Here is a 103770-nt window from a genome sequence, read left to right on the forward strand (position 1 = left end):
CGTCAATCCAAGGCGGGGTCTCGACCATCCTCCTAATACAATAATTAATTAATTCATTGTCTGTTTTATTACTATTACCGCTGTATCCTGGTCAGGGTTGCAGTGGGTCCAAGACACGCTAGTCCATCACAGGGCTAGAGAAAATTTACTAGCTGCACTTGACCTCTCTGAATGACTCTGGACTGAGAGGAAACCGCAGTGTTTGGATGAAACCCACACAGACACAGGGAGAACATGCAAATGCGAACTCTCCACAGAGAGGACCCTTGTCACCCAGCAATGGAATCAAACACAGGCCCACTGTGCTGCCTTTTATACATACAGACATGGTCAATCATGTCTGTATGTAGACGCCTGACCGACAGATAACCACTGGGGATTCGACCCACTGGGGATTCGAACCCTGGATACCATCAGTAGTGAACTAGTGTTGGACTACTTTTAAATAGTGAGTTGAAACTAGGTTCACTTTACGCTTTCCTAAGAAGCTGGATTAGCCACCGTATTGGATCTTCTAAATAAAAATACCAGCCTTCAGCTAATATTAAACCCACACGCACTGAGACCACAGTTATGCTGTGTGTTTACAAGCTACTATTTTATCTAAGAAACCACATAAACACATGCTAACATCAACATAATAGCTGAGAGCTTATAAAAAGGCTCTCTGTTAATACTCGACATTTCAACTCATAAACAAAAGCGGTTTATAAGAGTCCGTACCCACATCCCGGGCCGTCTATAATTTCACATTGTCAGCAGGGTGGCCTGCATGAGGGAGCTTTGAAATTACAGCTGATCATGTATCATGCACACTTAGACAAAAGAAGTTGTGATTGTAACATGAACCACTGCTGTATGGTGTTTACTGGGCACACACACACATACAGTGTAAAAGAGTGGTACGGCATGGAGTGTGACAGAAGCTGATGAATGGTTGTGATTAAAATGGAGAGTAACAGGAGAGGTTTTTTAACATCAGTAAACACGAAGCACAAAGACGTACTGTCGTCTGTTCACGTCATGTAATTATCTCTCCTTCAGCCATTAAGCTGCACAATTTTGTGCTGAAATTGCCCGAGATACTGTATGTTTTTATCTCAAGACTAACATGAGGTCAAGTCAACAAGTAGAACATTTAGAATAGGGGTGCCAAACTCAACGCCCGCGGGCCGAATCCGGCCCACCATGTCATTTGATGTGGCCCGCGAGAACTTAAAAGACGTACGATTGTTGTGATGGTTCAAGTAGTTACAGAGATGCACTTATAATTTAATGGGACACCGGCGCATTTAAGCAGCAACCGTTGACATCGTAACTTTGACCTTCGCTAAGAAGCCATGTCACTTTTATGTTTTAGCAGCAAAAGAACATGGGGTAGCGTCAGTAGCGTAAATAATAACAAATAGACGTTAATTCTCTTGCAATCCAGTACAGAAGCATTGTCTGTAAGTAGAGGTTTATATTCTCAGTTGTTTGTAAATGTTTAGCGAGTACATTACAGCGTTTCAGTTATGAATTTACCGTACAAATTTAAATACGGTTGTTACCGTTACAATTAGTATTTTTACACAAAATGCTAACTTGTTCGCGCTATTTTACGTTTGGTTAAATTTCATATTGTACTAGATGTAACACTAAACTACAGCTATGTGCATGTACTGTGTTAAGTTAATTATTGTTTTTATTGTTTGTATTTTGTAGTTTTACTCCAGTCTGATGCACACAGTGTATCACACAGCTGGAAAGCAAATAAAACCAATGTAACTGTATTTTGGAAGGAGTCTGTCTGTCTGTCTGTCTGTCTGTCTAGCCGAGAAAGGGGGGAAAAACTCTTAGCGAGGGCAGAACAGGACATTTAATGAAAGACGGGAAAGTGAAAGTTCACAAGGCCCTTAACCCTCAAATGCTCAGACAATATACTGCAGTACTGTAAGCAGCTTTGGATAAAAGCATCCGCTAAATGCCGAACATGTAAATGTTTCTTGTTTTAGCTGTTGGGAAAAGTGTCAGAAGTAAATAATAGTAAATTAATACTGCTTGGTTCCCTATTTTGCCTCGTTCTTGAGTAACTGACTAAAACGTACAATGTAAAAAAATCCTTGTTTGGTTATGTTCTGAGAATGTAAAAATAAATGTTGGCACAACATGAATTATGGAAATAGTTGGTCCAAAAACAAAAAATGTGTTGTGCCGTCAGCTGTAGTAGTTTTACTCTTCAACTTAAAATATTAGGTTTAGTAAACGAGTACAACTGTGTTCAGTCAACATTTCAAGTCCAATGAAAAAAACTGATTTGGGTGAGCAACAGTGGGAATGAGGAAACTTTTTTCGCCAGTTTTTATGGAGAGAAGAGGACTTTCAAACAACCGTTTTATATTAACGAGGAGATTTCAAACAAACAGTAAGTATCTTAACATCATTACATCTTATTCACGAACTGAAACTGAACTGAAAGCTGCACAGAGGACGTTTCCATCATTTTAATATGTTTTTAAACGTAACTCCACATGCCATCACTACCTCTTTTACTTTGCTGTTAAGCTGTGATAAAACACCGTATCACACTAGTGATGGAGTTACTGAATCTTTCCACCACTAGCCGTGTCTATTAAGGAACCGACTCTTACACTGTTAGCGAACCGACTCTTGGACCGTTACTCTGCATTTTACTCAAATATTTTGGAAGCCTGTTGAGTTACTGCATTGTAACTAACTTTAAAACAACTGGATGCTGCTTCTCAATCGAGTGGAGAAATTCTAAACGCAGCACATTATGTAAGTAAAAAGCATTAATGAATTCATTTAATTTGAGTAGGCGTTGTTAATCCCTGGGGAATCTAAGCAAACCTTTCTTACTTTAGTTTGATTTATACGTGCTGACTGACGTACTACAAGTACCATTTTATACTGCAGTCAAGCCCCCCTCCACTTCGAAATGCTCAGACAAATCAGCCCCCACGTTATTTCTAAGGATGCGCGTATACTAAACATTACGGTAATAGCGTCTGCTAAAACTGATAAAAAAAAGTCACTGACAACCTGAACGTGACTACATCAATTATAAATATTATATATCAATTAAAAATATATAATTATATCAGTTAAAAATATATCAGTTAAAAATATAAAAATATGTCGTTTACAAATATATATATATATATATATATATAAATATATCGCTTAAAAATATGAATATATCAGTTAAAATATATATAAAAATATCACTTAAAAATATGAATATATCAGTTAATATATATATAAATATATCAGTTAAAAACATGAATATATCATCTAAAAATATATATAAATATAACAGTTAAAAATATATAAATATATCAGTTAAAATTATATAAATATATCAGTTAAAAATATATAAATATATCAGTTAAAAATATGTAAATATATCAGTTAATTGTATTTGGGATACAATTTCAGGCTTTGAAAAAAAGAGTTGCTAAAAACCTGACATTATGATTTTACTTTAAATTTAAAGTCAACTAAAATTTAATCTTAGCTCTTTCATTTTTATTGTTATTAAAAAGATTTCTCTAGTTTCTACAAAATAATTCCACTTCATAATAATAGTACACCATCTGTAGATGTCACTCAGTTAATATCAAGCAATTCTGATGTGTCTTTTTTAAATAAAGGCCTTTATATTTTCAAATTTCCATTTTTTAACTCTAGACTGTTATTAAAAAGATTTCTCTAGTTTCCACAAAACAATTCCACTGTTTTGTGGAAACTAGAGAATTTTTTTTAATCACAGTCTAGAGTTAAAATAATGGAAATTTTCCAATATAAAGGCCTTTATTTAGAAATGATACATCAGAATTGCTGTCAGGTTATTACCAATTTTTTTTTTCTAAGCTTGACATTGTATTCGTAATACAGTTTTTCATTTTTAACTTATATATGTCTATATTTTTTTAACTGATACATTAATATATTTTTAACTGATTTTTTTCTGTATTTTAACTGATATATTTATATTTTTTAACTGATACATTTATATATATTTTAACTGATATATTTCTATATTTATAACTGATGTAGTCATGTTCAGGTGACTTTTTTTACCAGACGCTATTACCGTAATGTTTAGTATATGCACATCCTTCGAAACAACGTGGGGGCTGATTTGACTGAGCATTTCGAAGTGGAGGCTGGCTTGACCGTAGTCATTTTATTAGCATGTCAGTGCTTGTGTTAATATGCAATTTCTTACACATAAATGGGGCTCCGATATTATTATGTGTTCCAGAGTATACAGAAGCATTACAGGACCACAAAGAACATGAAAACGTGGATTCTTGAAGTGGTGAAGGAGAGTGCTGTTTTATCAAGATCACTGTCCAGTGCAGTCAATGTTGCAGTTGTAATTGAAGAAGATGTAGTAATGGACAACCTGCCCCACTACACTAATGTCTTCAAGACACCAAACCATCGAAACTGGTGTACTTAAAAATCAGCAATTACGTTTAGGTGCTAAGTTGACTTGTAATTTGTAGTTGCCCTTGCACCTTAAAAACTACATTTAGGCTCTACTTACATTTTCTAATATAAATTGTTTCAATTACACACTATAACATGTATAACTTGTAATTTGTTTGATGCTTGTATTGTTGTATGTATTGTTTATATGATACATGCAGATAAAATGTATTTGTTAAGAATTTACATTTGCTATGCAGTGTTCACTTATTCAGTATATTTTACATGTACTTTGATACTAATTATTAATTAACTGGACTAAACAAATGTAGTTGACAGAATTGAAAATATATTGTTGGACCAACAAGATGTATTTGATGAATTTCATTGACACAACTTATTTTTTTTAGTTGGTCCTAAATTCTATGGTTGTCAGCAGAACTTATGCATTTTAGATAACTTAAATTAGGCCAACTAAAAAAATTAGATGCAACGGGTCACTAAGAATTTTTAAGTTGAAGAGACTTGAAATTTTTTTACAGTGAGACAATCATTATATAAGAGAGAGAAAGAAAGGAAATGAGCTAGAAAAGCACATACTGGCTCCTGTGCAACATGTTGAGAAGACCAGCTGCCAAAAACAGCAATTATTTTTTGAATTTTTAAGTATATTTTAAGGAATAAATGGCAAAAAAGAGGGCTGTTAGGTTAGGGGAAATGAATTTTTACAGCTTAATAGCAGCTCGTTCTGTTCACATGCACACTAATGTCAGGGCAAAATATAACAGTATAAACTGAGCACAGCGGGATTCGGATGAAAAGCAGAACTTTTACTGCTTACTGGAAAGGAGAAATACAAATAAGACAGTTTTACCACAATCAAATTAAAGTATAGAAGCACATTCATTATTTATTCATTCAATTATTGACACTAATGATAATTTGGACATCCAAATCCAAATTTGGACATCCTGAACATCCTGCTAATACAGTGCAGGCTAACACACACTTACACGTTCACTCATTCCAAACTGTCTGATTCTACTGTAGAGTGATGGACCATTTTTAAAACGTGCTGTGTAAATACTTTCTTTTTCTCTTCGTTCTCTGGCTTCGAAAGTTAAACCTTTCTGGGCAAAATGCAACTGATTGTGGGACTGGGAGCCATAAAACTGGAAACTACACTGCTATACTGCTGTGTGTATTTATGTACAATACACACACACACACACACACTTCAGTATATGTGTGCATGTGTGGTCAAAATACAGTATATGTGTACACTCAGGAAACAGTTATTTACTGAACTAATAATCTGTGTAAGTGGTCAGAATGATTTATTCAATTTATAGCTTCATAAATGTGTACATTGAGAAGGTAAAGTTGGAGGTTTTACTGTATTTTTACAAACACTATGAGGACGTGGATTGGCACGGCAGGGCATAATCCTTGTTCCATAATTTTCTCCAACGTCCTCAAATTACTTATACTTTCCTGGTAGTAATAACAACAGAGGTACTAAGCTTACGAACGTACCGTTTAGTGTGCCAAGGCTTGGAACGAGGGTAGAATCCTTTTCTTCATTATATTCGTTTAAAATTAACATTTACACTTGCAGCATTTAGCTGAGGCTTTTAATTGTGACTAAATACTAATCAAGGCATCGAGGGTTAAGGGCCTTGCCAGTAAGGGCCCAACAGTGGCGATTTGGCAGCCGGCAGCTTTTAGATTTCTGGTCCAGTACCTTAACCGATGAGATACCACTGTCATACAAAATCACCACACATATTCACCGCATTATGACCACCTTGCTAATATTGTGTTGGTCCCCCTTTTGCTGCCCCATACACAACAAACTGTGATGCTCTGTGTATTCTGACACCTTTCTATCAGAACCAGCATTAACCTCTTCAGCATTTTGAGCTACAGTAGCTCATCAGCCTTCGCTCCCCACGTGCATCAGTGAGCCGTGGCCGGCCATGACCCTGTCGCCGGTTTACCACTGTTCCTTCCTCGGACCACTTTTAATAGATACTGACCCCTGCAGACCAGGAACACCCCACAAGAGCTGCAGGTTTGGAGATGCTCTGACCCAGTCGTCTAGCCATCACAACTTGGCCCTCGTCAAACTCATCAAACAATGATCCATGTTGTTCAGTACCACACTAATATCCCTTTAATAATAAAAAGACCTGGATGCTGAATCTCTTCCAGCTCTTTAGATCAGCGTGTCGTAGTAAAAGGGGTGCTGAGGGTGACGGCAGATCTGAGAACGGCGTATAAATCAAAGCAGCTATAAAAGATATGGAAATGACCACATGGTCATCTTAATTACCACACACATACTTCTCATCAGTGTCCTTCCAACAGCTATCAGCACCTAGAGAAAGGACAAGTACAGACAGACACGCAGACAGGTAATATAAAGACATGAAGCTGAGACAGGTCGTCCTGTCCAAATCAACTCACATGATCACATACATTCACACAGACCTCAATCCTGCAAATAGAAATTTTCATATGTTTATTTATTTGGCTTACATGCTTTATATTGGTCGTGGTCACAGTGGATCCAGCTCCACCGGAAAACACTGCTGGACACATCCTGGACAGGGGGACTAAACTCAAGAACACATTTGGGGAAGACAGTCTGTTTATGTTTACATGTACTGTATATACATTTATGGATTACTATCTGGACAGGGGAGCTGAATATGTCTCGTGTTAATGGGAATAAAAATGCTTTTAATACAGTTATGCCATCTGAGCAACTGACCAGCAACCAAATGTTTAAGTCAAGTAGTAGTCTGTATTTAAGTCAAGTATACAAAACTATAATATTAACCGTTATATTTAAGGTTAAAATCATTGAGTGGTTCGGAACTGGTGTCTGTGTATAATGTATTGCGATTATAACATTTTATTATTATTATTTTTTTTTTACCCCTTTTTCTCCCCTTTTAGCGCATCCAATTGTTCAATTAGCATCGTGCTTCCTCTCTGTCTATGCCGAACCCTGCCCTGACGGAGGTGATTGAAGCTAACCCGTATCCCCTCCGAAACACGAGCAGCAGCCAGATGCATCTTTGCCACCCACACATTGACGAGTTTGGCGCCACCTAGCGTTGCATGCGGAGAGACACACCCTAAGGGCACCCTCTCCCATCTCTGTGTAAGCGCCTCCAATCAGCCGGCAGAGAACGCGATCGCGTTCTGACAGAGAGAGACCCACATCCGGTTCTTTGTCCCACCCCCCACATGAGCAACCGGCCAATCGTTGCTCATATAGCCACTCAGCTTCGAACCGGTAAAGCAAGGCTGGATTCGATACCACGCTCTCAGAATCCAGCCCTGGTTGCAGCGCGTTTCTTTTTACCGCTGCGCCACCTGAGCGGCGCGATTATAACATTTTAAATATTAAATTTATATCTATATCCCTAATATATCTCTGGAATCAAAGGGACACTAATTATTTTTCTGCATTTGCACATTTTAAATACAAGCTCCTTCTTGATTAAAGGTTTAGTGTAATAGTGCTGTTTCTAAGCTGTATGTTTTTATTAGATGTATCTTGCTGCAATAACTTATTGCGTCTTGCCCTGGTATCATGTTTTGTATTCTTTCAATAGCCAGTATTTTATATTTAAAATATTAATAATAAATATTACGAATAATAAAAAAATACGTTTTAGTGATATTGACCTCATTTTTAAGCATACTGAGATAATTTAATACAAATAAAATGTTACAGATGTTAGTCTATACGTTTGTTACAGCGATAAATAACAATATGTTTAAATATAAAATAATGTATACCTGTTATACTAACAGTAATACTGTTTATAGCTAAGTACTAAGTACTAAAATAGTTTTATGCATTTACTTCACTTCATATGGCTATGCTACTCCTAAAACATGTGAGGGCACACAGAAACACAATGCAGCACTGTAAAGTAGAAGTGAAGGAGTGTTTACTTGCGTGTGTGTGTGTGTGTGTGTGTGTGTGTGTGTGTGTGACTGAGCAGCTGCATTAGGACACTTAGAGGGCAGCAGTGTGAACTTGAATCACTTTGAATGTAAATAACCTTAAACTATGCCTATAGCTAACCTTAAATAATGTATTTATTATGATTTTAATGTTTTGTTTTGCACTTCACAGCACTCATGACAGGACAGGACAGATAGTTACAGATTACCCATGATTCATCAGTTCAAGTTCAATGTCAAACACAATCACACTGCTTTGTACTTTGAGGAGAAACCGGAGCTTCTGGAGAAAACCCAGACAGACACGGGGAGAACATGCAAACTCCGCTCCACCTGGGAATCAAACCCAGGTTGTTCTTGCTGTGAGGTGACAGTGCTACCCACCGAGCCACCCCTCCCAAACAAATCTTGGATTTTTGCTTAACTATTACTAAGAAGTTATTCGTATTAAAAATGCATTCCTCTAAATGTGTCACTAACAAAAACTGAAATGATAAAACAAGCAGAGTAAATATTGCATAAGTAAAATAGCAATGCATGTTCATGCTGACACACACACGCGCCTAAATGCAGACTCACTCACCCGACCCCACGAATTTCTTACAGTCCAGCCGAGCCACACAAGTCCTAATAATAACGTGTGGATAGACTGGGAAGTCAGGTGGCCCAGGGGGCAACACTCATACACAGTGCCCAGTTTCCAGCGCTCACCCTGGGTCGCTCTGTGATAGATTAATAAGGAATGAGGCTAACCTGGGAACGGGCAGAGAAAAACGCTAGTGTTCAAGGTCTATCGCTTCTGCTGTCAGTATTAAATCGACAGTACATGACTTTTTCTCCTGGTGTAATAAAAATGATCTACTGTGACATTGTCAGACCGTAGAATCAGCTCATCTGTTCAGGAAGAGAAACGTGCAGCTCAAATGTTAATATTGTTCAATAATATTGATATTTTGCAACGATTCTCACACTGTCTGGCTGGACTGTACCGAAGCGCATTTGCCGATGTGTGAGTAAGGAAGCGTGATCTCAGGGCCACATGGCACATGTGTTAGCTATTAGGCCCTTTAGCACATGTCAAGACGACACGCTCTCCAGCTCCAGACTCGCTAATGTTGCCATCCATCAAACTCTAAATAAGCTAGAACTGGCTGCTCACACTGCACTCATACCTGCAGCACACACACACACACACACACTTCCATCTTCCATATAAACCCAGCATCGTTCACCCTGAAGTAACCCAAAACATGGGTATTTTTAGGACTTAAGGGTATTCAGGGTTTCGAAGGCAGTCAGGCACTGATGAAATGAAAAGGTCGTGATCGCAACTGATGTTCAAGGTTCTCCAGAACACACGTATTTATTTATTTATTAGGATTTTTGCATCATGTTTTACACACTTTGTTTTGTTTGTTCGTTTATTTGGATTTTAACGTCATGTTTTAAACTTTTGGTTACGTTCATGACAGGAACGGTAGTTACTCATTACACAAGTTTCATCAGTTCGCAAGGTTATATCGAACACAGTCATGGACATTTTAGTGTCTCCAATTCACCTCACTTGCACGTCTTTGGACTGTGGGAGGAAACCGGAGCTCCCGGAGGAAACCCACACAGACACAGGGAGAACATGCAAACACAGAAAGGACACAAACGGCCTCATCTGGGGATCGAACCCAGGACCTTCTTGCTGTGAGGCGACAGTGCTACCCACTTAGCCACCGTGCCGCCCCACACTTTGGTTACATTCATGACAGGACAGGTAGTTACTGCTTACACAAGATTCATCAGTTCAAGTTTAATGTCAAACACAGTCATGGACAATTTTTGTATCTTCATTTCACCTCACCTGCACGTCTTTGGACTGTAGGAGAAAACCGGAGCTCCCAGGAGAAAACCGACACAGGGAGAACATGCAAACTCCACACAGAGAGGACTTGAACCCATGACCTTCTTGCTGTGAGGCAACCAAGCCACCATGCTGTCCCAGAAAACATGTAAAAATATAAAAGAACACACCAAATTCCACATAGATAGTAACTACACCTGTGTGGTGCCTAAACTTTCCTCTGTGCCACATTCAGCCCCCCGGAGATATAAGTTACATTATAGGTTTTCTTGTTGGTTTATAATTTTATTATTTTTTTGTACATTTACATTTCACTTTAAGTACGTTTAGATATGTCCATTGGTGTAGAGGCAGGGTTTTTGTGTTCTATTCTAAGCTCTGGTTACTGTCTGTGTGGACAGTGGTGAATTCTTACTATGTGTTTTCGGGTTTTATCTGGCTACTTTTTCTTTCCCTTTATCCAGCGGTGCAGCCACAAACTGATGCTACACGATTAAAAGCAGTTTAGGCGAGCGGACAGTTCGAGTTTGGATATGGCAGAAGCTGGATCTCCCAAAAAAATCTCACACTTTATAGTATGAAACATCCTCATGGTGTAAACCCAGACAAAACAGGTTTGTTTCCTTTTTCATTTCTTCTGTTGTCTCATATTTGTCACACTTATATGTTTCACTTTGTTTTACCCCAAGGTCCTTCTGATGGAAACCTGTTTACCTGCCCGAGGTTAAGGAATGAAGTCGAGACTGCCGTGCCAACAATGCTGCTCCTGCCGGATGTGACGGGAACTGGCGTGTTTGCACCAAGAACGTCAAGAACTCACTACAGACTTCATCACAGACTGGACTGAATAATAACTCTTATTTATGTATTTATTTATTTATTGCTATATCTTACTCATTTAAAGTATCCTCCAGACCACCCAAGAAGGATGGGCCCTGCTGAGTCTGGTTCCTCTTAAGGTTCCTTCCTGTAATTTTAAGGGAGTTTTTCCTCGCCACTGTCACCCTCGGCTTGCTCAACAGGGGTTTTTGTATCTGTTGGTCCTGGATTCTGTAAAGTTGCTTTGAGACAATGTCTATTGTAAAAAGTGCTATATGAATACATTTGACTTGACTTGACTTGACATGCTACCACAATTTAAAAAAATTAATGAATTAATAATGCATCAATGACACAACCAGTAGGTCACAAAAGATTTAAAGGACTGCAGGTCTTATGGCACCTTACTTAAAGTGTAATTGGCTTTACTGCATATTTAACAAAATGTTGGTAATTTATGTCATTTTTTAATTAAGCTGTCTCTATTTTTGTAAAGATGGTTGCTCAACTGTTATAGCAAAAATTTTTCTACAATCAATGATTTTTAGTTCAAAAATAAAGTAAATAATGTGCAGTGCAGAGCTTATACACACTAAAGTCTCAGTCTCATATTGGGCTACAATATGTATTTCACTATGTAGAGAAAATAAGCTGAAATAAATTTCGGCAGTGGAAATAGAGATGTCTGTTCTGTCAGCACTTTACAGTCAGTTATGTCGACCACACCAAATCTAATCGTGATATCCTACACTCTCGCTCAGAGATCAGATGATTCAGGATACACGGGAAGAACCAGGCAAAGGAATCATATTGTTTTCTTCTTCATGCCATTCTAACACACTGTGTGACAACTTGGAGACGCTTCAGTCGGACCTTGTGGAGTCTCGTGGTCTGTGAGGGCGGCTAGACATGTTAAAGCAGCGGTCTGGAGCCACGGCGCTCCGCTGGTTACCTGTGTTTGGGGTAAAGAGCCAAACTGCCCTGATAAAACACACAAAGGGCTTTTTACACGTGAGATATATCAGACACACCACTGCCACTGTGCTTTATCTGATCCTCATTATCTGACAATGCAATCGACTGTACCTGCAGAGCCTACACATATACACACGCACACACGCACATACACGCACAGGCATACATACAAACACACATCTTATACATACAAACATATACAATGCAAAACACACCTCACATATCTACACATACACACACGTATTTGCACACGCATATGCACACACAGGCATACATACAAACACACACCACACATACCTACACACATATCTTATACATACAAACACATATACAAATACACACACAAAATACAAACCATACATATCTACACATACACACACACGTATTTGCACACGCATATGCACACACAGACATACATACAAACACACACCACACATACCTACACACATCTTATACATACAAGCACATATACAAATGCACACATACACACATACACAGCATGTAGACGCACATACATACAAACACACACCACACATACCTACATATATTCATGCATACACAAAAACACACAAAATACACACCACACATTCCTACATATATTCATGCATACAAACACACACACATGCAAAACACACACCACACATACCTACACACACACATACACACACAAAATACACACCACACATACCTACGCACATACATACACACACAAAATACACACCACACATACCTACATACAGTATATTCATGCATACAAACACACACACACACACACATGCAAAACACACACCACACACACCTACACACACATTATACATACAAACACATGTACAAATACACACCAACACTTTCACACGCACTACACATACCTACACACACACATTATGCATACAAACACACACCACACATACCTACACACATACCTATACACACATTATGCATACAAACACATGTACAAATTCATCAAGGCGCCTCTGTGGCCCCTCTGCCGGCCAAAATGGCAACGCAGAAGGACACGACACCTAACGTGACTCACTGTCGAATTCATTCAGCAGATGAGCCACGTTACATCACCAAACAGAGAGGAAATAGTAAGGTGCCACTAAAACAAAGGGGTAAAATAAGAAACAAAGAGAAGTGGTTTAAAACAAAAGCAGAGCATCAGTTGGTTGGTATCAGGTGGTTTCAAAAGCAATTGGTTGTAGTTGCAACTGCCAAAAGTGGAAAGTCTGGTTATTATATTTAATTGGGCGATTTGTGTACACAGGGCCAGTTGGGGTTGAACTTTGCTGGAATAAACCAAGCAACAAATACTATTTTTTCTATAATTTATTATTATAGATGTATTCATGGCGTTTGTGTAAACATTTCTATATATAATTTTCTAAATACTCTGTGAGGTACAATCTACCTAAAACTGTAAGATTTGTTAGTTTTGAATATTGGCGAGATACATATATATATTTAAATCAAACATATACTCAATATAAGCTCATTCTGATTTGCTGATTTGCATGTGTACAGATGTGCTGGCATCATTGTAACCTTGACGTCTCTACTAAACAACTCGTGCAACAAAACCATCTGCAGTGGACAGCTCTTCTCATCAGGAGTGATCTATTCTAGGATTCAGTTCAGGAAAAAATCGTAAAGTTTTAGGTACTGGACACAGCTGGAAAATGTCTTTCAAACGTCCCTGATTAAGAACTGTGGTTCCAGTGAAAGGTCAGTTTTCAGCTGAAGCGTGAGTCCAAACAGAGGCCTGCAGCTTCATTATTTTTAAATTACAGTTCCTGAGATGCTGGCTGAGACAGCTGGCTACCTTCCTGGCCTTCCATCCACTGAGATTCAGGCTGTAATGAATTTAAGACGATTTATGTTAGTTAACTAATACTAATGCGCCGAATCGCTTGGTGTGCTCTTACACTTGGAGTCTGTGGACATTTTTACAAATCAGATTTTATACAATTACAGTTAGTGAATGCAGTTTTATACAATATGTAGTCTGCAAATGTTTGTATACAAGATTTTAAAAATGTGATTGCGCTCTAATTCTAAATGGATAGCCATACCTATTAAGAAACAGCAATTCCTAAAAATACAAAATGATTATTTAATGATTATCAGTCAACAGTGAATAATGTATTCTGTCCATTTCCTAAATGTATCCATTAAGCTTAAGTAGTCTGAGAGAACAAGTACTGTATGTAGAAAGGATATAAAACTGCTTAGCAGATATGCACAGAAGTACATATACATACATCCATACATATATACACTATATGGCCAAACGTAAGTATCTGACCGTGATCTTGTTGGACGTCCCATTTCCAAAACAAACGCTAATTCAATTGAATGACCTCTATGTGATCTTTCCAGCTATAACAGCAACTATATTGAGAGTGCTTCTCACAAATTTTGAAGTATGTCTGTGGTAATTTGTGCCCATTCAGTCAAAAAAAAACAACAACATCTGTATGGCTGGGGACTGATGTTGGTCAGGAAAGCCTCAAGTGATATTCCAGTTCATTCCAAAGCTGTTGAGTGGGGCTAAAGTCAGAACTCTCCACTGGAGTTTCTTTAAATCAAGCCTTTCTTCATGTCTTTATAGACTTTGCTTGATGAAACAAACAAGGGCCTTGCCTAAACTGTTGCTACTAAGTTGGAAGCATAAAGCATTCTCTATATAATTAATTTATTACTCCTGTTAGCTATTGTTGTGGCTGGGTGCTTCAGATTATTTTGTCCATACAGTGTACATGTTCTTTCGCAAGTGTATGTAAACGTTTGAGTCTTTTTATTGCTTAAAGTGATCTTGGTATGCAGCTTTGCGATATTGCTTTTGGTTACATCTAACGCACATTTAGAACACTGACCTTAACAGTGAGCGCACTTGGCAATGTCCTAACTACTAAAACTACTAATTGTGGGTTTTTGGATGTACAGCATACTGTACCTTACAGTACTGTGCAATAGAAACGGGGCGGCGGGTGAGAAGGTTGTATTTTTTGGCTATAAAACTGGGTATAAAACTGGCATAACTTGCACGCACATTTTGACATAATAAAAGTTCTGTGCTTCTTCATCACACTGTACAGAAAGGCAGATATTTGATTGGAGACCTAGTGCTTTACTCTCTCTCTCTCTCTCTCTCTCTCTCTCTCTCTCTATTTCACTACGCATTCACATCCACAACGATCCATGCTGTATTGTTATTACCAATTGCACAAGAGTACTCATGTGTGACAGGTGAGGTACGGTTTAGCTCGGGGCTGAACCAGGAGGGAGGAGATTGGAAGTGATGAGGGTTGAGGGTCATTAGTGATTACACCTGTGGAGGCTAATCACCCTGTTTATTTAAACTCCTGTACACCAAGTTTAAGAGCCAACTTTACTGAAGCTGGAACACTGACCTGAGCAGATACTGCATGGCTTTATTTATGCCCTCTTGGGTGGTACGGTGGCTAAATGGGTAGCACTGTCGCCTCACAGCAAGAAGGTCCTGGGTTCCATCCCCAGATTCTGTGTGGAGTTTGCATGTTCTCCCCGTGTCTGCGTGTGTTTACTCCGGGTGCTCCGCTTTCCTCCCACAGTCCAAAAACATGCAAGTGAGGTGAATTTGAGATACAAGATTGTCCATGACTGTGTTTGATATAACCGTGTGGAGAAGAACTACCGTTCCTTTCATGAATGTAACCAAAAGTGTGAAACATGACGTTAAAATCCTAATAAACAAACATGTTTGCGTCCCTAAAGAAACTTACTACACTATGAAAATCAGTGGAGTTTGTTGAAGGTGAGACAGTGGTGGCATGAGATGCTGGAAGCAAATGCTGTAAACAACAGTACTGTTTTTTAAAAGCTTGCACCTCATCATCTACCCAACAGCAGGCCTCAAAATATTACGTTGCCTGATCTAATAAAACTAAACTTATTAAACGCTCTGTCTCACTAGTCAAGTAAATGTCAAGCTTAATCCAAGGAGGATAAGCAACTTTAGCACTGGTACTTCAGTACAGAACGGCTCATTTGGCAAAGTAAACAACTACTAAATGTGGGTTCATGGGTGTAAAAACATGCCGTACCCTACACCGCACTGTGCAGCAGAAATGGGGCGACACAAAGTTTTTTACAGGCAGGAAACTCCTAAAAATTCTGGGCTTTCAAATTAATGTCATTCAAAGAGCTCTTTCTTTTCATTCCCCCTCATCTACCTTCACATTTCTGCTACACCTTCCAGTCATCCTGTCTTCCCCAAAAGGTTCCCTTTCTCCCTCTGTTTCTACCTCCCTCCCCTGGTTCTGAAGTTAGCAGAATAAACACTGGAGCTCTTACTTGTATAAAGGCTCGATTCATCTCCCGTGTGTTTAAAAATGGATACAAAGAAAAACGTGCATGGTAATTTTTGGCATATGCTGGCTGACGCTGGCTAGACAGTGCAGCTCCTTGTTCTCATAAATGTGCCTTTAAGAGACCCACAGACAGTGAAACCGACTGCCTGGGTACAGAATAGTGGGTCTGCTATGCTCCCTGGCACCTATATGGATTTCCTCAGTGCCCCCCTACATGTCTGTGGAAACAGAAGCCGCTCTCAGGACTGCTCTCATATTCTCCGATGGGTGCCAGTAGGAGGATGTTTATGTAACATTACGTGGCGGCAGGCGGGCATTAAGTCAAACCTGGAACGATCCACGGACGTAAATCATCTGTCTGACAAGTCAAGGTTTGATAGTAAATAGAGGCTGCATGGGGTGTCTCTTTAATCCAGTGGAGTGATAGGGGGGTTATCTAGTGTCATATGCTTTGGCATTAATCCTACCTCTCTAGTGTGGTCTAAAAAAAGAAAGGAATCTGACAGACCCAACAAGCAGAGACAATGCAGATCCAACTGTTATCTAATCACTATGGAGATCTGGGAGTGAATAAGGCCGGATCGGTTTACTGTTTAGTTTCAGCTGTCGGATAGACAAGGGAGGCTAAAAGGAACGGCAGGTTACAAACACACGAGTTATCTGATAATAAAAAAACCTCAGAGTTTAAATGAGTTCGTCTGTAGGAAGATTCTTAAGATAAGAAGTGTAAGCAGTGTGTTTTGGAGCTTCCAGCAGTGAGCTTGTAGAGTAAATACTATCCAAATGGACCAGCTTTTAATCATACTATAGTACTTATGATCTTTGTCTACATTACTTAGACCTGACCATGTTCCAGTACATCTAATAGTAGTCTAACAACTGGAAAACCTGACGTCTACGCTACATTTCCAGTAGAGGTGCTAGTGTTACTCTATTATCAGGTACTGAAGTTGATGACGTTCAAGGTTGTTAGCTTGTCATCTCCCCACACTCCTAAAATATATTTATGGTGTACACAATGCTGTATTTATTACAGCTGTCTCTATTTTAATAGACTGAGGCTGTCTCCCAAATCATATGTTACCTTATGTCAATATAATAACAAACCCTAGGTGATTTATACATTCTAAGCTTTTTACCGCACTGTGCTTTTAAATAATGCAGCCTAGCATATGAAGATTAAAATTTAATAAAATAATATACACGCCGGGCACATACGCATTAAGCTGGTTCTTTTAATATTATTAAAATCCAATAACGTATTACTGAATTAAGCTTACATGACGGCATAAATAATCACATAATTGCATAAATCCACTAATGACTGAATTGGCGTGCAAGTAAACACACTCATAACGCAGATGAAAAACCAGACATAGCAGAAACCAGGTACAACTCTGCTTTTCCTGCCAAGAGGTTTTATCCTAAATCAGCTAATTGCAATCAGGCAAAGGGCATTCCTCCAGTTTTAAAAGTAGACAAATTTAGAATGAAACCAAGAGATGCAGAATCTGAAGGTTAAAAATAAATGGTCAAGACAAATAGCCATGTGTAATATGGGGAGAAAATATTATATTAAATTGGGATGCTCAAAGGTATTCTCTTTAACGTTATGTATAATATTGACCTCAGTGTCTCCGTGTCTCAGGCCCTGGACACATCCCAGCCCTAACAAGGACAGGGACACCACAAAGTGCATCTATAGAGTAGGTGTTGCTCATAAAATGGCTAATACATGTGTACAAGGTGTTCTTAATGAAGTGTGTGTAACAAGCTCAATTTTTCCAGGAAGTAAAACACAGACCCAGTCTGAAAATACTTGATAATTTGTACTGGATTGGCAATCTCTCATCCCAAATTAGCACTTAAAAAACAAGCGTTAGTGCCGAGCATTAATTAGCTCCTTGTGTGTTGGTCTTGAGTGCAGGTACCTCCACTGTGCCTCCTCATATAGTAGTTCATTATGTGAGCTGTGGGGACACAAAGCAGGCATTCAGCACAGGCCAGTCCACACAGAAATCCAGGGGCGAGCTGGGAAAAAAGGGGTGATTGGGGTTAGTGCAAGGGAGATGTAAGGGATGCAGAAGCCACAGGCTGTTTCTCTTGTAATTGTCCCAAAGCTGTTGCTAATTTTCACCCAGCCCCCTCGCTGCCCGCTCTCTCAACCAAACGGCCAGCCGAGCCAAACCGCTGGACGAAGCTGAGCGAAACCATCCACCTCAATCAGGGCTGAATGCTTTTTTTGTATGTTGTCTATAGACTGTGAGCAGCAACGGGAGTTCTTTATTTTTGTGTAAGAATAGTTGGCTAAGCACTTATCAACATGCTAATTTGACAAAAATATCTGGGTAAACAGTGGGTTATGCTTACAATAATATTTGTCTTTACAAGCGCTCCTACCACTGACTCCACATGGACGCACTGATATGTAGCTCCTTCCATCTAACCAGTCTTAAAGACAGCAAAACTGTTTCTTACTATTGAGGAAATAGGAAGCTAGGACAAAGTGGTACTGCAGAACCTCCTAGACCTCTTAGACCCTTTTTAGAAATCCCACATAGCAGAATAATTATAATAAAATTTTTGCTTTTTTATCAAGAAGAGTCCAACTGGCATGAAATAGACGTTCCTTAAAAGTCTACATACCTTAGACCTTGTCAATTATTTTAGGAGTGAGTGCGTAGTGTTTGGCACAGTACGGCATGGTGGCTTGGTGGGTAGCACTGTCACCTCACAGCAAGAAGGTCCTGGGTTCGATCCCAAAACGGGGCGGTCCGGGTTCTTTCTGTGCGGAGTTTGCATGTTCTCCCCGTGTCTGTGTGGGTTTCCTCCGGGAGCTCCGGTTTCTTCCCACAGTCCAAACACATGCAGCCAGGTGTGTGTGTGTGTGTGTATGTGTGTCTGCCCTGCGATGGACTGGCGTGTTACTGTGTGCCTTGCACCCACTGAAAAGCTGGGATAGGCGCCAACACCCCTGCGACCCTGACTGGATAAGCGGTTAAGAGAGTGAGTAAGTGAGTGTGTAATGTTTGTGGTGCAGTGGTAAATCAGTGGTTAAGGTACCGGACTGGTAATCAGGAGGTTGCCGCTGTTGGGCTCCTGTGCAAGGCCCTCAACCCTCAATTGCTCAAATCGTGTTCAGTCATAATTGTAAGTGTCTGCTAAATGCTGCAAATGTAAATGTTAAGTATGTGGTGCCCTTCGCTGAGCTGGTTCCTTGTCCAGGATGTATTTTTTCCTTGAACCCAGTTTTTTTAGGTGACTCTGGACCCACTGCAGTCCCGATCAGGATGAAGTGGTTACTAAAAGTAATAAATGAGTAAAACTCTATAGGCCTTTATTTTTGTATTGTCCTTTATTTATTTGGTTGATAATTATGATCAATCCTTTAACCAGTACTACAATCTGAGACACTGAAATGAAACACTGATAAATATCTAATTCCATTAAAAAAAACCTCTTGCGTAGCATAGCGATGCCAATCCAGAATGAAGAAGTGCTTATAGCAAGCCAAAAACATTAAATCTGGCCCAGCAGTTCTGCTCTTACCTTAAGACTCACCGTTTGTTTTTTAGACGCCGTTTGTTCTGTTTTGCGTGGCGTCTCGGAGGTCAAACACAGTGAACATAAACAAACCTAAATTGAAATCCAGGAGCGAACTTGCACCCACCCACCGGCATAGTAAACAATCTCACAATTGCATTTCTGTGCTCTCACACACACCTACGATTAAAATAAACATCGGTGTGCCAAGGGTTCTTTCAGGCAGCGAATGCGTGCTCGAGCTAGATTAATACCACGGCCTTCTCCAGGCAGGCTGTAATTCCCCACCATCGGACCATCATGGCATCAAATGGGGCAAAAACACAACACAACACAATAATGCAGGCAGACGGAGGCTTCCATCATCACGTCTGCCTCCCTAAAACTGATCCATCAGAGCAAACCTGAATACGAATGTCTCTGTTATTTATCCCAGAGCCTCGTCTCGACCCTTTTTAATAGGTTACTATGTGCTTCTGTAAAATCTGCTTCTTATTACATCCCGTTTCCAAACAGAACAATTCGTCCTTATGCCTCGTCTGCATGAAAGGGTTCAGCAGCGGGCAAACAGCAGCCATTTTCGACCTGCCGTCATCTCCTTTCTTCATTCATTCATAACCACAATCACCTCAGAACAAAGATCACAGGAGAAAGGTGCAAAAGGTTCGAGAGCCCTCATCCTGTCTTTAGGAAGTAGATGGTAGATAAGCAGATAATGGCTTGATTAACAGGGTCTGTGTGAAGGTTACCCTGCTTCACCCCATATCAGAACTTGTTTTACAGGAACCAGCGCCGACCTTTATAATGAACTGTGACGACAGGAAATGTGGAACAATAACATGGAGACTTCAAAGGTGATGAAAAAGCATGATAATGTGGCATCAATAATAGCACTAATATTGTGGAAAAAATATGCACAGCCAAAAGTATGTGGACACCCTTCCTAATTATTGGGTTCAGGTGTTTCAGCCACACCCATATCTATACATATTGCACTTTTCCCAATGTGCACAAAGTGAGGTCCATAAGGTCATGGTTTTGGCGAGTTTAGTATAAACACCCTTCTGCTGCTGTTTTGATTATAACAAGGAACACACTTCTGAATTAGGACCAAAACTGGCAATTTTGGAGCAGGGAATTAATGTCGATTCAATATATTAGTAAAAATTGAGCCCACAGACCATTATTAAAGTGCACGAGCATTATCCAAGGGCTCATGGACCAACAGGTAACAGTTAACAGTGCTTTAATGACTTTTAAGTATGGATTTTCTTGGCTAAAACTGCATAAACTCACAGCTAATAAAAGTCAATAATATTAATATTAGTCTAAACATTATAAGGACCTAAATCATTCATTTGAAGCCATTTTTAACAAATCAAATGATCAAATTAACAAATTAATCTGAGCCCTCAAAGACCTGGTCCTGTTTCTATAAAGTGATATAGAATAAAAACACAAATTTGTGTTTTTTAAGGATGTGTTTTAGAAGTGGCTCCCAAGAAGGAATGCATTCATAATTTTTACCTATGTGCATCAAATAGGTCATAAAATACTGGCTTGTACACCATTTATGTTTCTTCTGTAATTAACATTGTCTGTTTTGGTTACTTTAAGTTATATGTTTTTATTTTGACAGTTTATTTTATTTACAGTTAATGAATAATGTGCTCGGTTAGTACTAACATGATGCTAAAATGATTATATGTGTGTAGTTGGGACTTAATCGAATAGAATGAAGATTTAATTAAAGCAGCTTGTTTTTAATATAGCAACAAAGGCTCTTATTTCTTGTACAGAAGCCTCTAAGCCCACAGTAATGTAGAGCTTGCAGAACTGTGGACAGTGACATGTGTGATTCTCCAGCTTCTAATTACTGTCGGCTCTTGGATTACAACCGACCATCTGTACAAACTTCTTCTCAGCAGAAGGTAACAGTTTGGGTTTCTTTGTAGACTTTTGTAATTCATATGTGCAGTAAAACTAACTATACATGGTAAAGATGAGTAACAAGGGTTTAAGAATTTATTTCACAGACAAAATCCATCCAGTTATTTTTAGATTTCCTTTCAAAAACATGTCAGTAGGTTGATTGGCATCTCTAAATCTTCCCTGGGTTTAAAGGAGTGATAAAGTAAACACATGTCTGGTGATAACCACTAGTTGAGAACTAACAGAGACTTCACAGTAACACCTATCAACTGAGATAAACATTGCACTGATCTACATAAAACAGACAAAAACTATATGAACAAAAGTATTGGGACACCCCTTTCTAACTATTGGATTTATGTGTTTCAGCCACAACATCTGCAAACAGGTACTAAACTAATTATATAAAATAAATTACATGTTTCTAACTTACTGTCGCCTCACAGCAAGAAGGTCCTGGGTTCGATCCCCAGGCGGACCACTGTGCGGAGTTTGCATGTTCTCCCCGTGTCTGCGTGGGTTTTCTTCGGGAGCTCCGTTTTCCTCCCACAGTCCAAAAACATGCAGTCAGGTTAATTGGAGACACTGAATTGCCTTATAGGTGAATGGGTGTGTGGCGCCCCGTCCAGGGTGTTACTGTGTGCCTTGCGCCCATTGAAAAGCTGGGATAGGCTCCACCCCAGACGACCCTAATTGGATAAGTGGTTAAGAAAGAAGAAGTGTTTCTAACTTATAAATCCAGCTTGGTTTAAATAAACTCCAGAGTCCTGACCTCAGCCTTACTGAACAGCTTTGAAATGAACCGGAACATCAGCTGAGGCTTTCTTGACCAACATCAGTGCCCAGCCATTCAAATGCTCTTTTGACCGAATGAGCACAATTTACACAGACATACTTCAAACTCTTGTGAGAAGCCTTCTCAAAAGAGCGGCTGTTGTTATAGCTGAAAGAATCATGGCCAGGTGTCCAAACACTTTTGGCCATATAGTGTATCTCTATTTGGTCACTGTGGTTTTGGGGATTGTTGTTATTATATCAGCTTTTTGCACAATGCTGTGGTTTTAAGATCAACATTTGGTCAGTGAGTGACAGTAACTCCTATTTCAATGTCATCACATTTTAAAATAAAAATATTGTTTTTTAAATAGTTCCTAACTCGTCTTTTAGACTCGGCCGTGTGCAGTTTGTGAGGATAACAGTGTACCAGTCTGAGTTTGACTTGTGGTTGTGATGAGGTAAACTCTGTGACACACTGGCAACCGCAAAATTACGACGTACAAAACCAACATCTAATTACCCATTTACAGAGCTCCACACTATGAAATGTTTGGGAATAGCCTGGACATATACAGTGTATCACAAAAGTGAGTACACCCCTCACATTTCTGCAGATATTTAAGTATATCTTTTCATGGGACAACACTGACAAAATGACACTTTGACACAATGAAAAGTAGTCTGTGTGCAGCTTATATAACAGTGTAAATTTATTCTTCCCTCAAAATAACTCAATATACAGCCATTAATGTCTAATCCACCGGCAACAAAAGTGAGTACACCCCTAAGAGACTACACCCCTAAATGTCCAAATTGAGCACTGCTTGTCATTTTCCCTCCAAAATGTCATGTGATTTGTTAGTGTTACTAGGTCTCAGGTGTGCATAGGGAGCAGGTGTGTAGTACAGCTCTCACACTCTCTCATACTGGTCACTGAAAGTTCCAACATGGCACCTCATGGCAAAGAACTCTCTGAGGATCTTAAAAGACGAATTGTTGCGCTACATGAAGATGGCCAAGGCTACAAGAAGATTGCCAACACCCTGAAACTGAGCTGCAGCACAGTGGCCAAGATCATCCAGCGTTTTAAAAGAGCAGGGTCCACTCAGAACAGACCTCGCGTTGGTCGTCCAAAGAAGCTGAGTGCACGTGCTCAGCGTCACATCCAACTGCTGTCTTTGAAAGATAGGCGCAGGAGTGCTGTCAGCATTGCTGCAGAGATTGAAACGGTGGGGGGTCAGCCTGTCAGTGCTCAGACCATACACCACACACTACATCAAATTGGTCTGCATGGCTGTCACCCCAGAAGGAAGCCTCTTCTGAAGTCTCTACACAAGAAAGCCCACAAACAGTTTGCTGAAGACATGTCAACAAAGGGCATGGATTACTGGAAATATGTCCTATGGTCTGATGAGACCAAGATTAATTTGTTTGGTTCAGATGGTCTCAAGCATGTGTGGCGGCAATCAGGTGAGGAGTACAAAGATAAGTGTGTCATGCCTACAGTCAAGCATGGTGGTGGGAATGCCATGGTCTGGGGCTGCATGAGTGCAGCAGGTGTTGGGGAGTTACATTTCATTGAGGGACACATGGACTCCAATATGTACTGTGAAATACTGAAGCAGAGCATGATCCCCTCCCTCCGGAAACTGGGTCGCAGGGCAGTGTTCCTGCATGATAATGACCCCAAACACACCTCTAAGACGACCACTGCTTTATTGAAGAGGCTGAGGGTAAAGGTGATGGACTGGCCAAGCATGTCTCCAGACCTAAACCCAATAGAACATCTTTGGGGCATCCTCAAGCGGAAGGTGGAGGAGCGCAAAGTCTCGAATATCCGCCAGCTCCGTGATGTCGTCATGGAGGAGTGGAAACGCATTCCAGTGGCAACCTGTGAAGCTCTGGTAAACTCCATGCCCAGGGGAGTTAAGGCAGTTTTGGGAAATAATGGTAGCCACACAAAATATTGACACTTTAGGAACTTTCACTAAGGGGTGTACTCACTTTTGTTGCCGGTGGTTTAGACATTAATGGCTGTATATTGAGTTATTTTGAGGGAAGAATAAATTTACACTGTTATATAAGCTGCACACAGACTACTTTTCATTGTGTCAAAGTGTCATTTTGTCAGTGTTGTCCCATGAAAATATATACTTAAATATCTGCAGAAATGTGAGGGGTGTACTCACTTTTGTGATACACTGTATATATATATATATTTATATATCTGTTTTATTCAGGACTATATTTCAAGTGTTGAAAGATTCAGATTTCTCTGTAAAGCTTGTAGTGCCAAAAATATGTACAGTATTATGATGACCACAGCATTTTGTTATTGTCATTTTTATTTCACTCTCTATGTCATTGGATTGTTTATTGATATTACAGAACCCAGAATATGTGGGTTATCAAACAACCTTTCAACAAGAGGCAAAAAAGTAACCAGGAATAAGTAAAAGCACGACGTTTATTTGACATTCACAACCCCAAATTACATTTTCAGCATTTAGCAGACACTTTTATTCAAAGCAACTTACAGTACTGTGACAGTATACAGTCTAAGCAACTGAAGGTTAAGTGCCTTGCTCGAAGGCCCAACAGTGGCAACCTGGCAGTGGGGTGGCTTGAACCGACAACCTTCTGATTACTAGTCCAGTACCTTAACCACTAAGCTACAACAAACTACCCTACAAAGGTAAACCAATTATGTCTGTATCAAGCAGTGGAAGAACTCAGCCTTTATCCAAAGCAGACGTCTTTATCCAAAGCGACTTACAGTTGAGACTGTTTACACTGCAAGCAATTGAGGGTTAAGGGCCTTGCTCAAGGGCCCAACAGTGGCAACCTGGCAGATGTGAACAGGGCTTGTGACCAGTGACCTTTCAGTTACTAGTTCTGTACTTTAACCGCTGAGCTACCGCTGCCCTTTTAAACGTGTCAGTATGAAAAATGCTGCAGTGTTTCTTCGGATTGCTTTGACTTTTATTTTATTGCAGACAGTATAAACCCAGGATATGTCCTGTTCTGTCTGATCAGCTTCATTTTATTTGTTAATACACATCCAACGTGAAACTAAAACGATAAAAATGATAAATGATAAAAAAACACCTGTTTTGGTGGAAACTAAACAGGAACCCATATACAGTATAAACTACATACAGTAACGGTGCTGACTTCTTTGGGCTCAAGTTTATCTAAGACAATCTAACTGATAAAATGTGTTCTGTGAGTCCACTTTTCAACGTTTTTGAATAATAATGGACGTCAATTATTCTAGTCCCAGCAGCATTTAAATTAAGAACGAGTGTACTTATAAAAATATGTGAATTATTTTGGTTTTGTTCGTTCCTTTCCGCAAAGCATTCATCTGCATATTTCATTTGGCACAGTTTTTACTCCGGATGCCATTCCTGGCGCAACCCTCCTCTTTACCAGGGCTTGTGACCGGCACTTAGCATGCACTGATATTTGTCCCCCAATGCCATGCATCTTCTGTGCTTGTGAGCCCAGCCCAGGTTTTAAACCTGCATAACTCAGACATTTACGTTTATATTTTTGGCATTTAGCAAGCGCCTTTATCCAAAGCGACTTACAGTTGTGACAGTATACAATCTGAGCGATTGAGGATTAAGGGCCTTACTCAAGGGCCCAACAGTGGCAACCTGGCAGAGAAGGGGTTTAAAATGGCAACCTTCTGATTACTAGTCCAGTACCTAAACCACTAAGTTACAATTGCAAGCAGTTGATGATTAAGGCTTTTGCTCAAGGGCCCAACAGTGACGATCTGGCGAAGCAGAGAAGGGGTTTGAAACAGCAACATTCTGATTACTAATCCAGTACCTTAACTGCTAGGCTACAACTGCCCTGCTATTAAAAGCAGTGTGGTTCTTACCATCATGGTGGAAAAAAAACTCATTGCTGTGTGTGTGTGCTGTGTGTGTGTTTTATATTGTTCCTGTTGTCCAAATTTGGAATTAAGCTTGTAGAATAACTGCTACTGCTTTGTGTGTGTGTGTGTGTGTGTGTGAGGCTAAATGAGTGCTGAGTTATGGATCTGCTTCTCAGAGATGAGTTTTACTGCACTGTATGGCCTCTCACACTTCTCCGACTATCCGGGCGTCCTGCCTGCAGCGTCTGATTTACAGCCGTGCTCTCATCTGCTTCGTGACCTCAGAGACGCCGTCGGCCAGTAGGAGCCCGGACCGGTGCAGGTCATGCTGGGAAACACAGATCCCGAAACGGAAGATTAACTTCAGTCATAAACAGGCTCTGTAGCTACGGGAACTTGAGGGCCAGGAGGCTGGGGAAGGTGCACGCTTGGGCAGCGTTCGTTTGGGAGTGGTGAAATGTGCTGCCGGGCTGTGGAGCGTGCAGCCGTCTGCTCCGTCTGCTACTGAATCTACACTCGTTGTAAAACATTAAATAAGCAAAGATGCAGATGTGCAGTAATACTAGTAGTGTACTATTTTACACAGAGCTAAGAATTAATTTTTAAAAAGGTTCTGCTATTTTTTGTGTAGAACCAATTAAACCTACAGTCGTAGAGTCACATTATTGTGTTGTGGATTCGATTATTACATGTATATACTGCCTTATAATGCCTTATTAATGCTCTTTCGACTATATGGGCACAAATTATACCTCAGTTCCTTAGGCAATATCTACGCCCAATGTGAAGTGGGTATTAAACAGATCTAGATCAAAATGAGAAACGTACAGCAAGTGATTCAACGTAAATTAAAATGGTAACCTGAGGAAAAGGAAACAATGCAGGTATTGATGAGAGAGTGAAAGTGAGAGTGCTAGTGAACAGTGGAACAGGAGAAAGTACAGAGAGGAGAAACAAAGCCGGCATTGTGGCCAGCGAACGCTAATTGATGGACCGGAGGCTGCCAGAGGCAACAGGTGAGAGCAGTTTGAGACCTTCAGGCCTCATTAAGCTCAAACAGAAAAGTGGCAAAACCTACTCTGCCCTCACGGGATAGACAAGCTCCAGCGCACTGCCAGTGTGTGTGTATGTGTGTGTGTGTGTGTGAGAGAGAGCGAGAGACTTGTGTAGTAATGACAGCTGAGGGCCAGTGAGGGTGTGTTGTCAGAATTTAATTTGACAGCGAGTTCAGGTTATTTATACTCAGGTGCTCGCTGGTATGAGCGTACCAACACTGACACGCAAAAAATTAAGACGTCGCATCAGAACTCATTGCACAAAATGAGAAACTGACTTGTGAGCTTTGGCGGAGGATAGAATGAGGTGTAGCACCAATCAGTGGAGCTTAACTGAATAAATACATGCGGTGGATGAAATAATAGCAAAGACACATTAAATAAAAGCGTCAATTTATATCATCTGGTAAGAAATATGTTGATACTCCATGTAACTATTAGGTTAACCGGTCCACAGATAGCTTGTGTGTGTGTGTGTGTGTGTGTGTGTGTGTGTGTGTGTGTGTGTGTGTGTAATATCAGCACAGTGGTTTTGGCACAATTAAGAGGGCTGAGACAAATAAGTCAATGGCAACCATAAGAATGTCAGGAAGGTAAGGAATCTGGACAGGACTGCAGGATTCTGGGACACAGTTCTCAGATTTAAATCCTATTAAAAATGTGTATATATACATTTAATAAATTGCTAGGGTGGCACAGCAAGAAAGTCCTGGGTTTGAACCCCAGATGGACCGTTCTGGGTCCTTTCTGTTTGGAGTTTGCATGTTCTCCCCGTGTCTGTGTGGGTTTCCTCCGGGACCTCCGGTTTCCTCCCACAGTCCAAAGACGTGCAAGTGAGGTGAATTGGAGATGCAAAATTGTCCATGACTGTGTTTGATATTAAACTTGTGAACTGATGAATCTTGTGTAACGAGTAACTATCTGTCCTGTCATAAATAAAACCATAGAGTGTAAAACATGACATTAAAATCCTAGTAAATAAATAATAAGTTACTGATTATATATATATATATATTATATTATACATTCATTCATTCATTTTCTTAACCGCTTATCCAATTAGGGTCGCAGGGAGGTGCTGGAGCCTATCCCAGCTTTTCAATGGGCGCAAGGCACACAGTAACACCCTGTACGGGGCGCCAGTTCATCACAGGGCACATACACACACACCCATTCACCTATAGGGAAATTCAGTGACTCCAATTAACCTGACTGCATGTTTTTGGACTGTAGGAGGAAACCCACGCAAACACGGAGAGAACATGCAAACTACACACAGAAAGGACCAGGACCTTCTTGGTGTGAGGTGACAGTGCTACCCACCGAGCCACCGTGCCACCCTGTTATTATATAGTTGATTTAAAATCAAAAGATGAGTTTGAATAAAGCCACTATGTGGGATTATATTATACTACTTTATATACATACAGTATATTTTACATTTTTAACATCCATGGGATCACACCAGTTAATACGATAAACCAGTAAAAAAAAAACATCAATTCACTTCATCTTTATCTTTAGTAGGATATTAACAAATGACATTTTATAATTTAAAATATATAATGCAAAATGTACTAACATTTTATTTATTCTAATGCATTTAAATGTGTTAATAAAAAAAGGTAATGTACAGTAATATGAAAAATTTATTTTATCTTATTTAAATTAAAATAATATAAGTATGTATTCAATTATGGTAATTAAAATACAACCCCAAATCAGAAAAAGTTGGGACAGCATGAAAAATGCAAATAATAAAAAAACCACAGAGTTTCTTACTGTCCCAACTTTTTTGGAATGAGTTGCAGGCCTGAAATGCAGGAATTGAGGTATATTAACAAATAAAATGACATTAAGCAGAGAAAACATAAAATATCTTGGGTTTAAACTGTCTGCAATCAAATAAACACAGCATTTTTATTTTATTTGCATTTTCCATACTGTCCCAACATTTTCTGATTTGGGGTTGTATTGAACGGTGGTCTATTACACTTGACCAGAACAGCTGAGAACCAGGTTCGAATTTTTGGTTTTATCAGACGACCAGGCGTCTTCACTTACATGATTGGCTGTGTTTGAGGAGCGATGCCCAAAGCCCTGTGATGGTTTGGTGCCCAGTCCACGGTATTCCTACCTTTTGCTCAGTGTTTCCCGGTGGAACCGGACCCGGCTCGACCCTGACCTGGATGAAGCGCTTGATGAAAATGAATATGAAATGAAATATTACATGTTCTGGTACGTTAATGTAAAAACCCTCACGTTAGGAAAACTTCATCTCCTTCTGTCGTGCCAAATGCCAGTCAGATGACACCACTGGGTGAGAATGTTGTGAGTGCTCTGTGATTAAATTATAACCTGATACACTCTTCTCCATACCTGACACATTGTGTTCCCATCTGCTTAGACTGAAAATGAGACACATGACTACACTTGACCTGACGGGACCTGCTGGATCAGACACTGGTTCATTATCTCTGTAGCTTTGTAGTTTGTCTGACCCCCAAATTCCATAATAATTTATTATTCCAGGTATATTTACAAATTTCCAGCAGCCTACGGATGCTTCCTGACGCTGTTATTCATCTCTCTTACACACAGAACAAGAACAAGAGTTTCTCAGCCAAGCCTCAGGACCACAAAAGTGGGGAATTACAGTTTGTTTAAGAACATTTGCACATGTAACAGAATCTCAGTGTTAGGGTTTTTGGTTTACTGAGTAATTTATGTGTTTAGAGTCATCTGAGTTTTCTCGTTTGTCTGTCCTTGGCAAAATGGCTCAGAGCTCCGTTACCTTGTAAAATCTGATATAGCATTTTTATAGCACTAATGAGCTTTACACAAATTACATATTGTTCATCCAAACTGAGATAATCATGCTGCTTTATCATAATAAGTGTGAAACACTGTGTAATCAAAGCATGTGATTATATCCCTCAAATGAAATGACAAACAAAAATTTAAACCCACTGTATTTTGTTTGTAAAAAGGGGCAGAACTTACTGTAGATCTAAATAATTAACGTGACAGCGTAAACAAAGCCGTATATAAACAAGTTCCTTTCTTTTAGCCTATCTGCTGTTAGCATAGTATTATAAAGTAAGTCATTCATGCAGTAGCTGGCTATTGTTGTAATATTTAAATCATTTAAATAACACCACACACTTATTACCAAATTTTACATACTGCTTACATCTGGTTTAAAGTATATGAGTAATATAAGCAGGTTTTCCTCAGTGTGTTAGTGAGTTTCCTTGTAATAAACTGTTGATAAATGGTAATTCTGCTGAACGTAGTTAGATCTTCACCTTCCACTGAATGCAGGTTCATCATTGAGATGGTCAAGGCAGAGCACTGGAGTTCCTTTATACCAAACATATCAATTCATATCTTTATGGACCTTGCTTTGTTAACTGGAGACACTGAATTGCTCTATAAGTGAATGGGTGTGTATGTGTGTGTGCCCTGCGATGGACTGGCGCCCAGTCCAGGGTGTTACTGTGTGCCTTGTGCCCATTGAAAAGCTGGGATAGGCTCCAGCACCCCCGTGACCCTAATTGGATAAGCGGTTAAGAAAGTGAGTGAGTGATTTTATACGGCTTTTAGCAATGAGTGTGACTAAACACCTGAATGTATAATGAATTATACTACAGTATAATAACTGGTCCGACTGACCAATAATAATTTGTCATATTTATTCATTCATTCATTCATTGTGTTTCACAGGTAGGAAACACCCGAGAGGTTGCCGGTCCATCACAGGGCAAACACACATACAGACACACACACACAAGGCAATTTTAGTACCTTCAATTAACCTGACTGCACTGTCTTTAGACTGTGGGAGGAAACCGGAGCACCTCACAGACACAGGGAGAACATGCAAACTCCACACAGAAAGGACTACACATGGAAATCAAACCCAGGACCTTGTTGCTATAAGTGTAATGTGTGATGTTCATGTGATGAGCCACTGTATGTGTCCTGCCCCTGTGCCCCGTGTTTTCCGGGTGATGCTGGATCCACTGTGACCCTGATCAGGTTTAAGCATTTACTGAAAATGCATAAACGAATGAGAACAAAGGCCAAAGAATTCATGAGAGAGCCACACGAGGTCGGCCGTCAGTGTTGCTCTTGGACCTGATCACGGAATTCAATTATTTGTGGAAACGTCCGGAATTTAAGCAATGAGCCGCACAAAACTGAACGTAACAAGAACAAATAAACGCAGGCCTCAGCGGCGGGGTAAAACCCATGAGCATGGCTGAGGGGGGTCGTGGCAACCCGGCCCGTAAAGCTACTGACTCAGGCTTTCGGCTTCTGTTTTCGCTGAACACACATTAATCATCATACCGCTTACAAAAAGAGTTGTTTCAAAGTGATGTTAACAGTAACCACATCCTCCATCCTGACCCTGACAGTTTATAACTTCATTTATACTATTTACAAGCTTTCATATCAGTATGTGCTTGAGAGACCGCAAGTGTCCAAGTCTCTTTCCGTCTTTCTTTCTCTCAGTTTTTTACAAGCCCAAATCAGAAGAAGTTGGCACGGTATGGAAAATGCAAATAAGAGTTTCTTACATTTACTTTGACTTTTATTTCACTGCGGACTCGTACCCTCTTCTTGAGGGTGGTTTTGCATCGTCTTGTTGAAAAATGCTGGACGTCCCTGGAAAAGACGACGTCCGCATATGAAGGCAGCACATGTTGCTCTAAGATCTCAATGTACTTTTCTGCATTAATGCTGCCATCACAGAAGTGTAAATGACCTTTACCAAGGGCACTGACACAGCGCCATAGCATGACAGGACCAGCTAGGTAGATCATTTTGCAAAGTTAAACAAAAAAGAAGCCATAAGTGCTCTCTCTTCCTAAATCCAGTGGTCACCTTTTTAAAATCATTTTCACCTTTAGTTGCATGAAGGGATCTTCAACGATTTTAATCAGACAATCATAAAACAAAGTCGTAGCGATTTGATATTAGAATGTAACAGAACATCTCTGCTTTTTATAAAACAATGCTTTTATAAATTGTACTTTAAATCTGAACTCTTGTACTACCTGTAGATGGGTGAGTGCATGAGCTTTGTCGGAAGCCTGTGCTACTGCTGAGTTTGTCTAAACTACACACAACTGTGCATGTACGTGTGTGTATGTGTTAATCAATAAAAAATGTTAGCGGTGTGTGAATGTTCTGACCCGCATCTGTTACTGAAAGGTTTTATATTAGTCCTGTGTGGGCAGCCAGATGTCAGCTCGTTAAATGAGATTACAGCACGTCGGCCGTGTGGCGGGGGGACATGAAATGAAGCCTGAAACTGTGGCGAGCTACAGACTGATGTCTGGATAATCTGATACTAATTATCCACCACCTACATGGTTACACATGATGAAACCGCCCCGACCAACCACCCACACACACAAAAATGTGTCGTGTTACCACAATATGGTCACTGTATTCAATTACACGTGTCATCTGTCACCACAGGATGAAAAAAAGCTGAAAACTATAGGACGACTAGAGAGGAGTGTTACGTTATCATATGTATGAAGCTTTTTTCTGCATGTCCAATGCTTAAAATTCTCTTTTTTAAAGATTCTGTTTGCTAACAAGCAGAGAAGAAGAGCACGACTTTGTTCATCGTGTGGAAATTTGGACATAAATGTCAGACCAGTGCCAGAGTGAATGCCAGCTGGCTCTTGTACTTGGTGAAGGCTTGTGTTTAAACACGACTGTATCCTTCAAACCTTTTTTAAGCAACCCACATTTTCACAATGATTTTTATGCAACCCAGGCAACACAAACAATACATCTTACTCTGTACAATCTGGTCCCACTGTGGTTTACTAGATGTAACATGAAGCCTTGACAAAGTGGGCGTTCACCTACAAGTTGATTTATTTATTATTATTTTTTCTTTGTGACCAATATAAGAAGGGCCAGATTGAAGGCACGGTGGCTCGATGGGCAGCACTGTCGCCTCACAGTAAGAAGGTCCTGGGTTTGATTCCCAGGTGGTGCAGTCTGGGTCCTTTCTGTGTGGAGTTTGCATGTTCTCCCCGTGTCTGTGTGGGTTTCCTCCTGGAGCTCCGGTTTCCTCCCACAGTCCAAAGACATGCAAGTGAGGTGAATTGGAGACTCTAAATTGTCCAAGACTGTGTTCGATATAACCTCGTGAACTGATGAATCTTGTGTAATGAGTAACTACCGTTCATGTCATGAATGTAACCAAAAGTGTAAAACATGACGTTAAAATCCTAATAAACAAACAAACTTACTCTGTACAATCAGGTCCCACTGTGGTTTACAAGATGTGACATAAAGCCTCCACAATTTTTTTAAAAACCCTGTCCTGGAGTACCACAAGCACCAATTCTATGTTCTATGTACCAGTTTAAAACAAATACAAGTGGGTAAGTGGGTAAGTCATAAACCATACTGAACATTCCCCTTCCATGACTGGAACTGCTGATGTCTGGATTAAGAAGATCACCTTTTTCCACCTAACACAGACAGACAAGCCTTATTTTTCCTTATGAAAGCGGCACGGCTATTTCCGTCCTTGTCCTCTCACACCGGGATAGAATGACCGGCCGTGTGGAAGCAGGGTGCAGCTGAATGCAGCTTAAGTGCAGATTCTGGAAAGTCTGGCAGGAGCGAGCGGCACGCATTGACCCGGGCTTTCCACTGGACTCAAGGAGGTCTGTTTATGGCATGGATGAGACCGGTCCAAAACCACGCAGGAGAAGGACGAATATATTTTCTGAGTCCAAAACCACAAGCTTCTTTCCCTACTTCATAAACCCTTTCCATACACAACAGCTCTAACATTTGGATGTGAGCAGGCTAGACCAATCCCTTTACCCTTTTAATTAAAATGATTTTAATTTAGAATTGTATTTTAGCTCCCTCTGCTGGTACACATTACTCATTAAACCATTTAATTTTATCTGTAAACCTAAATACACTGGTAAGCCAGAACATTAAAACCTCCCACCTAATATCATGTCAGAAAAGCTCTAAACCACGACCCATCTGAAGGACTCCCTTCAGAAGTACCTGGTACCAGGACATTACCAGCAGGTTCTACAGCTTCTGTACATTTAGGTGGATCATCCTACATCACACCCGATGCACATGTCCACAAGATCTTGGAGAAAACAGGATTTGTAGGATCTGATCAGTAAACCAGTTCCACAGTTCCTCCACAGATCCTCAGTTGCTTTAGACGCTGGACAGGAATCAACATGGACACTTTGAGTGGCCTGTGAGATAATCTTGCTGTTTTACAAGCTGTAAATATGATTTGAACCTTATTAAAGTCACAGGTTTTTATGCTTGCCCATATTCTCCATTCCACATGTTCTACAAGTAACTACAATCAGCATGAAATCGTTATAAAATAAGCATTGACATGCACATGTATGGGTGGTGGTTCTAATGTTTTGGCTCATCAATCTAGTACATACACACCATGAATAAAATAAAAACTGGATTATAACATTCACTTGAAAGAAGTAATGAAAGCTATTCTGGAACCACAGGCTGGTCCTGCTCTTTAATCTCTCAGAATTCCTTCATACAATCAGACACAAATTATTAGTGCATTCCTCACTAGTAAAACCTCAGTACAGATAAACGAGGTACAGATCTGCACTCCAGACCTTCCTACAAGAGTTCAGTAATGATGTTTATGATGTTTCATTCTTGTAAATGGGGAGATTTTATCCTGGTGTTCATCAAACCACTTTTGACCATTTTTGCAGTATTTTTTTGTGCATTATTGTTGTAAAACATGGGAACGGAAGCAGCAAGAAAAAAATATAAATAGTGTGTATATATATTTCTAATGTTATCCTAAAATAGCTCAAAAATAAATTAATCTGGAAGCCACAGACAGTGAGATATACTGTATATATATAACGAATTCTTGCCCATTGAATACAATGCAGATAATACCGGGCTATTATGGTGTAGGTGAGTATGGTGTATGAAACCAAACACAACAGCTCCCTCTGCTGGTACAGGTCACACATTAAACCGTTGTGCTTTTAAAAGGACGTAACTGATGCTCTCTTAAATTAGGGTTATAAACAAAGTCAAATTTTATTACATTTTGTCATATAATATTATATGTACCACCAATTAATGAGACATTTTCAGTTTAATTTACCAGCCCCCATAAAACACACTGGTTTTATTTTTTCCCTAATGGTTTTGATGTTGAGTCTTTATCTGGACTGTTTCTGTATCAAATCAAACTGTAAATGTATTGAAATGTGTTTATATACAGTGATGTTCACTGAAACTGGTATGGTTTTATCCTAGTTTTGTCAGTTAAAGATTTAGTTGAATGGACAATTTGCAGACTCTTCTTTTTACTGCATTTGTCCCAACTTTTTGTAAATGGTTTGTAATTAAATGTAAAATAAATTATTGGCTTTAAATACATTTACACCACTGCATGACTAGTATGAACTAAAATGAAATAAATCAATAGCTATTTTTTCCAGATGCTCCTGTATTTCAGGGGTTGCCACATTTCCAACACAGACTTGTGGACATGTGTATATAGTGTATATATACTGTATATGTGTGTGTGTGTGTGTGTGTGTATGAGCGTATGGGTGTATGTATGCGTACATAATATAGTGATCAGCGATGTATAATGATGTAGAACAGTATGATGAAGAGAAACACTGAGCAGAACCAGTTCAGCTTCCAGTATGTAGATATTAATTAATATTTTACTGCTAGTTGTACCATGTAGGACCTTGTATGTGACAAATAAAACTATAAAACTTAAAACACAATGGATCATTCAGGTCTGCCTACTTGATCTGGCACAGTTTTTACGCCGGATGCCCTCCTTGTTAAGCCATCCGTCCCCAAGACACATCTAACCGCGTCTGTACAGACGCCTGACCTGCCGACAGCACCGCCGAGACCCGAATCCCTCATCTCAGCCATAGCGTGCCAGTGCAATCCAATGCTGCGCCACCCAAGTACTCAAATAAATCAAAACCTAGTAACACCAAGAATCAAAAGTCATGTTTTTTAAATAGTTTATTAACAGTTTATTTATTTACTATCTAACACCTTTTCACATCACACTCACGGTCGATCAAACACTGAAGTGCGACTCTGTAGTGCTTCTCAGTCAGACAGTGAAGCAGGTATCTAGAGTCACCTGGAGTTCTGCTATAAATCAGTGCATTCAGTAACAAACATGCACATCAGCCGTTATCCTGTGTCCTCGGGCAAGACGGGGCGCCATTGTGAACGGACTCGCCAGTCTTCACTTGCCAATCCTCTGTACGACCCAGTCTTGTTGGCAAAGCGGGCATCTGTTGTTTTGCTTCACCCAGAGAGACATGCAGCAGTTATGGAAGGAGTGATTACACTCTCCCCACACAACTAAAGAACAGAAAGGAATTCACATGTTACACGTGAATAAATGCCGTTTATTTAATCCAGTAAACGCAAGAGACAAAAAAAGCAGCATCAGCTGGCAATCACTGGGAGAGATTACTATTATTAATTATATTGTAGTTGGGTTTCATGTTAAATGACTGACTTACCCACACAGTCTTCTTGTTTATTTTCAGCCTGACACCTCAAACACGCATCTGTAAGATGGACGGTAACAACACTGGTCAGTGATAATCAGCACTAGTCAACAACAGTGTAATATAGTGATCAGTGATGTATAATGATGTAGAACAGTAAGATGAACCGAATCACAGAGCGGAACCAGTTCAGCTTCCAGTATGTAAATATTAAGTCAATATTAACAGTCAGTTAATTACAATTGATAATTAAACAAAAGTGTGATTAGTGTGATTATTATATAATAATAAGCAAAGTTTTACTTTTATACTGGATCACGATGCAGATCAAGATGAATTTAAAAGATGTTTTAAATGCAAGTGATCGAAAGCAGGGCTTGGGATACATCTAAGAACCTCTTATTTCAAATGTAAGTGATCGAAAGCAGGGCTTGGGATACATCTAAGAACCTCTTATTTCAAATGTAAGTGATCGAAAGCAGGGCTTGGGATACATCTAAGAACCTCTTATTTCAAATGTAAGTGATCGAAAGCAGGGCTTGAGATACATCTAAGACTAATAAGGAGTTTATTCTAAATCAAGTGTGCGGTTTATGGTGGTGTTATTTTAGCACTGTGCGGATTACTGTTACTACTAACTATAAACCGTACAACAGTCAAGACAGCTTTTATTTTTAATGTAAGTGATCGAAAATAGGGCTTGAGATACATCTAAGAGTAATATGGATTTTAGCGTTAGTAGTTTATTCTAAATTAAGTGTACGGTTTATAGCGATGGTGTTTTTTATCACTGTGCGGATTACTGTTACTACTAACTAAACCGTACAATAAATCGGACAGTTTTTTTAATTTATTTAATTTAGTTAGTTTTTATGTATTAGTTTTTTATTAATTTTATTCATTTAAGTGAATTTAAGTTTAATATGGAGTTAATCTTTAGTAGTTTATTCTAAATCAAGTGTGCGGTTTACAGTGATGGTGTTATTTTAGCACTGTGCGGATTACTGTTACTACTAACTGTAAACCGTTCAACGAGTCAGACAGCTTTTTATTTTTAATTTAAGTGATCGAAAGCAGGGCTTGAGATACAGCTAAGAACCTCTTTTATTTATATGCAAGTAATCATAAGCAGGGCTTGAGATACATCTAAGAAATTTGAGCCCATTAAGATTTGAACAGAAAGTGTACGGAAGACCGTGACCTTAGCCAATGTATGAAACTAAAACTAGACTCGTGCTGCATATCTACAGTGTGGCTTTAATATCTCATAATAATTGTGTGATTAGTTATAAAAGTGTTAATAATACATTCAGACGCTATTTAGAGAATAAAATGTCTTTAAATCGCTCGTGTGTAGCAGCGATGGTGTTGTGGTGTTTATTAGCTTAGCACACTCACCCATCACCTGAACTCTACAGATGGCGCAGGTATCACACTCCACATCCCAGCTCCACATCGCCACTGCGTTCCACTTCTTCAGAGAAAACATCTTATCTCCTCCAGACTTGGATCCAGAAGCTGAAGCGCTGTGAGTGTGAACCACACTCGCCTCCTCTCCCTCATCCATCTCCGTCACAACACTAACACAGCGCTAGCAAAATGGCTAACCGGCTAATAATTCTTCTTTTTCTGGTTTATAACGGTTGGCATATGATTGTATTATACTTTACTGCCACCTACTGGATGTCAAGTCAAGTCAAATTTATTTATACAATGAACATTGTCTCAAAGCAAAGCAAGAATCCAGGACCAACAGACCAAAAACCCCTATTGAGCAAGCCGAGGGCGACAGTGGCAAGAAAAAACTCCCTTAAAATTACAGGAAGAAACCTTGAGAGGATCCAGACTCAGCAGGGACCTCCATCCTTTTTTGGGTGGCCTGGAGGAAACTTCAAATAAATAGGATTTACACAAATCATACAAACACAAAATTAAACTGAACTGAAAGTTATAACTAGCAAAAATTATTGGAGTTCTTCATTGTTCAGTCCAGTTTGTGATAAAGTCGGTTGTAAGTTCTGGATATATTTGGTGCAAACACGCCAGGTTCCCATCCCATCTAGTAGGAGCAGCATTGTTGGCACTGCAGTCTCGACTTTAAGTCTTTAACCTTAAGAGGGTGAACAGGTTTCCATCAGAACCACTGTGGGATAAAACAACAGAAGGTTTAGTTACAATGTGAAATCGTTAAGAGTAAAATATCAAAATATCAGTTTTACAGAGAGTAGCTTTAGACTCCGGCACCCCTAATTATTACAGCATAATAATTATATACTATATGTCTGGGTCTGGGTCCTTTCTGTGTGGAGTTTGCATGTTCTCCCTTTGTTTGCGTCGATTTCCTCCCACAGTCCAAAGACGTGCAAGTGAGGTAAACTGGAGATACAAAATTGTCCATGACTGTGTTTGATATTGAACTTGAACTGATGAATCTTGTGTAGCCAGTAACTGCCCATCCTGTCATGAATGTAACTAAAGTGTGTAACTAAAACATGACGTTAAAATACTAATAAATAAGTAAATACCAGGTTTACACTGTGAGAACAGGTCGCCAGTCCAAACACACACACACACACTTTTAAACTCGAACTCAAAGGAAGCTTTAATTGCATGAAAAATAAAGACATTCGTATTGCCAAATCTTAGTTACAGAGAAAAGAAAAGAAATAACATTAGGAAAGTACAAAAAAATAGTGACAGATGTATAAAATAAAATAAAAATAAAAACAGTGCCAATACTAACAATAAAAATGGTAACATTACAGTAATGTTTTATGTAGGTAGTAATAAGAATAACGATTTGTGTGTGTGTGTGTGTGTGTGTGTGTGTGTGTGTGTGTGTGTGGCATGATCACCTACTGTCCCTCACCTGGTGGCAGGTGTGTATGCAGTGCTGCTAGTGTGCAGCTCTCTCTGTGCTCCCGCAGTAGGTGGGGGCAGTGTGTCGGGGTCTGGGAGCGAGTTAAATTCCGGGATGAAGTTATTAAATTTGGGGAAGAATTGGGACCGGATGTGATGGCACAGCCTTTCCTCTGGGGGCAGCCAGGACCACACACACACACACACACACACACACACACACACAGTAATTTTAGCAACTCCAATTAGCCTGACTGCATGTCTTTGGACTGTGAGAGGAACCCAGACAGGACGCCACACAGACACGAGGAGAAGATGCAAAGAACACACAGAATGGACCTGGGGATCAAACCCAAGACCAACAGTGCTACCCACTAAGCCACTGTACCACCCCAGTCCGAATTTAGTGGTTATTAATTGTTACAGTTTTTAAGATTACTTAAAAATATCTCGTCCGAATCTATAAAACATTGTGGGATATCGTGTGTTCTTAGTGTTAGATTAGACATTCAGAGTATTTAACAGATGATCTGCAACTACACTTTCACGCCAGGTCATCAATCACAAAAATACAGAGGCACAATGGTGGCAAATAAAACAGGATGGAAAATATGAATAAGGGAAGTTTGGACATGTATGTGTCTGAGTAAAAGTGGAGAAAATGGTGTGTGTGTGTGTTTTGGACTGGTAACCTGTCTGGAGTGTTTCCTGCCTGTAAATGAGTATGATACTGGTGTAGTTCTGAAAGTCGGCCAAATGCTTAGGTGATGCCCTATTTCTACCTATAATTATATACTAAACTTTAAAACATTATCATACATTATAATCTTAAATCTGTAAATTCTGCTAAGTGTAGTTTTATGAACATTCAAAACTGATACATACCGTAAAAACATGAGTACAACCTTTAATTCTAACCTTTAATGCCAGTCATTTTACTTTGTATTTTGTTTATGCATTTTCTCCCCTTTTAGCGCATCCAATTGCCCGATTGCGTCATGCTTCCTCTCCACCAATGCCGATCCCCGCTCTGATTGAGGAGAACGAAGCTAACCCACGCCCCCTCCGACACGTGGGCAGCATGTCGTATGCATCTTATCACCTACACTTTGACGAGTGCAGTGCAGCTCAGCGTTGTGTACGGAGAGACACACCCTGAGAGCACTCTTTTCTCATCTCTGTGCAGGCGCCATCAATCAGCCAGCAGAGGTCGTAATTGCACCGGTCATGAGAGAGAGACCCCATCCGGCTTAGTCCCGCCCATATCTGAACAACAGGCCATGTTCATGTGGCCGCTCATCCTTAGCCGGCAGGCAGAGCTGAGATTCGATAATCGAGATCCCAGCTCTGGTTCCAGGGTGTGTTTTTACTGCTGCGCCACCTGATAGGCCTATGCCAGTCATTTTTGATTGGGCACACACACACACACACACACATATTTAATTACAGTGTTCATTTTTATAGGAGTATGGTTTAAAGTGGATTAATGCATTAGATGTAAATGACATATTCCCTCGCTGCACTCATTCAGTGAGTAGGAGACGGACATGTGAAGACTGGGCTGCACTTCAGATCCACAAACGCCCGAGTGTTCATGTTACATGCATGACTTGTTCTTTGTAAACGGCATCGCTCTTCATTCTGAAGATCTGAAGTAGTTAAATAATGAAAATAGCTGAAACAGAGAGGACTCTACATCACGCATGATTTGCTGCTGTTAGTGAATGTGGAGGGAATTTTGAAGACATGAGGAGATCTTTGTGTTCTGAGCTCTTTCCTCAACTTACTTCATCCACAAAACACACCGTTAATACAGTAAACGACAGCGCTCAGGACAGAGAGGCATGTGAGGAGAGAAATTTACATCAGCACGGATCTGCTTACCAGAGGTGAGTTATTTACTCTATTATACAATTGAGCCTCTTAGAATTATGACTGATTCTGTTAAAATAAATATATACTGGTACAGGAGTTATTTTTACAATAATTAAGATTTACAATTACAAACTGTATGCACATCTTTATATTTCAAAAGCTGTAAGTTGTAATAAGTTATTTGGCATATTTTCTTGTATTACAGCCATTTTTCTTGTATTTTTAGCAAACACAACTTGGCCAGAATGTTGGAAATACTGCTAATTTTGACTTTTGTATATTTGTAGTTAGAAAGCAAAATAAACAAACACTTTTAGGGGTTGTGATGATCTTAATGCTGGTTTTTTGGTTTGTGAATGATTCATGGTTGTCAGCTAAACTAAGAACTTTATAGAATTGCTCAGGTAATAAAAAAGTGACTATAAAACTACTCTTTAAATACATTTTTTACTAAATAATTCATTTAGTGTAACAGAGAAAACAAAGCTACACCATACATTTTCTAATGCTAGCACAAGTTAACTAGGTTATGGTAACCAAGAGCCAAACCTTTAATAAGGTTTTAATACTGTAATTAAGAGAGGGCAGTTGTAGCCTTGTGGTTAAGGTACTGGACTAGTAATCGAAAGGTCGCTGGTTCGAGCCGCATCACTGCTAGGTTGCCATTGTTGGGCCCCTGAGCAAGGCCCTTAACCCTCAATTGCTTAGACAAATCACTGTCACAGTACTGTAAGTCGCTTTGAATAAAAGTGTCTGCTAAATGCTGAAAATGTAAACGTAATGTAAACGTAATAACGTGTTACTTTTTCTTTTGGTTTTTTTTAGGTTAGTATTTAATTTTCATACAGTAGACCCTTGACTTACGAATTTAATCGGTTCCGAAGGTTAAGTCAAAATGTTTGTTAGTTTAACTTATTTTTCCCATAAGAAATAATGTAAATAGAATTAATCCGTGCCAGATCTCCTTGTTATAAATAAAAGTATATTTTCCCTAAATCTTAAATTATAGAATAAACATTAATGTAATAAACAATAATAAACAACAATACACAGTAGTACTGTACATAAACACACATCACATTTCAGTACAGTACGTGTGCTGTACCATACACCATAATACATTTCCTTCTTTTTATATAAAATGTATCTACCAGAAACAACAATAACTCTCATATTTCTCTATTATTTCCTTCTTTATTTCAGTAGTGTTGTATTTTGTAGGTGTAATTGCACGAAATAAAGAATACTTTACACAGCGAATTCCTTCTTCTCTCTCACTCACTGTCCTCTCTGTCTGATACACCGTGACACCTACTGACAGGAGTAATTATACAACAACATGAGATTTGTTCATTTTCTCACCACTGCGCTTCCTCTGCACATTCTTTGAGGACATTTTAAGATAGAATTTTACAAAATATAAAGAAAACACCGGAAAACACCGTCCTATGTTCGAATGTTCGCTCACTGTATATATATCTAAGGAGAGAGAGACGCCTGGAGTCAACATGTTCGTGGCGTCAGGTGTTTCGCAAATTTCAGTGCGGAATCCAAAATTTGTTCATACGTTAAGTTAAAAAAGATCGTTTGTAACCCGAAATGTTCGTATGGTAAACCGTTCGTAATTCAAGGGTCCACTGTATTTTTATATATGTTATATACATATATTTACCAGGAAGAGAGCCAGATAGTCACTGCTGCCAATAAACATTTAGAACATATCAGACTATGTGGTGTGTTTGTGCTGGACACAAGTTGGAACACATCCCGTATCAAGTATTACCAAGTGGAATGAAATCAGCTTTATGACCACATCCTCCCAGAAACAGTACTATCTGTCACCTCATGATGTTACATTAGATCAGCTATTCTTGTACTTTTTGTTACTGCATTTTCCACAATAACCAACCTTCCATCACTGTTTGTGACTAAATGACTGGATGACTTGAGTCTTAAATGACTTGAGTCTAGTGATTCAGAGGAAAACATATCCACCACAACCCTAACCAGGATGAACCGGTGGTAAAACTTTACAATGATGATGATTATGTACTTTGTAAGTTAGTCAGGGGGCAGCACTGTCGTCTCACAGCAAGAAGGTCCTGGGTTCAATCCCCAGGTGGGGCGGACCGGGTCCTTTCTGTGTGGAGTTTGCATGTTCTCCCCGTGTCTGTGTGGGTTTCCTCTGGGAGCCCCACAGTCCAAAGACGTGCAAGTGAGGTGAATTAGAGATACAAAATTGTCCATGACTGTGTTTGACATTACACTTGTGAACTGATGAATCTTGTGTAACTACCGTTCCTGTCATGAATGTAACCTAAGTGTAAAACATGACATTAAAATCCTAATAAATAAATAAAATACTGCATTGAGTCTAGTGATTCAGAGGAAAATATATCCACCACAACCCTAACCAGGATGAACCGGTGGTAAAACTTTACAATGATGATGATTATGTACTTTGTAAGTTAGTCAGGGGGCAGCACTGTCTCCTCACAGCAAGAAGGTCCTGGGTTCAATCCCCAGGTGGGGCGGACCGGGTCCTTTCTGTGTGGAGTTTGCATGTTCTCCCCGTGTCTGTGTGGGTTTCCTCTGGGAGCCCCACAGTCCAAAGACGTGCAAGTGAGGTGAATTAGAGATACAAAATTGTCCATGACTGTGTTTGACATTACACTTGTGAACTGATGAATCTTGTGTAACTACCGTTCCTGTCATGAATGTAACCTAAGTGTAAAACATGACATTAAAATCCTAATAAATAAATAAAATACTGCATTGAGTCTAGTGATTCAGAGGAAAATATATCCACCACAACCCTGACCAGGATGAAGCGGTGGTAAAACATGATTTAGTCAGGTTGTCTTTGTCTTGTAATAAATTTAGTTTGAAGGACTAATACAATTAAGTCTGACAAAAATCCATAAATAAAGAAATCCGCAGGGGGCAAATACTTCTTCAGGGCACTGAATGTCGGTCACGTTAATGAAAGTGTTAATCTGCCGGAGCACAATGTGAAGATTAATTATAATCACGGCCCTGACTCATTCAGCAGGAGAATTTCCATTCTGCTACATAAGCCTGTAAAATCTGTGCACTGACTCACAGATCTCTATCACGCTGGGTCTCTTGTGTTCCTCTCATCGTGTTCGCCACCAGCTGCCCTCTGACCACAGGAAAATCAATCCTGAGAAAGTTTTACCTCATAATAAAATAAAAATGTGCAGTAATCTCAAGTGTACAGAGAAAAGAACAGACTGATATAAAACTGACACACCAATCAGCTATAACATTAAAACCACCTCCTTGTTTCTACACTCACTGTCCATTTTATCAGCTCCACTTACCATATAGAAGCACTTTGTAGTCCATCTGTTTCTCTACATGCTTTGTTAGCCCCCTTTCATGCTGTTCTTTAATGGTCAGGACCCCCACAGGACCACCACAGAGCAGGTATTATTTAGGCGGTGGATCATTCTCAGCACTGCAGTGACACTGACATGGTGGTGGTGTGTTAGTGTGTGTTGTGCTGATATGAGTGGATCAGACACAGCAGCGCTGATAGAGTTTTTAAACACCTCACTGTCACTGCTGGACTGAGAATAGTCCACCAACCAAAAATATCCAGCCAGCAGCGCCCCGTGGGCAGCGTCCTGTGACCACTGATGAAGGTCTAGAAGAGGACCGACTCAAACAGCAGCAATAGATGAGCGATCATCTACAAGGTGTACCAACTAGGTAGGAGTGTCTACTAGAGTGGACAGTAAGTGGACACTGTATTTAAAAACTCCAGCAGCGCTGCTGTGTCTGATCCACTCATACCAGCACAACACACACTAACACACCACCACCATGTCAGTGTCACTGCAGTGCTGAGAATGATCCACCACCTAAATAATACCTGCTCTGTGGTGGTCCTGTGAGGGTTTAAATGACTGTAATTTTTTTTTTTTTGGTTTTTATCTTTTACAGGGGAAGCAATGCTGACCAACTGTCCAACAAGGGGCAGGCGTTGGCTAAAAGTCGGCGCTTGGCCGCACGTCGTCCGATCTACATGTTCAGCGCTCGTTGTAACAGCCTGTCCATTACTGAAGAGCGTTTCCTCGAGGCGGCCGAGTATGGAAACATCCCCGTCGTGCGCAAAATGCTGGACGAAATACCCGAACTCAATGTCAACTGTGTGGACTACATGGGTCAAAATGCCCTACAGCTGGCGGTGGCAAACGAGCACTTGGAGGTGACAGAGCTCCTGCTGAAAAGAGAGAACCTGGCCAGGATCGGGGACGCACTGCTTCTGGCTATCAGCAAAGGCTACATTCGGATCGTAGAGGCCATACTGGCACATCAGACCTTCACCGACTCCTTCAAAATAACCAACAGCCCCCTGCAGACCGAAACGAACGACGACTTCTTCGCCTATGATGATGACGGCATGCGGTTTTCACACGACATCACGCCCATTATCCTGGCCTCTCACTGCCACGAGTATGAAATCGTTCACATCCTGTTAAGGAAAGGGGCTCGTATTGAGCGACCACATGACTACTTTTGCAAGTGTAATAACTGTGCTTACCACCAGAAGCATGACTCTTTCAGTCACTCTCGCTCCCGTATCAATGCATACAAAGGGCTGGCCAGTCCGGCATACCTCTCTCTGTCCAGTGAGGATCCGGTGTTGACTGCACTGGAATTAAGCAACGAGCTGGCCGTGCTGGCCAACATAGAGAAAGAATTCAAGGTAGGTAAAGGTGCTTTGAGTGTAATTTTAATAAATGATCCCTACTGCTGATAAACAGAAAAAAAAAGAAAGAAGGAAATAAACACAGAGCCTATTTGTGTATAATAAAAGCACTGGGATTGACAGTCGTGCGGCCTCAGTGCCAGTAAGTCCTAATGAAGGGCTATCCATCGATCTGAATCAGCTATATAAAGCTAATAATATGCTTCCAACTTTGCAAGAACAGTTTAGGAAGCCCCCTTAACAGTTCCAGCATGACTGCGCCCCTGTGCACAAAACAGAAGAAAAACTCGGTTTAAAGAAACACCACTGAACAGCTTTGAAATGAACTGGAACATCTGTTGAGGCTTTCCTGACCACCATCAGTGGCCAGTACTGCATATACTTCAAAGTCTTGTAAGAAGCCTGCTCAGAAAGATCACATAGAGGTCACTTTTTTACTCAGTAAAAAAATGGTTTTATTTATTTTTATTGTCAGTTTAAGAAGAGAACCAGACTGGATATGATTTAATTGGGTGAGAAAGCGGGGAACATGAAAGCAAAGATATGTTCCATGGGCAATTGCATGACATGGACAGTATTTTAGCTGCCTGTCTGTTCTCAGGCGTTTTGTTTATTTAATAATTAAAGCTTTCATTTCTTTTGTGTTGTTTTGCCTTTGAAAAGTTACCTGCAATTGTGATTACTGTCCAATTTAGCAGGTGCAGGGTTATACCCGGCACTTCTGTCATGAGCTGTTAACCACACAAAGTCAAACAACTCAAAGACCCAGAAACACTTTTAAAGTGTTTCCCCCAGGCGTAGTGAGTATTGCTTCATAAAGTGCAAATATTCTTTGATGTGTAGTACAGAGAGAACTACACCTCACCACTGCTTCATCCTGGTCATGGTTGTGGTGGATATGTCTTCTTATGAATCACTAGGCTCAATGCAGTAACACAGTCATGTGAGAGAGCGGTCCACAGGCATGGGATACATTTAACTGCAGTTGATGCTGCTAAATGTGGCACCATTATTAACAAAAATGAAATACAACTCAACCGTCCAAACCAAACTGAGCATGGCAGGTGGGGATTTGATCTTATATTAAACTTAATTGGAAGACCTGAAACATTTAAATATGACAAATTATCAAAAAAAAAAATAATTCCCAAAGCAGAAAGTATTTGTGGAACATTTTATGAAATATGGGTGGCGAAGCATTTAATTCTGGATATTAAAAAGTTCTGCCCTCTCCTGCATGATTTTAATCAGTGCCTACTAGTGGTGGGCGGATCGATCCAAATATCGATATTATCGATACCAACGTTGGTATTGGTATCGGATCGATACTAGTGTGATGGGATCTATACTAGTTTTACTTTGTCTCCGCTATATTCAGCATGTTTCTCCCGTTTCATCAGAAAGTAAAGACCATGTGTGTACAGACTCGCTCCTCTCACATCTTACATGCTCACATCGCTCCTCCGCTCCTGCTCTGCTGGGTTTTGTTGTGGTACCGTCATGTTGTTAAAATCCTAACAGACGTCGGTACATTGGTAGGCATTGGAAGATTGTAAGTTTGTAAATACTTTGCTTTGCAGATACAGAAATTGGGGCAATTTTATGGAAGTAATAGTGTAAACTATACGTATGTAAAGTACGGACGCACCTTACGCACTTTGCACACCCTACGCAAATGAATCGGAGCATGCACAGTGAGGCTCTTATTTCGTGTGTCTTACAGGAAGACACGAGGTCTTACAGGAAGGCAGGGCTTCACTATAATTAAACGATGCTGATAAATTATGTCTGGGTGGGCGGCACGGTGGCTAAGTGGGTAGCACTGTTGCCTCAAAGCAAGAAGGTCCTGGGTTCGAACCCCGGGTGACATGGGTGGGGGGTCCGGGTCCTTTCTGCGCGAAGTTTGCATGTTCTTCCCGTGTCTGCTTGGGTTTCCTCTGGGTGCTACGGTTTCCTCCCACAGTCCAAAAACATGCAGCCAGGCTAACTGGAGACACTAAATTGTCCTATAGGTACCCGGCTGCTAGGTTGCATAAACCAGTGCATTGTAGTGCCGTTCCCAAGCCCGGATAAATAGGGAGGGTCGTGTCAGGAAGAACATCCGGGGTAAAAACTGTGGATAAGAGAAACTGGATAAGAGTCTGATAAAACACTGTAAATGTAAACAGTAAAAGCAGTAATAAGTCAGGTGTACCTAATAAATCATAACTGTATCTACTATAATACATGTGGCATGGTAATTATTAAGCTATTACAGTATATTTACATTATGTACATTTGTTACAGAACGATTATCAGAAGCTGTCCATGCAATGCAAAGACTTTGTCGTTGGACTTTTGGATTTATGTCGCAACACAGAAGAGGTGGAGGCCATCCTGAACGGAGACACTGATTTAAATGACTGTGACTCGACGGGCAGACCGAATCTCATTCGCCTAAAACTGGCCATCAAATATGAGCTTAAAAAGGTAAGAAAAGTGCATTAATTTCTCCGTAGTCCCATTACATTTATGCATTGCTATGCATGTTAGGCATAGAAACATATCTGTTAAAACCAGTGTGTTTAACTAAGGTTTATCTGAGTAATGGTCCGGGTCCTTTCTGTGCGGAGTTTGCACACAGGGATTCCTCATAACTGATGCAATTATGACCTCTGCTGGCTGATTGATGCCGCCTGCCCAGAGTCGAGGAATAATGTGTTGATCAGGGTGTGGCTCTCAGTACACAAAGCTGATTTGCATATAAACTCGCCTTGTGCAGGTGAAAAGGTGCAGTCGGGTACTGCACACGTGTCGGAGGGTGTGTGTGTCAGTCTCGGCTCTTCTCAACCAGGGTGGAGATCAGCATCAGTAGAGTGGAAGCATAATGCAATCATGTAACTGGATATGACTAGATTGGGAGAAAAATTGGGAAAAATGCAAAAAAAAATCCTAATAAATGTAATAAACAGCAATGACTAACAGTGTGAAATTAAACATGCATTGTACAGTATGAAGTATTGTATAAAGTCTTTCCCTGCTGAATATCTGACGGTTCCAATCTCACCCCCGCAGTTTGTTGCTCATCCAAACTGTCAGCAGCAGCTCCTCTCCATTTGGTATGCAAATCTGTCTGGGCTTCGACAGCAGACGACAGCGGTGAAGCTGTTAGTGGTGTTCGGGGTGGCCGTCGGACTGCCGGTTTTAGCCCTGCTCTACTGGATAGCACCATCAAGCAAGGTCGGCCTATACTTGCCTGATCCCCGTTCAATTTCTGTGTAAAATTCAAGATTTAAGCCATTTTTACTGTTTATTGGTCAATGGAATGCATCTATAATAAAAGGGTTTTGCAAATGATAACACGAGCTCTACTACACTTACAGGAAAATGTGCTTAATTCCACGGACCTCGTTTATCAAAAATCACAGATTTCACAGATTTTTGAAGAAAAGAGCCACACTTCATGGCAGTGATTGAATTAAATTAAAAAGGGCAGTTGTAGCCTAGTGGTTAGGATACTGGACTAGTAAGCAAAAGGTCGCTGGTTCGAACTCCACTACTGCCAGGTTGCCACTGTTGGACCCTTGAGCAAGACCTTCATTTGTTTAGACTGTATACTGTAAGTCGCTTTGGATGAAAGCATCTGCTAAATGGCAAAAATGTAAATGTAAATGTTATTACACCCATAAACTGAATGATAGAATAAATGGAAGCTACAATACACAGCACAGCTACCTTAACGGTTAAATGTAGATCAAAAACATTCAGCGATGGTCCGAGGCTCCGTCTCAGATAGACTCAGTTACCCGGGCCTCGGTGCGTGCAACATGAATAAGAAAAAATTAGAATAGACTAAGATACAGTAAGTATAAAATAGAATAAACTAAGAAACAAACAAAAAAGTACAAAGTATTTACATTTTAAAATATTGCACAAAAACTGCAGAAGCTTATGTTGATCTAAAGTGAATAATTACAAAAAGTGTAGCAGCAAAACTAAGCAGCAACAAATCTCAAGATGGTTAAAGTGACAGTGTGCCAGTTGTGTTCAGTATGGTAGTGTTTATAAATGGTTGATAATGTGTTTAATATATATGTATGTTGTTAGGATGTATGTTTATATAAGGTGCATAGACAGAATATGGGGAGTGGAACAGTTCAGCAGTCTGACTGCATCCGGGTAGCAGCTGTTTTTCAGTCTAGATGTTTTAACCTGGATGCAGCGCAGCCTCCTTCCAGAGGGAAGGGGGGTGAAAAGTAGAAAAATAAAATAGAAAAATCTCGCCCGTGTATGACACACCCTTCTGTGTCTACAGAATTGGTTGTTACCCGAGTCGTGTTTTTAGCTGCTTTACACTTCGACATCTCGGACATTTTGACCAATCGATTGCTAACTGAATTGTTGTAGGATTGCTAGGACGCCTCATACTTCAAATTAACCAGTAAATGTGAGGCACTTGAACGTTAAACCACTAAACACAAACCTTAAATTTTGAATTTCACAGCAAATTGCATACTAAACAGGAAACGACTCATTTTCACTGTTATGAATGATCATATTGATCATTTTAGTAATCAGTAAGAAACGATTCGATTAAACAGCATCTTTTTATGCAGTTAGGTAAAATCATACGCGGTCCCTTCCTCAAGTTCGTGGCCCATGCGGCTTCCTTCACCATCTTCCTGGGTTTGCTGATCATGAACGCAGCGGATCGGTTCGAGGGAACGACTCTTCTGCCCAACATGACCATCCATGATCATCCTGCACAGCTTTTCCGCATGAAAACCACCCCTTTTACCTGGATGGAGATGCTGATCATTTCCTGGGTCATAGGTGAGTCTGTTTTGTATATGATGAGTATATGATGATTAAAATACCTAAATCCTATAGAGGAGGATTCATACTCCTCTACAGAACTGTTAATCCTCGGGACACTTGTACATCTAAAAATACCTATTTAATTTATATAATGACACACAACATTGCATACGTTGGTATTTCACATCATTTCTTAGTTATATTTTTCTATAGTTTCTATATTGCACAAACACACTGCACCTTTTAACCTATAATGCTAATGTTTATAGGTACAGACGTGCACTGCGAGCATCCGTGTAACCAAAGTTAAATTCCTTGTATGTGTGAGCATACTTGGCCAATAAAGCCTGATTCTGATTTATCAATTACTTTTCTTTAATGGGCAAAATCAACCAGCACTTCAAAGCTAAGGTCCAGTCCATAAGCCATAAGCCTCACATAGTCAACTGCCTTAATAATGTTATTATTATGTTTACTTATAATAATCACCATCCACATAATAAAACTGGAGCTCACGGAGGAAACCCACACAGACACAAGGGAAACGTGCAAACTCTGTGAAGCGACAGTGCTACGCACCGAGCCACCTAGCCGCCCACCACATGTACATATACACCAACCAGGCATAACATTATGACCACTGACCAATGAAGTGAATAAGACTGATTATCTCTTCATCACGGCACCTGTTAGTGGGGGGGATATATTAGACAGCAAGTGAACATTTTATCATCAGAGTTGATGTTAGAAGCAGGAAAAATGGGCGAGCGTGAGGATCTGAGCGAGTTTGACGAGGGCCAAATTGTGATGGCTAGACGACTGGGTCAGAGCATCTCCAAAACTGCAGCTCTTGTGGGGTGTTCCCGGTCTGCAGTGGTCAGTATCTATCAAAAGTGGTCCAAGGAGGGAACAGTGGTAAACCGACCACAGGGTCATGTGCGGTCAAGGCTCACTGATGCACGTGTGGTCCGAGCCAACAGACGAGCTACTGTAGCTCAAACTGCTGAAGAATTTAATGCTGGTTCTGATAGAAAGGTGTCAGAATACACAGAGCAGCACAGTTTGTTGCGTATGGGGCTGCACAGCCGCTGACCAGTCAGTTAGGAAGGTGGTCATAATGTTATACCTATATATATCGGTGTATATATATATAGGTTAAGAGGAAATACTGAGGAGCAACACGGCAATATTTAATCCTTGTAGAGCTCCAAATTTACACAGAAAGCTTCAAAACCTTCATACTTATCTGCAGTGATTAGAATCTCGCCTTGCAGTTGTGGATTTGGCTGAATTAAATGAGACGTGACACCATGCAAACGTTTCAAACATGTTTTGAACAGAAACTCCTGTAAATATGGTTTACCAGCCTAATCACGGTATCCATCGTGTCTCACTTTTCGACAGATCCTATCGCTCGGAGCTGATCTGAGAATGATGTAATGGAATGACAGTACTGCAGGGTTAACAGCACCTAGCCTACTTACACAGACAAAGCCCTGTTATTCACGCCAGGCATGATCTTACTTGTCTGCAAACTGTTTTGTTAAAAAAATGACGTATGTATAAAAATAATTGGCAGTCATCAGAATCTTTCTGAAACATCATCAAAACATCATCTTTCTGTTCGGGACATGCACAATGCAAAAACTGAAATCTGATAGTTTATATGTAACACTATCTTAAAAGAACAATCACTAGTTTCCAGAAAGGTCAACAGTCAATAAACACGGATGTTTTTATATGCAGTACTTTTTTACAGAAGTGTCACTATACTCAAAAAGGTCTACAAGAATAGAGAGAATTACTATGACGGCGGATTAGGGCCACTGTAATTTTGATTTTCGAGTCAAAATGATTACGAGAATAGCCGCTCAGGTGGCGCAGCTGTAAAAACACACACTGGAACCAGAGCTGGGATCTCGAATACATCGTATCAAATCTCAGCTCTGTCTACCGGCTAAGGCTGAGCGGCCACATGAACAACGATTGGCCTGTTGTTCAGATATGGGCGGGACTAAGCCGGATGGGGTCTCTCTACCATTAAAGTAAACACGTTTTTCCAGCCATATATTGATAGTGATTTTTCCTTTTTTATATTTTATCACAACAAACGGACGGCACTGTTATTTATAAATATGATCCAGCACAGGTAAATAGTAAATGTTAAACAAACATGCTGTCTTTATTGTCCATCAGACCCACAAACACTGGCTGAGTAACAAAACTATGAACACCACACAAGGGTTAAGCACAGTGACCATAAAACTTGAAGTCATTAAACATGTCACACCGGTGACCTGAAGAGCCTCGCTTAAAAGCATTCGCTAATAAGTGAAGACGGCGGCTCTTCTACATCAGATGTGCTAGAACTCCTCTAATTTTACATATAATTTAAAAAATAGAAAAAGGCTAGGACTGTAATGTGTAATATAACCTGTAAGCCACATATTTCTAATCATTCTGTTTTTTAAAAGTAGAGTTAGATCTCTTTATATTAGTTTAAAATTCACATATGTATATTTAAATATCTGTAGACAATTCAGACAGTATTTCACTCTCTACTTTCTTCTTATTTCTTAGAAACGTTCTCTCACTTACATCAGGTCCATGTACCTTGTGTTTCTGTTTTAAAGGAATGATTTGGGCTGAGTGCAAAGAGATCTGGTCTCAAGGTCCTCGGGAATATCTGCTGGAACCCTGGAATCTGTTGGACTTTGGGATGCTGGCCATATTTGTAACGGCATTCATGGCGAGATTCATGGCGTTCTGGCACGCGTACACGGCGCAAAACTACGTCGACGAGCGCTACACTGACCTCTCCAACATATCGTTGCCTTTCGAGATTGAGTACTACCGCCTGGGTACGTTTCATTTTCAGTTTCTGTTTCAGTTACTAGTGACCCACAGGATGAAAAGAGTTAAGACGTGATTATATATGGGGGAACGCTGCGCTGCTGTGTCTGATCCACTCATACCAGCACAACACACACTAACACACCACCACCATGTCAGTGTCACTGCAGTGCTGAGAATGATCCACCACCCAAATAATACCTGCTCTGTGGTGGTCCTGTGGGGGTCCTGACCATTGAAGAACAGGGTGAAAGGGGGCTAACAAAGCATGTAGAGAATAAGATGGACTACAGTCAGTAATTGTAGAACTACAAAGTGCTTCTATATGGTAAGTGGAGCTGATAAAATGGACAGTGAGTGTAGAAACAAGGAGGTGGTTTTAATGTTATGACTGTATTTACAATAAAGGGTTTTCTTTTAAAACAAGTGATGTACTTTGTTATATTATTATGAATATAATATGTACATGAAAATTAAATACAGTTTAAATAACTTGATGAGGAATTATGTACAGAATCTCACTGTACTTGTATAAAGCATTTAAATGGATTAAAACATTAATTTACTGGTTACTAATCAAAATAAATACATAAATAATATACTTAATAAGTAAGTAATTGTTGGCGAATACAAAAATATGAATATATCTTAGAAATTCACCACCTCTTCACAGACCTACTGACTGCACTTTTATCTTCTCTTCAGCTCGAGTGTACTGGGTGCCATCAGACCCCCAGTTGATCTCGGAGGGTCTGTATGCCATAGCAGTAGTGCTAAGCTTCTCGCGGATCGCCTACATCCTGCCCGCCAACGAGAGCTTCGGCCCCCTGCAGATCTCACTGGGCAGGACTGTCAAAGACATCTTTAAGTTCATGGTGATCTTCATCATGGTGTTTGTAGCCTTTATGATCGGCATGTTTAACCTGTACTCGTACTACCTCGGGGCGAAGTTAAACAACGCCTTCACTACGTAAGTAAACTGCGAGATACTGGACAGCAGTAAATAAACAGCAGTGTTGTTCCTATCTGGGATTTTTCATCTTTTGGCTTCTGATCCTTCAGCAGATCCTTCAGGTCTGCACACCCTCTTTATTCTTATCTGGGCTTGGGACAGACACTGGGAGTACACTAATAAGTGCACCTCCCAATGGCTGGGCTGCTTGCCTTACACCCCCGCCCCCTCCATTCCCAAAGACATAATTTAGATTTTTGATATTTAGCAGACGCTTATCCAAAGCGACTTACAATTGTGACAGTTTACAAGCTAAACAATTGAGGGTTAAGGGCCTTGCTCAAGGGCCTAACAGTGGCAACCTGGCAGTGGTGGGGCTTTAACCAGCAACCTTCTGATTACTGGACCAGTACCTTAACCACTAGGCTACAGCTGCCCTGTATAGACACATTCAGACTGATAGCAGCACTGAGATTGAAACCTTGGATGTGCCAGCTCATGTTACCGCAGTGCCATTTGAGTGCCCTCTTATCTGGGATTAAACGATCAGATGCTTACACTGCTAGTGCTGCCCACTGCTTACAGATGTTAAAAATAAGTTATATCAAATGAATTATAAACAATATTTTCCTCAGATCTTTGGGTCTTGTTTTATGTTTTATGACATTTATTATTCAGCTGGTTCCAAGAATGCAAACATTAGAAAGTCATTGGCAGTGACATTTGAAAACATGCTGCAAGTGGGCGTTTGGCAATTTGAATTATGAAGCAAATGGACTGAAGAGGTTTTATATGAACTGGCCAAAACAAACTCATAAAGACAGTCATACCCCCGACACGCATCAGTAGGAGCACAGTATTTAGTTTACACAGATGGTTACCAAGCACAGATGCCCTTAGAAAGTATGTTTAAAAGGCAGCATACATCGGCTGCTCTAAAAACTTGCTCCAAATTTTTTTCTTAGCTTTAGTGGCGCAATGGTGGACCTATCGGCAAACGTATTGGGACACAGACACATTTAACCTACTGGAGCTTTTTATATAGATATACAGTATATATTTTGTTTATGCATGTTCTTCCTTTTTTCTTCCTTTTTAGCGCGTCCAATTGCCAGATTGCGTCATGCTTCCTCTCCATCAATGCCGATCCCTGCTCTGATTGAGGAGAACGAAGCTAACCCACGCCCCCTCCGACACGTGGGCAGCAGGTGTATGCATTTTATCACCTCACTTTGACGAGTGCAGTGCAGCTCAGCGTTGTGTACGGAGAGACACACCCTGATCAACACTCTTTTCTCATCTCTGTGCAGGCACCATCGATCAGCCAGCAGAGATCATAATTGCACCAGTCATGGTAGAGAGACCCCATTCGGCTTAGTCCCGCCCGTATCTGAACAACAGGCCAATCGTTGTTCATGTGGCCGTTGTTCTGGTTCCAGCGTGTGTTTTTACTGCTGCACCACTTGAGCGGCTTAACCTACTGGAGCTTTGATGACATCTCGTTCTAAATCACATCTATAGGCATTAATATGGAGTTTGACCCATCATTTTTTACGGCTATAACAGCTTCAACTTTTCTGAGACGGCTTTCTAAAAAAAACAGAGCATTAGTGAGGTCAGACACTGATGTTGGACCGGAGAGCCTGGCTCGTAATCTCTGATCTAGTTCATCCCAAAGAGGTTTGATGGGTTGGAGGTCAGTGTCTGTGCATACCAATGAAGTTCTTCCACACCAGAATCACCCAACCCTGCTTTGTGCACGGCACAGTCATGCTGTAACAGACAACAGACAATGGCCTTTCTCAAACCATTCCCACAAAACTGGAAGCATACAAAATGTTTTGATATACTGAAGCATTAAGATTTCCCTTCACTAGAACTAAGGGGACTAGGCCAACCCCTTAAAAACTATTTAAGTAGCCGCTCAGGTGGCGCAGTGGTAAAAACACACGCTGGAACCAGAGCTGAGATCTCGAATACATCGTATCGAGATGAGCAGCCGCATGAACAACGATTGGCCTGTTGTTCAGATAGGGGTGGGATTAAGCTGGATAGAGTCTTTCTCATAACTAATGCAACTACGATCTCTTCTAGCTGATTGATGGCGCCTGCACAGAGATGAGAAAAGAGTGCTCTCAGGGTGTGTCTCTCCATACACAACGCTGAGCTGCACTGCACTCGTCAAAGTGTAGATGATAAGATGCATACGGCTGCTGCCCACGTGTCGGAGGGGGCGTGGGTTAGCTTCGTTCTCCTCAATCAGAGCGGGGATCGGCATTGGTGGAGAGGAAGCATGACGCAATCGGGCAATTGGACGCTATAAAAAGGAGGAAAAAGGGAGAACATGCATAAAGAAAAATAAACTATTTAAGTAAAATGTGTTTAAACTGCGACACATTTTATAAAATAAAATGTTTGCCCTGTCTTTGTTTAATACAGTTTTTTTTTCTTTGTCTTTATGTTTCCTCTTCCCCTGTCTCTCTCACTCTCTCTCTCTAGTGTGGAAGAAAGTTTTAAAACCTTGTTCTGGGCTATTTTTGGACTCTCTGAGGTCAAATCAGTCGTAATCAACAATGGACATAAATTCATTGAAAACATTGGCTACGTTCTTTATGGGGTTTACAACGTAACTATGGTTATTGTCCTCCTCAACATGCTCATCGCTATGATCAACAGCTCCTTTCAGGAAATTGAGGTAAATTGAGGTGAACTAGGATTTAAGCAAACACACACACACACACACACACAAACCACCATGGAAGAGTGGATTATTATACACCGATCAGCCATAACATTAAAACCACCTCCTTGTTTCTACACTCACTGTCCATTTTATCAGCTCCACTTACCATATACTGTAGAAGCACTTTGTAGTTCTACAATTACTGACTGTAGTCCATCTGTCTTCTCTGCATGCTTTGTTAGCCCCTTTTCATGCTGTTCTACAGAGCAGCTATTATTTAGGTGGTGGATGATTCTCAGCACTGCAGTGACACTGACATGGTGGTGGTGTGTTAGTGTGTGTTGTGCTGGTATGAGTGGGCAGCGACCTGTGACCACTGATGAAGGTCTAGAAGATGCCCGACTCGAACAACAGCAATAGAGGAGCAATCGTCTCTTACTTTACATCTACAAGGTGGACCAACTAGGTAGGAGTGTCTAATAGAGTGGACAGTGAGTGGACACGGTATTTAAAAACTCCAGCAGCGCTGCTGTGTCTAATCCACTCATACCAGCACAACACACACTAACACACCAGCACCATGTCAGTGTCACTGCAGTGCTGAGAATGATCCACCACCCAAATAATACCTGCTCTGTGGTGGTCCTGTGGTGGTCCTGACCATTGAAGAACAGGGTGAAAGGGGGCAACAAAGCATGCAGAGAAACAGATGGACTACAGTCAGTAATGACTGTAAAATCAGAGCTGATACAATAGAACAATGTGTGTAGAAACAAGGAGGAGGTTTTAATGTTATGGCTGATTGGTGTAGATTTCTATGTATGTATTTTGACCCAGTACGTTTTTAAAGTTTTTTTTTGTTTATTTATGTGTTGATTTTTTGTGTATGCTCCCATAATTTATTTACAAAATCCAACATTGTTTCAATTATATCTTCCCACAAAAGAAGTTCATTTTAAATGGCCATTTTAAGTACTAGTCATCCACTGAATTTAACCAATATGTAACTGATTTAATATAATAAACACTCTTGTTTTTATATATTTCCCTTGAATCATTTTAAAAAGAAACAGATCATACCTCCATCTCCTCCATTACAGGATGACGCAGATGTGGAGTGGAAGTTTGCCAGAGCCAAGCTGTGGTTTTCCTACTTTGAGGAAGGAGGAACTCTTCCAGTGCCTTTTAACCTAGTTCCAAGCCCAAAATCTGTACTTAATCTGTTTCTGAGGCTTAAGCACATCCTGTTACCACCTCTGCACACACATATGGACAGTCTGAAGGAGGACTCAGAGCTCAATGAAGTATGATTAAACCTGGTCTGGCTTTTTAAACCTTTTAATCCACAAAATATTAGTCAGTCATTTATCATCAAGCATTAAACTATCTAAATACTATAGTAAAGCTGGTAGAACAATTCTTGCAAGTAAGATTAGACATGTAAATGATTAAAATTATTTTTTGTCAATTAAAACAAGTGAATTGTGGAAAGATGTTGTAACTTGGCCTGTACGTGCTACCTGGGATATTTAAGAAGTTTCTGCCAAGCTGTCAGGTATAGTTAATTAGCACTCATGACTAAGATGAACAATTAAATCAAATCTGATATATGAAGTGTAAGCTGAGCATTTAGCAGACACTTTCTGTCCAAAGTGACTTACATCTGTGGCTGAATACAATCCAAGCAAGGCCCAACAGTGGCAACTTGGCAGTGGTGGTGTTTGAACCAGCAACCTCCTGACTTCTAGTTCAGTACCTTAACCACTGAGCTACCACTGCACCAATATATAATATTATATTAAATTAAAGCTCTAACCCAAAGCCCAGATAACCAAACCTAAGCTCCATTATTTTGGACACATTATAAGTAGAACCAATTCAACAGAAAAGACAGTTACGCTTGGAGGAGTTGAAGGAGGAGGAAGAGGACGGCCAGCAACAAGATGGTTGGATACAAATAAAGTAAATTAATGAACCATTAATAGGCCTGAAGAGTGGAGCAGAAGATATATTCTGGAGAAACGCTATCTATATAGTCGCCAGGAGTCAGAATCGATAATAATAATAATAATAGATCAGATTAAGTAAAATGTGTATCAGCAATAAATTAAAACCAAGCATTGATAAAATGTATATGGGCCAGTCGATCCTGTATTTTATAAGTGCAATCACAAATTTGCCCATTTGTGGTGGTAAAATAACCAGGACATGTTATTGTTTTTTTTGTTTTTTTAAGCTGGGCAAACCATCACAAACAAATTACACAGGATCACCTCAATCAAGTCGCTACCAGGTAAAATGCTAAACATCTTTACGACATCAAATGCTTTTATCCATCTTTAAATGAACCAGGTTTATAAAATACACTCCTTTTACACTACAAGGAATTCTTAGTGGGAAAAAGAAATGATCAAACTTCTAATACAGTCACTGGCAATGAGCGGTTTGTGACAAATGAAAGTAAAAACTTTTAATAAGTAAAGTAACAGAAAGTGCAGATGGTTTGAAACGTTTTACTGCATGTATAAAAACAAATTACAAAGCATGCCAAGTTGGCCTCAATTTTGCTCAAGAAGAAAAGGATCCGGATGATTTAAAACAGTCCAGACTTTGGGTGGCACGGCGGCTTGGTGGGCAGCACTGTCGCCTTACAGCAAGTAGGTCCTGGGTTCGATCCCCAGGTGGGGCGGTCCGGGTCCTTTCTGTGTGGAGTTTGCATGTTCTCCCCGTGTCTGTGTGGGTTTCCTCCTACAGTCCAAAGACATGCAAGTGAGGTGAATTGGAGACACTAAATTGTCCATGACTGTGTTCGATATAACCCTGTGAAATGATGTATCCTGTGTAATAAGTAGCTACCGTTCCTGTCATGAATGTAACCAAAGTGTAAAACATGACGTTAAAATCCTAATGAACAAACAAACAGTCCAGACTTTTCTTATTGTGGGACAGACATAGAAAAAATATGCAGTGACAGGTCACAGACACTTAAACAGGTTTAAGCTATATTGTATTCTAAACTATGTCATTTCTGGCATGTATTATTTAAGAACTGAAATCAGATTTGTTTAGTGAAAAGGACTCACGTTTTACTTGTTAGAGTGAGAAATTATAAAACTGTATTAATAACACTGTTTTACCTTTTCTGCACTATTTTCTTACAGAGAATTATGAAACGACTCATTAAAAGATACATCCTAAAAGCACAGATGGACAAAGAGAGTGATGAAATAAATGAAGGTACAGTATGATATATTATTTATAAATTCAGTTATAAAATACACATTGACTCTTCCTTACCCAAAATTATAGCTCTCAGAATTAGTAAAATTAGTAAAAGAGAATAATAAATATATATAAAAATGCAACATTCTCCAACCATGCAGCTTAAATGGCTGAACAAAAATGTTCTTATGTTAATTGTTATCAGATATAATTACTTGTTTTTCAATATACTGTACCTTCCTGTACACCTGCACCAGCACAAAGCTACCTTCAAGGTCTGATAAAACCCTGCTCTGTACCATGCAACCTCCGAGCCACTAGTCTTGCTCGACTTGATCCTCCACCCAGAACTCGGGGAAGACGTACATCAGCATCAAGGCTATTTACTGTACTCGCACCCAAGTGGTGGAACGAGCTTCCCTTGTCTGTCCGAACATCCGAGTCTCTCACTGTCTTCAAAAGATGATTAAAAACCTTCATCACCTCTTTACTAAGCACTTAAGCTGACATGTACTTACTAACGCTCGTATTTATTTCCTGCATTAAAACACCTTTAGTTCTAACAAGGTTTCAGCAGATTTGTGTTCCTGGATTGTTGTCTACTTGAACTAGAGGAAGGTAATGTTCAATATGGAAGCGTCTGCTAAATGCCAAATATGTAAATATACCTGTGTTACTTCGGTAACCACCACTTGCAAAGTAACAGCTTTCACAGCATCAATAGTTTAACCGTTTCATGTTTATTCCTTTAATTAATTTGATCAACCTCGTAATACTGATAAGAGTCACAACCTCATCTGTGGTCAGATTTCTGGAATGGGCATAAATTCAGCAGACACACTCCAGACGCGTGAAGGCTGTTGTAATGTGCAGGGAGGGGGGCAAGAATAGAATACAAACTATATTGTCACTATACACAGGTACAATGAAATTGTATGGCATCTCTCCAATAGAGGTAGTAGCAGCAGTATAGAAAAATAACAGAAGTTAAAATGACAAACACTTATTTACTCATAACACTTAAAAATAAAAAAACTTGACACTCTGTATAAGTAATGTACATGTGTATATGGTTTTAAAATGGGATATCCAAAAACCTCATGGTCCGGTGTCCGCATATTTTTAGCTAGGCTGTTGTGCAGCCATAACTTGTGTAGTCAGAGCCTGTTATGTCACCAGTGCACTTAGTAGGTATGATTAATCCTGTTTAACATGCTTTACTGCTGTTCTATGTTTGAACACGCTAACCATTTTCAGATAATGAGCCAGCAAAAGTTAAGTATTTAAACCTCCTGTATCATGGTGTGAGTAATAAAAAGGATTCCCAGCCAACAGCTAGGCAATGGCACAATAGCAAAAGAAAGCTGGAATACTGATGAACAGACTACCTGCTAATAATATTGGCTGACCGACATGCTGGGCTACTTAAAAAGTGGGTTGTGATGTGTTTAGAATCAGTACAGACACACACCAATCATCATCATCATGAAGTCAAATATAATGTTTATTAAATATTTTAGTTGATGAACTGTGTTTTTTTTTCATAGGCGAGCTGAAGGAGATAAAGCAGGACATTTCGAGTTTACGCTACGAGCTCTTGGAGAAGTCTAATGAGACAGAACAGTTGGCCGAGCTGATCAGGACACTGGCGGAGACACTCGGCATGAAACACAACCACTAAATGACCTTTTAATGTGTGACATTTAAGCACCTCCACCTAAAGTCCTGTGAATTTAAGGGTCTGCAGCCATACTGACCTTGGGGTTACAAGTGATCAATGGGAGGAGTAGATCATCAAAAGGGTTCTGATGGCTCGTCCCAAACACTATTTAAATAATAAATATGCATAACATTCAGGGTAAAACCCCACATTTGGGTTTTTTGAGTTTACACTTTCAAACAAGTATTTATCAAGTCAGTGTTTACTATTAATTTTGATGAACCTACATTGCAGTTGATTAAAAAGAGAACTTGATACGAGACTTCATGAGGCCTGGCATTGTCTTGCTAAAACAACACCAGGGAAGTCACCACCTTGATGGCAGCATATGTCTTTGTAAAAATACGTCTCTGTGTCAATTTACATATATGCAGGTCTTTCTGATGCACCCCCATACCATCACAGATCTTGGTTTTTGCACCTTTTATTGACAACTGTCAAGATTTTCCCTCTTGTCATTGACACAACTCCATGTCCATTTCTTTCAAAAAACAAGCAAAAACATGGACTCATTGGGTGTGTTCGAAAAGCTAGTGCGCTCTCTACATAGACGCATTTTACGTCATTCTACGCGCGCTCCCGAGAAGGAGGCTGTTCGAAATGCCTTAATAAGCTGTCTAGTAAGGCATCTTAAAATGTCAATGTTATTTTGACTCAAGAACGAGTGAGCATCCGATGCATACTTAGTGATCAAGGCAATCCCAGCATTCAGTGCGGCAGCTCTTCTCTCACAGAACAATAAAAAAAGCATGGCGGATGGTGCGGAGAAACGTAAATAAATTATTATTGATTTTGAACTTTTATGAACTTGAACAAGTGTTTTTATTTGCAAGTTCGTGCTTGTCAGCGAATTTAACCGTTTTCGGTACACAGAGGGAGATGTTATATTGACATGTTAGCGCGCTGTGCCACCCCATCCCATTGGTTTGAATGGCAAGATGCTAACAGTTAGCTTAGTAAGCAAAACCCGATGTTATCGCTGCCTAAGTAGTGTGTTCGAATAGCCTGACTTATAAGTCATTGACTTATCCTCTCTACTGAGGCAACTGCCTGTGTAGGCAGTAAGACAGCGAGGCAGCTCACTAGGTTTTCAAAGTCTTTCAGCCATCTGAGATGATCTTGGGCTCAGAGACGTTATCAGCATTGTGCATAATATTAATATATTGCTGTTACTTTGTGTAACAGCGGTAGACTGTGTCAACTGACAACGGTTTCCCAAGTACTCCCAAGCCAGTGTGGCTATATTTATTACACTAGCCTGACGGTTTTTGTCCATGCAATGCCTCATAATCTCGGGCTCGAAGGTCAATCATGGAGTAAGATTTCACTGGTTTCCCTGAATCTTTTCACAATATTATGTACGGAAGATGATTTTAAAATCAGATTCTAAGAAATGTATCTTTGCTTGCTAAGACTGAGCCTTTGGTAGATCCTCCTCTTATACCCAATCACGATACCCTCACCTGTTACCACTCTCACTCACTCTCTTTCTTAACCGCTTATCCAATCAGGGACGCAGGGAAGGGGGGGTTCTGGAGCCTACCCCAGCTTTTCAATGGGCGCAAGGCACACAGTAACACCCTAGACAGGGTGTTAACCCAGGACCTTCTTGCTGTGAGGCGACAGTGCTACCCACTTAGCCACCATGCCGCCCTCACCTGTTACCAATGTAACTTAAATATTTTATTAACGTTTTATTCTCATTTTGCCCTTCTGAACTATTTTTGAGGTTGTTGCATGCATCACCTGTGGGCTATGAGTTTGGTTAAAACTTCTAAAATTAACATTTAAGGAGTCGTCCAAAAACCTTTGGCCACATAGTGTGTCATACTCAGGGGTATACTTATTTGATCTTGTTCAAACAGCTTTACTGGCATTTCTCAAACTAGTCTTTGAAGTGAATTAAACATATTACACACAATTTCCAACTCAACTGTTTCCCAGAGGAATGTCAGGAAGCGCTGGCCTCGCTTACATCCGATGCGGTCAGTGTTTATGATTATACAGTTAAAAAAGAGAGCTGGAAAAAAATGCTACAATTATCATCCTTAGTTCTCAGGCCAGACTTTGTATGATCATGTAAGGGATGCAGGCAAGTTGTGGCAATCGGTTTGTCAGTTTGTCAATTTAGTAAAAAACTATGCACAGATGGGCACAGAATGTGGATGCTGACCCATCTCAAAAGCTTAATGCTGAGTGGGGATTGATGCTGAGTGAGGATTACTTTTAACTCATTACATTTGCATGGATTTTATAATATTTAGGTGTATACAGCAGAGATGGGACTCGAGTCCGCACACACAGCGACTTCAGACTCGACTCGTGACTCGCAAAAATTGACTTGTGGACAACAAAAGTCAGCAACATTAATTACATGTGACAATTATATATATACAGTGTATCACAAAAGTGAGTACACCCCTCACATTCCTGCAGATATTTAAGTATATCTTTTCATGGGACAACACTGACAAAATGACACTTTGACACAATGAAAAGTAGTCTGTGTGCAGCTTATATAACAGTGTAAATTTATTCTTCCCTCAAAATAACTCAATATACAGCCATTAATGTCTAAACCACCGGCAACAAAAGTGAGTACACCCCTAAGAGACTACACCCCTAAATGTCCAAATTGAGCACTGTTTGTCATTTTCCCTCCAAAATGTCATGTGATTTGTTAGTGTTACTAGGTCTCAGGTGTGCATAGGGAGCAGGTGTGTTCAATTTAGTAGTACAGCTCTCACACTCTCTCATACTGGTCACTGAAAGTTCCAACATGGCACCTCATGGCAAAGAACTCTCTGAGGATCTTAAAAGACGAATTGTTGGGCTACATGAAGATGGCCAAGGCTACAAGAAGATTGCCAACACCCTGAAACTGAGCTGCAGCACAGTGGCCAAGATCATCCAGCGTTTTAAAAGAGCAGGGTCCACTCAGAACAGACCTCGCGTTGGTCGTCCAAAGAAGCTGAGTGCACGTGCTCAGCGTCACATCCAACTGCTGTCTTTGAAAGATAGGCGCAGGAGTGCTGTCAGCATTGCTGCAGAGATTGAAAAGGTGGGGGGTCAGCCTGTCAGTGCTCGGACCATACGCCGCACACTACATCAAATTGGTCTGCATGGCTGTCATCCCAGAAGGAAGCCTCTTCTGAAGTCTCTACACAAGAAAGCCCGCAAACAGTTTGCTGAAGACATGTCAACAAAGGACATGGATTACTGGAACCATGTCCTATGGTCTGATGAGACCAAGATTAATTTGTTTGGTTCAGATGGTCTCAAGCATGTGTGGCGGCAATCAGGTGAGGAGTACAAAGATAAGTGTGTCATGCCTACAGTCAAGCATGGTGGTGGGAATGCCATGGTCTGGGGCTGCATGAGTGCAGCAGGTGTTGGGGAGTTACAATTCATTGAGGGACACATGAACTCCAATATGTACTGTGAAATACTGAAGCAGAGCATGATCCCCTCCCTCCGGAAACTGGGTCGCAGGGCAGTGTTCCAGCATGATAATGACCCCAAACACACCTCTAAGACGACCACTGCTTTATTGAAGAGGCTGAGGGTAAAGGTGATGGACTGGCCAAGCATGTCTCCAGACCTAAACCCAATAGAACATCTTTGGGGCATCCTCAAGCGGAAGGTGGAGGAGCGCAAAGTCTCGAATATCCGCCAGCTCCGTGATGTCGTCATGGAGGAGTGGAAAAGCATTCCAGTGGCAACCTGTGAAGCTCTGGTAAACTCCATGCCCAGGAGAGTTAAGGCAGTTTTGGGAAATAATGGTGGCCACACAAAATATTGACACTTCAGGAACTTTCACTAAGGGGTGTACTCACTTTTGTTGCCGGTGGTTTAGACATTAATGGCTGTATATTGAGTTATTTTGAGGGAAGAATAAATTTACACTGTTATATAAGCTGCACACAGACTACTTTTCATTGTGTCAAAGTGTCATTTTGTCAGTGTTGTCCCATGAAAAGATATACTTAAATATCTGCAGAAATGTGAGGGGTGTACTCACTTTTGTGATACACTGTATATACTGTATATGATCCGACATCATTCTGATCGTGTCATTTTCTGCTCTCTAATAACGCTCCGGCTGTCTTAACACGCAACGCACACAATGGGTAAATGTTCCAGCCAGCTTCCGGCCTAGTGATGAACCGTCGCTCCCTACATAAAATGTTTTGTGTATATTATATTGACTCGTGACTCGACTCGGACTCGTATTTTGTGACTTGTGAACATCTCTGATATACAGTACGTGCATGTATGCATGGGTGTGTAATAGGTTGGAGTGGTCACAGCATTGTTAATGCAAACTTCAGCCTAGTAAATGATATTCCTTACAATAGAATAGCGATGTTTCTCATTCACGACCATTAGCACAACAGCCCTGCTGTGTCGAGCTCTGTAGTGTCAGTGCTTTAGAATAAAACCGTATTATTGAAATAAGTAAGTGGGTTCACCTGATTGCCTTATTTACTTTTTTTTTTTTTTTTTATGTGTGTGTGTTTGGGGGGGCGTTATTTAGTGACGTAGGGAGAGAAAGCAGCCAGTCAAGACAAGCTGAAAAGCGGTTTGTGTGGGAGTGTTTTGCTGCTCTGTTGAAGCTGTTTCAGCTTTTTTTATATATAGTTTAGTTCCCTGAGCTCTACTGATAAACGTCCAGACCGAAAGTAAAAGCATGAATGCATCTATGGGGTTCTCCTTTCACACACACCCTCGTGACTATATATGATCTGACATCATTCCAATTGTGTCGTTTTCTGCTCTCTAATAACGCTCCGGCCGTTTTAACCCGCAACGCACGCTCCCTGAGTAGTTCCTTGAGCACTACTGATAAACGTCCAGACCAAAAGTAAAAGCATGAATGCATCTATCTGGTTCTCCTTTCACACACACCCACACACACCTTTTAAGTTACGCAATTATGTAATTTTATATTTGCTTGTGTTTCCCCGACTCGTGAGTTGCAAACATTGACTTGTGGACAACAAAAGTCAGCAACATTAGCTACGTGTGAAAATATATATATAATATATATATATATATAAATATACTGTATATGATCCGACATCATTCTGATCGTGTCATTTTCTGCTCTCTAATAACACTCCGGCCATTTTAACCCGCAACGCACACAATGGCTAAATGTTCCAGCCAGCTTCCGGCCTAGTGATGAAGCGTCGCTTCCTATATAAAATGGTGGAATACCCTACGTAGTGCACTTTACAGTAACAGATAATGTGAATGAAACGCTCCTACAAAACTGGCGCTAATGATTGTAAGAACCAATCAGACCTTCTGATTGTAATTGTTAGTAAGAAATGCTGTTATTTGCATGTATTTAGTTTGCAGCGTCACACAAATGATTGTCAATAAAACGCTTGATCGGCTTTCTAACGAGTTCGTGTTTTACTTCACAACCAGGAAAAGTTTGGAGGTTTTTAATTATAAGCACATTTACAAAATAACGGATTCTATTCCTAATGGGACACACGCTTATAAATTTAATAGCATCTGGAACAACATAAGCTAAGGTAAGCAGCGGTTATAGATTTTTTGCTGTGTTTGGGATTTTGGCCGCTGTGCCGTGATTTACAATGAAAACAAAACGTCAGTTTAAGCTTTTAACTGGTACGTAGGAAAGTAAAGGCACGAAGTAAAACGGCAAAATACAGTCGCTAATCTGTTCTTTTTTATCTGAACTCACAGATTATTTGTTTATTTCTACGCTACATTTCCTATATATGTTTTGTGTAAATTATATATATAAAGACTCGTGACTTGACACGGATTCTATCCTAAAGACTCGTGACTCGACTCGGACTCATATTTTGTGACTTGCAAACATCTCAGGTATACAGTACATGCAAAATGATATTCCTTACAATAGAATAGCGATGTTTTTCATTCACGATCATTAGCACAACAGCCCTGCTGTGTCGAGCTCTAAAGTGTCAGTGCTTTAGAATAAAACCGAATTGCTGAAATTAGTAAGTGTGTTCACCTGATTGTCTTATTTACTTTGTTTTATTAATGTGTGTGTTTGTGTGTGTGTGTGTGTGTGTGTGTGTGTGTGTGTGTTTGGGTGACGTTATTTAGAGAGAAAGCAGCCAGTCAAGAAAAGCTGAAAAGCAGTTTGTGTGGGAGTGTTTTGCTGCTGTTGAAACTGTTTGAGCTTTTTTAGTTCCCTGAGCACAACTGATAAACGTCCAGACCGAGAGTAAATTACACACACACACACACACACATTTTAAGTTACGTGATGATGTCATTTCATATTTGCTTGTTTTTCCCCAGTTCAACAACTTACAGGCTTCTAATCGTTTTCCTTTCTCTTACACCAATCAGCCATAACATTAAAACCACATCCTTGTTTTCTACACTTACCAGATAGAAGCACTTTGTAGTTCTACAATTACTGACTGTAGTCCATCTGTTTCTCGACGTGCTTTGTTATCCCCTTTCATGCTGTTATTCAATGGTCAGGACCCCCACAGGACCACCACAGAGCAGGTATTATTTAGGTGGTGGATCATTCTCAGCACTGCAGTGACACTGACATGGTGGTGGTGTGTTAGTGTGTGTTGTGCTGGTATGAGTGGATCAGACTCAGCAGCGCTGCTGGAGTTTTTAAACACCTCACTGTCACTGCTGGACTGAGAATCATCCACCAACCAAAAGTATCCAGCCAACAGCGCCCCGTGGGCAGCGTCCTGTGACCACAGATGAAGGTCTAGAAGATGAGCGACAATAGATGACAAGACAGCAGCAATAGATGAGCGATCGTCTCTGACTTTACATCTACAAGGTGGACCAACTAGGTAGGAGTGTCAAATAGAGTGGACAGTAAGTGGACACGGTATTTAAAAACTACCAGCACAACACACACTAACACACTGATTGTGAACCCATCAGTCTTTGACCAAACTGGTGATTAAACAGGCATGAATCACCATACAAGTAGAGGCTGTTCTTGCTGCAAAGAGGGGCCTACTTCATATTCATGACCATGCTTTTGGAATGAGAATGTCCAATGAGCTCATGTTCAAGTGTCCACATACTTTTGACCATATAGTGTAGTGTGCAAGTGTAAGTAAGCTTGTGATTAGTTTCTTTTAGCTTTAATTGTAGGCTGGGTTAGACTGTTGCTGGGTTAAATACTGATGAGCCTCACACCTCACCCCTGGTCAATGCCCACAAGTTTGGCATGTTCAGTGTACTATGTTTTCATCTCACCTTTTAAATAGATGCCTAACTTGAAGTTGCTTGGAGTCTTTATTGCCCCTAGATGCTAGCAAGTGAGGATGTGTGTACTTAGGGCACCATGGCCAGGTTCTTTTTTTGTCATGATGTCTCCAGTCGCACTGTGACCATGATTGATATAGTGGTAGCTAAAGATTAACAAATCGATTAATTCACAAAGTTGAATCGGTTCATCTGGACACAAGTTTGTTGTAGAGATACGTTTCGTCACTCAATCCGAATGACTTTGCAGTTGCTTTCAAACCCCAGAACACGCTACGCCAGAAATTAGTTCACCCTAAGGACCGGGTCCCTCGACACAAACAGAGTAACGTAGTGTATGCTGTTAGGTGCCGGGAGGATTGTCGGGAACTGTACATCGGGGAAACTAAACAGCCACTGGCGAAACGGATGGCCCAACATAGAAGATCGACCTCTTCTGGCCAGGACTCCGCGGTTTACACCCACCTGCAAGCCAGCGGCCACTCATTTAATGATGAAGATGTGCAGATCCTTGACAAGGAGGAACGCTGGTTTGAACGTGGAGTCAAAGAGGCCATTTACGTGAAGAGGGAATGACCATCTCTGAACCGGGGAGGGGGCCTGAGAGTACATCTTTCACCATCATACAACGCCGTAATAGGAGCTTTACCCCAATCATGTGTGAAAGACACACATGGCCATTGTAGTTAATGCTCATTGTGAATTACATATGGACCTGATCACCGGTTTCATTGTTATGCAATTGGCGGTGATCGGTCGTTATGCAAATCAACTGCATATAAGGTCGGGGTATTCAACACCAGCTCAGACTGAAGACGTCATTCGGATTGAGTGACGAAACGTATCTCTACAACAAACTTGTGTCCAGATGAACTGATTCAACTTTGTGGATTTGTGTACCTGGATTATTGAGCATGCATCAACAAATCGATGAATTATTAAATATAATAAATGAATACATTAATTTTTACACTTTTTACCTTTAATTTATGATTTTTGGAGGCATATTTTGCTCAACAGGTTTTTTTTTTAGTCAGGATGTGAGTTTTAGAGACACCTTATACAATCTGAGCTCACGTTGTCCTGATGTCATTTCATTGTAGGACTTTCCCATTAATGCAACATGGACTTTCCCTTTTCCACCCTTGTCCCGCTGAAGAGTCTTAGTCTCTGCCAACTGCTAAATACTAAACACTGATATGACCTCAGTGTCTGGGAAATGTTCCAGAAACATGAGCCCCATTAACAGCTGAATATATGTTGTGATCTTCAAGTTTTCTCTGTGTACTCTGTTTTCATCTCATCTTTTAAAAACATGCAAAGGTGGATTTGCTATTCTTTATTGCCCCTAGATGTGAGCAATGTGAATATATTCCTTTTATCATTTCTGTCTTTTGCTTAACAGCTTTTCTTTAATACATTTCTGCTTGATCAGAATCTGGGTTTTAGAGCCGCATTATAAACCTCACATTCTGCTGATGTCATTTCAGTGAAGGTGTTTCCCATTCATTCTTATCCCATTTCTAATTCCTGCCCCTTGTACTGCTGAATAGCCCTTTAGTCCCTGCCAACTGCTAAACACCTACCATTGTCAGCCGATGATCTCATTCTCACCACGTGCTTCTTTTGTAAATATTGTTTTCCTGTTTGTTTATTGGGTTTTTACCTGTTAATGCATTATTTTTCTTATTTCCCTTACAGTTCATTTTGAATATGTGTTCCACATTTGCCCACGCACTGGAAACACCCGGCAGCAGAAGGAAAACAAGGGATCAGCCAAAACCACATTTTTTTGTAAACATAACATTGATATTAGTGATCACATGTACTGTTGCTTCTGAGTTTCATCATGCTGCCGTGTTCAACACCCAGTCTCTAAGCACGTCATGAGCAAATCATATTGTTCTGCTTTACAAAGTCTTCGAATAGGTGTGTATTAAAGTGCTGGGAAAAAGTCTCTTTTCTGATTGAATATTTGTCACACATACAGTTTTATATTTGACTCATTTGTGAAGATGCACACAACTGAAACATACACGAAGACAAGTAAAATAGGTGGCAAATAAACCGCAATATATTTTTTAGTTTTTTTCATTTGGGCACACACTATGACTAAATGAACACGCCAAATCAAATCCCCAAACCACAACGCTTTCCCTTACAACCGCAAATCAATGAATCAATGACTTAGTATCTAGTTCGTTCTCATAACTGAATGAAACATATCAGAATCAGATTTATTGGCCAAGTATGTTGTCACACACGTATATTGACAACAGCGTTTACGCAAAATACAGAAAGATTCCAGACGAGCTATACACATAGGTGTGTGTGGTAGTGCAAACAACAGTAATGTACATCATGTATGGGAATGAAATTGTATTGTACAATGTTATGGATGTAAGAGTAGCTGATCTATAGATAACATTACTGGCAGCTGTTAATGAGCATGATGGCATTAGGAAAGAAACTGCTCCTGTGTCTGGCATTCCTAGCAAACAGGGTTTGGTAGCGGCTGCCAGAGGGGAGGAGTTGAATGAGTTTGTGTCCAGGGTGCGAGGAATTTGCAATGATTTCCTTAAAGAGTCCAGCAGGAGGGGCAAATAATTCTATTAATACTATTCGTTGTTTCTATTCGGTTACGTGTCTGCTCCGAACCAGACCACAACGGCTGTGTAAAGGATGGAGCGCGCAGGATGGAGAATGCTCTTTCGAGTTCACCTTCTGATTGACTGGTGCCATGCCAAGAGTTTTCTGATGTATTTCAGAGCCCATGTGGTCATACTGTATTCTTACACAGTGTTTGCCCAGTGATACCTCCAGATTTCATTAAATGTCTGACTTTCTTGCAATAATGCATTAAAACACCTTTCTCAAACTGTTAAACAATTCACTTTCACATGTTTTTTAACAAAGTGGTGAACCTTGATTCATTCTTGCTCCTAAACGTCTGAGCCATGAGTTATGCTTATTTTATACCCAATCAAGATAGGTAAATTTAAGTCTAAACATGTTTTTGATCTTTCCACGATCTTTCTTATATTGCTGTAATAAATGAAGGCCTATATGTGCTATACAGCAGGACAGTGGTAGCTCAGTGGGAAGAGCTTTGGGCTATCAGTCGAAAGGTTGAGGGTTTGAACCCCAGCTCTGCCAAGCTGCGACTGTTGGCCCCTTGAGCAAGGCCCTTACCCCTTTCAGGTTCCAGGGATGCCCTACAATGGTACCCTGTGCTCTGACCCTAGCTTCCATACAAGCTGGGATATGAGGAAAAAGAGTTTCATGGTGCTGTACATGTGTATATTTATATATGACAAATAAAGGCGTTCATTTCAACATCATGATAGTTAATAAGGTGAAACAAGGCCGTAGCCATAAACAGAACACTGGGGGACAAAATTTTGTCATATCAGCACCTATGAACAACTGATGGGACACTGATGGATTCCAACATTACGCAAAGCTAGTGAGAGAAATTGATTTTGAATATTTACATCAGCATATTGGAGGGGGGCATTTTAAGCATGATAATAGCTTTGAATTAACAAGACAGCTCACAAATCAGCGATTCTCATATGTAATCGAGATCAGTAAAACCTTACTGTGAATAAATGTGTTGTTTTTTTTTATTTCTGCTTTGTCCAGAGCTAGGGTTAGCTAGGGGTGGGCGGACCAATCCAAATATCGATAGCATCGATACCAACGTTGGTATTGGAACCAGATCGATACTTTAGTACATTCAGTACGTTTCTCCCATTTCATAAGAAAGTAGAAACCATGTATGTACAGACACAGCTCCTCTCACCTCTAATTAAAAATGAATTTAAGTTATTTAATATTTTGTATATTTAGTTTTTTTTCCCCAAAAAAAAGCCAAAAAAGTGCAATGAAAATAATTAATTATGTTCTGTTACTGTATAATTGGTTCGGAACAAAAACCTCAGACTTAGTTCATTATAGTAATATTTATTTATTAGGATGTGAATGTAATTTTTTACACACTTTGGTCACATTCATGACAGAAACTGTAAATACCCGTTTAACAAGATTCATCAGCCCACAGGTTTAATGTCAAACACAGTCATGTCATGGACAATTTTCACCTCACTTGCACGTGTTTGGACTGTGGGAGGAAACCCACGCAGACACGGGGAGAGCATGCAAACTCCACACAGAAAGGACCCGGATCGCTCCACCTGGGGATCGAACCCAGGACTTTCTTGCTGTGAGGTGACAGTGCTACCCACTTTTTACATGCACATGATTAACTAATTAACAGCAGAAAGTAAAAATCACAAAATCATTTAGTGGTCATGGCATACTGATGATACATTCACCTCATTAATCATGCCACACTGCTCTCCCCTACATGGAAGTCAATAAACTACTTTTATAAAGCTTTTATAAACGCACACCACTGGTTGTAGTCAGTGTGTGTTGGTGTTACTGGTTTGTTTTACTTTGGTTGTTTTGATACTTAAAGCTGTGCGTATTGCGCATGTGCGAACGAATATACGTTGTTTCACTTTTCGACGCTGATCGTGTAAACATGATCCTGCCAACAAACAGAAGTTTATGGTACATATTTATTCATTTTTAAACCACAAACTTATGCTTTTATATTGTGTACAGGTTTTGGGGGCACGACATATCCCAGTACGTTTTGTTTAGTGCGTTGTTTTGGTGCGTTTTTTTTTTTGTTGCATTTCCTTCTTAGTGCGTCTTGGCGAAAAGAAAAGTAGAAACAGAGAAAGAATTAAAGGTGTTGATTTAGTATTCTCCTTTTCATGCTGATGTAATTCTCCTTTTATTCTTTAAAAAGTTGTAGTATTCATGTGGGGGGAGGATTGAATCACACCGAATCGTAAAAGCAGTCCTGTTTAAGCCTTAGAAGAGATTCAGGGTGTTGTCCACAAAACAGCTCATTCGCATTAACGCGCAACCTTAAATGTTTCCTTGTTTTTATACCACATGTTCGCAAAGTAAATATAAAAATCAAGCAAAAAAAAGTTATTATGAAATATTAGAAATATTCTTAATATTCTTAAATGTAATTCAACAACCCATTAAGATTGCATTTTGCTATGGAACGACATAAAATACATACTAGTGAACCATCCTACCGTGTTTACAGTTGTGCGAGAGAATTAAGGACGCACACAATACATTTGGCAAGACTTGCTTGGTCAATTGAAAGGTTGAGGGTTTGAATCCCAGCTCTGCCAGGCTGCGACTATTGGGCCCTTGAGAAAGGCCCTTATCCCTTTCGGTTCCACTGGTACCTTGCGCTCTGACCCCGGCTTCCAAACAGAATCAGAAATACTTTATTGATCCCAGAGGGAAATTGCAGTTCTTACAGTAGTACCCATTTATAATAATAATAATAATAATAATAATGCATTTTATTTATAGGTGCTTTTCAAAGCACTCAAGGGCACCTTACATCTTACAGAGCAGTTAAACAACAAAACAGACAATACAAGACATTTACAATTAACATTGAACAATCAAGTGAATTAAATGAATGGCTAGTTTGAATAAGTGAGTCTTTAGGTGGAGGGGGAATCAATAGTTGATTCAAAAGAAGAGTAAGCAGGAACAGATACTGCGGAAACCCTACATTTCCGCCTCCTCATCCCGTGACACGAGCTTCACAGATGTAAACAAACTCAGGTGGAGTGCACTGATTCAGCTGGGAGAAGTCACCAGGTTGTTGCCATGTCTCCGTCAAGCAAAGGAAGTCATATCCATGACCTTTCAGGATATAGACCAGAGGACCCTTGCCGGATAGCGAACGGATGTTAAGTCATCTAAAGCAGAGAGAGTTCAGGTCAAGTTCCATGCTAGCCAACCCAGCCAGGCCAGCCAGCCACCACCAGTGCCATCAAACCCGAAACTCCCACGAGATCCCCGATAGATGCACCCTCGGCGAGGGAGGAGCGCGACATCCCGATGCAAGCTCAAAGCCGAAGGTGGCCCGGGGGAGGGAAGCCGGAATCGGAGTCCAAGCAATTCCATAGCTGCACACTGCAATCAGCGTCCGCATGTTTCAAAATTATCCAACACACGCCAGCCATCCAGTACCCAACAGACACCGAGACCATCTGACGAAAAAAGAAACAGAGCAACAGGAGTGGCAGCGACCACAAAAAGACTAAAGCAAAAGAAAAACATGACAAAAATACAATAAAACATGGCAAAACATGACAAAATACAGCAACGGCAGCGGCAGCCAAATGCGCCAGCTTCCACCATCACCATGACAATTCATTTATGTAGAAGAATAAACACTCTAATCATTAAAAACAAGAAAAAAGAAGAAAAATTTGCAAATAGAAAGTTAAAAAGTTATTTTACACATAATTAAAATACTTACATTATTATTATTATTATTATTGCACATATGAATAACGAGTATTGCACAGATGATCCATAGTGTCACACAATAAGGGAGGAATTATAGAGTTTGATGGCCACAGGGGGAAAAGACTTCCTGTGGCGCTCTGTGGTGCATTTTGGTAGAATGAGTCTTGCACTGAATGTGCTCCTGTGTCATAGAGTCAGTGGGAGCCATTGTTCATAATGACTTGCAGCTTAGACAGCATTCCAGCTCCATACCCACAACATCACCGGCCTTGCGGATCAATTTGTTGAGTCTGTTAGCATCTGCCACCCTCAGCCTGCTTCCCCAGCATACAACAGCATAGAGGATAGCACTCGCTACCACAGACTCATAGAAGATCTTGAGCATAGTCCAGCAGCTGTTGAAGGACCTCAGGCGCCACAAAAAATAGAGCCGACTTTGGCCCTTCCTGTAGAGATCTTCGGTGTTCTTAGCCCAGTCCAGTTTATTGTCAATGTGCACTCCCAGATATTTGTAATCCTCCACAATGTCCACACTGACCCCCCTGATGGACACAGGGGTCACCGGTGCCTTGTCCCACCTCAGGTCCACCACCAGTTCCTTTGTCTTTGTCACAGCTGAGCTGCAGGTGGTTCAGCTTGCACCATCCTTCACCGTTGCCCTGTACTCATCCTCATCATCCCTTCTGATACAACCAACTATTGCAGAGTCATCAGAAAACTTCTGTAGCAATAAAAACAAGCAATATGAGAGAGTTTCATCATGCTGTACATGTGTATATGTATATATGACAAATATCGGCGTTCAATCCACTAGGCAGTTGTAGCCTAGTGGTTAAGGTACTGGTTCAAGCCTCACCACTCCCAGGTTGCTGCTGTTGGGCCCTTGAGCAAGACCCTTAACTCTCAATTGCTTAGACTGTAAACTGTCACATTACTGTAAGTCGATTTGGATAAAGGCGTCTGCTGAAAATGTCAATGTCAATCCAACATCATGAAAGTTAATAAGGTGCAAGGCCATAGCCATAAATTAAACATTGGGGAGACAAAATGTACAAAATTTTGCCCTGTTAGCAACTGATGGGACACTGATGGATTCTAACATTTAAATATTTACATCGACTTGCTTTATTGGCTTCATTTATTCAGTAAAATAATAATAATAAAGGTCCAGTGTCCTTTGCTTGATGCACTGTATAGAACACTGGTAATGTTAGGCCAACTGTATGAATCTAAACACAGAGGCATTGGGAGCAATGTGCACAAATATCATTACAATACATTGAAGATTAAAAAAAAACTGTAGTACCCGTGTAGTCCACTTTCCCAGGCTGGTTCCGTAAATGCTGCGACACCGGATATGTTTCCGGAAAGAAGTGTTGTGGAAAACCAGACCACGCAGCTCGGTATTACAGTTTCAGAAAATTACAGATTTGCAAACAAAGGAGCTGGCAAGTCTGAGAGAGAAGCTGTGACATATAGCTAGAAAATCTCCCTTATTGAGCGAATTAATGCATACAAAGCACAGGGGGTGCAATTTTCAGGCAGTTTTAGAATACTTACAAAGGGTTATGTGCACATTTCCACCAGCTTGCTACTGAACAGAAAGTCTATTTTTTGTGTTATTGTCATTGTAAATTCTGTAAAATTGTTAAATTTTGATATTTTGTAAATTCTAGTTTTTCTTCTTTAAATATTGTTTATAACACTTGAGAGTATGGCACCTTAATTTTGTTATACCTGTAATGACAATAAATATATTCTGATTCTGATTCCCACATCTGTGGGCCGAAAAATGTCAGTGCAGAAGGAACCGACTCCCAACATGACTCACTGTTAGCACACTTATCAGCTGTGTTAATGTGATAGTAAAGTGTGATATTTGCACTGACATGCAGCAATACCTTGATATCTTTAAATGAAATATGACTTGACTAGCTTGGCTATAATCCAGATCCGTCTTCTAATGAAAATGTATGACGCATCATGGCGACCACAGACTGTTCATGACTGTTAATAAGTCTCATATGAGACTTATTCATGAGCAAAAAAATACTTGCAAACTGGCAACAATTAGTATTCTCTCCTCCGAAATGATTAAAAAAGTGTTATTAATAGTGGAGGTGATGTAAAAATATTAAACATGCCTTCCAGCTTTTTGAATGTGAGCATCGCATCCTAAATTTGTCTATTTTTCCAAAACTTAAAAATTAATTTAATGGGTAAAAACTTTTATTATTGCTTTTTACAAAATGTCCCAACTGTCTTTTATATGAATAATGTGGTGTGGTGTGTCATTTATGGACTTACAAGTTTTTTGTCATCATTCGTAAGGAGACAGCTGTTCCATGTACTTTTGTAAGATCAAACTAGCCCTATTTATATGGGTACGAAGAATTAGTGGCTGTAGTCAAATACAATGACAAACATGGAATTTGGGGTGCCATTCCAAAACGTTAAACGATCTTCTAACAACTGTATTGACCCCCCTACTGTATGTATGTATGTATGTACTATGTATATATATGTTTTGTTCCAGTATGTTCAAAAAAGTCTAAATAAAACAAAACAAGCTTGACAGAAACATGTGGAACAGAATATGGTTTGAATGAAAAATGCTTCACTGACTGGAGTCTGTTTGCAACAAGGCAGGGGGGCGTGGCTGCTGTTAAGCTTTTATAGTGTTGAGATTCAGATCAGAATACATTTCTATCATGGCAAACTGGGCTGTGTATTCAAGTAAGGACACTTACAGTCTTAAAGAGGAACTAAGTTGTGCTCATGCTGAATTTGAATCATGTTTGATACTATTTTTCATCAGACTGTGGGCTGTAGACTAATTATGATTATTCTTTACATCTTTACAGCACTTTTAATAGGAAGCCTCCTGATTGTGATCTGCTCTACACATGGTAAGTGACTGTTTATGTATATTTATTAAATTTAAAGATTTTTTTGTAATTTATTTTAAGAAGGCATACTTGCATACTGTTTATTAATAGTGAAGTAAAAAGGTTGCAGTTTATCAAATATTAAAAAATAAATGGATGGTTATATAGTGTCTTGATCAAATTTAAACATAATTTTGTTACAGCACTTAATAGATTTACATAAAACAATTTTACAAGTAATTGTAATTGAACTGTTTTTTTCATTACCATTATTTAACAGCTACCATTGTTACCATGTTTTTCACATTTTTTCTGCTGTAAACATTTTATATAATTAATAACACCTCACAGAATGGTTTATTCATTAAAGAACTCTTTTAAATTTGCCTCTTTCAGTGCTACGTACACACTGACGTGTAGCACATTAGGATTTCTTGTATGTTCATTGGCTACAGGATCAGGGCTTTTTGTTCGTTCTGTGTCTCTCTTTCCTGGATCGTACCATGAGCTGAAGAAAAAACACTTCTCAGCAGTTCTTACCTGTTGTAGTGTTTAACAAATTACACATTCCACAGATACCCGTGTGAACATATAGTTCTTTACAGTATTCAGTAATAAATTGACTTTTTCACCTGTTTTTTTTGCAGATGGCTGTAAAAGTGAATCCAGGTACCTAAAGCCTTTTCTAATCACATGTTTTATGTAAAGTTTAAAATGCTTAACAAATATACTTAGAATGCAATTTCTTTACACTGGGTATTGTTATTGGTTTTGTGTATTGCTCAACTGTATAAAGTCAGATTTTTAAATTAGATTCACTGATGTATTTTGATGCATTTAAGGCTGTAAATCCCTGTGATTTTGTACACAGATACAAAAAGAAAAAGAATACAAAAAGAATTCAAATATTAAAATATTTCAAAAATACAACAGTAGATAGATAGATACTTTATTTATCCCAAAGGAAATGATTGATCCCCAGTAGCTGAACAAGAATACACATGTACAATATGTAAACAAATGCAAAAGACGTGCTTCTGTGCTTCTGACACTATGGCTTGAAATACAACCAAAATAATATATATAATAATCTGTAAATTATAGTATTCCATATTATTTTAAAAAATCAGCAGTAAATGTATTGATATCCTTGGTAGGGATAGGCAAATATCTTTTTGGTTACTGTGTTTACTTAGTGATATGAGAGAGTTCTAACCTTTAGTATTAAGTAACCTTTTCAGGCAGTCATATCAGACAGTTTAGACAGTACTCTTATTAATATTATTAAAGACTAAATGAAGGCGTGTCAATGAAGAACAAAAGGAAAAAGAATAACTTATACAAATGTATAATATACGATATTCAAACAAATGCAAAAGATGTTCAATTTGTGCTTTTGACACTATTATTTGAGATACAACTACAAAATTATATATATACACACATATTATATATATATATATATATATATATATATATATATATATATATATATATATATATATATATAATACACTGAATAATATATTAATGTCATAGTATTTAAAAAGTTAGCAGTAAATGTATAGGTAAATATGTTAGTAAAATGTCTTTTTGGTTACTGTGTTTACTCAGTAATATGAGAGAGATCTAACCCTTAGTATTAAGTAACCTTTTAACCCTTAAAGTCATGTCAGATAGTTTAGACAGTACTCTTATTAATATTATTAAAGACTAAATGAAGGCGTGTCAATCAAGAACAAAAGAAAAAAGAAAAACTAATACAAATGTATAATATAAGATATGCAAACAAATGCAAAAAATGTGCAATTTGTGCTTTTGACACTATGGTTTGAGATACAACTACAAAATTATATATACAGTATACACACATATTATATATATATATATACTGTATAATATATTAATTCCATAGTATTTATAAAGTCAGCAGTAAATGTATTGATATCCTTGGTAGGGATAGGTAAATATGTTATTGTGTTTACTCAGAAATATGAGAGAGATCTAACCTTTAGGATTAAGTAACCTTTTAACCCTTAAAGTCAGATCAGACAGTGTAGACAGTACTCTTATTATTTTTATTGAAGACTAAATGAAGGCGTGTCAATCATTGTAATAGCTGCACTTTTGATAGATTGGAATACATTTGCTTATAAATGCTAGATTTCTTTCACTTTTTTAATGTGAGATTAAACTAATTGATCGCACAGAGAGTTTTCATGATGTTTCATGAGTTTTCATGAAGCCTTTAGTTAATATGGGTAAAAAATCATGACAAATTATTGTCTTTGAGGGGTTACTAACCTCACACTTTTTATACAGTAATAAGTAAATTTATAATAAGTAGTGTATTAGATTGTAATAATTAATAATAACTCAGTCATTTGACTATAATAATATGTTAAAAAAGATTTTTCTTTGGGTCATAGACTTTAAAATTATGAAGTTTATGTATTTTTCCATTTGCAGTCAGCTGTGTAACGATCTAAACTATGATGTTCATAAGTACACATGCTGCAATGGGTTCATACTTAATGGATCCCATCTGGCCTGTTGTGGAAACCATTCCTACGACACCCTGACCAGCTCCTGCTGCGACAGTAAGTTGTGACTCTTCATTTTCTTGATTTAAGAAGTTTGATTAATTTTGTAACTGGCATAGATTTAATTACAAGCATCAATGGTTTAATAATTGTGTATTTATGAATTGTGTACTTTATTCCTACTAAAACATGTTTGCAAACCAAGACATCCTAGGTTGACTGTACAAATGTGACAAAGCACAGTAAGAATTCTGATCAATTTAAAAATGACTAGTGGATAGTGGAACTAGCAAGTATGAGAGAGTAGCTAATCGATACCTCTGTGCCCTCTGTGCCTTTCTGCCAGCCAAAATAAACACAGAACGACACGACTCTTAGCGTGTCATACTACCGAACCAAGTTACACTATGGGTCTGTTCGAAAACCTAATGAGCTGCCTTGTTTCCTACTGCGTACCTGATCAGCTGCTTAGTAAAGAGGATTCTAATAAGACATGGAGCTCATAAGGCAGATTATTTAGACGCTCTACTTATACAGCGATTACGCCGATTACGGCACCGAAGTTTAAGCTTACTAAGCTAACCGACCGGCTGAGGCGGCACAACCCGCTAGCACAGCCAATGTCTCCCTTCGTGTTCCGAAAACGGTTGAACTGTCCCTGATGAGCTTGAATATGCAATTAAAAGACACTTGTATAATTCTACTTTTATACAAATAAAAAATCAATGAGAATTTATTTCCATTTAAAAAGAACTCCGTTGGTTGCTTTTTTGTGTCGCACTGAATGCTGGTTATCCAGTTATCCATCCTCATTATTCAGTCAGATTATCACTCAGAATTAAAACACCTCAGTAGGAGCATTTTAAGGTATCTAAGAATTTAGACATGCCCTCTTTCTCAGGAGTGTAGAATGATGTAAAATGCGCCAATGTAGAGAGATCACTAGGTTATTCGGACCCTGTGCCATGCCTTTTGGACAGAATTTGGTTTTTTCGTAGCCACCGTGTCTAAAAGCCATACTTGTTAAGTTTCCACTTGTACTGTCACGAACATAAACATTTCATGTGCTTCTGGAGTAAACTGAGCATTATCCAGCCTGACCTTGAACTAAACTTGTTCAGACAAGCTCTCCTGGTAAAAATGTAACAGTCCCTCACTGTAACATGTTGGCATTTAATTTGTTTAGTCTGATAGACTTTGGACTCTCCCAGATTGCTGAGCTATGTCTTTTTTTTTTCTTGGCACGAAGCAGAAAACTGATCTTCTGCAGTTAATGAATTATTATGTTCCAAACAAAATCAATCTTAATTGCTGGCTAGTCAACCAGACTGGTTAACATCTGGGCGACCGTCTCAAAAAGCTGAAAGATAACGTGGGTGTTTTAACGGTCTGTTACATAACCACACACACACACACACACACACACGTTAAAAAGTAGAACTGAACACAGAATAGAAAACAGAGATGACATTTTCTGTCTGCCAAGTACAACTCTTTCTCTCTAAATCCACCCAGAATTCACATATGCATTTTCAGTTTCTACATTCATGAGTACACACATGCATACCGTGGTCAATTATGGTCAACTCTTGGCAACCCACTGTAAAAACAAAAAGCTGGTGCCATGTGGGATGCGAGTCATTTGAACTCAGCACGAACGTTGTGCAAAATATTTGCCTGAAAACTGCTTGGTGGGTGTCCTGCCACACATTACCCCTAACATGCATATTGTTTCATATGTGCTGTGTCACCATTTGCTCATAACAGATTATTTCTGCAGGTACATGTACCTACGTGTTATACACCGATCAGGCATAACGTTACGACTTACCATATAGAAGCACTTTGTAGTTCTACAATTACTGACTGTAGTCCATCTGTTTCTCTGCATGCTTTGTTAGCCCCCTTTCATGCTGTTCTTTAATGGTCAGGACCCCCACAGGACCACCACAGAGCAGGTATTATTTAGGTGGTGGATGACATGGTGGTGGTGTGTTAGTGTGTGTTGTGCTGGTATGAGTGGATCAGACACAGCAGCGCTGCTGGAGTTTTTAAACACCTCACTGTCCCTGCTGGACAGAGAATAGTCCACCAACCAAAAACATCCAGCCAACAGCGCCCCGTGGGCAGCGTCCTGTGACACTGACGCCCTTGTAGTTTTTTGTTGTTAAAAGTGAGGCCTGTCTGCGTGGGTTTCCTCCGGGAGGTTAACAGGAGATGCTAAATTGTCCATGACTGTGTTTGACATTAAAAACCGGAACTGATGAATCTTACTGATGTAACCTGTAACTACCTGTCCTGTCATGAATGTAACCAAAGTGTGTGAAACATGACGTTAAAATCGTAAATAAATAAACAGTGGCAGGCCGAGCACTGGGTAAGACCTGTGCAGACAGGCTTCTCTACACGTTGTTCTCTCATTTATCTTTTGACGCTGTCTCCTGGTAGATGTTATTATGGAAGGACTGAGTCAAAATGTGTCCAAGTGCTGTGGATCTAAAGCCATCAACCCTCTGAATCAGATTTGCTGCCAGAAACGAATCCTGAACAAAACCAGTGCTCAGTCGATTTGCTGTGGTGCAGGTAGGTTACTGTATCCACCTCTGTATTATATTGATTATTATATTAATACCTAGTACATCATGTTTACAGGTCTTGAGTCGTCTTTAAAGCTTTTTGTAAATATCTTATCTTATGTAATGACTTGTTTTCTTTTTCACAGAGCAATATGAAGAGAAGACTCATCTGTGCTGTGGAAATAACATGGTTATCCACAAGAAACTAAACCCATCAGACAGGTGCTGTGGAGATAAGATGTACAGCAAGGAGCAACACTGCAGTAAGAAGGACTTTGTCTTATTTCTATTCTGTTTCAGCATTAAACATTCAGGGTATCAGCGTGAATGGGCATTTGATCACATGCAGTATTTTACTGATGCTGTGATTATGTTTTCACCTTTTATTTGCTTCATCATGTACTGTAAGTCATTAACAGTCATTGAGTCACTTTAAGAGTCTTCAGAAGCAAATATTGTGTCTTCAGGGGATTTCAGCACACATTCAAATGGTTATACACCTCGTAATTCTTTTAAGTTCTAATTCAGTAAGTCTAATCTTAATCTAAATATGTGTTTTATTGCTCCAATCTTATTCTAAAAATATAAGCTTTATTACTCATCTCATTTTATAAACATAAAGTTTATTACTCTAATCACAAGCTAAACATACAAGGTTTATTTCTTTTATCTCAATCTAAAAACACAAGGTTTATTACTCTAATCTCAGTCTAAAAATAATTTTCTACTCTAATCTCAAGCGAAAAATATTTTATTATACAGTATATTATTAACGTCATGTTTTACACTTTTGGTTACATTCATGACAGCAACGGTAGTAACTCATTCATCAGTTTACACAAGGTTATATCGAACAAAGTCTTGGACAATGTTGAGTCTCCAATTCACCTCACTTGCATGTCTTTGGACTGTGGGAGGAAACCGGAGAACCCGGAGTAAACCCACGCAGACATGGGGAGAACATGCAAACTCCACACAGAAAGGTCCCGGACCACCCCACCTGGGGATCTAACCCAGGACCTTCTTGCTGTGAGTGTTACCCACTGAGCCATCGTGCCGCCCCCATCTAAAGATATTTGACGTTCATATTTAATTGGGGTAAATATATCTTTACATTTTATTGATTGTATTTATTGACTTATTTTTACCCCATACGAAAACAACAACCCAGAACCCCTATGATTGGTGTTTTTGAAAATGTATATTGTTTTTTCAGCGATTTCCAGCTGTGTTCAGCTAAATGTTTAGTCATTTCTAAGTGGTCAGTCATGACTCCCTGTGTCACATGTGGTATAAATATGAGGCAACAAAGTGGCTTCATTTAATGTGCCATGAAGCTAAAACTGAGTGAGGATTGGGTTCCCTCCAGCAGGGAGTTGATCTAAAACGCACATCTAAGTCTACACCAGATTTGTTTTTGACCACAGAATTAGGCTTTTGCCAGGGACAACCCAGTTCTCTGATGTAAACCTCTTTGTGAACCAAAAGTATAATTCTCAAAAAGAGATCTCAGGATTATTTAGCATTACTGAGCATTATAAAAGAATACTCAGGAATCTGTGTCAGATATGGACAAGTATTATGCAAATTTCATTTAGTTCTAATGTAATTCTAGCTTAGAATATGTAGTGAGCCATTTTTGTGCCTCTATTCTTTTGTTTTATCCTCTCTGATTCATTGGTAATAAACATATTTTTTCTTCATAATTACGCTTAACTAACAGATTTAATTTTCTCTGTAGATACATCGAGTTTGCCAGAACACCAGTAAGTCTGACTTTTATCACTTATTAAGCTTTGCTGATTTGGAAACGTTATCAGTTTTTGTCATGTTGTTAGAGACACTATAGATTAGCTATTACATGTTTATACTGTTTGGTTTTAAAAACATACACAATATATGAACAAAAATACTGGGACATGCCTTCTAATTACTGAATGAATGTGTTTCAGTCACAACAATTGCTAACAGGTGTAATAAATCACTTATATAAAGGAAATCTTTTTCAGCAACAGTTTAAGGAGTTCCCTTTGCAGTTATTGCATGACTGTGCCCCTTTGCCCCAAAGATCTATAACACATTAAAGAAAAGCTGCCCAGAAACTCATTGGGTCAACATTCAAAAGCTATAGTCTAAAGAAATACTCTTGTTATATTAAGATTAGTCAAAACAAACACTATATTACAAACAGTAAAGGTTTTACATGACAATTTAACTAGAGGGCACAGTTTTACCCATGTAAGAGTAATAAAATAAATCCCCATGCCCTTCTAATGCCTAGTTCACACTACACAATTTTTGCCCTGATTTTCTCTCGCCGCTAGATGTTCCAGCTCAGAGGTAACTTGGCGTTCTCTCGAGGCTCGGAAAAGGCTCTGGATCGCTTTATGTGAACAGTTCAACTGTATGAACGCAAAATACAGAAGGGAAACTCTGGGGGAGGAGTGTAAAATGTGGAACAGGGGCATGATGCAGTTTATATCAGAATACATCGGCACACACAAGCTTTAGAGTATTTGTGACTTATCGTCCACGCCCAACCATAATACCAACGTTGCATTGCAAAAAATATCCACTCCTTCACCCAGATTCATTTATTTTTCCTCTTTGCTTTTACGCTACACTAGACGTGGTATCATTAAACCCCTCGTCACTTCTCGCATGTGTTTTCATGACAAAACTTCCTTTGGGAGACCAGAAAGACTCGTCTGAGATTCCTCCTGGTGATAGATGGTGTAGTGTGTGACCCCCTTATCGTCGATCAGTCGTGTAGTGTAAGAACCACAACGACTTAAAAGACTCCCGATTACAAGAGATCAAGTCATGTAGTGTGAACTGTACAGCGATCTGAACAACTCATACGTTGTGTAGTTCCAAAAATATGCAACATTAGGCTCTAGGTTAAAAAAGAGGGTCTGTTAATTATTCAGTTGGTGGAAATTTAACACACTGTACTTGTACGGTTATTTTATGTCAAACCACAATGCTAATTAAATGCAAATAGTAAAAATAAATAATGATTACAGTTTTAAATGACATTGCGTGTCCTATGTGGCAGGGAGAAACATCACCGGTGTGACGCAAAAAAAGCCAATCAAGGTAAAACATTTTTATTATCAGCATTAGCAGCTGCAGCAGCAAGTCTGTCATAATGAAATCAGATTAAAACCTTTGTCAAGTATTAGAGTCCCAAATTTGGTTTTGCTAATCAGGTAATATGAATTTACGTTTGACTACATTTTACCAGATTTTAATATATTTTACTGCATTTTTGCCAGGGTCTTGCTACGCTAATGGAAGCTAGCTTTCAGCTGATACAATATTTGTTGGAGTTATTTACATGAAGTCGTAGCTGTTGGTGATTTGGTGTATTATTAGTGTGTTAAAATGTGACACCACCACTAACTAATGAAGCCAAAAACTCTATTAAGATTTACTTTGCTAGGTTTTTTTTCTATTTATTTATGCATTTCTCCCCCTTTTTCTCCCGATTGTTAGCGTAGTTCATTTGTCTTCCCTTTGCTGGGGATCCCTGATTGCCTTTGAGGAGGGTATATTGCTGCTCACGCCTCCTCCGACCTGTGCTCAGTCCCCTTCTTTTCACCCATGCTTTCTGCACAGGCGCCTCTATCTGCTGATCAGGGTTCTTACACAGCGTTTGAAGACCCCACCCATCTAGCCGGTCATCCCACCCAGCAGACACGGTGGCCGATTATTGTCTGCTGCAGGCACTACCAATTGTGCTCGCTAGATGGCGCCCGGTCGGCCGGTGGAAGAGACGAGGTGTTCGGAATCTCGGCGCTGGGTGTGCTAGCGGAATGTCCCGCTGCTGGGTGTAATTGCAAACAAATACAATATGGACAAAAGTATTAGGACACACCTGATAATCATTTAATTCAGGTGTTTCTGTCAGACCCATTGCCACAAGTGTATAAAAAGCACCGGGGCCATGCAGTCTGGCTTTACAAATGTTTGTGAAGGAATGGGCCGTTCTAAAGAGCTCACTGAATGGCGTGGGACTGTAACAGGATGCCATCATTAGGTCTTAGATATTGTTTTGACAGGCTGAAGCGATTAGGATTAGAGTTTGTATATCCAAAAACTAACATTTTAAATTGCTGTGCATCTTTTACCACAAGTACAGTTCCACTAAATTTTTATTCTGATAATTCTGATTGTTCCCTCCCTCTTTTCCCTACTCCCCCTCTCCTTTTTTACTTGCTCGCACTCGTGTTAAGCTTGCTCACAGAATGAGGACTATAGATGGGAAGAGGACGAGTGCCATATATGTTGTTCGGGGATACTCAAAAGGAGATCTGATCTTACAGTCGTAAGTGATGCCGTTTATGGAATCATTTCTCACACCTTCCAGTGTTTAACATTAAAGTAAAATGTGCGTTTGTTTGCCAGTGCTGTGGTACACATGTGTACCAGCTGTCGGAGAAGAACGTACTGTGTTGTGACGGAGTGCTGCATCGTAACCAACCTGTCGGTTCCAAATGTATAGGAGGGAGCACATACTCTCCTAACAATTACACTGTCTGCAACAAACATGCACACCTACCGGCAGGACAGCAGTGCTGTGGAAAAGACACGTTCGACCCTCTGGAGAAGATCTGCTGCAATGAACACAGGTACGCTTACCTAATATGGTTCATTATATTTTTATGTTTTGTTCTAGTTATTGGATTTTGCCTCCCTGTTAGTGATGTGTTACATAAGTCATTAAAATCCCAGATCTATGCTATACTAATTCTACAGATTATTTGATAATAAAAGACACACTATAAGCACAACATGCAGTTTTGGAGGTAACAGCAAAATACCTACAGGAATCCTTTAAATCTGTAAACGTATCTGTTTATGTGACCAGAAAAAAAATAATAGGAGAAGCACATAGAGCATTAGTGAACTGCCATCACAGTCAACACATGCTGTGGGAAACATTGCTTATAAACATTGCTTATTACAAGTTTGCACTTAAGTACCATTTGATTTCTAACTGCCTGTGCCTGGAGGTTGTTTTGTACTGTTTCAGCAAGTCAGCATTTACCCATAAAGCCACTGTTTTTCCAAGCCAGTGCCCACTGATTTGTCTAACCTGTTTTCAGCCGTGGGTGAGTGGGAGGATGTTAGTTATTAAACTGATATGACATAATTCAGGTAGCTGCTGTTTATGCTTTATAGATGTAAAGTAATGCCTCACTTACACCAATCAGGCATAACATTATGACCACCTTCCTAACTGGTCTGCTGCTATGCAGCCCCATACGCAACAAACTGTGATGCTCTGTGTATTCTGGCACCTTTCTATCAGAACCAGCATTAACTTCTTCAGCAGTTTGAGCTACAGTGCATCAGTGAGCCTTGGCCGTCCACGACCCTGTCACCGGTTTACCACTGTTCCTTCCTTGGACCACTTTAATAGATACTGACCACTGCAGACCAGGACACACCCCACAAGAGCTGCAGTTTTGGAGATGCTCTGACCCGGTCGTCTAGTCATCACAATTTGTCCCTCGTCAAACTCGCTCAGATCCTCACGCTCGCACATTTTTCCTGTATCTAACATCAACTTTGAGGATAAAATGTTCACTTGGTGCCTAATATACTAATATACTCCCCCCCCCCACTAACAGGTGCCGTGATGAAGAGATGATCAGTGTTATTCATGTTATTCATGTCATAATGTTATGCACATAATGTATACATATCTACTACATTCACAATTTTGTTTCCATTCAACCCTCTAAATTCTGCCAACATCCCTTGTCAAATGTTGAAACCAGTTAGCATGTCTTCCACATTAGCCAAATGTATGTTTATATTGATTAAAATGCTGCATTTTAATAAAATATTACATATGTTTTTATTTTTTGTCAGTTTACATGTGCAAGAAAAATGCAGTAACTGCAGTAAACCTTGTTTACCAAAATGTGCCGAAAAACGTTCATGCCAATTTTACATTTGTTCCGTGGTGAGGATGTGTGTAGAGTGTAGAGAACTTGTTTACACTTTGAAAAGGTGTGTCTGAACCTGTTATCTGACTCTACGTATAACAGCGTAGGAGAAACAAAGCAGTGGGAGGACGGCTGACCTGGAGCCAATAATAATTGCAACACTCTCACTTTATGACAATATAAGACCGGGATTAGAATGCGGATGTTATGACTTATTACTCATTTTCACTTATTACTCAATCATTGTTTTTCACGTATAACAATCAGAGCACTGACAGGTGAAGTGCATAACATTGATTATCTTTTCATCACGGCACCTGTTAGTGGGTGGATATATTAGGCAGCAAGTGAACATTTTATCCTCAGGGTCAGAGCTGGGTCAGAGCATCTTCAAAACTGCAGCTCTTGTGGGGTGTTTCCGGTCTTGAGTGGTCGTATCCATCAAAAGTGGTCCAAGAAAGGAACAGTGGTAAACCGGCGTCAGGGTCACGTGGGGAGCAAAGGCTGGCCCGTGTGGTCCCAGCCAACAGATGAGCTACTGTAGCTCAAACTGCTGAAGATGTTAATGCTGGTTCTGATAGAAAGTTGTCAGAATACACAGAGCATCACAGTCTGTTGCGTATGGGCAGCAAACGGGGGACCAACCATTCCAATATTTGGAAGGTGGTCATAATGTTATGCCTGATCGTTGTACATTACTTAATACCAGTTGGAGTTAAACAAAGGACTCGATGTTTCAATCCCAAGTAGTTACTCAATCCCAAGTAGATTATGATTTTACATACACAGTTAAAGTGAAAATATTTAAGGGACCTGAATTTCATGGCAGTCCTAAAATGTTAATGATTTCTGCAACTGTTAAATGTTTATATTGGGCGATTAGGTCAGAAATGTACATCCAGCAACCTATATATGTGGCCAGCTGTGTTGATTGGCACAACAGTCATTTGAAAGTTGATTAATGATGCTGTATACAGTTCTGTTGAAAAGTATTTGCCCCTGTTTCAGCTCTTTCAACTGATTTTAATCATGATTGAATCATATCTTGGATAAACTTGGATCCTAGTGGTGATGGTGGGCTAGCATAATAGATCGCTGCACTACCAGAAGCAGTTATTAAAGATGGATAAATTAATAATTACATGTTAGAATTATTGAGATAAAACTTCGTAAAGATATAAAAGAATGCTCTTTTTCTTATTGTGTCCAGTCATGCAAAGTACAATAACGGGAAGCTCATGTCCTGCTGTGGTTCTCACGCCTACGATCCCAGTGAACACAAATGCTGCGCGGGTCACCTCCACCCAACGACCGACCCGAAGGCCGAATGCTGTGGTTCTGTCCTGCTGACCGATCTGTCAGAGCAGAGGTGCTGTAGCTCAGATGAAAAAGCTCTGGTGTATAAGACTCAGATAAATCATTCCTGCTGCGGACACTGGTACTACAACGTCACACTGTGGAGCTGCTGCGTCCAGCAACTGATTCCCGGACCACAAAACAACAGTGTGAAAGGTACGATGCGATGCATGCGCTGTCTATATAGGAATGGGATTCGGTCACTACACAATGGCGCCAATAGAACAGACTAGAGTTGTTGTTCACCCACCATCAGCAGTTCTACATAAAATTTTATTTTTGAACCAAGCCAACCAGCTATGAACTGAATTGTTCAATTGTTGCAAGTGAATTCACTAGCTGGCCAGATTTTGATCAATAAATAATAATTCATTAAATTTTTACCTTTGACATCTTTAGTTTTTGACGTTTAAATAAAATCAGATTTTATCTTTAACACAGATGTGAAAGGTGAGTGAAAATCTTGGGTGCATAGTCCCTCAGTTTTAACACACATAAAATACAAAACACACATTTACTTACATAAAACTTAAATAAAAACTAGCACCATCTGTTCAATATATAAATGTAAAGCTATGAATGTACACATATACAACATTAAAGTGTAGTCTACTGTGAGTCCGTTAATGTAAATGTTTCAAGTATTATTCCAGCATATAACGTTTCAATTTAGAATTCGAATAATTTTACATGTCCAGATGTGCAGGTATTGTACAAAATAAGTTATGTGTAAGTCAAGTCAAATTTATTTATATAGCGCTTTTTACAATGAACATTATCTCAAAGCAACTTCGATGTCAGTTTGTGACTCTAATCTCCAAGGGCCGCTTCTCCCCATTCTTCAGTGGGCCAAATATGCAAATTCAATCCCTTAAATGCTGTGACAGTAGAAAATATGAATAAAAGTACACAGCAAAGATCTGCAAATTCCTTTAGTCCTGTATTCAATTCTGTATATACAAAAGCAACTTGAAAGCTGGACTCGTCAGACCACGATACCTTTCCACTTAGCAACAGTTAATCTCAGATGAGCTTGAGCCCAAAGAAGCTGGGTGTCTTTTTGGATGCTGTTTATAGATATATGCACTTTGCATTGTAAAAACTTAACTTGTATTTGAGGATGCAGCAGTGTCCCAAGCATTCTCCAACCCATGTAGTTATATATATTACGAATGTACGTTGTTGATTTTTAATGCAGTACACAGAGCAATAAAGTTGATGAAGTGAATCATTAAATATATCTTTTTTAGTTTAGAAATGACTGAATTACTTTTTTTGTTTGTATTTGCATTTTACCTTCTATCCAACTTTTTTTTAATGGATGTTATATTTTCGTTTTGAAATTAGGGTGTATTTTAATATACTATAATGTTCTTTTACTTATGAACAATATTTGCTGACACAAGCATTTATTGTTAATTAACTTTTGTTTGAATGTTTTGTTAGGTTTCCTCTCTCTTCGACCCCCTACTGACTACAGCATATCTACCATCTGCAACAATAAAGGTAAAGCACTTATTTCACATGTACACTTTTATATGTATATAAAAGTGAGGGATGTAATTGTCATTGCAGTTCTGTGTAAAATGTTTTTTTTATTATTAATAAAGGATTAAAGCGCAAACTTCTTTATAGATAGATAGATAGATAGATAGATAGATAGATAGATAGATAGATAGATAGATAGATAGATAGATAGTTATATATATACTGTAGATAGATTCTTTATTGATCCTTTGCAGGAAATTTCTTTGTTACAGCAGCTCACATCAGACAACAACAACTTCTTACATACATACAACATTCACTAGCAGTACAAAAACAAGCAATAAGAATAAAAATGTACAGTATGGTACTGTATACATGTAAACACTTTTTATGGTGTATGCATAGCATACAAAAATTAGTATTCATTGAGGTATGTAAACATTGGTTTAATGGTGCATATAGGTATTTATTATAAAATGATTAGGAATTATTTGGATTATTATGAATTGTTAAACAGTCTGATAGCAGTTATAAGAAAATATTTTCTGTAGCGTTCAGTCCTGCATTTAGGAGGAATCAGTCTGTGACTGAAGGTGCTCTGTCGAAACACCTCCAGGGTATGAAGTGGGTGTGAATTGTTTTTGATTATCGAGTTAAGCTTTGTGAGCATTCAACTCTGCTACCTGCTGAACTGAGTCCTGTACAGACCCCACTATGGAGCTGGCCTTTTTGATCTGTTTGTTTATTCGGTTTGTGTCCATTGTTCTAGCACTCTCACCCCAGCAAACCACTCCAAAGAAAAGAGCACTGGCAACCACAGCCTTTATCAAGTAAACGTATACGTTAGTTGTTGCTGTTTTGAACATTTGCATGGTCAAAAAATATAGATGCAGTAACCTGTTTGATTAATTTATAGTTGTACCGTTGTATCATTCACATTTCTGGTGAACAGCAGCTGCTTCTAGCCAAAGCAACTTATGGTTGTGACTGAATACAGTGCAAGAAATAAAAGGTTAAGAATCTTGCTCAGGGGCCAAGTAGTGGCAACTTGGCGATGTTGGACTTAAGCCAGTTGCCTTCCTATGAATAGTCCAGTACCTTAATTGCTAAGCTACCACTTTGTGGCATGGCTTCTACGATGCTTGTTAGTAATTTTGGAGCTGATGGCTGTGATGTAGCTCGCCTGACTGTTGACCACGTCACCCATGCTTCAGCGGCGTCTCGTAAATGCCAGGCCTAAGTTGTTGGCTATATTTTTTTGGCCCAGTGTATCTTCAGAAAGCTTACAATAAACTTATGAAAGAACTCAGATGGACAAAATATGTGTTCCAATTGCATTAGTCACAAAAGATGTTTATAAATAATTCAAATCCAAAAATGCCTGGTATTTATGGTATTTTATGTTGTTTTGTGACCAGAAAGTAACCTTTAAACTCAGCAGTGTTTAATACAAAACAAGATTGTATGATTTAAGAGTCTCTTTAGTAATAAATCCATGTTTTTTTATTTTATTTTACAAATCTTATGAACCTTTAATTAATAAGCTCCCTGTTATTTATACAAAACGTGTGTGTGTTTGCAGTATTTGTAGGGACAGTGCAAAGTGAAGCGGTGAAAAAGACCAGACGTGAGATAGTGTTGACGGATGTGATGAACGTTCGGGACACCCGTGTAATCTTTAAAAACAACACCCTGATAGTCGAGGACCTGGATCACTGCAGCCTCCCTCTCCTGAAGAAAGGCGGAACCTATCTGTGGAAAGAGACCAGCGATATGACGTACGAGCCCATGTCCACTGTGGGTGACCTGGCCTCGGTCCTCCACACCCTCTTAAACCTCTGCAGCAGTAACAACTAAAAACGTGCTGTAAGAGTCCGAGCACCATCACAGCTCGTTACTTTACTCTCCTCAACAATATAATCAAGCTTTGCATTTGGCAATACTGCTAAGCCTTAAAACTATTCTGTGCCAGAACATTTACTCACATAAATGTCAAAGGGATTAAAGGGATTCAGTGACGTTTCAAGAAAACACGTTTATTTTCATGACCACACATTTAAGAGTTAGAGACGGTTTATTCGTGAATGTGGGTCTAGCAGGGTTTGCAAACGTGTGACTCAAGAACCAATTGTCCTTATTAATCAAAGTTGCATAGGGCCATAGTAACCTCTGCGTATATAGTTCTCACCAATATAACTCATCACTGGTCAGAGGGGTTGTGAATGTCTCAGTAAATATAAGAAATACTACCAAAACATCTCAAATGCTTCCAGTGTTAATAAACAATAATAAACATCATCGAAACATCTGTCCTGTAAACACTGGCTGCAGAGCTAACAAAAACATCCTGGACAGGAAACACACACTCACGTATTCACACCTGCTCATACCTGAACGCTGCTTTAAATATATCAATAGAATAACAACAGAACAATCACACATGACAGTCCTTGCTAAAAATGCTAGATATTTCAGTTTTAACGTTTTTAGAAGCCCTGAGATGGACAGCTGACGTGTCCGGGGTATTTTCGTGCCTTTCGGTCAATAAATCAGACCCACCGCGACCTTGGCCAGGATAAAGCAGTGATAAAACGGACAATAAATGAAAAATATATATTGTAAATACAATTGGAATTGGGAATTTTGGCGAACTGACATTTTACTGACTCGTGTGAGCTTTTGTCCACATTACTGGAAAACATTCTCATCATTTTGGATAAAAGCAAGCAAGTTAAAACCTGTTGAACATTTTCATTTGTTAATTTGTTATAGTTTTTGGAGCATCATTTTTCGTATTATTAACATTATTATTAATGTGTTGGTCTTTTTGAAATGCTTACAGTGTTCCTAAGACACCCCTAATTCCCTAGTCCATGTGTAATTATTACTTTTGAAAATAAAAAACACTATTTTGGCAAACTGACCAGCCATAGGAGGTTAAATTCAGTGTTTTATATATATAATACAGCAATTAGTAACAAGTAAGCAACCCAGGGAGTGTGGTGTGATGTGAAAGCTCAGCATAATGTAAACACTCCAAAGTGGACTACTTTTTGTTTTCTACTTAAACCAAATTTAAAACAAGGTTTTTTGATGCACAGTGTCAAAAACCTTCTATCAGGGCCACACAAGCATACCTAAAATTTAGTTCTATGCCTGATTTTATTTATTTAATTTATTTATTTTTATTTAGTTTTATGACTTGCAGTACAAGGGTTTTGTGACACAGATAGTAGTTAGTTATTCTGGCACTAAAATCTGAGCTTGTTTTATGCAACTTTGATGAATATGGGCTATTATTGTATAGGTTTTCGATTGCCTAAAAGAACAATAAACTAAGTAATCACTTAATAATAATAAGCTTATGAAATGGTGGTAATGGTAGTTTCAATAAAAGCATTATGTCACTGACATAACAAGAAAGCTGACATACTGAATAGCTCGAAACATGTATGGCTGATGTAAACAAAGAATGCTATAGCAGTAAGTGACATAAAATCCAGCTAAACGGGTTTTGAAGAATACAGGTGTACTAAAATAAGCTCCTTTTTTCTAGGGTCAAGATGGTGATGGAAGGTCCAATAAGCTAGTACTAGCCAGTTCTAACAGACAGCCTACTTTGTAGGTTAAATAGAATTGCGTCTTAAATGTATACACTTGATTCTCTTAATGCTGTACACTGGGAGTGACACAGCTAGTATGGTGGATGCTTCTATGCCTTTCCTCCTTTTAAAGCATATACAAGGTTGATTGGTTGCTCTAAATTGCATTTAAGTGTGTGTATAGCCCTGGGATGGACTGGCACTATGTTCAGGGTGTTTTCTTGCTGTGCAACCAGTGTTTCCAAACCCACCGTGACTCTAACCAACCAGAATTAAGCAGTTAATGAAAATAAATGCATTCTAGTAACCCAGTCATCAAAATATGTAACAGGTAACTATTAACATTTTTCATTTCATTCCAGGACAAACTAGGTTTATACGGGATTACTGCAACAGTGCCACACACAGAGCAAAAATAATAAACAATAAAGAATCTGTCAAATGTCCAATCAGCTTTTAAGTAAGGGAAAATGAAATCAAATGTAGGTAAAAATGAAATACTGTGATAATGAAGTACTGTATGTGGTGTAAAAAATAAATAAACACACCCAACCTAATTTCATAACACCTACCTCTTGGAAAATGTTAAAGCTCTTTAGGTCTATTAAATATTATCTAAATCACACATAAAATAATACAGAAAACAACAGTGCGAGTGACACTCATTTACCAAATGATGATAATAGAGGAAAAATAGAGAAATATAGAGAAATAAACATTCAACAGAATGATTTAGAATAATGTGAATGTATTAAAAAAGTAAGAATTTCATATAACAGTGTAAAAAATGTCCTGTGTTCAGTCAGGAGGAATTACTAGCCAGTCAGTGCAGAGAAGCTGAGATTTATCAGAACGTAGGTCAAATAAATGACAAGATCGCACCCCTGCTATTGAAGATGAAACTAAATAATGACAGACACAAGAAACGAAGGAACCTGGAAAAAGTTTAGTTCACATCAATACAAACTAAGAAGACCTAATAATAACTTCAGATGATCTACAACAATGTCCATAATGCATTTTGCAATAATATAATATTGAAATGTCATCCATCAAAATTAGCAGCGCTTGGAATACAACAAAATATACATTTACATTTACAGCATCTAGTAATTCATCCAAGTAACTGACCAGGATTATGATTATTAGTCGAGTTCCACTGTCCTCATTGGTGCATTATCTCAGGTGTGAATAGCAAACACTGCACAAATGAATGTACTTTAGATTTCGGTTACACTCTGATGCACTTTGAAACACGGAACTTATTTAATGTGATTGTATCTAAATAATGATGTAAACAGGACCCTAAACGTTTTAGAGCTATTATTACTATGTCAGTTATTCTCAATGAGCCATTTTTATTTTATATTTAATGAAATGACGTTTTTAGATAGCACGATGACAGTTTATTTAAAATAAATAATTAGTCTTAAAGATGATTAGTCTTAAAGAATTATTGCCTAATTTAATCGTATTGTATTACATCTAATACTGTTTTATTCAAATACAATGATTAATCCTTTATTAATTCAGCAACCCACTAAAATAATATTTCAGGTACCTTGTAAAAGGACGCAAAGTGCCAGTTATTTGTTTGATCAGATTTTTTTTTTAACTATTAAACATTGCAATAAAAGCTAATGCTTTGCTTCAATATGTACAAGAAAATATCACATATTTGCTAATATACAGACTACAGACTATATTTCTGACATCTAATAGTCACGTGTGATTGGACCAGGCTTGTTTAGGGCTTAATATTGTATCAATGTACATCTTATATTTGCATGTTGCATGTTGTTTATATACAGTGTATCACAAAAGTGAGTACACCCCTCACATTTCTGCAGATATTTAAGTATATCTTTTCATGGGACAACACTGACAAAATGACACTTTGACACAATGAAAAGTAGTCTGTGTGCAGCTTATATAACAGTGTAAATTTATTCTTCCCTCAAAATAACTCAATATACAGCCATTAATGTCTAAACCACCGGCAACAAAAGTGAGTACACCCCTAAGAGACTACACCCCTAAATGTCCAAATTGAGCACTGCTTGTCATTTTCCCTCCAAAATGTCATGTGATTTGTTAGTGTTACTAGGTCTCAGGTGTGCATAGGGAGCAGGTGTGTTCAATTTAGTAGTACAGCTCTCACACTCTCTCATACTGGTCACTGAAAGTTCCAACATGGCACCTCATGGCAAAGAACTCTCAGAGGATCTTAAAAGACGAATTGTTGCGCTACATGAAGATGGCCAAGGCTACAAGAAGATTGCCAACACCCTGAAACTGAGCTGCAGCACAGTGGCCAAGATCATCCAGCGTTTTAAAAGAGCAGGGTCCACTCAGAACAGACCTCGCGTTGGTCATCCAAAGAAGCTGAGTGCACGTGCTCGGCGTCACATCCAACTGCTGTCTTTGAAAGATAGGCGCAGGAGTGCTGTCAGCATTGCTGCAGAGATTGAAAAGGTCGGGGGTCAGCCCGTCAGTGCTCAGACCATACGCCGCACACTACATCAAATTGGTCTGCATGGCTGTCACCCCAGAAGGAAGCTTCTTCTGAAGTCTCTACACAAGAAAGCCCGCAAACAGTTTGCTGAAGACATGTCAACAAAGGACATGGATTACTGGAACCATGTCCTATGGTCTGATGAGACCAAGATTAATTTGTTTGGTTCAGATGGTCTCAAGCATGTGTGGCGGCAATCAGGTGAGGAGTACAAAGATAAGTGTGTCATGCCTACAGTCAAGCATGGTGGTGGGAATGCCATGCTCTGGGGCTGCATGAGTGCAGCAGGTGTTGGGGAGTTACATTTCATTGAGGGACACATGAACTCCAATATGTACTGTGAAATACTGAAGCAGAGCATGATCCCCTCCATCCGGAAACTGGGTCGCAGGGCAGTGTTCCAGCATGATAATGACCCCAAACACACCTCTAAGACGACCACTGCTTTATTGAAGAGGCTGAGGGTAAAGGTGATGGACTGGCCAAGCATGTCTCCAGACCTAAACCCAATAGAACATCTTTGGGGCATCCTCAAGCGGAAGGTGGAGGAGCGCAAAGTCTCGAATATCCGCCAGCTCCGTGATGTCGTCATGGAGGAGTGGAAAAGCATTCCAGTGGCAACCTGTGAAGCTCTGGTAAACTCCATGCCCAGGAGAGTTAAGGCAGTTCTGGGAAATAATGGTGGCCACACAAAATATTGACACTTCAGGAACTTTCACTAAGGGGTGTACTCACTTTTGTTGCCAGTGGTTTAGACATTAATGGCTGTATATTGAGTTATTTTGAGGGAAGAATAAATTTACACTGTTATATAAGCTGCACACAGACTACTTTTCATTGTGTCAAAGTGTCATTTTGTCAGTGTTGTCCCATGAAAAGATATACTTAAATATCTGCAGAAATGTGAGGGGTGTACTCACTTTTGTGATACACTGTATAAAGTTTAAATAAAATTTGGTTTTAACCCATATTTGTTTGCTGGTTTCAGTTCATTGTACTTCCTTAAAATACACAAATCAGTTGTTTCAAGAATTACAATACAGAGATGTTCACAAGTCACAAAATACGAGTCCGAGTCAAATCACGAGTCTATATATATATATAATATATACAAAACATATATAGGAAATGTAGCGTAGAAATTAACAAATAATCTGTAAGTTCAGATAAAAAACAACAGATTAGCGACTGTATTTTGCCGTTTTACTTCGTGCTTTCCTTTCCTACGTACCAGTTAAAAGCTTAAACTGACGTTTTGTTTTTATTGCAAATCACGGCACAGCGGCCAAAATCCCAAACACAGCAAAAAATCCATAACCGCTGCTTACCTTAGCTTATGTTGTTCCAGATGCTATTAAATTTATAAGCGTGTGTCCCATTAGGAATAGAACCCGTTATTTTGTAAATGTGCTTATAATGAAAAACCTCCAAACTTTTCCCATTTGTGAAGTAAAACAGGAACTCGTTAGAAAGCCGATCGAGCGTTTCATTACCACGTCATCTGTGTGACGCTGCAAAATAAATACGTGCATATAACAGCATTTCTTACTAACAATTACAATCAGAAGGTCTGATTGGTTCAGAAAGCGGTTCTTACAATTGTTAGCACCAGTTCTGTAGGAGCGTTCCATTCACATGATCTGTTACTGTGAAGTGCACTATGTAAGGGAGCGACGCTTCATCACTACTCTAGAAGCTGGCTGGAACATTTACACATTGCGTGCGTTGCGGGTTAAAACGGCTGGAGTGTTATTAGAGAGCAGAAAATGACATGATCAGAATGATGTCGGATCATATATATATATATATATATATATATATATATATATATATATACAGTCCCCTCCAAAAGTATTGGAACAGTGAGGCCAATCCCTTTATTTTTGCTGTAGACTGAAAACATTTGGGTTTGACATTAAAAAATGAATATGAGACAAAAGATCAACATTTCAGCTTTTATTTCCAGGTATTTACATCTGGATCTGATACACAGTTCAGAAGATAGCACCTTTTGTCTGAACCCACCCATTTTTCTTGTGAGCAAAAGTATTGGAACATGTGACTGTCAGGTGTGTTTTGTTGCCCAGGTGTGTCCTGTTACATTGATTATTTAAACAATAAATAGGGCTGAATGTCTACGCTCAGTTTCAGATTTGGGTTTTGCCTGTGCAGACTGTGCATTTATAGTTAGAGGAGTAACCAACATGAAAACCAGAGAGCTGTCTATGGGTGAAAAACAAGCAATTGTGAAGTTGAGAGAAGATGGAAAATCAATCAGAGCCATTGCACAAATATTGGCCATAGCCAGTACAACTGTCTGGAATGTCCTGAAGAAAAAAGTTGTCACTGGTGTACTAAGTAACAGAAGGTTTTGGACTGGCCTAGTCAATCTCCAGACTTAAACCCTATAGAGCTGCATTTGACCTGCAAAAGAGGAGACTGAAGGGAGTAACACCAACACCAACAAACACCAACTGAAAGAGGCTGCAGTAAAAGCCTGGAAAAAGAAGAATCACAAAAGAAGAATGCAAAAGTTTAGTGACGTCAATGGGTCACATGCTTGATGCAGTTATTGCAAGCAAATGATTTGCAACTAAATATTAAGTCTTATACACTTTAATCTGTTTTAAGTTGATCTGTTCCAGTACTTTTGCTCACAAGAAAAATTGGTGGGTTCAGACAAAAGGTGCTATCTTCTGAACTGTGTATCAGATCCAGATGTAAATACCTGGAAATAAAAGCTGAAATGTTGATCTTTTGTCTCATATTCATTTTTTAATGTCAAACCCAAATGTTTTCAGTCTACAGCAAAAATAAAGGGATTGGCCTCACTGTTCCAATACTTTTGGAGGGGACTTTTGTTGTAAACATGTCATTTTTTGAGAGTCACGAGTCCAAGTCATTTGAAACGAGTCAGAGTCGAGTCTGAAGTCGCTCTGTGTGTGCAACTCGAGTCCCCGTCTCTGCTACGATGAAATTAAAGGTTGGAAATCATGTGATCTGGGCGAGTTAAGACAACAGTGCAGCTTTTTGAGTAAAATGCAGAATGTTCTGCTGGGAGGATAAAGTACTGCATACTTACACCAAAACCTGGTGACGTGAAGGTGGAATGGTTCAGGATGTTCACTTTAGGACCTGGGCAACATGCAGTAATTGAGGTAGTTAAAATTGTATAAAGAAATTTTAGAAGCCTTAGTGTGGCTTGGCAGGTTCTTAAAGTCTCTGCAGCTGTTCTAGAGCGATAAAACGCACTTGAACCCAAAGAAATTTCCATTACTTGCTTGGTATTGTGCAAGCTGCTGTAAGAGAGGTGACACTGTCCACAGTTAGCAAGGGTTTCAGGGGGTACTAATGCACAGCTTCGATTGGAAAGTGAAAGAAACTACTAGCTTACAGGTGCAGGAAGCTTACAGATGTCTGCAAAAATATATGGAGGATGTCACTGCTGCCAAAGGTTGTACAGCCAAGTATTACGGAAGAATGCCTTTAGTCCTGTCTATATACTTGGCATCAAATTTTATAATTTATCTAAATACAACCATTAATCCCACACTAATTCAGCCACCCACTAAAATAATATTTCCAGGTGCTTTGTAAAGAGATAAAAAGTAGTAGTTGATCTGCTTTTATTTAGTGCATTATTTTATGCTTTGTATTAAGCTAACCATCAAGCATATTGCCAGAAAAAAAAAACTAATTTATGGAATAGCTCAAATCATTTAGTCAAATAAAAAAAGGAATGAAAATGAGAGATATTTATCTTTTTAAAATCTATATATTCTAAAAGAAAAGTAAAGAGCCATAACGTGCTATTATGAATACAATGAGCCACTGATAAACTCAAACAGTGCAGAAAACAGGAGAAAGAGATTTTGGATTTTCCCACAATATAATATTTCCCTGAGAGACGCGAGCCCAAGGAGACATCCTGCTAATTTTATGATTGAACCGATATAATTGTTTCATCACCTGATCCCAATCTAATTGGGGCGGTACTACCGTAAGTGGGTAACACTGTCGCCTCACAGCAAGAAGGTCCTGGGTTCGATTCCCAGGCGGGTCCTTTCTGTGTGGAGTTTGCATGTTCTCCCCGTGTCTGTGTGGGTTTCCTCCGGGAGCTCCGGTTGTGTAAGTGAGGTGAATTGAATATGCAAAATTGTCCATGACTGTGTTTTATATTAAATTGTGAACTGATGAATGTTGTGTAACGAGTAACTAACGTTTCTGTCATGAATGTAACCAAAGTGTAAAACATGACGTTAAAATACTAATAAATATATAAATAAACAACCCAGTTGTACACCTACAGTCCCTTACACTAAAACTGGCA

The 103770-nt window shown here is 39.5% G+C and overlaps 3 protein-coding genes across 3 annotated transcripts; 2 read left to right on the top strand and 1 right to left on the bottom strand.

Annotated features, from left to right (window-relative positions):
* Positions 1-36669: 36669 nt before the first annotated feature.
* Positions 36670-38803, bottom strand: rnf7 (ring finger protein 7). The gene is made up of 3 exons (XM_063004875.1): positions 38589-38803; positions 37203-37250; positions 36670-37038 (listed from the first exon to the last, which is right to left on the bottom strand). Exons 1-3 carry the CDS (start codon positions 38755-38757, stop codon positions 36920-36922), a joined length of 336 nt encoding a protein of 111 aa, XP_062860945.1. The 5' UTR covers positions 38758-38803; the 3' UTR covers positions 36670-36919.
* A 2992-nt stretch (positions 38804-41795) lies between these two features.
* Positions 41796-63692, top strand: trpc6b (transient receptor potential cation channel, subfamily C, member 6b). Its single transcript, XM_063004360.1, has 12 exons — positions 41796-41938; positions 45894-46659; positions 48949-49131; positions 49717-49881; positions 51258-51474; positions 54093-54320; positions 55018-55282; positions 57764-57959; positions 59048-59251; positions 60184-60240; positions 61109-61184; positions 62717-63692. The coding sequence occupies exons 1-12, from the start codon at positions 41796-41798 to the stop codon at positions 62848-62850; spliced, it is 2634 nt and encodes an 877-aa protein (XP_062860430.1). The 3' UTR covers positions 62851-63692.
* A 16294-nt stretch (positions 63693-79986) lies between these two features.
* On the top strand, positions 79987-98319 carry si:ch211-195m9.3 (galaxin). Its single transcript, XM_063004295.1, has 11 exons — positions 79987-80069; positions 81870-82000; positions 84392-84526; positions 84666-84782; positions 86261-86285; positions 87578-87618; positions 88758-88849; positions 88930-89153; positions 91690-91991; positions 93282-93341; positions 94906-98319. The coding sequence occupies exons 3-11, from the start codon at positions 84400-84402 to the stop codon at positions 95178-95180; spliced, it is 1263 nt and encodes a 420-aa protein (XP_062860365.1). The 5' UTR covers positions 79987-80069; positions 81870-82000; positions 84392-84399; the 3' UTR covers positions 95181-98319.
* Positions 98320-103770: the final 5451 nt, after the last annotated feature.

Source organism: Trichomycterus rosablanca, chromosome 11, assembly GCF_030014385.1.
Source record: "Trichomycterus rosablanca isolate fTriRos1 chromosome 11, fTriRos1.hap1, whole genome shotgun sequence".
Lineage (NCBI taxonomy): Eukaryota > Metazoa > Chordata > Actinopteri > Siluriformes > Trichomycteridae > Trichomycterus > Trichomycterus rosablanca.

What these genes read in the sequence shown, in the direction of transcription:
- rnf7 (XM_063004875.1), bottom strand. Translation starts at nt 38,757, where the DNA reads ATGGATGAGGGAGAGGAGGCGAGTGTGGTTCACACTCACAGCGCTTCA. An exon ending in CTGTAGAGTTCAGGTGATGG is followed by an intron (nt 37,251 to 38,588) that starts GTGAGTGTGCTA and finishes TCCATCTTACAG; the next exon opens with ATGCGTGTTTGAGGTGTCAG. An exon ending in TAAACAAGAAGACTGTGTGG is followed by an intron (nt 37,039 to 37,202) that starts GTAAGTCAGTCA and finishes TCTGTTCTTTAG; the next exon opens with TTGTGTGGGGAGAGTGTAAT.
- trpc6b (XM_063004360.1), top strand. Translation starts at nt 41,796, where the DNA reads ATGAGGAGATCTTTGTGTTCTGAGCTCTTTCCTCAACTTACTTCATCC. An exon ending in ACATAGAGAAAGAATTCAAG is followed by an intron (nt 46,660 to 48,948) that starts GTAGGTAAAGGT and finishes CATTTGTTACAG; the next exon opens with AACGATTATCAGAAGCTGTC. An exon ending in GGATAGCACCATCAAGCAAG is followed by an intron (nt 49,882 to 51,257) that starts GTCGGCCTATAC and finishes CTTTTTATGCAG; the next exon opens with TTAGGTAAAATCATACGCGG.
- si:ch211-195m9.3 (XM_063004295.1), top strand. Translation starts at nt 84,400, where the DNA reads ATGGAAGGACTGAGTCAAAATGTGTCCAAGTGCTGTGGATCTAAAGCC. An exon ending in CGCAAAAAAAGCCAATCAAG is followed by an intron (nt 87,619 to 88,757) that starts GTAAAACATTTT and finishes ACTCGTGTTAAG; the next exon opens with CTTGCTCACAGAATGAGGAC. An exon ending in GGAGATCTGATCTTACAGTC is followed by an intron (nt 88,850 to 88,929) that starts GTAAGTGATGCC and finishes TTTGTTTGCCAG; the next exon opens with TGCTGTGGTACACATGTGTA.